The 144,179-nt window shown below is 45.2% G+C and overlaps 1 protein-coding gene across 1 annotated transcript; it reads right to left on the bottom strand.

Annotated features, from left to right (window-relative positions):
• Positions 1 to 48,728: 48,728 nt before the first annotated feature.
• Positions 48,729 to 125,874, bottom strand: LOC130130046 (transmembrane protein 26). The gene is made up of 7 exons (XM_056299781.1): positions 125,660 to 125,874; positions 119,468 to 119,603; positions 118,486 to 119,223; positions 53,706 to 53,811; positions 53,342 to 53,435; positions 52,967 to 53,054; positions 48,729 to 48,926 (listed from the first exon to the last, which is right to left on the bottom strand). The coding sequence occupies exons 1-7, from the start codon at positions 125,872 to 125,874 to the stop codon at positions 48,729 to 48,731; spliced, it is 1,575 nt and encodes a 524-aa protein (XP_056155756.1).
• Positions 125,875 to 144,179: the final 18,305 nt, after the last annotated feature.

Here is a 144,179-nt window from a genome sequence, read left to right as displayed (position 1 = left end):
GTTGGCGGAGTATGTTTTCATCCATCACGACGCGCACCGCGGTCCCCTGCAGCCACCCTACGACAGCCCATTTCGGGTACGGGACACTGGAGATAAACACTTTGTGGTCGAGGTTGGCAAGCAGGCTCGAGCGGGTTTCTGTGGACCGCCTCAAGCCTGCTCACCTGGACTTAGACCGCCCTGTTGGTCTGGCCCTGCCCCCCAGCGGGGGCGCCCCCGGCCCTGCCCCCCTCCCCCGGCGAGCCGCCCCCTGCTTCCCCAGCCCCTCCCTTTCCCCGGTCCAGCTGTGAGGACTCTGCTGCTTTGCCTGCGGTTAACCAGCCCCCTGCTCCTGGAGCCGTTGGGGCAGAGAGATCCGCCCCCCTCACCACACTGACTTTTCGTGTTAAGGCGAATTCTGGGGGGACGTGTGTAGTGGTTATAGGGATACATAATACCCCTTATTGAACTAGTAGGAACGTTGGTTTACAGCTGCTTTTTTCTTGGTTCGGGTTTACAGGGATACACTTCCGCTGCGCGGGTTTTTGTCGTTGTTGTTATGGTGAAGGAATAAATGGTGCACGTTGTGTAGCCGAAAGAGAAAGTTGTCACGACTCCTGCTTGAGCTCCTCTACAACAGACTGATTTCTATTTTAAGGCTAAATTCAGCCAAGTATACGGAGCAATGCACTTAAGAGGGTGGGAGTTGTATTTCATTTCAGAAGAACCTTGAGCGTGTCATAAAACCGATAAAGCATGAATGGCTGAGTGGGGAGCAGGACCACAACAAATGTGTCAGACTGACAGGTGAGAAGGAACATCTGTCACAGCGCTGAAGGGCCTCAGGTTATATTTATGCTACTCTGGATTCCCTTAAATGAACTCCATGCAATGTTTTGAGCTGAACAAGTCCTGGGAGCATACAAGGTAATGGAGCTGACCTGATCAAGTTCTCCTCATCCAAATACAGGTTGGATAAGGAGAACTTATGATTGCTAACAAATCTTTTTTTTCTTTCTTAATTTCTCCCCCCTTTTCCCCCCAATTGTATCTGGCCAATTACCCCACTCTTCCAAGCTGTCCCGGTTGCTCCTCCACCCCCTCTGCCGTTCCTGGGAGGGCTGCAGACTACCACATGTCTGCTCCAATACACGTGGCGTCGCCAGCCGCTTTTTTTCACCTGACAGTGAAGAGTTTCGCCAGGGGGGCATAGCGCGTGGGAGGATCACGCTATTCCCCCAGTTCCCCCTCCTCCCTGAACAGGCGCCCCGACCGACGAGAGGAGGCGCTACTGCAATGACCAGGGCACATACCTACATCCAGCTTCCCACCCTTAGATACCAATTGTGTCTAGGGACGCCCGACCAAGCCGGAGGTAACACGGGGATTTGAACCGGCCATGTTGGTAAGGCAACAGAATAGACCACCACACCACCTAGACGCCCTTAATTGCTAACAACTCTTAACAGTGGCGAGCACCATGTAATATGTAAGAATGTAAGCAGTATGTAAGAGTTAACATGTTGGTCCAGTCTAGACCAGCCTACCTAGAGCACAGTTTTGTTTTTTTTCCCCTGGTAGATGGAGCCAGTTTTATTAGATACGGCACATTCCAGCAATAGTGGGAAATAATTTAGCAAGGTCCAGCTCTCTGGTATCACCACTTTCATCCGCTCATAGAGTGTAGCTTGTGCAGATAAAAGAAGGGATGTACTGGTTGACAGAACAAATAAAAGAGCTCCTTCAGGCTAGGCATAGGAACAAACAGATATTTTGGGAGTGCATGCATCCTCTCTGGTTGCATACGTGTGGTAGCAGGCTGTAAACTACCCGTGTGATAAAAATCAGCCATTAGGTGGGCTTGGGGAGTAAAAGTAGTTTTTTTGGGGCACGCTTAGGAATATGAGAGCATGTGTTTCACGAAGATTGCTGCCAGACTGTGATTCAAGCCAGGCAGTGCCTGCAAGACGTATTATTATACGTGCTCTTTGATCAGGAAGCATTTTCATTGTTCGGTTTACAGCCTTGACAAGACAGACCCTATACTCCAGACGTCATTTCCCCACAATACGCAAGATCTTGCTGGGTTTTAATGCAATGAATATATAGGGCTTTCAGTCACAAATGCCAACAGCCGATACCACAGACGCTCCTTTTATGTCCCTCTCAAATGAGGAAAACTATTGAAATCCAAGTGCTTTGGTTGTGTACCAGCCTTCTCTAAAGAACTTTGTGAATGAAGAACGATGCACCATCCTTTTTCTTTCTTGGTTTCTCTTTTCTTCTGGATTTTTTTTTGTGCTGTTGTCAATAAATTCAGTGCATTGTGCTTTAAATGAGAGCAAGTCAAATGTGGGGGGGGCATTTACTTACACAGGGCTGAGGAGAGTGGGTGTATATGTCTGCATGTGTGTGTCTGAGAAGATGAAGATGAGCTTTGGTTAGGATGAGGGCCAATTGCTGGTGTGTGTGTGCGTGTGTGTTGTGTGTGTGTGCGTGCTGATGGACAGTATTGGGACGGGATGTGAGCCCAGGTCTGAGTAAGGGAGGGAGGGCAGGAGGTGGGGTTGGCCCTGTTTAGATAGATATGAACACAGAGCCTGGTAAAGGCCCCCACACACTATATTTGTGGCTGTCTTGCATATGTCACACTGTATGATGGGAAAACCATACAATCTTGATTTATCACCCTTGCTACACTGCCCAAGTTGATGTGAGACTACTGTCACATTGTCCAGACAGCACGGCTATAAGCCACATTGGCCGACAAACAGCAAGTCGACCGTACTGGCTCCAAACAGGCGATGCTTTCCCAGGGACATTTGAAACAGTCAAGTAAAAAAAACACATGCAGCTGCATTGGAGAAAAAAAATTGCCACGACAACATGGCTTGGCAATCCTGCAAAGCAAGCATGAAATACAGCCTCCAAACACTTTCCATACAATTGTCTGCGTGTATGTAGTGTAACGACCACAGATGACTAGACTCGCTAGCCCTTGGCTAACGGGTCGGACCCTTTAGTCGACTGGTTAACGTTGTCGCCTGTGGTGTGGGAGACCCGGGTTCACATCCCGGCTGTGGCGGTTCCCGGCTGCCCCCCAAATTTGCCACAGTATTTTAGACTAGCCATCTGCAACACACACACACACACACCCACACAAAGAAAGAGAGTGAAAGACAGGGAGTACTGAGCAGTGTGGTCCTTTTGTCAGAAACAATCCTAGGATATTCCATTTATCACAGTCGCGATGGATGTCGTCATTGTCTCCCATGCCCATCGGTCATGTACCAGGGTGGTGCTGCAGCCATAGGTTTCACTGCCGTTTCTGCTGCCTCACACACTGCATGACGGCTGAAATGCTCTGACGCTGCTAGAACTTGATTGGAGCACACAGTCGGCTGTCTTTAACCCTGCCACACTGGGGGGATCCGAGACCGCCGACCGCCGTTCATGACAAATGAACAATTTGCCCACGTCGGGGAAAGGTTGGTGAGAGACGGCCTCGAGATGGCCAGTATCACAAAGTGTGTGGGAAGCAAGTCTGGGAGTTTGTCTACAGGAACGAGTGTTGACGGGCGGTGCTGGGGTTTGTGCAGAGGGCCAGTTTGTGCGTCCAACAAACATAAAAACCATTAATCATACACAGAACTGAAATAAAAGAAATGCTTCTAAGTAAAATCAAGGATGAAAAGGTAAAGGGCAGACTCCAAAGGCTGGGCCCAAAGGAGCTGATGGCAGCCCCGCCGCAAGTCTGAGTCCTTGTACTTTGCTAACATCTCACTAAAGTATTTGAAAACAAGTCAACAAATGTATTTAAAAATCAGCAAAATAACCTTGGGGTCTGTTAAAACAACTGCTTGGGAGGTGGTGCGGGCTCTTGTTTTGGGGGCTGATGTGAAGTCTTGCAGCAGCGTTCAGTATGAGTGGTCGTTGCCCTTTCCCCATTTGGGAAAGCAGGAGAGGAATGCATTGTTGTGGTTCAGTAAACTTGTGATGAACGAAGAATGTCCAAACCAGTGTCAGCAAGGCCAAGCAACAATTTTACTTTTTTACAAGAATGCTGGGTCAAAAAACAAAACAAAAAAAAAGCTGCTTTGGGGCATCCGGGTGGCGTGACGGTCTGTTCCGTTGCCTACCAACACGAGGATCGCCGGTTCAAATCTGAATACAACTGGGGAGAAAAAGGAGGGAAGAAACAAATGCCCCTTCAATTACCCTCTTTCAATGTTGTATTGTGTAAACACAACTTCCATCGTCCATTTTGGGAGAGAGCTCCCTCCTCTGTTGCACTCCTTGAGGTGTCTCCCTATTTTTCTCTCCCCGTTAAAGGGTTTTTTTAGGGAGTTGTTCCTCATCCGATGTGAGGGTCTAAGGACCGAATGTTGTGTTGCTGTAAAGCTCCTTGAGGCAAATTTGTGATATTGGGCTATACGATTAAAATTGACTTGACATTCTGGATGTTTGGCTCAAAGTTTATACTACAGTCCTTTAACGTAACACCCAAAACTCTGGCCTGGGGCTGAACGTTTTGTAAAGATGCTGCTTTTGAAGTTGGCTTCTCTCTCTGCCCTGTTGCACCAATCACGTAGACCTCCATTTTGTCTTTGTTCAGATGAATGAACGTACAACCCGGCCTTACATTGACAGCTGAAATGCACTTAGTACAGGTGTCAATGGGACTCTGATCCCAGCGAGGAATTTGGTCAGAGGCAAGTCAGCAAAGCCTTTCTTTTGTGTCAGGTTTTTACATATTCAGCCTTAACATCACTGACTGACTCACCAGCTGATCTGAGTTGCCATAACGTCATGCAATATAGTACTGTGGGGTGGGTGGGGGGTATGATATAGATATAGACTGTGATGATACTGACATTAAGATCCCTGTAACGCTTGAATAAAATGCATCTGAGAGGAATGACCATGGGACCTGGTGTGGAGCTCCAGTGAGGAGGAGGAGGAGCAGCCTCCTAGTGGTGATCACATACAGCCTGCAGACCGATCCCCCCTTCCTGCTTACACTTAAGGTCTGCAAAACATTTAGTGTAAATTGCAGATAATCGCCACAAAGAGAACGCAGAGGACTGAATGTCTCCATGTGTCATCAGCCCGCTGGGAGAACCCCTAAACGGACACCATGCAAACATGTTCAGGCCACATCAGCTGAACCACAGAAGTCTTCAGTTCTTCTCATTATCAAAATGCCAGAAGAAAACAAAACCTGGATATTAGTTGCCTTTATCGTCCGAGCCTAGTCTCAATAGAAAAGACTGCCAATAGCTGATGGGAGTATAATTCAAAGTGATGGATGCCAAATTAAACAGGAGTTGAAAAAAAAAGTCACATGCAAAGACACAAAACACACATTTTCTTATGGAAAGGAGAAGGGGAACGCTTCTCTGGGTCAGAAAAAAAATCTTACAATACTTGCAAAAAAGTAGGGTGCTCATCAGATTGGGCCTGAATAAATAGAAAACCTTATGAAAAAGCTAATACTAACCTTATACTTACTGCGCGAGTACCCCAGTTTTTCTTTTTATTCAAGCACATTTACTTATATTGAAGTCGGGCCCACGTCTGTTGTTGTTCTGGTTGATGGATTAGATCGCACAGATTTCTTGTCACATGTCAGGACTCGGTGAGATGAACTCATATTAATCATATTTCCACCTGATAATAACATGTGATGGAGATATGGCATCTTTTAAAGTAAAGCATATATTCATGTAAGCTGTAAATGCACGCCTCAGGCATTATGACTGGAATGTGATGCAACGTGTACAGGGTGGTTCGGTGCTGAATCTGAAGGTTGCCATTTGGTGCATTTCTGTTCAATAAACTGGTTCATAGTCCATGATATAGGCAGGCAAACTGGTTTAGGGTAGAGAAACGGGCTGAACAAGAGTGGAACCAGCACCAATCTCCTCCCACAGCATTGACAATAGCATGGCAACCCAGTCAAACACCTTGCTGACAACAGCCCCTTTATTTCTCATGGTTATCCTGCAAGAAAGAAGTTGTGCTTGTTCAGCAACACTTTTAAACATTTTAATTTCTTTTCTTTTTTTACATCTTAAATTAAGCATTAAGCAAGTGAAGGAGTTCAAGTATCTCGGGGTCTTGTTCAAGAGTGAGGGTAGGATGGAGCAGGAGATTGATAGGCGGATGGGTGCAGCATCAGCAGTAATGCGGACGTTGTAGCGGACCGTTGTGGTGAAGAGGGAGCTGAGACAGAAGGCAAAGCTCTCAGTTTATCAGTCAGTCTTCATCCCAACCCTCACCAATGGTCATGAGCTTCGGGTGGTGACCGAAAGGGTCAGATTGCAGATACAGCGGCTGAAATGAGTTTCCTCCGTAGGGTGTCTGGGCTCAGCCTTAGAGATAGGGTGAGGAGCTCGGACATCCGGAGGGAGCTTGGAGTAAAGCCGCTGCTCCTTCGCTTCGAAAGGAGCCAGTTGAGGTGGTTCGAGCATCTGATTAGGATGCCTCCTGGGCACCTTCGTTTGGAAGTTTACTGGGTACGGCCAAATGGGAGGAGATCCCGGGGTAGACCCAGAACTCGCTGGAGGGACTACATGTCCAATCTGGCCTGGGAACGTCTTGGGATCCCCCAGGAGGAGCTGGAGGGCTTTGCTGGGGAGAGGGACATCTGGAGGGCCCTACTTAGCTTGCTGTCACCGCGACCCGACCCAGGAGAAGCTGCTGATTATGGGATGAGATGAGATGAAATTAAGCGTAACTGGCTAAGGATAATTAAGCAAAGATTGGAAAAGTACTAAATGGGGATCAAATGCTCTGAGAAAGTTACAGACTAGCATTACAATATATAATGGCGCAGTAATTGTAATTGTATTGTAGTTGTGACATGGTTGCAAGATTCCTGTTGTCATGCTTTCATTGCCTCTTGTGCCAACTTGTCAGACCAGGCCTTCTGGCTCCTGGCTTTATGAATTGAATGCAAATTAACCTGTCATAGGTGAGCAAGTATATCATGGTCAAAACTGGCAAAAGCCCACATTTGCTCAGACTCGCCCATCTACGGCACCGAACAAGTCGCGGTATTTACATTCAAAGCGGTTTCAAACACAATCGTGGTAGAAGAACCGAGAAGACCCCTTCAGTGACATTTTTTGATATTGTTTTGTTTGACTGTTGGTTGCAATGACAGTCGTCCGACCTGCCGCCTCCCCACCTACTTGTTTTCTTTGCATATGTGGGAGCGGAAAATGAGGTCCAGTCCGCCATGGGCACCATGCAGACGATGCGGCCCCGCATAGTAAATAACAGGTGCACTTACACCTGTTATTTACTATGCGAGAAAAAGATGCTCGGATTGCTCATTATCCAGATAACATATACAGACAGACCGCATAATGACACCAGCTATTATTTGCACCTTTGGAGACTTTCAAGTGTATGCCATGCATAAACAGCAAAACACATTTTCTTATGCTTTCATAATATAGCCTCCTAGCCCCGTGCACACAAACATACAGGGTTTCTTTTGCCTTCCACCTGTGTTACGTCTTATACACAGAGAATATGAACTATATATGTAAATAGCTCTTGCATTGCTGATTGTGCCAGTACACTGATCCACATTTCTGATGTAAAAAGAACACATTTCTATATGCGTTTATGGCATTTGTGTTGCTTTTTATGCTGTCTTAGTGTCAAAGTGAGCGACGCATCAGGTGAGATTCAGAAAAGGACTGACTTTATGGCTGAAAAGCCGAAGTCGATGAAACCTGTCATTATGCATTTGATCCAACTCATTTCCGAGATCTTGCGTGTCTTCCGGCGTCTTCTGCGTGTTTGCAGCCCCCACCAGGGTGCCACAGCAGTGCCCCGTGGCAAACTTGTCAAAGTCTGACAGTGCAAAGAGCGCCTAAAAGTGGGGAATAAAATAGCGACTTTCAGTCTTAAATACCGCCAACGTCTGTTATCCATGCATCTGCAGCACACTGTACATAGGCTCGGCATCACGAGTAACAGGTTAGTTTTTCTGTTTTCCATCTTCGGGGGAGTTGTTCGCATGTCGCGCTCATTAATATTTACTGGGCATTTAAAGAGCGTGAGAATAGCATATCTTATTATGCAATGTTGGTTTTGTGGCAACCCAGTTACAGGTTCTTGCAGCGCCTTGGCAGCTGTAATGACACGTTTCAAACACAAACAGGGGGAGAGTCTCCCCTGAAAGGCTGAGGCCAGAGCAACACATCAGGGACCTGAGAGCATGATGGGATTTATGAGAGAAGAATATCTGATCGTTAAGAAGGAGGCAGACACCACCAGTTGTTTAGAACTGAATTTAGCGTTATTATTTATTACTACTTTTATTGATCCCTGTGGGGCAATTCTTTTTCTGCATTTAACCCATCTAAGCTGTGTAGCTAGGAGCAGTGGGCAGCTGCTAGTGCAGCACCCGGGAACCAACTCCAGTTCTTCTTTCCATTGTCTTGCTCAGGGGCACAGACAGGAGTATTAACCCTAACATGCACGCCCCCCCCTTTTTTTCCGCCCCAGTTGTACCTGTCCAATTACCACACTCTTGTGAGCAGTCCCTGTCACTGCTCAGAAGATAAAAAGTGGGCGGCTGATGTGGGGAGGGCTGCAGACTACCACATGCCTCCTCCGATACATGTGGAGTTGCCAGCCATTTCTTTTCACCTGACAGTGAGGAGTTTCACCAGGGGGACATAGCTCGTGGAAGGATCACGCTATTCCCCCCAGTTTCCCCTCCACCAGGACACATACCCACATCCTTCCCACCTGCAGACATGGCCAGTTGTGTCTGGAGGGATGCCCGACCAAGCCGGAGGTAACACGGGGATTAATGTCTTTTTGATGGTGGGGGAAACCGGAGCACCCGGAGAAAACCCACCGCAGACACGGGGAGAACATGCAAACCCCACACAGAGGACAACCTGGGATGACCCCCAAGGTTGGACAACTCCGGGGTTCGAACCCAGGACCTTCTTGTGAGGTGACAGTGCTAACCACTGTGCCACTGTGCCAGTTATTAATACTTTGTTGAATGGTGCAAGATCAAACTTCATTTTATTTTATCCAAAGGAGTTGAATCAAGTGCAAATGGACTTGGTATATATCCGTGAAGACGTTTCACCCCTCATCCAAGAGGCTTCCTCAGTTCATGCCTTTCTGACTAGACCAAGCTAGTCTGACTGGCCGGTGATGAGACTCAGTATTTATCCTCTAGAAGTCGTTATTTTATTTTACTTTCTTTTCTTTTAAAGAGATGGTCATGCAGATAATTTTTATAATTTGCCTGGCTGACCAAAAATTATTTTTTTATTTTAAATTGACTTCTAAATAATGATTATTTCATGCAGGGATTAAATATTTTCCACTGCCTGCTTTATATCTTTACATTCTACTTGCTGCATGCTTCTTAGTGTTTGTGGTTGAAGGGTCTCCTGATATGTCCCTGTGCCGTGAGCTGAACAAGTAGGAGAAAGAGCAGAGCCAAAATCCAGTTTTCCCAGCTTCCATTGTGACATAAATAAAATCCACAGTTTTCCCAGCTTCCATTGTGACATAAATAAAATCCACAGTTTTTCCAGCTTCCATTGTGTCATAAATAAAGTCATGTCTGTTTTATCTTTAATTCACGTGCTATTGGGCTGACATATGAGTAACCTTGTGGTGCTGCAAATCAGTAGTGCGGAGGTTTACAGAGGTGATACCGGAACATTTCATCTTGAAACAGGTCATGAGATTTATTGTGTGCTGCACACATCCCACCCAGGCTGACAGGGAGAGAAACACGCTGCTATCACTTTCACTGTCGACACACCCTCCGATAATGTTCTCATTCATACACAATAATCATGCGCCTCGACACCCTGCGATCCTCCTCCTATTTAACCTTGCGCTCCTTTTCTACTTCCCCGCTGACACTGAGGTGAAAGTCATCAACGTGCTGTCGACTGCACCGCCAGATATGTGCGACAAGCTGGGCTCAATAATCAATCTTCTGCGTATCACTATGTATATATATATATATATATATATATATATATATATATATATATATATATATATATATATATATATATATATATATATATATATACACACACAGAGATGTCTCTGGGTTAGGTTATTTATAGGGACATCCTGACGGACGACCCAGGTAGATAGGTAGAGTATATGTCTCTGCTGGAATTAGCTGGCATGATGTCACTGGTGTTACACCAAAATCTGTTACCTTTCAGATTATGTGACCCTTCCACTAAAACAGTCCCTTTCAGCCAGGACCCAGCAGTTTAGATAAGGTTAAGTTTAGACATAAAGTTCCAGATGGTTAGGTTTAGGTATTGGGTTGGAGACAGCTGATATTAGATGTGGGTTTAGTGTGGTTAAGATTAGGGGTAGCATCGTGGGGGTGGTGGTGGGGGGATAGAGAGTTTTAAGGGGAGGGTCACATATTTTGGTGTAACACCTGTACGCTGCTGGACCAAAGCACTAAAGACTAGTCCGTTAACATGAACCACTGAGGGGTTCACCGAATCTCTGAAACTGCTCATTTGATCAATGACACTACATTTTTGAGGTTATAGTTCACATTAAAGAGTAAACAGGGATTAAACAAAAGACTGCCCAAAGAACAACTGAAGAGATCTTTAAATTCAGAGCTGCCTCATAGAGCTTTGTTGCACTCATAAATCAAACATCACACGCAGACGATAGAGAGCTGATACTATCAAACGTGTATGTATAAAGCATCGAGGGCTGGGACCCGCGCTCGTGAACGCCCCAAGCTGATGGATCCTTCTTTTCCAAGCTCACCATTGTCTTAGTGTCAGATGAGAGCGTGCATAACATAGTGCTGAAACCGTGGCGGTGTACGCTGTCAGCTGAAACCAAAGGAGAATCTCTCCCCTTGTTGAAGGAAGTGTAAGAGACACAAGCTTTGCTTGGGAGGATCTTGCAACTCCGAGACAGAGAAGTTTCATCTTAATAGGACCAAAGGGGCAACTGATGCTTGTTTTTTTCTCTATTTTTTGCTATACATGCAGCCAGAGCCAAAATTTAGGCTGCATAACAAAGATGGCCAGGCTTTTGCCTTTCATGCCTCTAGACAATGGGAGGCTTTGACTGAGCGGCAGAGGTTGGCAACATTGTAGCAAATGGATTTACTGTAATTTGCTTTGAAATATTTGTTGAGATTAATTATTAATTTTCAAATTATGTTTGAATAATTCATTCTATACTGTATTTTCCTATTTGTAGTCTATGTCTTTCATCTTATCATTTATCATATTGATTTTTTTGTTATTATTTTGTTTATAGTTACTTTGTTTATGAAGGCGACACATTAAGTTCATTAACAGTTTTTGACTACCACGCCGAGATGTTCATCTCTGATGAATAAAGGGAAATATCAAAAGAATTCAAATTCTTCTGATCTTTGTCATAAAATCTTAACTCTGCATTTCACCAACACCGAGGCTCTCTGAAGTGAGTCTTGCCCTGGTTTTTGTGACTCCACACAAAAAAGGCGCATAGCACTTAACAAGCTGAATAAAGGGAGCCAAGGTTGATAACCTCCTCCACAGACAGCACAATCTGTGATAACTTCATGTTTTATGTATAATGTTATATTTCTTCATTTCCTTTTCAATTTTTTTTCTTTTTTTTTAGGAGTCGGGTTGATATAGGCCATCCCATCCTGAGGAACAGGCACGTGGAATCACAGCATCACAGAAACCTCTACGTGAAACTGACAAACTAGCCGCACGTACAAATGGAGGTAGTTCTCTGTACAGAGCAAGCATGTAACGTCCCTTTAATGAGATCATACACTCATGATGAGGGCTGAACCAAAGCTCAAGAGTGATGCAAATGAGCATGGAGTACATTTACCATTACACAGGACGTGTTAGACCCTCTGCCATTATCACAGAGGCCCCATTCATATGGGTACCAGTCCATTTCCTGCCCCCACACACACATTGGAGCTAAAACAGTCATTTTAAAGCAGTACTTGTGCCTAAACCGATACCTTCTTCAAGTTAAAGAGCAAATAATGTTTTTTAATGCAAAGTTGCACAATATTAGCTTTTCTTAACTTTTGAAATTACGCTTAAATGAATACAAAACACTTGAATTTAAATGACTCTTTGCATATGTCATTGTTAGAGACTATTTGGATGAAATACAGCCACATTTGAGACCATTTTGCTTTAGGCATTTTGACTGAGTTTAAAGCTTTAGCTAGCTTAATGGCACCTGCTATCACTTACTGGTGACAGAGCGAGCGAACGTGAGGTGAAGGTGTGTGATGGCGAGACAGATGAGCGTTCGAAGCAATGCTTCTGTTGCCTGTCCTCTCTGTGTCAGAGCAGCGAATGACAGTGGAAAACTGAGTGGATATTTCAATTGGCAGCTGAGGCGTATTTTAACACTGTAATGAGGCACTGAAATCTGCATTGCGTTTTGGACCAGTAGGTATTGGTTGTACGGGAACTGGTCCCATAGTGGTACCGAGTTTCAGTACCCAACCCTAAGTGACACACTAAATCCTTGTATTGACATGTTAGTGGTTACTGTAGACAATTTCTACTAATCTGCTACTACTGTTTTCGGCTGGTCCCGTTAGGGGTCACCTCAGCGGATCATCCGTTTCCATCGCTTCCTCTGTCACACCAGCCACCTGCATGGCCTCCCTCACCACATCCATAAACCTCCTCTTTGGCCTTCCTCTTTTCCTCTTCCCTGGCAGCTCCATATTCAGCATCCTTCTCCCAATATACCCAGCATCTCTCCTCCACACATGTCCACACCATCTCAAGCTTGCCTCTCTTGCTTTGTCTCGAAATTGTCCAACCTGAGCTGTCCCTCTAATATACTCATTCCTAATCCTGTTCTTCTTCATCACTCCCAGTGAAAATCTTAGCATCTTCAACTCTGCCACCCACAATTTCTACGAATATGATCATGAAACTACTGGTTGTCTCACAGGCCCCTTCATGATGTTTCTTCCTATTTTTTCTCCCTGTTAAAGGGTTTTTTAGGGAGTTGTTCCTTATCAGATGTGAGGGTCTAAGGACAGGATATTGTGTTGCTGTAAAGCCCCTTGAGGCAAATTTGTAATTTGTGATATTGGGCTATATAAATGAAACTGACTTGACTTGATTTGACTTCATAATACCGCTTTTGGGAAGGTGTGTGTCAAAGCAGATATACCTTTGGCGTTATTAAGTGGGCAACTCCCTTCACCAGTGGTTTGCTGAGTTAGTTGAGCCACAAACACCGAAGAGGATCGGTACATTACAGCATCGTAATGCCACTTCCTAAATACACTCAGCCGACTCAAATAGCTGTGCCTCTTTATGTTAACTAACACCTGCATGAGATTACGCTGGAAGTGCACTTGTGCTTACAGCTCAGCTGGCACACAGTATTATAACCACTGATTCTTTGTCTAGCTACTGATCTCAATGGGAGCGTGTCTATCATCCCTCAACCCCTACGTATGTTACGTCACCCTAATCCTAACCCTAACCTCAGTTCATGAGGGAACATAGGGCTGACCCCAATCTCAACAACGAAACGCTAAAGGAGCAGCTCACTTTCCTAGCTTGAAGGCAGATGCTCAGCTGTGGAAAAAACAGATTTTTTTTCCACCTTCATTCTATCAGAAATCAACACTTTATAGTATGAATCTTGAATATTCATTGCTAAGAGTGACTCTTAAAGTAATAGTGGGTAAAATGAAGCGCAGATCCTTGTTTGAACAGATCATTTCAAGTTCAATACATTCCAAGTCTCAAATGGCATATACATACTGAATTTATTGACCAGTCTTGTCCATCTGGTGCATGACGGCACTACAAAGCTTTGAAAACTCAGCTGTATCAGACTGTACATACTGAAAGCTAACCACTGAGTATATTGACTAGCCTGATTCGCCTGCTGTATACGCTGAACTACAAAGCTCAGAAGCTTGAACATATCAAACATTAGTAAACTGGTCATGTCTGAATAGTTTATCAAAGTGTCAGTGTGCTGAATATCAGGATAACTTTTTAGCTTCATTCGAACAGACCTTGAAATTTTATCCACAAAAATATCTAAGTTATTCCATTTTCCAGTTGACTCAAAATGGAAAATATGTGAATATTGATTCAACAAAAATTAAAGGGCAAAATCCTTTTGAAAAATCTTTTGAACACAGGTTTTAGTGTCATCAGCATCTGAGCTTAATTCATTTACTCGTACCAATAATGTCACTTAACATCATGACCCTTAAGCTTACAATTTGTTTCTAATATGGCATATTTCAAAGCTTATTTAAAAGCATAAGTATTACTGCACGGTATCTAAAGCGGTACCAGGTAACTTTTTTGCTTAACATATTAAATTCATTTTGGTCACATAGTCTGATGGGGCAACAACAAAACTGTTGAGATCAGTTCCCTAGAAGTCTTGTTTTCACTATCTGCTACTGGGCACCAAACCTCCCAGGAAATACAGGGATTACTTAATGGCACACATATAAGTATATTGACTGTACTTTATCTCGTGTGTGAAGATAGCTCCTCTTCTGACCTGCTATGACTTTTACAAGATGCATGTAGGTTATTCCTACACTATGAGAGAGAGCGAGAGAGAAAACAAACAAAAAACCTCTTTTGTCTTTGCGACAGCTGACACAAAAGCTGCTGCTGAAATCCATAACGCTAGCTGGTGCCACTTTGAGTCCCCCCCCCCACCCCGGCCTATAAATTGCTATTAAAATGTGCATGATGATTTAAAAGTTGATCATACATAGTTCATTTTGCAGTGTTGAGATGCCCAGAAGTTGTTTTTAGTGTTTTTGTCATTTTACAAGCCTCTCTTTTCAATGAGTCCCCACGGCGTCAGGTGATTTGCAGTCAACCGAGCCAAGCTGTATGCGCCGAATGAGCAGCTCTCATTGGAATGAATGGGCCGCCTATCTCCGTCCGTCACCCAGTTTAACACATCCCCAGCGTGAACTGAACTGCCCTTCTGGGATAAATAAAGTTGTCTGAATCTGAATTTGAATCTGAATATAGGGACAGATGTTGATGCTGGATGCAATCGGCTTTTGTGTGTGGTTGTGGAGTTGGAAACGTAAAAAAAGTGACTTCTCAGCTGCAGACTGGCATGGGAAGGTCCTGTGCTTGTAACGCTGTTTAGAAAAGTCCTATATAAATCAAGTTTATTATTACTACTACTACTATTATTATTATCATTATATTATTAGTGTCCAACATACCTGATCCAGAATGTTTCTGCAGGTTCTAAAATATGACTTAAATTCTAAGGTTTGTATAATGAACACATTCAATATTTCTATATCTTTAATTGAATTGAAATCATTTTAATTAATTCTGCAGTCCATTTCCCAGGTATGAAGACAGACCGAGTCTGTTCCGTCATATACAATGCAACTTGATTGATTGATTAAGAATCAGTGATGACATCATAGGACCTACGGTTTATAACAGCGTGCAGTGGGGCCGCGGACAGTCATTTGATTGATTCACTATGGACAGAAGAGGTCAGACTCAGAGTCACAGAGAAGTGAGAAAGGAAAGATGACGCAGGATGATGTCGCCACCAGGGACATGACAACACAAGAGCTGGTTTGAACCAAGAGTCCTGTCAGCAGGAAGGCACCTGGCAGGTAGAAATAGGCCAAGCCAGACAGGTGAGAGACAAAGTGAGACAGTTCTTGTAGTGATACCGACAGACTTCATGTTTGCCACTGATGTGCTGAGCAGATCGAAACAGATTTAATCATAGGTGGCGCTATTAAGAGTCTAGGGGATGGTATTATCCCTTCAGCTGCCAGACTGTTAAATAAATTCCAAGAGAAATGAACATATCACTCCCATTCTTGCAATGCTTCACTGGCTACCTGTTAGGTGTAGGATTGATTATAAACTTCTACTAATTACTTTTAAAGCCCTACATGACCTCGCTCATATATCACTGATTTACTCACACCCCATGGGCCTGGTCGCTATCTGCGCTCCTCAGGCAGGTCCTTTTTAACTGTTCCCACAGCCAGCCTCATTACTAAAGGCAATCGGGCATTTTCTGTAAGAGCCCCACAGCTGTGGACCTCCCTACCTGAGGAAATTAGGCTAGCAAACTCATTGCCTTCTTTTAAATCACTTCTTAAAACTTACTATTACAGGAAGAGTTTTTTTTATAGTAAATCTGTTGTTGCCCAAATTTTATTAATTTTTTATACTGTTTGTATCTTATACTTTTATCATTTTATATTTTTATATTTTTCTTGGAAAGTGAGCGGATGCCTGAGGAGTGGAGAAGAAGCATACTGGTGTCGATTTTTAAGAACAAGGGGGATGTACAGAACTGTAGCAACTACAGAGGTATAAAGTTGATCAGCCACAGCATGAAGATTTGGGAAAGAGTAATAGAAGCTAGGTTAAGAGGAGAGGTGATGATTAGCGAGCAGCAGTATGGTTTCATGTCATGAAAGAGCACGACAGATGTGATGTTTACTTTGAGAATGTTGATTGAGAAGTATAGAGAAGGCCAGGAGGAGTTACACTGTGTCTTTGTAGATTTAGAGAAAGCATACGACAGGGTGCTGAGAGAGGAGGTGTGGTGTTGTATGAGGAAGTCGGGAGTTGAAGAGCAGTATGTAGGAGTGGTGCAGGATATGTATGAGGGAAGTGTGACAGTGGTGAGGTGTGTGGGTGGAATGACAGATGGGTTCAAGGTGGAGGTGGGATTACATCAAGGATCGGTGCTCAGCCCTTTCTTGTTTGCAATGGTGATGGACAAGTTGATGGACAAGATCAGGTAGGACTCTCCATAGACTATGATGTTTGCGGATGACAATGTGATCTGTAGCGAGAGTAGGGTGCAGATTGAGGAGAGCCTGGAGAGGTGGAGGTATGCACTGGATGAACGTCAGTAGGAGCAAGACGGAATACCTATGCATGAATGAGAGGGAGGACAGTGGAATGGTGAGGATGGAAGGAGTGGAGGTGACGAAGGCATATGAGTTTAAATACTTGGGGTCAACTGTCCAAAGTAACAGGGAGTGCAGAAGAGAGGTGAAGAAGAGAGTGCAGGCAGGGTGGAGTGGGTGGAGAAGGGTGTCAGGAGTGATTTGCGACAGAAGGGTACCAGCAAGAGTTAAAGGGAAGGTTTACAAGATGGTAGTGAGACCAGCTATGTTATATGGTTTGGAGACAGTGGCACTGACAAAAAGACAGGAGGTGGAGCTGGAGCTGGAAGTGGCAGAGTTAAAGATGCTAAGATTTTCACTGGGAGTGACGAAGAAGGACAGGATTAGGAATGATTATATTAGAGGGGCCACTCAGGTTGGAAGGTTTGGAGACAAAGCAAGAGAGGCAAGGTTGAGATGGCTTGGACATGTGTGGAGGAGAGATGCTGGGTATATTGGGAGAAGGATGCTGAATTTGGAGCTGCCAGGGAAGAGGAAAAGAGGAAGGCCAAAGAGGAGGTTTATGGATGTGGTGAGGGAGGACATGCAGGTGGCTGGTGTGACAGAGGAAGATGCAGAAGACAGGAAGAAATGTAAATGGATGATCCACTCTGGCGGCCCCTAACGGGAGCAGCCGAAAGTAGTAGCGGTAGTAGTAGTAGAAATTTTTATATTTTTCTTTCATCACCTTATTTGAATTGTATTTATCATAATCCTTGTTTTATCGGCTCTAATTCTCTTCATTTTTATTATGCTCGTGTGACTCAATCCTGACTGTGCCCTATGCAGATATTCATTGATATTTTCCATCTGTTGTATAGCAAACATAGCAAACATCACGGTCCTCATTATGTAACAAAAATAAAAGGAAATCAGTTTTGACAAAAGTTATAATTTAACTGATCCCCAACTGTAATGCAGGAAGTGAGGAGATAGTGAGCGCAGCAGACTCAAAGTAAGGAGATACCCCCACTGCATTGCAAGAGGAGAGGGGGAGGATGAGAAAGGTGGAAGATCTCTCGTGAGCATGCCTGGATAAGACTGTATACCTCCAAAGATGTCTCCAGGTGAGATCTTTTTGTGAAGAGGAACTCTTCTGTCAGAATAAGATCCTCAAGAGCAACTGTCTCCTGAAATCCAAAGAGGCAAAGGCCACTCTTTCTGCCAAGGAGGCCATGGAGCAAAAAAAGAAGTTAAATGTATTGCAAGAGCAGAGGAGCAGGATGACAGTGGTGGAAGATCTCTTGCATGTCATCCTGGACAGTACTGCACACCTCCAGAGATCTTTCCAGGGGAGATCTAGTTATCAAGAGGAAATACTCTGTCAGAATGAGACCCTCCAGACAGAGTGTCTCCTCAAATCCAAAGATGCACAGGCCAGTCGTTCTGCCAAGGAGGCTATGGAGCGAGAAAAGGAATCAATCTTCCTGGAAAAAGACATTCTCCTGTAGCAGGTGGAGGCCCTTGCAGGGAGACACTGTCCTGCAGAGAGCCACCGCCATGAAAGCAGAGGAATTACAAACTGCTGCCATGGAGAAAACAAAGGCTCTGGTGGAGCAGGTGGAACACCTTGCTGATGACGCCAAGCTTTGGGAGCAGAGCAAAGAAAAGACGGCTGCTGCCCTCCTCCAGGCAGAGGAGAAGTTAAATAGACACCTCCAGCAGAGGGAGGAAGAGAGGAAGTGTCTCCTTATTTATCAAGAGGAACTCCTCTGTCAAAAGGAGATCCCCCAGAGCGAGTATCTCCTCAAATCTGCAGAGGCACAGGCCACTCGTTCTGTAAAGGAGGCCATTCAGCGAAAAAAGGAGCCGATCCCCCTGGACAAAGACATGCTCCTGCAGCAGGTGGAGGCCCTGAAGAGAGATGCTGCCCTGCAGAGAGACGCCACCCTGAAGGGGGAAACATCCTCACCTGATGAAGAGGAAGAGGCCAGGGCATCAGCACCATCCCCTGTTAAGAATATTGTTTAAGAAGTATATGCCCTCTCGAAACATCCTTTCCTGATGAAGATGAGATGGATGTCAAGGGAGGACATAAGGTCAAGTCCAAGAAGGGCTGTCTCCAGCGCTGCTTTAGGAGGCTGTGGAGGATGAAGGGGAAAAACATCCTCACCTGATGAAAAGGAAAAGGCCAGGGCAGGAGCACCGTCCCCTGTTAAGAAGGAGGAGGAAATAATCTTTTAACAGTCCAGACCAAATGGAGGGACACTGTTTAAGAAGTTTATCCCCTATTGAAACATCCTCACCTGATGAAGAGGAGATGGAGGTCAAGGGAGGACATAAGGTCAAGCGCAAGAATGGCAGTCTCCGGCGCTCCATTAGCAGGCTGTGAAGGATGTTTTTGATTCTGTATTTCCCCTATTGACAAAGATCTGTTGGGAAAGAGCCCCCCTCTCTTCAACCCCGCTACCCAATGGCCAACAAAGACCTTAAAAAATAAAATGACCTGTGTCTGTCATTTTTTCGTTGTGTTATTGTTATCAGTCATTTATGATACTTAAAACTGAGGATAAACTGACATTACATGAGAGAAGCATATCAAGTGTGTCTTGAAAACAACCTGTATGAAGTCTGTGAGTACATTCATATACACTTTGATTAAATATTAAGTATACATTTAGAATGTTACCAGTGAAAATAATCAAGTCACAAATGTAGTCGATGTGAGTATCTTCAGGATCGTAGTTTCGATTTTATTTTTTGGTGTTAGTCAGCTATTAATACTACTAAATCACTTCCAGCGTATTTTAAAACATCGAAATCAAGTAAATGGTGAAATATTCTTGGCTTGGTTGTCCTGCATTACTAGGGATCCCCCCCCCTTTTCACCCCAATTGTATCCGGCCAATTACCCCACTCTTCCAAGTTGCCCCAATCTCTGCTCCACCCCCTCTGCCAATCCGGGGAGGGCTGCAGACTATCACATGCCTCCTCTGGTACATATGACGTTGCTGGCTACTTCTTATCACCTGACGGTGAGGACTTTCGCCAGGTGGATGTAGCATGTGGGAGGATCAGGCTATTCCCCCCAGTTCCCCTTCCCCACTGAACAGGCGCCCCGACCGACCAGAGGAGGTGCTAGCGCAGTGACCAGCACACATACCTACATCTGGCTTCCCACCCACAGACAAGGCTCCTGACATAGATGGCCTCTTTTGACTCCCCGTTCAAACCATCATTCCTCCCTATCAAGGATGTGCACATCGTCATCCTTGAAAGAGTGGCCACTGGTCTGTAGATGGTGTAGACTGTGGAGTCCTGGCCTGACGTGTTAGCTCTCCTGTGTTGTGCCATTCTTTTGGCCAGCGTCTCTTTAGTTTCCCCAGTGTACAAGTCACTCCAATCCTCCTGGCACTTAACAGCATACACTATATTGCTCCATTTGTGCCAGGGGTCTCGATCCTTGGGGTGAGCAACTTCTAACCCAAGGAACGATGGCTTGAACGGGGAGTCAAAGAGGCCATCTATGTTAAGAGGGAACGACCATCCCTGAACCAAGGGGGCGGGGGGTGCTAAGAGTACATCTGTCACCATCTTACAATGCTGTGATTGCAACTATTACCCAATCATCTGTGAATAGTACACATGGCCATCGAAACTCTAGTTAATTGGCACACCCATATTTGCACATGAAACTGGTCGTTGGTTTCGGTCGTTAGGCACTGTATTGTACTGTACTGTTTATAAAGGTGGGGATACCTGCAGTCAGTTTAGACCGAAGATGTCACTCAGCTGAGTGATGAAACGTATCTGTCAATAAACGTTGTATCCAGATGAACTGATTCAACCTTCTTCGATGTTCTTACCTGGATTACTGAGCATGCATCAAGACATTTATTAATATGTATTTCTAAAGCTATGTTGCACTTATCAACAAAAAGTGTGACTTCATCTGAAAGTTTCCTCAACAGATATCTGCATTTAAGAAAAAATTAATAATGTTTGAAGCTATCGCAACGACACTCCTTTATTTTCACTCTTTAGTTTTTGGCATGTACAACTGTCCTTGTAACTGGTAAATATAGACAAGGTCATTTATGACCCCTCCGATCTGATATTGTCCTCTTCAACCCCGTCGATCGCAACTTTCCTGCTGTGCGACAGTTTGGCAGAGGTGGATTTTCACAACATGAAGAGAGGCTCAAGGGTTCCCTGAAGGAGATGGGATGCGTCCTCTGTCCAGTAGGCAAATATCTGTCCATGCCTTTGAATAATACCATTGTATCATTTGGACAACAGTGACTTAATATAGCCAAGATACTGACATGTTTTCTGTAGTGTCAGTCACACCTTTCTGTGCAAAACCTCTCCATTAGCTGAATGCACCACCACCGGCGAATCAGTGGCATTTCCCACTAAAACACACACAGAAAAAAAATAAAATAAAATAAAAAAGTGACACATTTACCCGTAGTTTGATGGTATACTTACCAGAAAAAAACAGCTTACCTCTGTGAATGTTAATGGGGATGAGGTGCAGATGCAGAGGGCATACTGTGAAATACAAAGAAAGCTGTAACACACTGTGACATTTACATATAACAGCTTTGAGGATTTAAACATGCGTACCATTAGCATGAAGATGCTGCAGGAATTTCCCGTAGTCTGTTGAGGAAAATACTGGGGAGTAGGAAGTGCATCCTAAATTAAATAGCTTGTTTAAATATTTATACGTATTTACCTGTACAGCTTAACGCAATTCCATCATTTAAGACGTACTTCAAGGTCTCTTCCTGTTTTCTCAGTCCAGGATCCCGGGTCAATGAAGGCTGCAGTGTGTCTGGCAATCCAGAGAAAACACAATTATATGTGTAATTGAATGACCAGTTCTGTAGCCTGAGAACAAGGCTCCCTGTTGAACTTTTAGCCAGAGATCAAGGCTTCTTTTGGAACCCGTACCCAAAGCACAGGCTTGGCCATAGAACAAGGCCAGTAAATTACTTTAGTCAACTTGAATGTGGTTCTGTAGGCCTCATCCCCGAAACCATCAGGCCAAACAGAGTTGAGATAAAGTATCTGTCTCTCAGCTACCAAAATAGCCTGCAATTGATATTTTGTCAATATCTGTGGAAACAGAATACACTAACTCCTGTTGAATTGAAAAAATAAAAATCTACAAAGGCTATAAAACTCAATGCAGGGCAGATAGTGATCAGTTTCATCCTGCTGCCTGCTCCAAGCCAGTAACAGTATGGCATCGTTGGAGCTCAAGCTTTCCTAATAGTAATGGGACAAAATAATATACCTCGGCATACAGAAGTACTTATGTTTATTATATATATATATAATGGAGAGTGCAGGAGAGAGGTGAAGAAGAGGGTGCAGGCAGGGTGGAGTGTGTGGAGAAGGGTGTCAGGAGTGATTTGTGACAGAAGGGTACCAGCAAGAGTTAAAGGGAAGGTTTACAAGATGGTTGTGAGACCAGCTGTGTTATATGGTTTTGAGACGGTGGCACTGATGAAAAGACAGGAGGTGGAGCTGGAGGTGGCAGAGCTGAAGATGCTAAGATTTTCACTGGTAGTGACGAAGAAGGACAGGATTAGGAACGATCATATTAGAGGGACAGCTCAAGTTGGATAGTTTGGAGACAAAGCAAGAGAGGCAAGATTGTGATGGCTTGGACATGTGTGGAGGAGAGATGCTGGGTATACTGGGAGAAGGATGCTGAATATGGAGCTGCCAGGGAAGAGGAAAAGAGGAAGGCCAAAGAGGAGGTTTATGGATATGGTGAGGGAGGACATGCAGGTGGCTGGTGTGACAGAGGAAGATGCAAAAGACAGGAAGAAATGGAAACGGGTGATCCGCTGTGGCGACCCCTAACGGGAGCAGCCGAAAGTAGTAGTAGTAGATATATAATCTTAATAATCTTATATATATACTTGTCCAACACATACTTCAACTAAAAGTAAAGAACGTTTGACATGACAGGAAGTAGACGCACTTTCGCGCATGCGTTGAACAAATCGGGTTTCCGGTACGGAGATCTACTCATATATTTTCGGAATGTGTGTGTGTGTGTGTTAGTTAGTGTAGATAGCGGGACCGAAAACTAAAGCACTTATGATCCTAAGTCTTTTTGGAGGTGGTAGGTATTGTCCCAGAGAGTACGGGAGAAATCCCAGAAAATTAAAATTATGCATGATTATGCATAAATATGCATTTTTCTAAAAAAAAATTTCTCGGCATTTCAGATGATTCTGAGCATCTTTGATTTTTTTCACCTATATAAAAAAGAAATTCTGGGACTTAGAAATGTTTTGGCATTATGCAAAATAAATGCATTTTTGCAAAAATGCACTTATGATCCTAATTTTTTTGGAGGTGGTAGGTATTGTTCCAGAGAGGACCAGAAAAGTAGCAGAAAATTAAAATAATTATGCAAAATATGCATTTTCTAAAAATGGCTAAAAACCACCTTTCTCGGCATTTTCAGATGATTCTGAGCATTTGGGGGGAGGGGGTTGGAGTGGGGGGGGGGTTTAGGGGCAGGCGGTTAGCTGGCAGGATGAAGAGGAGGGACATTTAGACGGGTGGATAACCACACCGCTACATTGTAGCGAGGTTCTTCTAGTAGCTAAATGTTTCAGTGCGCATCGGTTGTTTCAAGTCAGTGCGCTTCGAGGTTCCGCACCGTCTATTGGCCGACGCAACAGCCGATCACGGCTACTTCCGTGCCTACACCCCGTTGGATCTAGCGTCAACCATCGTGCAATGACGTGTTGGACTACTGAATCAGACATATTGGCACGATCGAATGAGTCAGATATATTGAGACGCGTATTGTACCTGAAGGTCAAAAGCCGAACACCCCAAAAGCTCATAAAACTCAAAAAGGTGGGTGCGTTTGCGTCGTATCGTGTTGCCGACGAGAGTGTAGCTACATGAAACGCACGCCGCTGAAGTTGAGCTTTTTGAAGAGCTTCGAGCTCCCAACTCAAAATGGCGGCGATAACTACGTATGGAGATGGATGGTGTTCATGTCAAGTGATGTGAATGGAGTTTTACTGGGATAGAAGTGTAGCCGGTTATTTTTTTGCCCGGTGCGGGATTCGACACGAGGTGTACTGCACCACAAGGCGACATCACTAACCGCTCGGCTAGCTAGGGACTAACGTGTTTTATTAGTAGTTTACAGAAGATTAACTAATCCAGCGATTCAGACGCTTCACGAAAGAGATGTGGTTAGTTTCAGACTCCCAACACCTGCTGTGCTCTTCTAACCCACCCGCCAGGGGTGAAAGTCTGAATAGATCGGTTGCTCAATGGAGGCTGACGTCTCACAGAAGCACAGCACAGGAAGAGTGGTCGTCTGACAATTAGAGGTCAAGAGGAGGAGAGTCTCGGTCAGTCAAACAGTTACGAAGCACTGTGGATTCTAGGAAATATGGTGGGCTATGCTGTCTGACAGTGTTGCAGTTGTGAGACAGTCGAGCATACTGTAGCGTGCATGGATAAGTAGACACGTTGGTCCTTGACTAACGAGGCAGATCCTTTAGTCGACTGGCTAACGTTGTCGCTTGCGGATTGTGAAACACGTGTTCGCGTCCCGGCTGTGGCGACGGTTCCCAGACTGCCCCCCGAATTCGCTACAACACTGCTTCTGTAACCAGGTTAAAATTAATGTTGTTATTTTATTTTATTTGAGTATGAAATATCACATCCTGTCTGTGTGCTGTTATTTGTGTTTACTACATTTTATTTTATGTCATTATTTACTTTTATGTATGTTTTACAACGACCGTCATATACATGTACTGTCGCTTTAAGAGCGAGGTCTTGTGGGTACAGGGAAGAGGGAACGCGGGAGAGGCCATTTTTGTTTTGTGGAGGGAGTGTCAAGCAGCGACCAAGCCGAGCTACACGTGTTTCTTACAGTAGCACAGTTTTGCTGATTGAGGAGAACGTAACCTTGAGTATCCCTGTAAGAAGATACTGCAAGCTGTGGGATAAAATACTTGTTTATCCTTCCTTACATCGGAGTCCCATGGACGGTTTCTCCTTCTAACGCACACGAGTGAAGTACCCATATGTGCCGTTCTAGTCTAGACTGCTGAATAGGACAATACAAAGCTCAAATGACCGGCAGTGGAAACCAGTTATTTCGAAAATAAATGGCAAGGTGGGCCAAATAGAGTCCTGTGTGTCCCCCCTCCTTCCTTGATCATGATGATGATGATGAGAGACTGAGGCCCCCCCCCCCAACAACACCTGGGGCCCCACCCAACTAGAACACAATGCAGAGCTAACGATGAGAGTGACGGACGTGCAGCAGGCTGACCAGCACAGAACACCATAGGACTGCCCCCGTTACACTTCCAAGGAATTTTAAGTGTTAGCAAGAAAGGCGGGAAGAGCCTATATCCGATGCATTCATCGGGTACTCTGCACCGTGTCAGCAGTATGTTGTGGAAGATTCTGTTAAACTCGTGCTTTTTTTTGGCTGTGTAGAGAGTTAATTGGCCTCCTCCTTGGGTCATTTTTCTGGGGAGACACATTCTGATCCTTCATGGTTGAGAAAAGACTATATTTTTCTTTATCTGCAAATCTTACTTTATTCAGACACATAGGTAGGAAAAAGTACAACACTGAAATATAGCTAACAGCAGTTCACAAGTCCACTGTGATTAAAACCTATGCAGTTACAATGTTTCCAGAAACAAGAGTAGTACCTTGTGTCACCTATCCTTATCAATAGGTATCCTTTCTTTATCATGATACATTAACATGTTTATTTAATCTTCACTTTGACTTGCATGATTAATTTCATTACATTTACATTTCATTTTTTTAACTGAGTGTATGTCATTGGTAATTTTTACATTTTGTTTATTTTGGCATTTTTATGATAATTTTCACTTGACTAATAATTCTCTTATTGACAATTTGTACACGATGGAAATTTGTGACATTTGTTAAATTTCAACAGATTCCTCCCAGTTGGATGTTTGACTGGTTCATTCTCTCCCATCAGTTATCCAGGTTTGTTCACAGATGCTATGACGATCAAGTTGAACCCTATTCACCTTACAGGTAAATTACTGTAGCTTTTCTCACAATGTCCAGGCTAACGTAGATGCAAGCAAACACCCGTGTCCACTTTCACGGTATCATCCACGTCAGCCCTGTTTCTAACGTCATATACACCCCCCCCCCAATATTCACTTTATTGTTCCCTTAGCTAACTTTAAGTTCTCATCATCTTTGCATTATATTGTAAGCCAGCTGACTGGAAACATGTGTAACCGCAACCCACTCTGTCAGAAACACACAACCCCATCCTTAGTAGAATCTAATAACTTTTAAGTATGAGCATCATGTGGTTATATCTTTGTCAAAATTTACACTAAATTAATATGTATAGGTGGCATGGTGGTGCAGTGGTTAGTGCGGTCGCCTCCCAGCAAGAAGGTCTTGGGTTCAAACCCCAGGGTAGTCCAACCTTGGGGATCACCCCGGGGTCGTCCTCTGTGTGCAGTTTGCATGTTCTCCCCGTGTCTGCGTGGGTTTCCTCCGGGGGCTCTGGTTTCTTCCCACAGTCCAAAAACATGTAGGTCAGGTGAATCAGCCATACTAAATTTTCCCTAGGTATGAATGTGTGTGTGTGTGTGGGCCCTGTGTGATCACCTGGTGGCCTGTCCAGGGTGTCTCCTCGCCTGCCGCCCAATGACTGCTGGGATAGGCTCCCGCGACCCTGAGAGCAGGATAAGCGGTTCAGATACATGGCTGATGGATGAACATGTATATAAAATGAGTCAGTCTGCAGCATCCATGCTGCTGGTTCTCAAGTCCAAAAGCCCCTAAACGCACAGTACGATGTGCTTTGCACATCACAACTTGTAAATGGCAAAAATCGACAACGACTTGAACGCAACAATAGATTCATAATAGAAATCCTGACTTGGATCTACTAATTCAGCCAACAAGATTTGAACCAACCATAACTTCAGTATTTAGCAGTGAAGTTGCTTTGAAACATTCAAATACAGATAAAACGTCAGTGAAATGCTAATAAACTGCTGAATTTTGCAAACTGCTAGGAAATTAAAATTTTTCAGGTTTTACCTGAGAATAACTTGATACCATTCATACTGCTTCTGTGTCTTCATACCAGACTTATAAAATCATCTATATATTTTGCAGTCTTTAAGACTTTCCTCTCTCATTGACATCGTTGCATGGAAAAATTGTGATTTAACAACCAAATAACAGGAAAATTACCTGGGCTGTTTGTTAAGCTCAGCACGATTGTCACTCCTAACTTATTTTCTTCCAAAATTAATTCCAACATATTTTTTTAAACGAATTGTTCATAATAGAGCAGAAACAAGGAATAATTAAGTTTGGTTATGTACGTGAAGTGACACTTTTCTCAGTTATTTAGTTTTTCAATTACTTTCCATTTTAATGTGATGTTGCAAGATAAGAGAAAATGAAAACCGGCATGGAGTTGTCCCATGCCATGTAACACACGGAGGTTTATGAACCCTTCCAACCCTTCTGTGGCCGCTCCCTTTTTGTTTTGAATGTTTCATATCAACCTCGGGGCAAATGTAAAAATGCAAATCTTTCATCTTATGATATCATATCCAACCTAAGATAAAATAAGGTCACACGGTATTTCCTGCACATTGCTACTCCGTAATCTTCCCAGCTCATCGATGTTGGTTACCTTGTCCACATTGATTTTTTTCCCCCCTCTTCTCCCTCCAGAAGATAAATTATTCGATCCCCATCAACTATAGGACAAACAGAGCCGGGGTTATTATGTTAATGACTGCCGTCCTCAACCATAGAATTTTGTCAATAGCCCCTGCCAAGAGCCAGACAACAAAACTGTATGCTCACATTTCCCCCTCCCAGCTGAGCATTAAGGGAACCAGAAGGTCATGATAACACAACTTGGATCGCATTCCTCATCTCCCACTCCCTCAACTCTGTAGATGTTTGTGGGGCCTTTCCTCGTCAACAGCTCTTGGAATTGGTTTTGCTCAGTTTCGGCCAGCTTTTTTGAATGCATGGTTAACTTTTCCCTGTTATCTCAGAAACAGTCATTTCATTTGAGACAAATCTCAAATCATCCTCCGTAGGGTGTCTGGGCTCAGCCTTAGCAATAGGGTGAGGAGCTGGGACATCCAGAGGGAGCTTGGGGTAGAGCCGCTGCTCCTTCGCGTTGAAAGGAGCCAGTTGAGGTAGTTCAGGCATCTGATTAGGATGCCTCCTGGGCACCTTCCTTTGGAGGTTTTCCGGGCATGGCCAACTGGGAGGAGACCCTGGGGTAGACCCAGAACTCGCTGAAGGGACTACATGTCCAATCTGGCCTGAGAACGCCTTGGGATCCCCCAGGAGGAGCTGGAGGGTATTACTAGGGAGAGGGATGTCTAGATTGCCTTGCTTAGATTGCTGCCACCGCGACCCGACCCCGGAGAAGCAGCTGATGATGAATGAATGAATGAACAAATCTCAAAGCGACAGAGGATATCTTGTATTTTGTTGAACACCTGTATAAGCAAACAACCTCCACAAGTAGGTAATGCCTCATTCGTTGTTTTATTTTTTCCCTTAATACAAGTTAAGGGGGAAAAATACAGCTAATGAGGCATTACAAATGTACAGCAGTTGGCGTCCATGCTGTAGTTTTCTGATTCAGAATCATGTTTATTGGCCATGTAGGTCTGCAGATACATGGATCTCTCAGTGTACTTAACATAGAATAACAACACAACAATCTTCAGATAAATATAGACAAGGGTTGACTCTATAAAGGTAAAATAAGAGGTGTGAGAACGCGGGCAATCAACTGGAGACAACCAACATCCATGAGACCTACATCACTTGTCTTGTTGATGAGCGAAAGCATAACATAAAAAAAGCCAGCTAACAACATCAGTGGACACATAATAGAGTTGGCTCCAGATTAGGATTTATAACGTTACGCCATTAAAGCTGGGGTAGGCAGCTTTCTGGAAGAGGCAAAAAAAAGGGCCAGAATAATGCCAGAATTAAAAAATACAGCCCTTCTCCTGCAGCTCCCCCCTCCCCGTCCTAAGCCCCTCCCACCAGATGTGTACCGGCAATAATTCAAATGTGTCCAACCAGGAAATCTCTTAATTGCGCTGATATTGTTCATGTGAAGCAGCCATTTTTGAGTTGGCCTTGTTGATGTTTTTGAGAGCAAGAGTGAGAGTAAGAGTGTGGGAAGCTGGTACAGAAGGGTGAGCTAATCAACACAGCCACACGTGATCAGCGGGGCAGGGCGGACGCAAATTGATCACGTACACGCGCAGCTGCATTTGTAGAACAGCCAATAGGGACGCCCTCTCTGAAGACAAAGCAGTAAGGCAGTAAAATGATTGGACGGGTTTATTTACTATTACTTATCCATTTCCATCCATTAACCAAACCGCTTATCCTGCTTTGAGGGTCGCGGGATGCTGGAGCCTATCCCAGCAGTCATTGGGTGGCAGGCAGGAAGACACCCTGGACAGGCCATCACAGGGCCGACACACACACACATTCATACCTAGGGACAATTTAGTACGGCCAGTTCACCTGACCTACATGTCTTTGGACTGTGGGAGGAAACCAGATTTTATTATTATTTATTTTCTAATTTATTATTATTATCTATTATGTAAATCTATTGTAACCGGTTATTTTCTTGCCCGGTGCGGGATTCGATACGGGGTGTACTGCACCACAAGGCGACATCACTAACCGCTCGGCTAAAGGGTCAGACCCGTTAGCTAGGGGCTAACGTGTCTTATTGGTAGTTTACACTATTGTTTTTTTATTATTTAATTTATCTTTTCATTTTATTTTTTGTTTAATTTTTTAAATTATTATTATTGTTATTGTCAGGATTTCATTTATTGATTGCCGTTGGGATGCAAAGAAAATTTTAACAAACATAACACAAAATAAGCGTTTACAATGAATTGCCTACCCTAGCTTTAATTGGTGACTGTAAATTGCTTATTATCCGTGAAGCAACAGGATCACTTTGAAAAACCAAACATAAAAAAAGAATAAAATGATCCATAATGAAGTGCTCTTTACTTTGGGTGGGGGAACACAATAGAAGTTATACTCTTGCCACTGTTACTTTAATTGTATGCAATTAGTGTAGCCAGCAAAACAGGCGCTCTCGCATTTTCTCTTTTGCCCTTTGTGTTTTGCTTGTCCATTAAGTCTGTAGCGTCACGCATTTCGACTCCGTCATCCGCGCGCCGAGAGAGCGGAGGTGCCGCCTGTAAGGTGCCTGTAAGTTTGTTGATGGGGGGGGGGAACTGTTTTGAATCAAATCCTATTAAGCAGACGCTCAAGGTTGATACCGCTGTTAGCAGCATGTGTCACAAAACTGTGCATTTAATCATGAGAAAAGGGAAATCGTTGTCAGTGGGGAATACAAATCCCCTTATTAACTGAAGATTATCTTCAAGCGGGCACAATTCACGCGCGAGTTTCAGGGGCTGTGTTTCAAAGTAACGTGTCAACAACCACAGGCAAGCTATTAAAACGCTGATACACTACTTAGCCTTGTAAATGTTGGTTGGCTGAGACGCAGTGAATTCCTTTTTTTTCTCAAAAAGTCATTCATTTGCAAAATTATTCAAATGAGAATCAATAACAAGATCCCCACAAAGAAAATCCCCCAAACAGGTCCGCCGGGACAAGAGATGTGATAAGGGGCCTTGTTCCGCGAGCGTGGCTTTGGGAACTCCAAGGACACACAAGTCACTGATTCCGCAGTCCATGATAATTGCGGAGGATTTAGCCCTTCTTTTTATGTCTGTCCATTTATTTTTTTTATGACGGGGATTGACGATGACATTGCTCCAACAAGGTGATTCGCTCACCCGTGTTCATCCCCCCCCCCCCGTCGTTTTCGAGCCGCAGAGATAACCCGCTTTCTATGAGAGATATAATCTGGCAGTTTTAACATTGCCCCATAAAAAGCCACCGGGGGTAGAACCAGGTATTGTGCACGTTCTCAGTGGTCGGACTGGTTCAGCAGCTGCCGCGTGTTTATCTCTACCCTCCATTAGCGGCTCAGTTTTTCGAGTCTCGTTGTGTTTGAACCCCCCACCCACCTACCCCCCTCCAAAGTCTACGGGAGTTATTTCGAATATTCGTTTTCCCTCATCAGCAGGACCGTGTCTTATCCTGTTCTGAATGCACGCTTTACTGTACAGACTTGCTTAATTTTGTCCATTATCATTTCATTATTTAAGGTTGGAAAAATAGAAGTAGCCTATTTGTCGGTGCCCTCATTGTATCACTCTGTCAGAGCTGCAGCCGGGATTGAAGGCGTACGCGATACAGAACTGCAAATTCTGTTGTTGTAGCTTTTAATTGGTGTGAAATTACTTTTTTGGTGAAGGCATAAGCAGCTCACTCCGCTGGGCATAATTGAGTTCGATATGGTTGAGAGACATCCCGTGGAAAGTTGTGCACTGCTTGACACTGGCGTCACTTGTGTTTAAACAAAGAAATGTCAGTTGTTCTTAGCAACGGAGCATCCTCCGCATAGGACCTAGGCTTTCAACTGCACGCCCAGAAGGATAGACGCTGCCTATTAAAATACAATACGTGTGTATTTTCTAAGCCAGACCCGGACCCTTTGTGCTTGTAATTACATTATTACGTGTTAATGTTTCATTTGAAAATATTTTTCATCTGCTGTGTGAGAATAGGGACTAGGGATGAGACTAGAGGGGGGCTAGAGATGGTCTGGGCATGTGTGGAGGAGAGATGCTGGGTATATTGGGAGAAGGATGCTGAATATGGAGCTGCCAGGGAAGAGGAAAAGAGGAAGGCCAAAGAGGAGGTTTATGGATGTGGTGAGGGAGGACATGCAGGTGGCTGGTGTGACAGAGGAAGATGCAGAGGACAGGAAGAGAGGGAAATGGGTGATCCACTGTGGTGACCCCTAATGGGAGCAGCCGAATTAGTAGTAGTAGTAGTAGTAGTAGTAGTAGATGTGAGAATAGGGATTAGGTTCTATTCATCATTCATTCAAAATGGAAGAATCTATGGAGATGGTAGAAAGACTGTGCAAGAACAATTTAAGTCTTGTTGCTGTCGTGCATTCTCATCCAGAAGAATAACAAACCCACAAAATGAAGTTCTTCTTATTTATTCAAGCACGTGTAACAGCAAGTAGGGCATCGATGTACTTTGTTAACCGTGGCACAGCTTACCCTGACTGTCAGCCATTAACTGAGCAACAGGTTACATACATCCTTTGGTACTTATACCATCCATCCATCATCCAAACCGCTTATCCTGCTATCAGGGTCGCGGGGATGCTGGAGCCTATCCCAGCAGTTACTGGGTGGCAGGCGGGGAGACACCCTGGACAGGCTGCCAGGCCATCACAGGGCCCACACATACACACACATTCATACCTAAGGACAATTTAGTACGGCCGATTCACCTGACCTATATGTCTTTGGACTATGGGAGGAAACCAGAGCACCCAAAGGAGACCCATGCAGACACGGGGAGAAATGCACCTGGTAACTATTTTTCACCTTCCCCTACTCCGCCGTGGCTTTGAACCAGTACTTGCTGTTGAGGCTTGAAGTCTCACACCTGTGCCCGTCCAGCAGCTTGGTTGCATTGGGTGTCTTGTTCTCCTTGCATGGTCTCTGTAAAAGTAGGCTTAATCAGAGACAACTGTCTCCTCAGCTCTCGCCTTGAGAACAATTCAGCAGGGGTTTTACCCGTCATACTATGGGGAGCCGTCTGGTAACAACACAGAACATTCCGAATACAATGCTGAAGACTTATGTGCTGTCCTTTTCTTTTCTCAAGTGCCCTTTTTCGAGCTTGTAGCAAACGCCCTGCGGCTCCGTGTAAAGCTGGGTGGTGTGGGGCTGATCGGATGTGTTTTACCCCATTGTTTTTTAGAAAGCCTTGAAACATTTTCCACTGAAAAGGTGGACCATTGTCTGTTACAAGTTCCCGTGCAAGTCCATAAGAAGCCAAGAACCCCCTCAATGTATCTACAGCGTCTTCAGCAGTAGTGATTGTCATTAAAACCACTTCTGGCTGTTTGGAATAGCTGTCATTTAACACAAGAAATACATGTTTTCCTTTCTCTGCAAAATCCACATGACTTGGCTGCCACGGTCCCTCGGAGCAGTGGCCGGTTGGTTTCTGATCAACTGGCGTAACTGACACGTGCTCACAAGATTCTCAATGTTCTTATCAAGGTTAGGCCGCCAAAAATGGCGACGAGCAGTGGCTTTCATTTTTACCACATCTAGATGATGCTCATGCAGTTCTTTCAACATCTGAGGTCTAAACACAGCAGGTATAACCACTCTGAATCCCCCCATGACACGGTCACCTTAGCATTTCACACACAACCAGGTTTCAGCTAATTTTCAGGGACGTGTTCTGGCCATCCATGAAGAGTGTAGTGTTCTCTTCTGCTGAGATTTGAATCACATCTAGAAAAGACACCGAAATTTGCATTACACCCAGATGATGCTGTCTGAATAGGTAGTATAGACAAGTCGCCAGCATTTCAGTGCTGAAGAGAACCCTTATTCTTAGTTTCATATTGGTAGACCGCTGGAATAAGCGCCCATCTCTATAATCTAGCTGCAGCGATTGTAGGAATCCCTGTCTTTGGTCCTGGTCTCTTAACTAAAGGCTTATTATGATAAGTACCGAGTGTAAACTTGCGTCCATACAAGTAGTTATTGAATTTTGTCACACCGAAAATTATACTCGGTGCTTATTTTTCTATCTGCACATAACTGACTGTGCTCTTGGACCATGTGCGTTAGGCGTAAGCTATTGGCTTTTCACTGCCATCTGGTAACCGGTGTGTAATACTGCCCCTACTCCGTAAGGAGAAGCGTCAAACATTAAAATTACTGGCACATCATAATGTGCCAACACGGGCGCTGCACACAGCTGTACATTGGCATGCTCAAAAGCACTTTGGCATTCCCCCATCCAGACCCATTCCTTGTCTTTTTTGCAATAACTTCATCATTGGCTTGATTTCACTCGACAAGTTAGGTATAAATTTACTGTAATAATTTAGCAATGCTAAAGATGCCCTCAGCGCTGTTGTATTCTTCGGCGCTGGTGCCATTTCTATGGCTTCAGTTTTGAATCAATCATGTGACCCAGGTAACACTCTCCTTTCTGAAAGAATGCACAATTTTCTTTGTTTACCCTTACGCCATAGTCTTTCAACCTTTGAAGCACTTTTTCCAAATTTCACAAGTGCTCATTCGTGTCTGTTCCCGTTATCAGTATATCATCAAGGTAGCACACAACATCACTTTATATATATATATATATACACACACACATATATATATATATATATATATATATATATATATATATACACACACATATATATATACACACACATATATATATACACATATATATATATATATACATATATATATATACTGGCGGCCTGTACAGGGTGTCTCCCCACCTGCCACCCAGTGACTGCTGGGATAGGCTCCAGCATCCCCGACCCCTGTTGGGATAAGCGGCTTGGATAATGGATATATATATATATATATACACACACACATACATACACACATATATATAGTATATTATATATATATACATACAGTAAGTCTTCATGTAAATATTGCCCCTGATCAACTATACAAAGTACTCCAAATCTTTTTTTTCTTCTTTTTTTTTGCACACAACACTTGAAATCATGAGGCATTAACTATGCTTATTGAAGGTTTGCTGGCACATGCATTCAGCATTACCAACAAGTATCATTTAACATTCAATACACATGTTAGAGAACAAATTTAAGCAAGGGAGAATGCTTTGTGAATGCTGAATTCCTCTAAGCAGCTCTTGCAAGAGCCAGTGTAAGAGACATAACAACAAGTAAGAGAAACAAAAGAGAGGGTGTTGTTCCCAGCGGCTTCGTAGGAGAAACATATTGTCAGGCAAACTATCCCCATCCTGAAATTAACACACAGCTTCATTACCTAAACACCAAAACAGCCTGTTAATAGACTGAGATGGAGTGAGGCGCCCTGCGAGGGAGGACAGCTGGAGGTCTGCTGGGCTGTTGATAGAGATATGCACTGCTGTACACAGCCGGGATCGGACAACAGTGTGACATTGATGAAACACCCATTTCAGACGCGCAACTGTAGACTTGCATTATGTCTTCTGAAGCCTTTTATTAGTGCTGACTGTTGTGTGATAGAACGCCAGACGCCGTGTGTGTAGTATTCCCCAAAGGCAGACGATGTAAGATTTTCACCTTTTGCCACATTTCTCTCAGTAAGTCTACCCTACATTTCTCCCAGTAGGTGTAGAGATATATATTTGAGGGATGAACGTCTCGTCTTCCTAGTCGTGAGCCAGCTCCACGCTTATCGCAGCTTTGTGTCATCATTTAGGCTCAACCAAACAATCCCTCAGCTCGAATGTGTAGTGCAAAATCTATCTTAAGGAGTAGGGCACTCTCAGCACACACATACATACTGTGGATGGAGAGTAGCGCAGTTTACCTGGAGTGTGACGAAAGGCAGCCTGTTGCTTACAGTCCTTTGGTTCACAGCAAAGCACCTTTCACAAGCACAAGGCGCACGTCAGCTGTGCAGACATCAACAGGCCTTCGGGCTCCGTGTCATACTGACATTACACATGTACTCTCAGCTCTCTTTGTAGGCCGTTGACCTCGTCGAACAACATCAGAAGCATTACATTTTACAAAAGGAACATAACACCTCATATGCAAGGCTCAGCGTTTTCGGTTTTTACCAATTTTCACCGCAAAATACCTAGATTTTTTTTTGAAAGGAGCAGATCGGTTTAAACTGATTTTCACCCCGATTTTATGTTTCCACGGATCCAAAACTTGTTCCTGTTCGTGTGAGGTTATGTAACAGTGTCCTCTTGTGGCGAAATTCGGCATGCTGGATGGCTTCGAAAAATAAAAACCAAAAACGCTGAGCCTTGCTCATATGCCAAATTCATCATCGTCATCCAGGTAGCGTTGCGGTCTATTCCATTGCCTACCAACAAGAGGCTCGCCAGTTCGATTCCTCGTGTTACCTCCGGCTTGGTCGGGCATCCCTGCAGACACAATTGGCTGTGTCTGTGGTTGGGAAGCCGGATGTGGGTGTGTGTCCTGGTCGCTGCACTAGCGCCTCCTCTGGTCGGTTGGGGAACCTGTTCGGGGGAAGGGGGGAACTGGGGGGAATAGCGTGATCCTCCCACGCGCTGCGTCCCCCTGGCGAAACTCCTCACTGTCAGGTGAAAAGAAGCGGCTGGCGACTCCACATGGAGGAGGCATGTGGTAGTCTGCAGCCCTCCCCGGAACGGCAAAGGAGGTGGAGCAGTGACCGGGACGGCTCGGAAGAGTGAGGTAATTGGCCAGGTACAACTGGGGAGAAAAGGGGGAGCATCCCCCCCCTCCAAAAGAAAGACATGCTGTAATTTTAATCCACTGTTACCAGCGATGAGCTACCACGGACTGACCTGGCAGAGGGTCATTTAGTGACGGCTTCTAACTGTGTCCCATCAAATATAAGGAGCCATCCACTTATATAGAGTATACTGTAGAGTGGTACGCCACACTGGCAGTGGAACAAGGCACACGCAGTATCTGAAGTTGAACACATCTATTTTAAATAACTGCAAAGAATTAAACAAAAGGGGAAGGCCACCCCCTCACGCCCACTCGTGTGCTGGCAAGTGGCGTCTTTCACTCTCATAAACATCATCGGTCAATGTGTCGTCTTTTTATTGTTAGGTTTCCACAGCCCTGTCCTTGGAGCAGACCCAACCATTCACGCCTGCAGGAGGGAAAGTGATGCAAGCAAACAACGCACACATTAGCCGGCTGACCAAGAGCAGCCTCGGAAATGGGCCTAGGACAGACTGACCAAGGTCTGTCTCTTGCTGGTATTTGGCTGCATTTTCGATCTTAATGCATTCAACAGATGTTTGCCTGGGCCCCCAAGCTGTAGAGCAGCAGACTGTGGAGGGATTCGCCCTCTGTGCTGATGTGCCCTTGTTTCCGGCAGCTCTGCTGGTGATAGTCTCACCACTTGACATCGACTTGGTTTCACAGTTACATAATCCTTGTTCCACCGAGAGGCCGCCGTTTCCATCACCAGTCAATTTAGCACACATTAATTGAAGATCAAACGCCGGGCAGCTGGCGTTTTAGCCATAAACCCTGGTCTGGAGACTTTTTTCTAATTTTTTTTAAATGTGTGTCCTATTAGACCGCCATCGAGTCTCTATCAATTAGTCACACATACAGCTGTTTATTAGCTTTCTGAGATGTTATTTAAACTGTCTCGCCTCACTTCTGCACGCTAATTAATTCTTTATGAATGAACAACACACATTTTCATCAACGCCACAAGATACGTTAGACGGGGCCATGTACCAAAAAAAACAAAAAAAAGTTCAGATATCAACATGACTTGCTTCTTTCTGGGCTCTAATGCATATGGTAATGACAAGCAATTATATTTCCTCCTCTGCAGTCACTTGCTTTCATAATCTTTTGATTCCTTTGAAGTCCAATCGGTGGCGTCTCCTTTCATTCCTATAACGTTTTCTGGCAACCTTAAAAATGAATTTCCTGTTACATCAGCACATTCCTCAACCCCTTATCACGCTGCAATCCTCGGGCACGGCGGTTGCGGTTGCGTTCCCTTATAGTCGCTTCAAGGATATTAGCCCCTGTTAATGGTGAGCCCGTTTTAGCGAGGGTAGTCTCCGAGGGTCACTTTTAATGAATTGTCTTTAGGATACCCTGCACATATTGTCTGCTCTAAATGGAAATGCATGCAGGATTCTTCATCTATCATGAGCCTAGTGTACTCCCCCCACCCCCACCCCCCTGCCCTCATAAAGAATTGAGGGAATCATTTTATTCACTGTGGAGGGTTATGTTACCGGCTGCAGGAGTGGGCGGCAGTTTACCTGCATTATTTAAGACACAATTGAACAGTTAGATTGCACACAATGTGTTGTGCTGTTTCAGCATTAAAAGTGCCACTGTGGAGCTCCTTAAGGTGCTTTAGATTGTGCCCTCCGTGTCCACAGCTGAAAGAGAATGAGGGCAGGTCCAACCCACTATGTCCAGAAGTTTAAATAACAAGCAATCAGTATAATGCGAAATACTTCTGACTTACAAACTCAATCTGAGAAATGCCTAAATGGTATTTTCTTCTTTTTTGGGGGGGATTTTCCCCCCTTTTTCTCCCCCAATTGTACCTGTCCAAACCCCCTCTGCCGATCCGGGGAGGGCTGCAGACTACCACATGCCTCCTCTGCTTCTTTTCACCTGACAGTGAGGAGTTTCGCCAGGGGGAAGTAGCGCGTGGGAAGATCTCGCTATTCCCCCCCAGTTCCCCCTCCTCCCCAAACAGGCCGACCAGAGGAGGCACTAGTGCAGCAACCAGGACACATCCCCACATCCGGCTTCCCACCCGTAGACACGGCCAATTGTGTCTGTAGAGATGCCCGACCAAGCCGGAGGTAACATGGGGATTCGAACCGGGATCCCTGTGTTGGTAGGCAACGGAATAGACCGCTACGCTACGCTACCCCAACACCCCATGGTACTTTCATACTACAACTGGAATGTTCAGTAGAAATACAAAGAAAGTAGAAATATATATATATATATATAATTTTTTTTTGTATTTTTCCACTGTTTGTCAACGTTTTTTCTGCCCACTTTTGATGGTGTGCCTTAGAAAGAGTGGGAATTCTAATGAAATGAGCTCTTTGACCTCCAAAAGAGTCAAATGATTGCTGACCTCTTACATTTGTTGCAATCTCACAAAGTGGAAAGTAGAGGAGCATTTGCCAACAGATCACTTTATAGTAAACCACAGCTATACACTTGGTGTGGGTTACATTGAAATGAAGTTTTGTTCCTGGATTTACTGAACACAATACTTGTTAGAAGATTTGTAGCCATCCATTTCTCACTAAGACAGTTTTAGTACCCTGATATGACTCCAAAACACCTTCATTAGAATGAAGCTAGCACCAGGAGAGAGACAACCTACAGGCTGAAGGCTAATGGTTTCAACTCGTGAACAACTGAGGAGTTGTAACATTCATCTTCAGCCACTTCTCCGGGGTCGGGTCGCGGAGGCAGCAAGCTAAGTAGGGCACTCCAGATGTCCCTCTCCCCAGCAACGCCCTCCAGCTCCTCCCAGTTGGCCGTACCCGGTAAACCTCCAAAGGAAGGCACCCAGGAGGCATCCTAATCAGATGCCTGAACCTCCTCAACTGGCTCCTTTCGAAAGGAGTCCAAAGGAGTTGAAACAGCACAACTTATTTGCATGTTTGTTTACTACATTTATACTACATTTACATGTTGTTTTTATTTAGTACAGCACGGTAGCTTTAGTGGTTAGTCCTGTGTCCTCACAGCAGGAGGATCCTGGGTTTGATTTCAGTCTGATTCCAGTTTGCACTCTTTGTGTTTGCGTGGGTTTCCTCTGGGTACTCCAGTTTCTTCTCACAGTTTGAAGACATGCATGTTAGATGAATTGGGGTCTCTAAATGACCCATATGTGTGGGTCTTGTGATGGACTGATGGACCAGTCCAGGGGTCTTCCTGTCTTCCACCCAATGCATGCTGGGACAGGCTCCAGCCCCTTAGACTAAATGGTTATGGATGGATGTTTTTTATCATTCCGTTCCCTGACATATTTTTTTTATTGTTATTAATTGGCCAAATTTCTCCTTTGGACAAGAAATATCTGTGATAGGATGAAACATATGGATCTGTTAATAAGATGACGCTTCTCAGGCAATTTTGGGTGAGATGTCACACAATCTTGAAAGCCCATGCCACATTGTCTTATGCCAAGAACCAACTCCGTATCCATGGACTCCGTATGGAGCACATTATATTACCAGCTTGGCCTTGCTCATGACAGGTGTAGTTTGGGTAACAAAGTTTTTCAACACAATTGAATTTTTTGAGTGTCAGTGTTCCTTAAAACGTGTGCCTGAGTTCCGCCTGCAACGCTTTATGAAATCCTAATCTGTGCCCGGTGCCTTTACATAGGAAAAAAAAAAAGCTTTGACAAGCTCCAGTTCACCTGGCAAGTCACAAAGAAGAGGAAATTATTCTGGGTTTACATTAGAAAAAAAGTTGGTGTAGCAGCGGCTGTGTTGGTAATAAACCCACAAATCATTTAGAATTGGCTGAAGGTTGTTAATATATCCATTTTGGGCTCTGTGCACATGGGTCTTATCCCCCTTACAATGAGGGAGGGGCAGGTGAGAATTCAATGAGGGGAACAGATATCAGTGGCAGCAGATAACAGGAGAATTCTGTCTCTCTCGCTCCCTCCGACTAAAGCCCCAACAGAACGCAGGGAGCTCCTGAGCTACTCAGATGTGAAAGCCTCTCCACCAAGGTGCACTTGCTCTCCCTCAAGTGACAAGTGACGGATCATGCATTCACACGGGCTTTACATATTAATGAAGCCATTCAGGATGGGAACATGGTTTCTCCATCAACACACATGGCCTCATCACGAGTACTTCAGTACATCGAGTACTGAATTGAGTACTGAAGCTTTTTTTTTCTTGTTCAGAACAAAGATAGTTCCGCCCTAGCCATGGTTTGCATAATCTAGTGAGCAAACTTGAGAAACTCTGTTTGTCTTAATAGATATCTACTGCTGCAAAAAATGTAACAGCAATAAAACATGAGATACCCACCCCCAAGGGAAATCATGGAGCTTATCCTGTGATGTCAAAGATGTGTGCAACATAAGGCTTCACAGACAGCAACTAGAAGACTGACTCTGTTAACTCAGAACTTCTTGTTGTTTGCCAATCAATCTTCATGTTATAGAAATGATAACTTCTCAAATTCATTTTCATAAGAGCTATACTTTACAACCTCTTGGATTTTTCTGAAACAGCCACTTGTTTATAGACAGTGGGACTAAATCCTTAAAAGCGGCGGGGGGGGGGTCCTTTATAGAATCTCATTTTTGAAAAGGCTAACACTGATTTCAGCTTGGGTGGTTTAGGATTTCTTTGGGCTTGTTTAAAAGGTGTGAATAAAGTCACTGAGCGGGAACCTGAGTGTCTCTCCTATAGCCCTCCTTTTGTGAAATCTGAACTTTGTCACATTACTCTACTTTTGTGGTCTCCTGTTACCATTGAGGATAAGAACAACTTATCCCAGACCTCCTTAAAACTTTGCCGGGCACCATTTGGAGTGGTACAGACAAAAAAACTACACTGATCGCTGCAGTACTGAGAAAACGTATTGCTTTACATGACCTGACAAGCCTTACCATCAGCAATGACCTCCGGCGGTCCAAAATGAAGCTGTCAATTCAGGAGACAGTCACCGAGATCTCTCTCTCTTTCTTTTTTTTTTTTACCCGAGGGGTTTCATTTACTCCAGGGGTGATTGCCATTCTCCAGTAAACTACAAAACTAAACAAAATGGCCCAACATCATCAATCTTTGAGGCGTATTCACACCCTACTGTGGCACTTCAATGAACATGAAGGATGAGAAGCTCCTTCTTTCCTGCTCTTAAGAAACCACCCTGTGGGATCTGGAGAAGCCACACATAGGCTGCAACCATGAGCATCAGAACTCTGCAGCTAAGGAAAGCAAACTATGTAGAGTTTACCTCTTATTCCAGACCAAAATAGCTGATTGGGAATGGCAGGTAGGGAAAGGCAGCTTTTGAACATTTTTTTTTAATTTTGATATACTTTATTGATCCCCATGGGGAAATTATGCTCTGCATTTAACCCATCCTAGCTGTGTAGCTAGGAGCAGTGGGCAGCCGCCTTGCAGCGCCCAGGGACCAACTCCAGTTTGTCTTACCATGCCTCGGTCAAGGGCACAGATAGGAGTATTAACCCTAACATACATGTCGTCTTTTTGATGGTGGGGGAAACCGGAACACCCAGAGAAAACCTACACAGACACAGGGAGAACATGCAAACACCACTCAGAGGACGACCTGGGATGACCCCCAAAGTTAGACAACCCCGGGGTTCGAACCCAGGACCTTCTTGCTGTGAGGCTGCAGCGCTTACCACTGGGCCACCGTGCCACCCAAACATTATGGACAAAGAGACCCTCTCAATCAATATTTAGGCTCTTTGGCTTTTTCTAAACCAGGTCCCTTCCCTTTTAACACCAATTGCCTTGCAATCTGCCTCCAAGTACCCACTTCGGTGATTTCAATAAAATACAGTACTGTGTGGCATAAGGTTTCAAAGACTTTGAAGAGACTATTGGGATGCTCATGGTAAAATGCTGAGAAACTAGGATTGTATCTGTTGTGACGTTCACATTGTTGCTTAATCAGTGTCTCTCTACACAAACAATTCCTACACTCTCAGTTCTTAACAAATGAACTGGAGCGTCATCTCATCCATCCTTTCACTAAAACATTAACAGTAAACACAAATTACCATTTTGGAGTTGAGGACAAATGTATTGTAACAGGTCATCATGGTGAAAATGGAATGGTTATTAACCAGGTATACAATGCAGTATATCAATGCCACTCTAATGCAGCTGAACTAAATTAAAAACAATTTATTAAGCAATTTATTCTGACTTGAACATTTTTTTCCTCTATAATGTCTACTTTTCTATGCACATCCATTAATCAGTCTCATCCCATTAATCGGTCCCATTAATCAGCACAGTGGACCAGTGGTTAGCAGTGTTGCTTTGCAGCAAGAAGGTCCTGGGTTCGAACCCCAGGTCCTTTCTGTGTAGTTTGCATGTTCTCTCCATGTCTGCGTGGTTTTCCTCCGCAAGCATAGGTTAATGCTCTTGTCTGCGCCCCTGACCGAGGCATGGCAAGAAGATCCGGAGTTGGTCCCCGGGTGCTGCACAGTGGCTGCCCATTGCTACAGTGTGTGTTGGGATGGGTTAATTACGGAGGATGAATTTCCCCACAGGATCTGAAATCAGATTGGTTTTAGGATCTGAAATCAGATTGGTTTGGGGGTATGAATGTGCTGTAGAGTCCATTTCGGTGTAGTCTGTGCATGTCAAGGACTATTTGGGGGCCCTCATGAATAGTCTTTGGAAACAAAATGAGAAATGGTACACCCTAAGGCCTAGCAGTCTTTTGTGGACACAAACAACCAAAGGGCAGTTGACCACACGTGGGGACAGGGCCTTAGTCATGCCAAGTCAAGTGAATTTGTTTATAAGATGTGTTTAAAACAAACCAGTGCTAGCTACAGCGGTCAAGGGGACCCCCCAAACTTATTTTTTTTAATGATTCTGTGTGTGAGATTGAAACTCGACTGTGTCCGCCTGTTCAGATAAGTAATCTGATTTAATGTTTCAGCTCAATAGGGGAAAAGGCACTTAGTGCAAGAGAGAACCTACGGAGCCATATTAGGGACATGGTGAGAAAAAGTAGCTTTGCGTTCCCTCGTTTTAACGATTTACTGATTATCTAACTATTTGTGTGAAGTCGCTTTGGATAAAGGTGTATGCTAAATGTTAATGTAACTACAGTAAGTTTCGCAACACTGCTAATACCTTTTTCACCAGTGAAGAAGAAGAAGAAGAAGAAGCTAACTTCCGGCTGGTTTCTGCGTTCATCGGCGTCATCATCACCGGGTAATTCAGCGTTAGATGGGCGGTGTTCATTTTAACGATTTATTTATTATCTAACTAGTTGTGTGGCGTCGCTTTGGATACAAGTGTCTGCAGTTAATGTAACTGTACAGTAAGTTTTGCAACACTGCTAATACTTTTTTACGAATTATTTACGATTAACACCACCAGTGAAGAAGAGGAAGCTAACGTCCGGCTGGGTTCTGCGTTCATCATTATTCATCATTATTCATCATCATCATCATCAGCGTTGGGGAGGCGGTGTTCATTTTAAGATTTATTTATCTATCTAACTATGTAGATAGATGGTGTTGTATGAGGAAGTCGGGAGTTGCAGAGAAGTATGTAGGAGTGGTGCAGGATATGTATGAGGGCAGTGTGACAATAGTGTGGTGTGCGGTTGGAATGACAGATGGGTTCAAGGTGGAGGTGGGATTACATCAAGAATCGGCTGTGAGCCCTTTCTTGTTTGCAATGGTGATGGACAGGTTGACGGACGAGATCAGGCAGGAGTCTCCGTGGAAGATGATGTTTGCAGATGACATTGTGATCTGTAGCGAGAGTAGGGTGCAGGTTGAGGAGAGCCTGGAGAGGTGGAGGTATGCACTGGAAAGAAGAGGAATGAAAGTCAGTAGGAGCAAGACGGAATACCTATGCGTGAATGAGAGGGAGGACAGTGGAATGGTCAGGATGCAAGGAGTGGAGGTGACGAAGGCATATGAGTTTAAATACTTGGGGTTAACTGTCCAAAGTAACAGGGAGTGCAGGAGAGAGGTGAAGAAGAGAGTGCAGGCAGGGTGGAGTGGGCGGAGAAGCATGTCAGGAGTGATTTGCGACAGAAGGGTACCAACAAAGTTAAAGGGAAGGTTTACAAGATGGTTGTGAGTCCAGCTAGGTTATATGGTTTGGAGACAGTGGCACTGACGAAAAGACAGGAGGCGGAGCTGGACGTGGCAGAGTTGAAGATGCTAAGATTTTCACTGGGAGTGACGAAGAAGGACAGGATTAGGAACAATTATATTAAAGGGACAGCTCAAGTTGGACGGTTTGGAGACAAAGCAAGAGAGGCAAGATTGAGATGGTTTGGACATGTGTGGGGGAGAGATGCTGGGTATATTGGGAGAAGGATGCTGAATATGGAGCTGCCAGGGAAGAGGAAAAGAGGAAGGCCAAAGAGAAGGTTTATGGATGTGGTGAGGGAGGACATGCAGGTGGCTGGTGTGACAGAGGAAGACGCAGAAGATGGGAAGAAATGGAAACGGATGATCCGCTGTGGCGACCCCTAACGGGAGCAGCGGAAAGTTAGTAGTAGATTTATTTGTGTGATAAAAGTGTCTGCTAAATGTTAATGTAACTGTACAGTAAGTTTTGTAACACTGCCAATACCTTTTTCACCAGTGAAGAAGAAGAAGAAGAAGAAGAAGAAGAAGAAGAAGAAGAAGAAGAAGAAGCTAACTTCCGGCTGGTTTCTGTGTTCTCCATGATCATCAGATCATTCAGCGTTAGGTAGGCGGTGTTCATTTTAATTATTTATTTATCTATCTATTTGTGTGAAGTCGATTTGGATAAAAGTGTCTGCTAAATGTTGATGTAACTGTACAGTAATAGTTTTGCGAGGGAACGCAGTAGTTGAGGGAATGCAAAACTGCCCCCTAATTTTTTTTTGCACCATGTCACTAATACAGCTCCATAAGAACCTTCCTCATATCATATCGTTACTTATGTGCTGACTGTGGGAATCGATTGTGGTGTTTCAGCAGGTGGCCTACATTCATTACAGTTTTGAAAAGTCCCCCAAGTGTGCAGCATTCTCTTTCCATGTTTGTCTTCATGTACTATTTTTATTCTAAAATGATTTTTAGAACTGTAAAACCGTTGACAATAAATGAACTATACAGCAGCTCTGTGAAAGAGGCCAGCCCGGTGGGGCTTGGTGAAACGGGGCAGGTATGGCGCTGTGGTGTGTAGCTCCTATAGCCGACGAAAAGCACCGATAGAAATGCACTCCAGCAGAGGTAATTCCTCTGTTTTACAAGTGCAAGAGGGGCTAGGAAATCTCAGAAAGGAAATCTCGTGTGGTGGGAAGATGACATGAGGCTTACGTTCAATAAATTGTCCGGATTGTTCTCACATGCTCTCCACACCTTAATGAGATCCAATCTCGATGTGAGCCAGACCACATCAGCACGTGGTCTAGCTCAACAGATCAGAACGTCAGCTAGATCCGATCTTGGAGCAAGCAGATGTGACAGTTAAAGCATCCCGGCGTGATTGGATGACAGAAGTGGCATTGAAAAGTCAAGTGTTCAGAACCACCTACCAGGCCACCAGGGATTTTGCGCCCCTATAAAGAATATGACTGAGCGCCCTTTATTTATTTAATTAATCAAATAATTATTTTATTATTTTCCTGACTTCTCTAAACATTAAACCCCTTCCTCTACCTTCATCCCATGCTACCAGCTTGCCCAACAATCCCCTCATCAACAGCTTCTCCAATAAGGGACCCATCTTCTTAGTTTGACAAATGTACATATAAAATGCTCTTAACAAAAAGGAACGTGACACCACCATAGCCCAGATTGAACCTGTGGGCTCTCTCCTGTGGCTCTCTCCTTCCTGTGGATCGCGAATCAGAGAGGTCTTCGACAAGATCTGGCCTTATGCCATTGGGTAATCGGGTGGGATAAAGGGAAAAACTGGAAATAAATTTATTTAAAAAAATTTTGGACACCGTTGTGGCGCCCCCTTTAGTCTGGTGCCCTTAGAGTCTTCATAACATTATACCCACTTACGGCGCCACTGCCACCTACTAGTGTACTGCCTACTAACGTACTGCCTACTACTCACCCAAGTATGTACTGTATACGACCTAAATGAATGATTAGTATGCCATTCTGTTCACACTGAAGTATACAGCCACTGTCCCATAATGCATTTTGCAGGTTACTGGCAGCGACAGCGACGACTGACGGGAATTTAAAAGTAAGCTAAAAGCAGTTATTTTCACTAATAAGACTGTTGATATAGCACTTTATTAAGTTTTAATATTTTTTCAGGCGAGAATGTGACCATGCAGAGTTCCATTGTATGGCCAGTTATGTTAGTAACACTTATTTGTAACTCTGCTGCGACGTTTTCAGAGATTTAGGGGGAGCAGCTGGCCGTCCTGAACGTCCTGGGTCAAGAGCAGCGCTTCACAGTCACTCATGCCTCTTACCGGCTGTGTGTCAACCTCGGCGCGGAGACAACGGAGGAATTCAGCTCGTCTTCTACGGTACACGATTCAGATATACATTAATTTCAGATTCCCTCAGAAGTAAGTGTTAGCACATTATCTAGCTTCAGTCAGCTCACAAGCTCCCAGTGTATAAATGTGATGTGAACAGTTGTGGTGGGAGAAAGTGAGAAGTACTCCCTGAACTCTCTCTCCCTTAATCTCTCTCTCACTCTGTCTCTCTCTCTCACACACACACACATACACACATATATGTACATACATGTACGTATGTATGTGTATATATATATATATATATATATATATATATATATATATAGCTGTTTTTATATGTGTGTGTGTGTGTGTGTGTGTGTGTGTGTGTGTGTGTGTGTGTGTAGGGTTGGGCATCGTTTGGATTTTAACAATTCCGATTCCGATTCTGCTTGTTGATTCCAATTCTTGACAATTCTCGATTCCGGTTCTTGGGTCCACGGTGGTGTAGCGGTCTAAGCATCGGCTTTGTGTCGCAGGTTGCCCACTGGGGACTGGGGTTCGCGCCCCGGTCTTGTCAGATCTGACTATGGCTGGACTCAATGAAGCAGCAATAATTGGCAACGCTGTCTTCGGGAGGGGGGCGGAGTCGGCTTGTGTTCGTCACATGAATGCGTCTCTGCGTTTGTCGGAAAAAGCAGTGGTTCGGCCTGGATTCAACTTGTCACGAAAGTGGCGAGGCATCTCCTTCAAGACTGCCGGCTGGAAAGATGCAGTTGGCGAACGCATACAGTACGAGGGTGGGTGTTTGAATTAGAATAGGGATCGATTTGCCACTAAATTGGGAGAAAAAGGGAAAAATCAGAAATACATTTGGAAAAAGAAAAAAAAATATATATATATCGCTGTTGTTATATGTGTGTGTGGGGGGTTGGGCATCGTTTGGATTTTAACAATTCCGATTCCGATTCTTTGAGAGGCGGAGTCAAAACAGGTCACATGCTTCTTTCACAGAAGAAACATTTAAAAAAACTTTATACAAGCCATTCTGTTTTAAGAATGAATCATTCATGAGAATGTCTTATTCTTATAATTACATTTACAACAACTGTCTTCATACATGAAGATGAAGAAATAAAGACACAGTCACACCCTCGTCCAGACTACCGGGTATTAAAAACTTCTTAAATTAGAAACAGTTCTTGTTTAGAAAAATTTGCATATCTGCCTTCTCAGGCTGTATACGTGAGCGTTCAGCACAGAAAAAAAAAACACGTTTCAGTATTTGCATACAGTTTATAGCAATTCGCTCATGTATAAGTTATTTGCTGTCTCGCTGTTGCGAATAAGACAAACGTTATTAATTTTCACCTACCCAATTGCGACAAGGTGCTGCTTGCTGTTTGCTCGGGGTTGGCTTAAGAGGATGCCGAGGGAGGAGATGGAGACCGGCGCAACGTGTCAAACACGGTACACTGGTTAATTTGTACACCATGTAGGCGAAGGTGCTTGGCCATATTTGTTGTGCATCCTCCCTTGCACGAGATAATTTTGCCACAGGCGTTGACTGTGCCAACCATCCATTTTTCAAGGCAAAATGATGCCACGCTTTCGACCGCCGCTTGCTCTGGTCCATGATGGCACACATTTAACTTGTGGAGGTGGAAACTACGGAAGCTGCATGCCACCACCACAAACTGAAACTAACTTTAGCGGTGCCTCATAGGTGATCGAGGGTATCCCTATTAGGCTCAACCCATTTGCCTGATGACCCCATTATGTGAGCCTGTCCAGAATGCTGTTGAGGCCAGGTACAACACAAAGCTGTCCAGGTGTGTGGTGGAGAGGGCATTTGGGGTGCTGAAGACCAGGTGGCGCTCCATATTTTTGAAGGCGCTGGAGGTGAAGGTGGAGTTTGTGTCAGAGGTCATTATTGACTGCCTTTTTCTCCACAATGTCTGCATTGGGAATGGGGACATTTTGGAGTCTGATGAAGTTGGTGATGGTGATGATTGGGATGACTGCGATGAAGTCACCGAGCCACTCCAGCGGTCTGGGGACACCCTCAGAAACAGGCTCGCAGCCACAGTGTCTGTTCCAAATGACTGGATCTCTGTACTGCAGGAATGTAATTATTGTTAAGTTTTTAACCTTTACCCATGGAGCTGTCTTTTTTCCCTTGTTTCAATTTCAGTGTTATCCAACCCTGGTGAATACATGTACATAGTTGTTGTAAAGTTTGTTTACATTTTACATATTCCCTGTCAATATTTGTCACAAGGCTTGTACTTACAAACCCCAATTCCAATGAAGTTGGGACGTTGTGTAAAACGTGAATAAAAACAAAATACAGCCGCTCTGATGGCCGAGCGGAATAACCCACTGTTCTTGCAGTCCGCTCATCATGTGGCTGGGAGGTTTGTATCCCAGACTCGCCGTAACCGGTTACGGCCAGAGCATCCACGGGGTAAGGCATTCATAAGGCCACCCTTACCTGAGGGATAGTGGGTGTAGATCGGTGTAGTGTTCGGGGACTCGTCGTTCTCCAGCCACCCCTCTGGCCCATCCGGGCGTCTGCAGCCAAGCAACTGAAAGCATTCTCCCTACGTGTCTCCTTCGCGGCCTGAGGGTAATGCAATCCATGCGAGGCTTCAGCATGTAAAATGGTGAGAGCAGCCGACACGAGTTTGAAGGAAGCTGGTGTTACGACTATCTCCTTCCTGTGGAAATGTGAGCCAGGGGAGTTACTCGACAAGAGTTCCGGCCATATGCGATTGGGTTAATCGGGCGGGATAAGAGGAAAAACTGGAAATACATTTATTAAAGAAAAACCGAATACAATGATTTGCAAATCCTTTTCGACCTATATTCAATTGAATACACTACAAAGACAAGATATTTAATGTTCAAACTGATAAACTTTATTGTTTTTTGCAAATATTCACTCATTTTGAATTTGATGCCTGCAACACGTTCCAAAAAAGCTGGGACAAGGGCAACAGAAGACTGGGAAAGTTGAGGAATGCTCAAAAAACACCTGTTTGGAACATTCCACAGGTGAACAGGTTAATTGGAAACAGGTAAGTGTCATGATTGGGTATAAAAACGGCATCCCCGAAAGGCTCAGTCGTTCACAAGCAAGGATGGGGCGAGTTTCACCACTTTGTGAACAACTGCATGAGCAAATAGTCCAACAGTTTAAGAACAACGTTTCTCGAAGTACAATTTCAAGGAATTTAGGGATTTCATCATCTACAGTCCATAATATCATCAAAAGATTCAGAGAATCCGGAGAAATCTCTGCACGTAAGCGGCAAGGCCAAAAACCAACATTGAATGCCCGTGACCTTATATAGACAATAAACTGGACTGAGCTAAGAACGCTGATGCCCTCTACAAGAAGGGACAGAGCCGTCTCTACTTTTTGAGGAGGCTGAGGTCCTTCAACATCTGCCAGACAATGTTCAGAATGTGGTATGAGTCTGTGGTGGCCAGTGCTCTCCTGTTTGCTGTTGTGTGTTGGGGCAGCAGGTTGAGGGTAGCGGATGCAAACAGGCTCAATAAACTGATCCACAAGGCCGGTGACATTGTGGGGAATGGAACTGGATTCTCTGGCGGCAGTTTCTGAGAGGAGGACGCTGCTGAAATTACATGCCATCATGGACAATGTCCCCCACCCACTCCATGACATGCTGGTTGGGCACAGGAGTACTTTTAGTAATAGACTCATTCTGCCCAAAAGCACCGCAGAGCGCCACAGGAGGTCATTCCTGCCTGCGGCCATCAAACTTTACAACTCCTCCCTCAGACTCAGACTGTCAGACACTCTGAGTTAACGGTCATTGGACTGGCCCTGTCGGGTTTTGTTTGTGCTGCTTGTTGTGTGCTGCAATAGTGCAGTATAGATAGGCTGTGCACCATGCTTGTTGATATATTTTGTTCTTATTTCTATTTCTTATTTTATCTCTATTTCTATTCGTTTCTGTTTCTATTTTCTCTTCTTGTATCTTGTTAGTTTTTAGTTATTAGAGCTCAAGTGTCTGCAATAGAACCCAATTTCCCCTTGGGGATGAATAAAGTATTCTGATTCTGAATACTGCACAGCTATTTTATTAAAATAAATATTAAACTTATTCTTATAATGCTTTTTCATACCTTCTATTGTCAATTTGTCACTTATGTTACTTGTATCTTACAATACTTGCCTGTTTTTGTCCTTGTGCTATGTTAATTGTTATGCATCATCAGACCAAAACAAATTCTACCTACTTGTCAATAAACCTGTTTCTGATTCTGATTCCATTGGCCGTCTCCATTATTTTTATGAACCTTTTTAAATCAACAGTCCTGCCAAGATATGTTTTTTTTAGTAGCCATACTAACTCTTAACTCATATATTTACTACATGGTAGCCTAATTATAGTATAACTGGAAATTGTATTTATTTGATTAGAACAAAGGGGTCTATAGCATGGAGCCACCTTTAGATCACCCGTAGTGATTCAGGATGAGTATGGGGAGCAAAGTTTACTCAATGCATGTATCAGGACTACACTACTCTACCTGTTGGTATGATGTGTACATAGATAACTCCTTATTTTATTTCAAAATTGTGTCATTACTGTCTCTTTGTTCAAATCACACCCAACAGAAAATAATTCTATAAAATAATCTCAGAAGAAACACTGCAAATCTTTTTTCTTTTCTTTCTTTCTTTTTTTTTTTTGCAAAAACATTTCAATCATTGTCATGAGTCTTTCCTCCCTGGCTCGACTGTCTCCCTCTCCTCTTTCTTGCCATTCCTCCCTCACTCTGCTGTCCATCCACTCTCTCCACCCTCTGTCCCTCCTTTCGCTGTGCCTTCTCTCTTCTCTCCTTTCTCTCTCCCTCTTCTCTCTCTAGGGCCTCTCTCTCTCTCTCTCTCTCTCTCTCTCTCTCTCTCTCTCTCTCTCTCTCTCTCTCTCTCTCTCTCTCTCTCTCTCTCTCTCTCTCCCCTCCCTTTCTTCTGCTCTTTTCTCCCTCTCCTCCTCTCTCTCCTGGCATGCTCTGAGGAAGGTCAACCACTCCGACTCACGCTTCCTCTTTGCTGGAGTTGACTCCTTCCTCTGTAGGAGAGACCACTGCTGCAGGGGTTAATATCCTGGATGAGGTGATGAGGTTTGGTGGGGTTATGGATGGTCTCTGCCCCATCACCTCATCAAATGACACAAACCACTTCCAGTTTGCAACAGTGGCCTCTCCTCCCTCAGTGCTCACACCAGAGCGAGGTGCCTTGAGTTCCTATAAAACGTATACTACATCTGATAATCGGTGGCACGGTGGTGCAATGATTAGCACTGTCGCCTCACAGCAAGAAGGTCCTTGGTTCGAACTCCGGGGTTGTCCAACCTTGGGGGGGGGGGGGGTCATCCCAGGTCCTTTCTGTGTGGAGTTTGCACGTTCTCCCCATGTCTGTGTGGGTTTTCTCTGGGTCTGCGCCCCTGACTGAGGCATGGCAAGACGACTGGTGTTGGTCCCCGGGCGCTGCACGGCAGCTGCCCACTGCTCCTAGCTACACAGCTAGGATGGGTTAAATGCAGAGAAAGAACTTCCCCAGAGGGATCAATAAAGTAATAAAATAAAATAGAAATACATTTATCTAGCTACACTTTCCACCACTAGTCATATATATCCATATTTATTCATATTTATACTACTATATACTGGTTATATCTTCTTTAGTGTACTCATATTTATACTACTATCTATTTTTTATATCTGATCTATAGTACATTGTATTCATATCTTGCCTTTTATTTACTCTGCATTTCCTAGACACTATATCTTAGCATAGTCAAATCAATCTGTTCATACTGAATATATTTTAGCATAATCACTTTACTGCTTCTTTTGCACTTCTGGTTGGATGCTACACTGCATTTTGTTGTCTCACTACTTGTACTCTGTGCAATAATAATAAAGTGGAATCTAAACTGATCTAATCTAAAATGCATATACATATAAAAATGGACTGCACTGTTTTAACTAATTGTAGATATTACCCTGCCCTAACTTTGCCTAGTTATTTTGACGAAAGTAAACATCATCAAACATCATTATCATCAGCTTTCTTTTGTGCTAACCATCAAGACTGTAGTGCTTTTGCTACTTCAGCTCACCTTGTACTTTCGCTTAAGGTTCTGCCACTTCTTCTTTGCCCACCCAGCCTCCACCGTTCCCTGCAGCCCATGCTCCTTTATGAACATTCTATACAAGGATAACATTGGTCACATTGGTATTAACTTCTGACAAGGACTAAGCACTTATATAAAAATGTGAGTTACTCAAACGTTATGGTCATTACAATGATCCCTTAACAAATCTAACTGGTCACCAGCAATACATGTACAATTGTACATCTCAGGAGAGAACAGTAACTCCCCTAACTATAGCCTACACAGGTATTCTCCCTTGCGTCATTCAATTGCAAAATATAACAACAGAATGTCTAAGGTGCTATGAACATGACAACACTTAAAAATTAATTTTCTTACTCAGAGCCTTTCATTGTGGCATTTCTTTTGCCAGTGAACTGGTCTTCGTTCTTGGCCCTCCATTTTTTGCTGGCCTCAGTGTCTTCATCAGTCCCTTGAAAAAACGAACAATGGTGTATGGCATAATTAATCAGTTACTCATCACACATCCACATTTACAGCTTGTTTGTAACTATGGTATTATTAGCCAACTTGCTAACCTTTATGCTGAATTAGCATGTAGGCTACACGGCTAGCTGGGCAGTCGAGTTGTATATACAGTTCCAGCAACAATAAAGATATGATCATTATGAACACAAAAGTCATCCAAATATTATTTGACCCCATACAGGCCGAATTACAGTTTGGTTACTCACATTTCTACGTGCACTGTTGCTGGCTGGTGCCAGAACCATTAGCCGCCTCGTAGAATGGGTCTGATGGGGAGTGGCGTGTTGTTCCAGAATCACTCTGGAAACTTGTCCCAGATCCTATAGAAGGAGTATAGGGTTTGAGGAGACATAAAAAGTCACTAACAATGTCTGTGAATGTTCTCATTCATCCAGGTCATGGTTATCCAAAGGAACTGAATCAAGTGCAACTGGACTTGGTATATATCCGTGAAGACGTTTCGCCTCTCATCCAAGATGCTGCATCAGTTCGTGCCTTTCAGACTAGCTTGTCTAGTCGAGTTCGAAAGATTTCTCGTGTCTCATTAATTCCAGCTTCACAGCAGTGGAATAGTCCCACCCATGGCGCTGATTAGCTAATTGCCAACAGCTGCTGCAATGGACAGTGCAACATGTGCTGAACTTTAGGGCAAACCCAATACCTTTTGCCTGGTATCAGACAGAATTGTCTGGTTGTTACACTCCATTTCCATCTTCAGTCTGAGATTGCCTCCACTCCAATCGATTTCCGTGGGGGATGGGGAATCGATTTTCCTTAACCAATCACTAGAGACCAAGGTATCCACCTGAACCTAATGCCTTTTTAAGTTGACACTGATGTATAGCCATGCAAACATACTGGCTTTGCTGGAGGTTTAGGAGTGGAGTGAAGTAAAAACAAACTACGATGTCGGGCGATATTGAGAAGACATGTCGTCTAATGCTTGATAACAGCTTGCCAACAGTGTTAGTCCGGCCCATGGCACTGATTGGCTAATTGTTAGTCCCCCCCCCCATGGCACTCATTGGATAATTGCTTTTTCAACCGAGAAACTGCTGTTTCATGTCGTGAAGCCAGACCAGAAGAATCAGTCAATTCGGTGGAGTGGGGAGATTCAAAGGTCTGGACCTAGGAAATAATACCATGGCACTTTCTGTCTCATCTTGTAGAGTAGCATGTTTTAGTTCAATTAGGCGACACCACATTTGGATTACATCATCAAAGATGCCTTCTTTTTTGGCAACTCTACAAAATGACGGACCCGTAATGACAAGAAATCCAGTCAAGTTATTTTGGAACACAAATATACCAGTCACAAATGAGGATAGCCTAACTGTTAACTGAGACAGGAAGAAATACAAAAACTTTAGACCTGGAAAATGAGTTGTGTGAGGGCTTTGAAGGATCAACATTAGAGAGATGATATTACCATTCCAAAAATAATTTACTGTGCAACAGGCTTCCCGGTGTTCACACATTATGATTTGGCCTTTTATATCTATTTTGGATCAACTCTCCCTATATAAGCCAAGTGCAAAATTGGCACACTCTAAAATACAGACTGAATAATTTTAGTTTTACCAGAAATTGAGATTGCTTCAAAATGGGGAAACTTGCAATGGGGGCAGATAACCAAATGGTTTGGGAGACCAGCTGGTAAGTAGATGACAACAATGGGCATATCAATTACAGTTAAAGACTGTTTACTCTGATTTAAAACATAAAAGAACCTATCTGATCATCTAATGATTACACCCCAAAAGAGGTTATGTTATTGCCCTCATTTGTCTGTTTGACTGTCTCTTTCAACAAGGTATCTGAAAAACAGGTGGATTCTCATGGAATTTTGCAAGCACACAGGCCTTGGGGAGGGGAACAATTCATTTCATTCTGGCAGGGAAATTCTGTATTCTTTTTGAGACATTCAACTTATCTAAGAAAAAAATAAAATCCCCCAAAGAAATGAATAGCACAATATTTAGTATTTCCCACACCGTCAAGTCACAATTCAGTTCATAATACCACCTTAAACCACTGTCAAGGCCCAATTCAGTTCATGATACCACCTTAAACCACTGTCAAGGCACAATTCAATTCATAATACCACTTTAAACCACCATCAACCACCTTGCTAACACTTTGAGCTACATACACATTTCCCACAGGAAATTTACTTTATAGTTATTACCTCCTCCAGTGCAGAAGAATCAGCTAGAATGTATGAGTGAGGCATAGTATTGGAGGAAAGTGTTCAGTCTTGGCAGAGGTTGTTGCTAGTGGCTACTTGGGTTTTTTGAATGTTCCATACTTTGATTACCCATGTCATTCATCTCAGTACAGAAAGATATTTACATCCTATTCCAATTTGATCCAAGAGTATATAGTTTCAATGTACATACTATATGTAACTTTCTTGTCAGTTTTGGGTTTTACATTACAGCTTGATATAATCATCCATCCATCCATCCATTATCCAAACCACTTATCCTGCTCTCAGGGTCGAGGGGATGCTGTAGCTTATCCCCGCAGTCATAGGGTGGCAGGCAGGGAGACACCCTGGACAGGCTGCCAGGCCATCACAAGGCCCACACACACACACACAGGGACAATTTAGTACGGCCGAGTCACCTGACCTACATGTCTTTGGACTGTGGTGGGAGGAAACCGGAGCACCTGGAGGAAACCCAACATGCAAACTCCACACAGAGGACGATACATATATATCTTGAGCCCTGGGGTAGTCCAACCTTGGGGGTCATCCCTGGTCGTCCTCTGTGTGGAGTTTGCATGTTCTCTCCGTGTCTGCGTTTCCTCCCACAGCCCAAAGACATGTAGGTCAGGTGAATCGGCCATACTAAGTTGTCCCTGGGGTGTGTGTGTGTGTGTGTGTGTGTGCGTGCGTGCGTGCGTGCGTGCGTGCGTGCGTGCGTGCGTGCGTGCGTGCGTGCACATGCGTGCCCGCGCTCTGTGATGGCCTGGCGGCCTGTCCAGGGTGTCTCCCTGCCTGCCGCCCACTGACTGCTGGGATAGGCTCCAGCATCCCTGTGACCCTGAGAGCAGGATAAACAGTTTGGATAATGGATGGTCCCCCCTTTGAAGCTATAACAGCTTCCACTCTTCTGGTAAGGCTTTCCACAGGATTTTGGAGTGTGTCTGTGGGAATTTTTGCCCATTTATCCAGAAGAGCATTTGTGAGGTCAGGCACTGAAGTTGGATGAGAAGATCTGGCTCGCAGTGTCCGTTCTAGTTCATCCCAAGGTTGTTCGATGGGGTTGAGGTCAGGGCTCTGTGCAGGCCAGTCAAGTTCTTCCACACCAAACTCACTCAACCATGTCTTAATGGACCTTGCTTTGTGCACTGGGGCACAGTCATGCTGGAACAGAAAAGGGCCCTCCCCAAACTGTTCCCACAAAGTTGGAAACATAGAATTGTACAAAATGTCTTGGTATGCTGAAGCATTAAGATTTCCCTTCACAGGAACTAAGGGGCCTAGCCCAACCCCTGAAAAACAACCCCATACAACAACCCCAAACAACTCCATCCCTCCTCCGCCAAACTTTATAGTTGGCACAACGCAGTCATGCAGGTAACGTTCTCCTGGCATCCGCCAAACCAGAATCATCCACCAGACTGTCAGCCAGAGAAGCGTGATTCGTCACTCCACAGAACACGTTTCCACTGTTCCAGAGTCCAGTGGCAGCTTGCTTTACACCACTCCATCCGACGCTTGGTATTGTGCTTGGTGATGTAAGGCTTGCATGCAGCTGCTCGGCCATAGAAACCCATTCCATGAAGCTCCCGGCGCACAGTTTTTGTGCTGATGTTAATGCCAGAGGAAGTTTGGAACTCTGCAGTTATTGAGTCAACAGAGCGTTGGCGGCTTTTACGCACTATGCACCTTAGCACTCGTTGACCCCGCTGTGTGACTTTACGTGGTCTGCCACTTCATGGCTGAGTTGCTGTTGTTCCTAAACGCTTCCACTTTTCAATAATACCACTTACAGTTGACCGTGGAATATCTAGCAGGGAAGAACTTTCACGAACTGACTTATTGCAAAGGTGGCATCCTATGACAGTACCACGCTTGAATTCACTGAGCTCTTCAGAACCAGGGGCGTCAATTGGGTATGGCAAGGTATGACAGCTGCCATACCTTGGCTGCCTGGTCAATGTGAAATAATATATTTCAATTACACATTTCTCCGTGTTTTAAATGATCCTATTACTGTAGCAAAATCATTCATTGCACGAAGTAGAATAAAATCGAGTGAATCGGCACCTCACTCGGCTCAACTCCTGTGTTTCGGTCATCACTGACTCAATAGCGAGAGGAGCTGTCTCCCTCTCTCTCCGTCTCGCTCTCTGCACATGTGTCACGTGAGTTGCTAACTGACGCGGGCGCCAGAAACAGAGAGGGAGAAGATTATGTGTACTATGTAGCTAGCTAATAACTGTAGCATATGCAATGGATGACTTTGAAATTAAACGAAAACTCTCAAAGGGAGAGTTTTCGTTCATGTTTTCACTTTCACTCGTTTCATGTTTTCAAACAATAATACATACTTGCCATATTATGATCTGCAGGCGATGAGGAATGGCTAGGTGTACCAGTCAAAGCTCTGACTGTATTAGGGTGATGCGATTGTATAAATGAAATAAATGGTTGTAGCTAACTACCGGCACAGAGCCACATGGTTGAAATGGAACGAGAATTTGAGGGACTTGATTTGATGTCACGTGATGCCAGATGTGACGTCATCTGACTTTGCCATACCTTGGTTTCTGGTGAATTGACGCCCCTGTTCAGAACAACCCAGTCTTTCACAAATGTATGTAAATGCAGACTGCGTGGCTAGCTGCTGATTTATACACCTGTGGCAATGGGTCTGAATGAAACACATCAGTCATACTAAAATTACCCAGCAGCAAAATATATCATGGCCATATGTAGTAATTAGTTTTACCCTTTCTATTTAAGGAGCGCTCTCGCAAGATGCTGACTTCGATAACGTGCAGCAGTGCAGGCTTTAGCACAGATAACCCTCATAAGAAGAGTTTTAAAATAAAGCGTCTGAACATCGAGCTCCAGTACATGAGACCAAAACTGTGTTTCGAGGAGGAATGACACAACTTCAGGCCCACTGGGCTTCTACACGGGGAGTAACAGCACTCAAGCAAAAAGCCATTTATCTGTTCAACACGCCCTCTGGATTATTTATCGCCGTTGAACACGGAAGCCATCCGCTGGAGTGTCAATGGCCTCAATTCTGCTGCCGCTGCCCAGGTAAATCACCATGACTGTTGCGGAGAGAGCGGAGCGGTATGTAAAACCATTAGGGCAATTGCAGGAGCCGCTGGTTCAGGCTCTCGTCTCGCCCTCGTGGTGAGACAACCTTACACAGTAACGTCATGAATCCCGAGAGGCACGGGGCTGATATGAGAGGGGTTTCTGTACGTTAGAGGTCACTTGATAAAAGAGGCAGCGTTGTATTTGAAATCGTAAGATTTCTCAGGAGAAGCGCATCTTAATGGATCTTTATGAAATTACATGCGTATTCCCATCTCGTCCCTTTTTGACCTTTCGCCGTTAATATGACGTGGCACGGCGTTGAATCATGCACCTAGCTTGTTTCATCACTTACAAAAAAATGTTGGATATATGTGTTTTTGTAGTTTTCTAGTTTTTGTAGGTTGTTTTTTTTGTAGTTTGGATGTACTATGTGTTCTTGTAGGTTTTGGATATGCGTTTTTGTCTTTGTATTGCACTGCTGTGGGCTGGAGGAAACGATATTTTGTCCTGATAACAGATATTTAGAGATGTGCGAGAGGCTCTTCAGAGACAACAGGTGTACAAATGAATCCTGACAAGGCCGAACTTTTCTCTGACTGCTCTGTTCCTCTGCAGTCTATCCTGTGAAACTTTTGTCTGCGTATATAGTTTGACAGCCCATCGTGGTCGTCTGAAGATGTTATGGAGATTTATTGTGGGCCTCTAGCTGGCTGGGGATGTGGCTCTTCTTTTGTCTTTATTGTAAGATTTGTTTTAAGCAATGTAAACCCCTCTTTTTCTGTTTTTAAGCATCCCGTGATGCAACTTTTTATTATGAGCGTGTAGCGTCTATCAATGCGGTGTCATTCTCCCTTTCTCGCTGCCGCTCACAGCTAAACGGGACAAGAACTTGAATGTTTGAATCTCAACACGTACATCTGTATTTGAGTCGTCTCTTTAATTGCATGTCACCAATTCCTCATTCCATGCATTTCATTCGACGCTAGATTGCTTGAACAGAAGGAGCCAGATGACTAAAGAGTCAATAATTCATTATTCATTTCCATAATTCGGCATTTTTCAGTTTATACCGCACACATCTTTTAATACATGACACTTTTATGAGACGCTATAACCTGTTGCTCCTTCATCAGAGCTAAATGTCATTTATCACATCACCGTGTTCACTTTTTAACCTTGTTCTTTCACTGCTTTGCCTATCTCAGAATGTCCCGGGGTTTGATTTCAGAGTTTTATGAGTTTTATGTAAATATGAAAATGCCAAGTTCAATTGGTTTCTTTTCGCTGTCCTTTCTGGTTGATTGTGCTTCAAATCCAACGCCGTGCGTGGTCCGGCATAACCGACAGCCCGGGGCCAGAAAAGGTTTATACAGGGCAGCCGGAGTCATGGGTAGTTTCTTTTAAATCTTTCCCGCCCTAGCGGCACTTGTCCATCATACTCACATCATCATACTCGGAAAAAATGTCCGCGAAAGAAACTTTTGAGGCTACGAAAAGAAAGAGGGGCTCTCTACTTTTTTTGGGGGGGGATTCCCCCCCCTTTTTCTCCCCAATTGTACCCAGCCAATCACCCCACTCTTCTGAGCCATCCCGGTCGCTGCTCCACCACCTCTGCCGATCCGGGGAGGGCTGCGGACTACCACATGCCTCCTCCGATACATGTGGGGTCGCCAGCCGCTTCTTTTCACCGGACAGTGAGGAGTTTAACCAGGGGGATGTAGCACGTCGGAGGACCATACTATCCCCACCAGTCCCCCCCCCCCCCCGAACAGGCACCCCGACTGACCAGAGGAGGCGTTAGTGCAGTGACCAGGACCCAGGACACGTACCCACATCCAGCTTCCTACCCGCAGACACAGCCAATTGTTTTCTGTAGGGACGCCTGACCAAGCTGGAGGTAACATGGGGATTCAAACCGGCGATTCCCGTGTTGGTAGGCAATGGAATAGACTGCCGGACGCCCGGGCTTTCTACTTTTGTGGAAGCAACGATACTCCTGGCGACCGTGGTATGTTTTATACAGTCTGCCGGCGACTCCCAGCAAAAGCAAATCGAGGGGGTTCGTTTTTTAAAGGCACTGACAATTATCAAAAACGTTCTCTTGACACGCACAACAAAAGTAGAAACCACTTGCAGTGTATGCTAGCCAAGCGGATGGCAGATGACCCATCATCAGGTCCGCTGAACATCTGGGCAAGACGGGCGAATACTGAGAGTCACCAGAGGATGGAAAAGCTTATTAACACAGCCTGGCACACCATAAAGAGTGAGGAGCCCTTCACCGCTTATGGAAAGACGGTCACTCTTCTAGTAAAGAAGAACAGAGTGGACACGGATCCCAATGTATCACCGATGTGACATGTCGAAGGCCCACAAACCAAGGTTATAAAAATGTTAAAATTCTATAAAAATTAATCAGTAGTATATAAGAATCAGTTTCGTATTACTTGACACAGGTGTATAATATTTTGAATAAATCACCAAAATTATGGAAAAGGGAGTTATTTTCTTCTTTCTTGTCTTTTTTTTTTTTGCTGCCAGGTAAATGAAAATATACAAAGGGCCAGTAAAACTCGGATCTACTGGCATAGTGGGCCAGTGGGGAAAAATATTACGTTGGACACTGCCATGTTCAAGTGGAAAAACACTACAAGAGACAGAGGTTTTCATGTATGTAATTTCATTGTGTCCCTGTTGTTTAGGGTTTTTTTTTCCCCTCTATGGCTATCTGTCACATCCATTTAAAGTGAAGCAAGATGGGGCGCTTTCTGAACCAAAGTGCCCTTCAGTCTGCTCGGGCAAGGATACCCTGGGAATAGAGCCAAAACCACAGGCTTCCACTCCATAAAACAATTCGCTCAGCCACTCCTCGGAGATCTGCCTCAAGAACACATTGAATTTCAAAACAGACTGGCAGGGAGAGAAAAGCTCAAGCTCTGATGCGACGTGTTTATTCTAGGTAATGAAATCTAGATGGCCCTCAGATCTTCAATCTAATCAGCGTTCTGAGTGATTTTGAGGGCCACGCTGACAGTCAGTCTCGATCTTTAGGGGTTGACAGGTAACGACGACAAGAAAAGTCACCGGTTTGACCACTGGGATCTTTTAAGTCCGCTCAAAAACTGCCCTGGAAAACACCATGGACATTATTAACACACTCAAGATATACAGTTGCTCACAAAGTGGAACATGCATATCAGCCCTTAAGAAAACACTTTGCATTTAATTACAGTTGTGTCAGATGCATATAAACAACATACTTGACTGCAAAGTATCTAATTTGCTGAATCCGACTGTAGTGTTGCTATTTCCTTGCCATGACGGGCTGAATGAACCGAGCTGAATGAACAGAACACCTTCCGATCCTGAGGAAGAGCCGTTACCTCAGTAAACGTGTTGTAGTAAATTGAAAAGACAATCGCCAAATGACTTAGAAACAACATGTTAACTAACGCAAGGATGTTACTCCAGCAACTGTGCAGCTTATGCTCGGATGTCACGCACCTCAGCTCGGGCTGATGCGTGAGCACAGACGGGGGGGGGGGTGTACCGTTCTCATAAAAACCACAGCGTGCTGCCGGGGTGCGCGAGAGCCGAACCCAGTTGTACTGTACGAGCGGATGGGGGTAAATCCACACTGTGGTTCTCTCAGCACTGCAGTGTCTCTGACTGCCTAATGAGGCCTTATTAATTCAGATCAGGGTGAATGATTACCTCATCATTTCCATCCTCGAGAGAGAGCTCCCGCTCCCTCTGTACTCATTTACTGTGCCCGGTACATTTACAGCACGGGGATCCGGAGGGTATCTCACCGAGTGAGACCAGTACATAATATGGGTTGGAGTGATACTGACTGATATGACCTAGGAAGGAGTTTTGATATGGAGAGGGGAAAAAAAAGTCATGCATGTTTTTGTGCGATTCGGTGATTTCTTAAAAATGTTTTATGCCTGTGCAAATCTCTGGTAAATGTTTTATCTGTTCTCTTGTGGAGAAGCTGCACTCGTTCTTGCAGCAGATCCCTGACAGTAAACACAGAACATTCTCTTCCTTTCTGCCCGTTTCCCCACCCCACCCCGTCTCTGTTCAGAGTCTAGTTGCCTAGCAATGAAGTCTCTGATTTTATGGTCTGTGAGGCTTTCACATACACAAGAAAAGGAAAAATCCATCAGGATTAGATTCAGACTACTGTAACACCCAGGCACTCTCTCTTCTTTCATGTTTATGTGAATTATATAGGGCCATTGGTCTTCAGATTTGACAAACAAAAAAGAGAAATGCAAACAATGCCCTCATCATGAAACAACAACTGCTAATTGATCCTACTGTGTGATCACCGTCACCATTCTAACCAGTAATGACACATCAAACACCACTAATCTCCAAAAAAACAACCCCACCTAGTTCATTTGTTCAGTTGCATATTATGTGAGAGTTGAATTCGAGGCTGCTGTTCAAGGATGCTGTCGCTTTGTGTACTCTTTTACATTTTTTGCCAAAAGGACTTCATTCCACATTTTGTTACTGATAGGTAACTGCCAGCCGCCCACGCTGGTGTATGAGCTGAGCTTTTCATGCTTCGGCTTCACTTGTGCTTATTAATAACATATTCACTTACATTTTGCCACTGATGTTAGCAGAACTGTCTTTCCTGTCGCAGCTTTAGTTTGCGGATAGAGTCCCATTTCAGACACTGTGCTGCATAAAAGCCCTGCCGTATATGAAAACCTCACCGGCGCTGAGGGAAGAAGTATGGTCATTTACACCTGATGACACACATAGTGCCAATGCCCTAAACTGGCATTGTGTTGATTGAAGAGAAAGTAGGTTAGTGATAGTGGTAACTTTTCCTATCCCATCAGGAGGAAGTCCTCCAGGATATGGACCAGCATGTCTCTACTCCCTCAAAACATCAGAAACATGGGCGTCCGGGTGGCGTAGCAGTCTATTCCGTTGCCTACCAACATGGGGCTCACCGGTTCGAATCCCCGTGTTACCTTCGGCTTAGTCGGGCGTCCCTACAGACACAATTGGCCGTGTCTGCGGGTGGGAAGCTGGATGTGGGTATGTGTCCTGGTCACTCCACTAGCGCCTCCTCTGGTCGGTCGGAGCGCCTGTTCAGGGGGAGAGGGGGAACTGGGGGGAATAGCATGATCCTCCCACACGCTATGTCCCCCTGGCGAAACTCCTCACTGTCAGGTGAAAAGAATCGGCTAGTGACTCCACATTTTATCGAAGGGGGCATGTGGTAGTCTGCAGCCCTCCCTGGATCGGCAGAGGGGGTGGAGCAGCAATTGGGGAGAAAAAGAGGGAGGAAAAGCCAAAAAAAAAGGAAAGAACCAGGAACGTAGACTAGCCTCGTTCTCTTTGAATTAAAAGGTCAACTGCAAACTCTTCAGCTAGAGTCGACAACTAACATATCCTATAAGTGTAAAATTAATTTGTTTAATTTGTTAAAATTAATGTTGTTTGCCTACTTACCACCCATTACCACCCATTTTGTGCCGTTGCTTCCCTACAGGAGTTATCTGGCAGATAGTTAAGACTATCTATAGCTATAGGAGTCTGGCTATAACTAAGATTGATTGCTCATCCGCCATCTATTAAAATACACACCCGTCCTTGGGGGAGGTATTTGAGCATAAATGTCTACAGATACAATACACGATAAATTTGACCAAGAGGGTAGGAGCTATTTGTGACCCATAAAAAAAAATTACTCTGAACTGAATACAAGGAATATCAAACCGAAAGGGAGATGAGTAGGACAGAGGTTCATTCTTCCCTGGTGCAGTTTATGTAAATATATATATGAGCTTGTTCGTGAATTGTGTGGTAGTCCACGCTGGTAAATGGGTAATTGCTTTCACGTTGAGATTTTAATCTATGGTATGCCAAGCATCTCGGGACATTTTTGTAGTGTGGTTATAATATATTGAGTAAATTGGAAGGCTTTCAGTATCGGTTTGTAGTACCCAACAGGTTTTTGGCCAGAAGGTGCTTTGCTTTAACAGTGCTATAATTTCAATCATCCTGTAGTGTAACACAGTCAATAAATGATGTCAAAGATTGGTTTATATCATGTCACTTCTAGGCCCAGTGATGGCCTGGGGGCCTGGTCAGGGTGTCTCCCCGCCTGCCGCCCTATGACTGCTGGGATAGGCTTCAGCATCCCCGCAACCCTGAGAGCAGGATATATATATATATATATATATATACACTTTTTTTTCCCGAAACCGTCAATGGTGTTATAAGTGCTCAACTAATGAGGAGCGGAATATCAATGCGGAATATGATAAGTGCATGGCGCACGAAACGCCTGTACTGCAATGTATTAAAACTTTTTTCCTATATCTGTGTGTGTGTGTGTATATATATATATATATATATATATATATATATATATATATATATATATATATATATATATATATATATATACACGCCTTCACCCGAAACAAGTAAAACACAAGTTAATACAAAGATAGTATATACACAAGATAGCTATGATTCACTATCTCCATATTCAAATGTGAGGCTGCACCCTAGATGACGACACTATTTGGTGCTCTATAGTGCCCCTTGGCAAGATTTCCTGTTAGGTGGCACAGCGTAGCTGAGACGGCCGCAGAAGAATCCTGTTGCTTTTTGCCAGAACTGCTGCCGAGTTGACTGAACGGAGCCGCCATGGTTTACCCTTTCCAGGTACTGACAGCTGGGTAGACCGTGCCCAGGGATTTGAATTCAGAGTTACCTTCTCCTAGCCTTTGCCTGAAGAGGCATCAACCCACAAGACAGCAGGTGGTTTTGAAATCAGAGTTCCCTTCTCTTATCCCAATGTGTTGGCTGGACTGGGCACCATGGGAAGTACCATACAGGCATGCAGGAGGATGAGATCTATCAGTAGGGATGTTGCCCTTAGCCAAAGGGCCCTTGCTTAGGTAAGGTGCTACCCCTCTACAGCCTGCAGTTGCAGTTTAGCGTCTTACCCAGGACAGAGCAGGATAAGCAGTTTGGATAATGGATGGATGGATGTCACTTCTATGCACCCTATGCATTGCCTTTGTGCACTGCCTGTTGACACCTGTGTCCTATCGGACTTGAACCTGGTTTTTTGGCACTTACTTGCGTTGTTGCTACCTGACCAGATCCTTGCTTGAGTTGTATTAACTCTCAGATGTACGTCGCTTTGGATAAAAGTATCTGCTAAATGAAATGTGAATTGTAATATTGTAATGTCAATATGACACATCACACGCCACAGTGCTGTCTTTGGTATTTGCAGCACTCGTGCAGTGATATGTTCCCTCCCATCCTGTCTCTTTCCTGTCAGCCTGCCAGATCGCCACCCCCTCGCCGTTCCAGGACTTCATCATTTACAAATTTAGCACTGATTGTGGGCTCATTAAGGTGGAACTCTTGCTGCACTGCACATAGGTTATCCTTAAACAACTCACAGGCATGGATCCAGGCTCCATCAATTAATCATGGGATCACTGTAAAGTGACTTCACTGTCCTACAAAATGAACACTGCTCAAGCCTTGGAGATGTGCTGACACTCCAGCTCCTGGTTTGGTCGAGGGGAGGAATGGGTGGCATTTTATGTGGCCGACTTGGAAGAGCAAAGAGCTACAGCAGGGGAAATTTGGGGAATGTTCTTAATTTGACACATACCAGAAAAAAGCGTGAGCATGCTTTGAGAGGAGAGTATGTTGATGTTCTTTGGCATTTTTAATTAATTTTATCCTCACACTTCTCCCCCATCCCCCAGCTGCCAAAGCTCTTTAGCAAGAGAAATCCTGGGAGAGTTACTAAAGGGCTCTGCATCACATAGTTCCTTAAAAAGCTTCAAGATGACACAGCCCGTTTCAACAGAAACTCTATATGCTAAGCCGTGTGTGTGTGTGTGTGTGTGTGTGTGTGTGTGTGTGTGTGTGTGTGTGTGTGTGTGTGTGTGTGTGTGTGTGAGAGAGAGAGAAGGAACATTTTGGACAGGGAAATTTAAGGTTATGGTCAGGGTTGGACATTAGGTTGATTTTATTGGTAGGGTTTAGGAAAGGGGAGAACTACAAATCACATGGAGGTTCATACAAATACAGTATTACAAGTGTGTGTGTGTGTGTGTGTGTGTGTGTGTGTGTGCGCGCGCACACATAGGTTCTTCAAAGGCACATATATGAGAAAGTGTGGGAGATGGAGAGAAATAGACAGAGGAGTTATCTGGCCTCCAAGCCACTTCCTGAGGTGAAGAAGGCATCTTAATTTCCTTTTGGCCAAAAAGGCTTGGGGTGAATTAACGCATCGAGCAAGCAACCGTGCAGAATTGACCATGAAAGTTGCTCAGTTCAGATCAAAGTCAATACAGCCTTTTCTAGCCTGTTCAATAGCTTCAGTTCATTAGGTGTTGCATGAGGGCTTAAAGAGCTTTCTCTTCACTCCTTGTTGTACTCATGGCATTGATTCCGCATCATGACCACTGGACTCTCATTTCTTGTGTGTGTTCATTACATGGGAAGAGGGATGCATGGATGGATTCGTGGCTAGATGACTGGATAGGTCACATGTAACTGATTTTGAGTTGTAAGTCATTTGTTGTCTATGGTGCTATTTCAGCTTGCTTTACACACCACTGTAAGGGGTCAGGCTGGTCAAGAAAGTGAGCTGTCGAGGAGACTAAAGCAAATTAACCATCAATACCAGCAGACACGACATCACCTCTAAATATGGGTCAATGTGAGTTCTTTCCTTTTTGCCTCCAGGGGATTAGATGAGAATTAGTATGTCTGATAAATTTGTTAATCTACTATGAACCAAGAGACACAAGTCTGTGACCATTTCAAAAATGCCAGTGAAAATAATGTTTTCGTTTTCAACCAGAAAGGCTTCATACAACTTTGCAGTACAAGCAAAAATTAGGACATCATGAGTCCCTTTTTTTCAAAGTGCAGAAAAGTTTTAGCAAACGAGGCGCAATCCTGATTGTTTTGGTCAAGGTAATGTGCGGTGTATCCACTTGCATAAAGAGTTTCATTTGAAGAAGAAAGTACGCTTTTGGACATTTCTGAACACGGTATAAAACAGAATATAGGCTAGATTTGATTCACTCCTGTGTTTACAAAAATGAATTAGCAGCTTAAACAAACTTTTCTCATGCACAAATGCAGCAAGCATAATTAAAAATTAATTTATCTGCTGTCTTACATTGGTCCTTGTATCAAGAGCTCAATCGACTTGATTTTCATTTCCTTATTTTATTTTGATTATGGCCGAATTAACAGCATAAACTAATGTAGCCTAGGCAGGATGCTCGCCACGAGGAAAAGTGAAAGCACATAAAAATATATATGATATTGGGAATGCCTTCTTTTCCATCTTGATAAAGTATGAATGGGACCCTTATCACGCAGACAATTTTGTAAACTCGTCCTCTCACTGAATTTTCTTTTCAGGACGGCTGTATCGTTTGTTACACACTGCAGCTGAATGGTAGATGGGTGCATGCAATGTGAAGGAGTAAGTTTATAAAAAAATTATTTGTTAGCAGATTGTTAACAGAGCAGAAATTTCCAGAACAGCCCCTCTAAGTTCCCGTTAGGTCATAAATAATTTGTCAAATTCCACATAAACTAAGACCAACAGTTCTATTAATATTTAAAGTTTGAGCTCAACACATAGAAGAGTGTGAGCTCATTCTAACAGGATATCGTTTAAATTGTTTATAATTTTCTGGTTTAATTGACAATAACCACTGACAAAAACCTTTCTTGGTTAAGTTCTGGCAAAATGGTAATGTTAGCAGGTGTGAGGTATGTGAAAATATTAGCTATTCAATAGCTTTAGCTTGCTAACTGCATCAAACTGTATTTAGGTAGTGTAGATTAGCAGATAATAAACTATGGTTAATTAGGTGAACCGAGCACAGCATGTTTATGAATAATATAAATGATATGCTTACAATTAACACTGGTTATCTATTGTACATTTTAATGGATTTCTCCATTCATATCCATGACTCACAAAGCATTGATTACTTTTAATAACCTTAACTTCCAGACCTTTTTCACTGAAACCCTTTTATGTTAGAAAGCGATTGTTTCACCATAGAACCCTGTTGGACCTTTGAGTGCAATGACACAAGGAGCAATTCAGCTATATGTTAAGTAGGATTAGTTGAGTCACTTGTTCACAGCATGCCACTTTACAATAAGATTACCCTTATAAAGGATTTATAAATGGTTCATAATTAGGTTATTACCTGGGTTGTAAACACTCAATAAATCATTGATAAACAATTATAAACAAGTTATAAAACAGCTCTCATACATCAATGCGGGGTCACTTTTTAGCAAGATCAAGTTACTGCTACATTTTTTATCTGTTGATTCTGTTAAATCTCAGATCTTGCAAATTGCTAGCTAAGTAACCAATGATTTAAAGCAGTAACTGCTTAAAGTACAGATAAACAGTACAGATAAATGTGGGCTTACTATTTGACAAGCAATCAAGAATTAGGAACACTTTATTTGTCATTTCATTTCATGCACTTGTGCACATGAAATGAAACGACATTTTTTTTCCCCACAGCAGCACAACGCAAAGACAAAAACACGTATCCAAAAGCTACAAGAACAGATATCCAAACTAACACATATAGTATATCCAACTGGCATATATATCCAAACTAAACAAAAAAAATCACTGTCCAGGAGAACGAACACCAGCCAGGAAGACTGTCTGAACTGCCGGTCTGCATGGGCTAGCAGTTAGCTTAACCCGCCCCGCTTCCTCGTCCTGTCAGACCGCCCCCGGTGTTTCCTCTTCAGGTGGAGCTCTGGGCAGGGCCATGGTCCTTGGGCCCACCAGACGCAGCAGGCCAGGTTCCCTCAGTCAATCCAACACTAGCTCTCCCAGCCAGACACCTTCGACACACCTCCCCGCTCTCCACATTAAGGCAGCTCATCGCTAAGCGAGGCCACCACCAGACCACCCTCTGTGTTATCAGAACTGCTGGTCTGCATAGGCTAGCAGTTAGCTTAGCCTGCCCCACTTCCGTGTCCTGTCAGACCACCCTTGGTGTTTCCGCTCTTGGTGCAGCTCCAGGCAGGGCAATGGTCCTTGGGCCCACTGGGCACAGCAGACCAGGCTCCCTCAGCCAATCCAATGCTATCTCTCCCAGCCAGCGGCCTTCAACATGCCTCCCCGCACTCAACACAACGACACTAAAAACACAGTCAATGCCAGGCAAGGCTGCCGCCAGACTGCCCTCGGTGTTATCAGAACTGCTGGTCTGCATGGGCTAACAGTTAGCTTAGCCTGTCCCACTTCCGTGTCCTGTCAGACCACCCTTGGTGTTACCTCCTCTGGCACAGCTCCAGGCAGGGCCGTGGTCCCTGGGCCCACAGGATGCAGCAGACCAAGCTCTCTCAGCCGATTCAGCACCAGTTCTCCCAGCCATCAAACAAAGACAAACTTAGGCACAGACGTGAACAAAGACACTGCATGGAGGGTACTGGGTGTGTCAGTAGTAGGTGTTGTTTATTTGTTATTTTTATCTGGATTATGACGTGTTCTTATTGAATAGGTCTCAGTCTCAAGCAGTTGTAGCTAAGAAAAGGAGGAATAAGTTGTGCACTGTTGTGCCATCTTCGCCTTTCAAAGTGATAAAGGTGGTGATTTGCATTTATTCATTTAGACGACACTTCAAAGCAACTTAACTGGAGTTAGCAATTAGCAGGTAAATTCAAATGTTACCAGCTGACATCATAGAGCGCTACACAATAATTATATCATAGCCATGAGTGCATGTCATGTCAAGTGCATTTAGCGTAGGTGTGCCTTGGAGCATCCAGAGGCGGGAAAGTAGATTTACATTTCCACAAATCAGAAAACATCCAAATTAAGCTGTCACACGCAAGTAGATAGAGGGCTCGAGAGTAATGATGTTAAACAAGCACAGGCGCAATGATGAGGAAGAGAATGATGAAGAGCTAGCAATCCCAGGGCTGTGCTCATCCAATTCAGTTCTGTGCCAAGACTTAACAGAGGCATCTCCTCTGGGCTGGCCAAGGCTTTCAAAAGTGGAGCAGGGAATAGGAGGAGAAGAGGGGAGGGGGATTCCTGTCTTAGACCCAGCAAAAGGCCAACTAGGGTCTCCCTTAAGTGGGGATATGAGGGATGGACAGTCAGAGGATTGTTGCTTCAGAAGACGTCACCAAACCATTGACAGCAGCTCTGACTAAACATTCCTAAATGTTTCTGTTTTTCTTTGCTGAGGAATTCATTAAATAATGCAGGAGTAAAACAAATCTGAATGTATAATGAGTACTGTTTGTTGGATTTTTTTTCTCAACTAGAAAGTAGAGGTAAGTGTATACTGATCATCTATGCATTGTTGGAGGAGTACACTTTTAATGATCCAATAACTACACTGTACTGTGTCTTGGAGTGCAGGGCTTACAACACTAAAACACATATGGGTATTGATACTCTTGCCATTTCACTCTTTGGACTTTGCTATGTTGCTGCCCAGGTAACTGCACATGTGATAATGGCCTTACCGCTCATCCTATGCTCTATTCAATGTGTACAGCATAGTAGGACCTGCTGGCATATCTGCAGTAGAGATGGGTCAGACTCAGAATAATTAATTAGTTCACATTTCATTCATCACCCCGTGGACCCACCACCTGTGGGGATGAACATTGGAGTAGGGTGTAATGCAGGCCGGGCAGCAGGCAAAGGCGGGGACTGGAGCGTGCCAACTTCCGGCATCTCAGACTGGTCCAGGAAGACCAACTGGGAGGAGACCCCGAGATAGACCCAGAACTCGCTGGAGGGACTTCATGTCCATTCTGGCCTCAGAATACCTTGGGATCCCCCATGAGGAGCTGGAGCACGTTGCTGGGGAGAGGATTCTCTGGAGTGTCCTACTTAGCTTGCTGCCCCTGCGACCTGACCCCGGAGAAGCAGGTGATGATGAGAGAGAGACAGATATTTTGTTCATGACAGTCATGCTTGATTTTGTTTGTCATTCTAGTCATTGACATTTTTGCATTCAAGCAAATGCATGTTGAAATTAGTTTAGATCGGGTGAAACTAATGTGGGTCAACCTTTATGCAGAGCAGATGTCACTTTGTAAAACAGCAACGCCCTCTGGAGCCCCCGTGTTCAACTCTGTTCTCTTGCTAACTGCTGCAGACAATGTCAAAGCCATGCAACAGCTCAGCCTGGGTTAACTTTAAAACACTAAGTGATCGTTGTCACACGTATCTCGCCCTGGACGAGACTGATGGAAAGACAACCAACATTGATACGCAGAGCTTTCATAAGTCACCAAGGCCTACCTCTCCATCCCTGTTACTGCTGTCCCTACAGCGTTTTTTTCTGCAGCATGCATTTCAGAAAGTCATGGCTCGTCCAAGAACATGTTGACATGTTGTTGTTCTTCAATAAAAAACATTCTTCTTCTTCTTTTGGCTTATTCCCTGTTTCTCAGGAGTCACCACAGCGGATTTTACAGTTTCCTTCGGTACCCTGTGAGGGCACAGCACCAATGGCGGCCATGACCAATCTGGTATGGTCTTGTCAATCCACGTATTGATTTGGCAAAATTTTACATCGGATGCCCTTCCTGACACAACCACTACCCCTATGGACGGGGGCACAGGTAAAGCGCTGGATGCCATCCCAGTATTCATGGACTTGCGCCCATGCCTGTCACCACTCTTCAGTAAAAGCCAGTGAGGAGTTAAATTCCATTGTTTATTTTTGTTGCCTATTTTATTTGTTTGAGGTCTATCCCGTTTGTTTATAGTGCTATCCTCTTTTTTAGCTATTAATTTATCTATTGGACGGCACGGTGGCGCAGTGGTTAGCACTGTTGCCTCACAGCAAGAAGGTCCTGGGTTCGAACCCAGAGCCATCCCAGGTCCTTTCTGTGTGTTCTTTGCATGTTCTCCCTGTGTCTGCGTGGGTTTCCTCTGGGTGCTCCAATTTCCCCACCCCCAAAAAGACATGCACGTTGGGGTTAAACTAGAATGACCAAGAGTGTCATTATGACAGTTTTGGATTTTCAGAGTTTAATAACTTTGTGGGGAAAAAAAGACACAGACCTGCCGCTCCCTTAATTCTCCTCAAACGGCATATATTTGCATTAAAACGAGTGTTAGACCACTAGTTATGATAAGATCTACCTAAAACGACCATGAGCGGCGTGTGATCATGCGCGTCATGTCACTATTTATGACGTGTGCTGGTCGCATAATTTCCTTTGCAAAGTTCATTGCTCTGTCCTAGAAACACACTAGCATTCTCCAGTGCAGGGTAATGGTCTAAACTTGATTTTTGATTATTGCCAACATGTCTGGTTACAGACGCCGTTACAGACGCACCATGACTACCGCCGAGGCATTGCAGTATTTACAGGTGTTGGACAGCGGCCATTTGAAATTGTTTGAAAAATTGTATTAAAGTTGTTAATGTTAATTTTTGGTGTCGGTTAGTTTCTTAACAGACATACTAACACACAGTAAAAAGCTAAGTAAAATCCTGAGTGTTAATTTATTTTACTGTGCATATGCAATGCATTAATATCTCAGCTGGGTATTTATCTTGACAGACGAGTTTAAAAACCACGGCGGTCAAAATGACCATCCACGGTCATTCTAGTAGTTTTTAAGTTCCAGTCTTTTGGGACTGTTTCAATATTTATTTTCGGTTCTTTTTTTTTTACATTTCACATTTTATAGGCATTGTTATGTTTGTTAGATTAGCAGTATGTGTTTTCCGTTTAGTTTTTCAGGTGATATTTTCACTTTTTCAATTTTGCTTTTCAACTTCGACCATGTCTCTGAAGTTTAAATTGTTTAAAAATAGTATTACAGTTGTTAAAATATTAATTTTGGTGTCAGTTGTTTCCTAACAGACATACTAACATATGCAATGCATTAATATCTCAGTTGGGTATTTATCTTGACAGAATATAGAGTTTAAAAACCGGCGATCAGCTTGACCGCCCATGGACATTTTAGGTAGGATTAATCCCAGTCGTCCGGTCGTACTCCTGTCTGTGCCCCTGAGCAAGGCAATGGAAAGAAGAACTGGAGTTGGTCCCCGGGTGCTGCAGCTGCCCACTGCTCCTATACAATAGGATGAGTTAAATGCAGAGAATAAAGTCATTGTAAGAATACAATGTCAAATAAAGTGGCTTTCATTTTCATTTTGGTCTACAGTGGCCCAACAGTTAAAGTAAGACATCGGTAAATGAATAATCCTTCAGTTAATAGTACAATTTTTTCCATTATTCTTATTATTATCAGCACTTCTTTTTTTTTGGGAGGGGGGGGTTCTATTATGTCACATGATGCACTGTTAATTTTGTTTCCTGTCTCCTCTCCATAGGATTGATTGTTGTGTTAATTGTAGATTATCAACAATGAAAATTCATTCAGATTAATTCTTGAATAATCTTTTGTTGGGTGGTTGTTCTTTCAATGTACATAGCCTAGACCAAGTATTAATAATATATTAATGATTAATGAGGACTGATACTTAAATGAGTGGGGGGGTTTGTCATTATGCTTATTTTTTGCATTCAAGACAGCATGTGATGTTTTGCCTACAATCAGTTCCAACCTTTGGGAATGTCAGCACAAGCTGAATCATCGATTATTCTTTCATACCACCCACTGATCATTGGACCATGAAGAATGGAAGCTTTGCACATCCCTACCCTAAGCACTGTTGGATAAACAGATGAAGGAAAAAAAATACACCCACAACTGCAAACACAAGTTTGATTGGTTTGTCAAATTGTCAGTGCAAAATTATGCTCTCATTCATTCGGTGGAATGGGGAGGATATTTCACTGGAATACAAAAGAGGGAAATATCCAGATTGGTTGAATTTTTCCCTTTGCCACACTTAACCACTAAGAAGCAAAATGCCCACGCAGCATACCATAGATAAAACAAGATGATCTAACACCTATTAGCAGTACTTGGGCAAAGACATTTATTGAATATGACTTCTTTTTTTTTCATTTGAGAATTCACAGAGCCCCCTGTGAAGGTCATTTCATTTCATGCACTTGCGCACATGAAATGAAACAACATATCGTTTCCCCCAGCCCACAGCAGCGCAACACAAAGACAAAAACACAAGTCCAAGAACTACAAGAACACATGTATCTAAACTAAAAAAAATAAAATATATCACTGTCCAGGAGAGCGAACGCCAGCCAGGATGACTGCCAGTCTGCATGGGCTAGCAGTTAGCTTAGCCTGTCCCGCTTCTGTGTCCTGTCAGACCGCGCTCAGTGTTTCCTCTTTGGGCACAGCTCCGGTCAGGGTCGTGGTCCTTGAGCCCACAGGACGCAGCAGGCCAAGCTCCCTCAGCCAAGCAACAGTAGCTCTCCCAGCCAGACACCTCTGACACACCTCCTCACACTCCACACCATGACACTAAAAACACAGTAAAGGCTAGGCAAGGCCACCGCCAGACCACCCTCGGTGTAATCGGAACTGCTGGTCTGCATGAGCTAGCAGTTAGCTTAGCCTGCCCCGCTTCCTCGTCCTGTCAGACCACCCTTAGTGTTACCTCTTTGGGTAGAGCTCCAGGCAGGGCCGTGGTCCCTGGGCCCACAGGACACAACAGACCAAGCTCTCCCAGCCATCAAACGATGACACAAACTTAGACGTGGACAAACACTGCATGGACAGTACTGGGTGAGGACACCACAAACGGGAATTTGCACCGCCGTCTTCCCACACCAGAAGCGTAGCTTATTTAATGCTTAGAGTAAACTGCCGGGGCCTCATACGGGCTCGGACTGACAAGCTTGCAATCCTGGCCAAACGCCAGAGGTGTCGGTTGTGTCAGTGCGTAAAGGTGTGTCAGCCAATAATGTGTCATGTTGTGATTCCATGCAGTTGTTGGCCACTGAGCCATATATTTGCATGTGGCACTATGTGTGTGTTTGTGGCTGTGTCCTCTGCTTTGTGTGGAGTTGATTTGATAGGTAAGCTGTGATAACTTGGACTAAGGCTGTGAGGCTCTGTTAACCAGGGTCACCATATAAAGCCTAAGGCTGGAGCTACCTTAAGTTGTCGTCAACATGTCACCAGTAATGCCTCAGTAGCATGATACTTTCCAGTGCTTGTGAGGTAAACACAACGTGAACAGTGGTTCAGTAATAATTACCATCCAGCATATAAATGTAAAATGTCTTGGAGGACAGCACGCCCAAAAAGAAAGCAGTACTCATGAAACTTTCTCTCCGTGGTGTAAAACATTTACCTTTTGAACGTCAAGTAAAGTTCACAAACGTCACACATGAGATATGTAGGGCATACCCCCCCCCCCCCCACTGTGTGTGTGTGTTGTGGCATTTAAAATGCAGTTTATGCATTTGGGTCAAGCCCCGTTTGTTAAATGCACAGTAATAAAATGTAATATAATTCTGTTATCAGAATGAAAATAGGTTGGCAAAAAGTGATTTATTAAAGTGATACTTCGTCCAAAATTATCCTATTATTTCATATTCAAGGACTAACCCCCTTTAGGCTGGAAAGGTGGATGATGAAAGTTGGTACTGGCATCCTTCACAGAGAACAGGACCCTCTGGTTAGCTGAGTCCATGTCGAGTTCATTGGAGACCGTTTTTCACGGCAGAAAAAAAGCATCAAAACGTCCATAAACACTTGTCATCCTACTCCTGGAGGAGGATCCAACCTCCTTGTGTCTGTTGGTACGTGTACGCTCAGTGCGTTCAAAACAAACGTAATTTCACCTACCGCTTAATCAACCATTTCCTTTTGAACCCTCGTGCACATAGGTGTCACGCTCCTGGGGATGCGCGTGCGTTGGTTGGAGCAAGTTCGATTGCAGTGGGTCAGTACGGTTAGGTGCAAATTCAATACACAAACTAACCCAGCTTAGATAGACTGCGGTCCCATCTGAGAATTAAAAGGCCCAGAATATGGGGGAAATGTTGGGATGGGCTACAGGTGTCACACCACAGCCCTGGGTTTTGTTTTACCTTTGGGATAATCAAATTAGAACTACTGGGAAATGCAAAATATGTAAATGTAATCTCTCTTGATAACTGTATCCAAGTTAACTGTGTCCAAGTACATCAGTCTTCAGTGAAAATGTGTTGTTTTCGTGTTGTGTAGACCTTTAAGCGTTCCACAGAGACAGTTGGTAAAATTGCATCAGTGAATTTGTTTCACTTTGCACAAACACAAGTCATACTCTCTACATGACACAAGTTTTGTTCACTTCTCTTCATATTCGATTCCCAGAGCTGGATGCTAAACTTGTTTCAAACCTCTACTTATCTGCTTTGCTTATAGGAAGTGTAGCTTCACGTGAGCCAATTGGTAAGCCTGACAGGCCTCCTGACCAATGGAAGAGCAGGAGGCGGGCCCTCGAACCTGTTCCAGCCAATGCACACGTATGCCCAAATGAAGTGGTTTATGTAATTATGGTAAAACGGAGCAGCCAAAAGTAGTAGTAGTATTTGTATTTGTAGTTGTAGTAGTAGTAGTAGTAGTAGATTCTGGTAAAATGTATTGAGCACACAAATGGACACTGGAGAAATGGAGTCGTTGGAGAAGTTTTTATGGCTGTTTATGATATTTTATTCTGTTGTGAAACCCTGTTTTATGGCTGAACTCCATTTATCCGACATGGGTTCAGCTAACCAGAGGGTCCTGATCTCTGAAGGATGCCAATACAAACTTTTATATCCACTGATCATCATAGGATCATCCATTGATACCAAAGTCATTTTGTGTGAAGTATCACTATAAAGGTACAATATGTAAGTTTATTTACTTAACCAATTAAATAAAAATAACATATCGCCAGGAATTGTAGAAATATGCTAATAAAAGTATTGTTTTTCTCTAAAAAAAAATTCTATTACCCATTTATTTTTGTTATAAAAAAAAACTTGTATATTGTAGTATGAATTCACACATAGCATCCCCTGTGGGAATGAACGCCTTTAGCAGCCAGTTAATTTTGGGTCCATCCCAACTAAGGAATTAAATCGGCTGCTAAAGAGTACATTCTTACCCGCTGTTGTGTTTGAACCGACGTGATGTCAGAACAGTTATGCAAGTTGTCTGGGGGATTTCTCTGAATGGTTAGAAAAGTTACAATGGCAGTATTCCTGAAATCAGCAAAATGTGACTTTCAGACGAGGATGGCCACTTTATTTCCAGTCATTTGAATGAATCACTACTTCATATTTAACTGAGCAGCATCTGACTGCTTGCTCCGGCTTACAGCAGTACAGACGTGGTCCCTCCGACAGGTGTGGTTGCCTGCTCAACTTGGGTGTGGCTGCCTAATGGCCTTTGTTCACTTCTGACCTTTGCCAGGTTTTTAGGTTACATGTAGCATCGTCTTCAGTGTTTCTCCTCAGGCCAGCAGAGCACCTCTGATGCCCTAGAAAAGTTTTGAGTGTGGTTTTTCACTTTGTGTGTCACCTGATGGTTTCGTTCTCCATCTCATCGCGTGGAGCTACAATGGATATGAAAAGTCTGCACACCCCTGTTGATAGGTAATCTGGTTTTGTGATTTAAAAAAATGAAACCAAGATAACGTGTCAGAACTTTTTTCACCTTTAATGTGAAATTGCAACCCAAAAAATTCATATAAAAACAAATAAACCTTGTCAGGAAAAAACAAAACAAAAACAAACTGGTGGCATACGTGTGCATACCCTTAAACTAATATTTTGTTGAAGCAACTTTTGATTTTATTACAGCACTCGGGTCTTTTTGGATAAGAGTCTTATCAGCTTGGCACATTTTGACTTTGCAATATTTTCCCACTCTTTCTTGCAAAAGCCTTCTAGATCTGTCAGGTTGCGAGGGCATCTCCTGTGCACAGCCCTCTTCAGGTCACCCCACAGATTTTCAATTGGATTCAGGTCTGGGCCCTGGCTGGGTCTTTCTAAAAGGCCAATCTTTTGTGTTCCTTTGTTGATTTGGATGTATGGTTTGGGTTGTTATTGTGCTGAAAGGTGAAATTCCTCTTCATCTTCAGCTTTCTAGAATAGGCCTAGGGGTTTTACGCCAAAATTGTCTGGTATTTGGAGCTATTTATGAATCCCTCCACCTTGACTAAAGCCCCAGATCTGACTGAAGAAAAGCAGCCCAAAACAGGATGCTGCCACCACCATGCTTCACTCTGGGTATGCTGTCATTTTGGTGGTGTCGTGTGCTCTTTTTGTGCCAAACAAACCTTTTGGAATTATGGCCAAAAAGTTCACCTTGGTCTCATCAGACCATAACATATTTTTCCGCATCGTTTTAGGAGACTGGGTGTGTCTTTTTGCAAAATTTAGCTGGGCTTGATTGTTTTTTTGGTTTTTTTTTTTCCCTACGAGAAAAGACTTCTGTTTTGCCACCCTACCCCATAGCCCAGACCAGGGGTGAGCAATCTTATCCAGAAAGGGCCATTGTCAGTGAAAGTTTTTGTTCCAACCAAGCAGTTACACACCTGTGTCTCCTAATCAAGTTCCTCAGCTAAGACTCTACTGGTTGGTTAGTGGGATCAGGTGTGTAACTGCTTGGTTGGAACAAAAACCTTCACCCACACTGGTCCTTTCTGGATAAGATTGCCCACCCCTGGCCCAGACATATGAAGAATAGGGGAGATTTGTGTCATATCAACCAGTACATGTCAGAAATTCCTGCAGCTCCTTTAATGTTGCTGAAGGTATCTTGGCAGCCTAACTGATCAATTTTCTCCTTGTCTTCTCATCCATTTTGAAGGGATGCCCTGTTCTTGGTAATGTCACTGTTGTGCCATATTTTCTCCACTTGTTGATGATTGTCTTCAAACCCAGCCACTGAGGATGCACAAGCCCCAGCGCATTCTTAGTGCCGGTCCCAAGCCCAGATAAATGGGGAAGGCTGAGTCAGGGAAACCTTTGCCAAATCAGATATGTGGATCATAAATCAGATTTCCATACCAGATCGGTCGAGGCCCGGGTTACCAACAACCACCACCAGTACTGTTGGCCAGCAGAGTGCTGGTACAAACTAGGCTACTGTTGGGCAAAGGAGAGGGGGAAGGCATGTCCAGAGGCAGCTGGAGAAGAGGAATGGTAGGTGACAGTTAGAATTTTGAATGTCAGTACTATGACTGGTAAAGGGAGAGAGCTAGCTGATATGATGGAGAGAAGGAAGGTAGCTATACTGTGTGTACAAGAGACCAGGTGGAAGAGGAGTAAGGCCAGGAGCATCGTAGGAGGGTTCAAACTCTTCTACCATGGTGTGGATGTGAGGAGAAATGGAATAAGGGTAATTCTGAAGAAAGAGTATGTCAAGAGTGTGTTGGAGGCAAAGAGAGTGTCAGACAAAGTGATGAGTATGAAGCTGGAAATCCAAGGTGTGATGATGATTATTAGTGCATTTCCCATGCAAGTTGTGTGTGAGATGGAGGATAAAGCAGAATTCTGGAGTGAGTTGGATGAAGTGGTGGAGAGGATACCCAAGGAGGAGAGAGTGGTTATTGGAGCGGAATTCAATGGGCATGTTGGTGAAGGAACCAGAGGTGATGAGGAGGTGATGGGAGGGTATGGTGCCAAGGAAAAGAATGTGGAAGGACAGATGGTGATGAATTTTGCGAAAAGCATGGAAATGGCTGTGGTGAATACATATTTCAAGAAGAGGGGGGAACACAGGGTGACGTATAAGAATGGATGAAGGTGCACAGAGGTGGACTATATCTTATGCAGGAGGCGTGATCTGAAAGGGATTGGAGACTGCAAGGTGGTGACAGGAGAACGTAGCTAGGCAGCATCAGATGGTGGTCTGTAGGATGGCTTTGGAGATCAAGAAGAGGATCAAATGGTGGGAGTTGGAGAAGGAAGACTGTTGCGTGGAGTTCAGGGAGGAGTTAAGACAGGCACTGGGTGGTAGAGAAGAGTACCGGATGACTGGGCAACCACTGCAGAAATAGTGAGGGAGACAGCTAGGAAGGTACTTGGTGTGTCATTTGGAAAGAGGAAGAAAGACAAGGAGACTTGGTGGTGGAATGAGGGAGTACGGGAATGTATACAGAGGATAAGGTTGGCAAAGAGCAAGTGGGATAGTCAAGAGAGATGAAGAAAGTAGACAAGAGTACAAGGAGATGCAGCGTGAAGCGAAGAGAGAGGTGGCAAAGGCAAAGGGAAAGGCATTTGGCAAATTGTATGAGAGGTTTGACACTAAGGAAGGAGAAAAGGACTTGTACCGATTGGCTAGACAGAGGGACAAAGCTGGGAAGGATGTGCAGCAGGTTAGGGCGATGAAGGATAGAAATGGAAATGTGTTGACAAGCGAGGAGAGTGTGTTGAGAAGGTGAAAGGAGTACTTTGAAGAACTGATGAATGAAAAAAGTGAGAGAGAGAGAGAGAAGGTTGGATGATGTGGCGATAGTGAATCATGAAGTGTGGTGGATTAGCAAGGAGGACGTGAGAGCAGCTATGAAAAGGATGAAGAATAAAAGGCGGTTGGTCCAGATGACATACAGGCATGGAGATGTTTTGGAGAGATGGCAGTGGAGTTTTTAACTTGTTTGTTTAACGTAGTCTTGGAAAGTGAGAGGATGCAACTACAGAGGTATAAAGTTGATCAGCCACAGTGTGAAGATATGGGAAAGAGTAGCAGAAGGTAGGTTAAGAGGAGAGGTGATGATTAGCGAGCAGCAGTATGGTTTCATGGCACGAAAGTAGGAAGTATAGAGAAGGTCAGAAGGATTTACATTGTTTCTTTGTGGATTTAGAGAAAGCATATGGCAGGTTCCCGATAGAAGAGGTGTGGTATTGTATGAGGAAGTTGGGAATAGCAGAGAAGTGCAGGATATGTATGTACGAGGGCAGTGTGACAGTGGTGACGTGTGTGGTAGGAATGATGGATGGTTAAAGGTGGAGGTGGGATTACATCAAGGATCAGCTCTGAGCCCCTTCTTGTTGGCAATATTGATAGGATAAGACAAGTTGATGGACGAGATTAGGCAGGAGTTTCTGTGGACTATGATGTTCACGCATGACATTGTGATCTATAGTAAGAGTAGAGAGTGGGTTGAGGAGATTCTGGAGGTGGAGGTATGCACAGGAGAGAATAGGGATGAAATTCAGTAGGAGCCAGAGGGAATACATATGCCTGAGTGAGAGGGAGGGCAGCAGAATGGTGAGGATGCAAGGAGTAGAGGTGACGGAGGTGGATGAGTTTAAATACTTGGGGTCAACTGTCCAAAGTAACGGGGAGTGCAGAAGAGAGTGCAGGCAGGGTGGAGTGGGTGGAGAAGAGTGTCAGGAGTGATTTGCGACAGAAGGGTAAAAGCAACAGTTACAGGGAAGGTTTACAAGATGGTAGTGAGACCAGCTATGTTATATGGTTTGGAGATGGTGACATTGATGAAAAGACAGGAGGTGGAGCTGGAGATGATAGAGTTGAAGATGCTAAGGTTTTCATTGGGAGTGACGCAGAAGGACAGGATTAGGAACAGCTCAGGTTGGACGGTTTGGAGACAAAGCAAGAGAGGCAAGATTGAGATGGTGTGGACATGTGTGGAGGAGAGATGCTGGGTCTACTGGGAGAAGGATGCTGAAGATGGAGCTGCCAGGCAAGAGGAAATTAGGAAGACCAAAGAGGAGGTTTATGGATGTGGTGAGGGAGGACATGCAGGTGGCTGGCTTGACAGAGGAAGATGCAGAGAACAGGAAGGGATGGAAATGGATGACCTACTGTGGCGACCCCTAACGGGAGCAGCCAAAAGTAATGGTAGTAGTAGTAGTAGTAGTTGATGACTGTCATCACTGTGATCCACAGTATATCTAATGCCTTGCAAATTATTTTGTACCCCTCTCCTGATCAATACAACAGTGACACCCCGTTCATGCTTTGTAAGCTCTTTGTGGACCATAACTTTTGCAGTTGGATGCCACCAAGAAGATGTCAGGAAAATCCTGCAGAAACAGCTGAACATTATTTGGGGTTAATCACAGTAACGTTAATTGGTGGCAGGTGTGTACTAACTACTGTTTAACATGAGTTTCAATGTGATTGGTTAATTCTGAACACAGCCACATCCCCAATTATATAGGGGTGTGGCCACTGGTACAACCAGGTTATTGTAAGGTTTGTATCTTCTTCTTTTTTTTCCTCTGAAATATTTGGCTGTTTTTCACTTTATTTTTGTATGTTATAGCTTCACATTAAGGGTGGGAAAAGTTCTGACCTTGTTTACCTTGGTTTGATTTATTTATAGCACAGAATCCTGCCATTTTAACAGGGGTGTGTGGACTTTTTCCTTAAGTATTGTTGGTGAATTATGATTTTATAGGAGCTTGTTTACCCTGCTACAATCCCCTTCTCACTTGTTTGCTGTACTGAGCCGGAGAGATGTGTTGCGTGAGATGAAATGGAATGTGGTTTTTTCATAGATGACGTTGAGTCAGCATGTCATTGGTCATGGTCATTTGGGGAAATTCTGTGGCCTTCAAGATGCCAAAAGAGAGAGCGTGGATATGTTAACCTATATTAATAGATTGTGACGCTGTGTTCACTGGTGGTTAATTTAAAGAGGTGAGCTGACTTGTTTTTCATCATCTAAATAATTTATCAGCAAGCAGCTTATCATCCTGTTTTTGTTTTGGATAGGTTACAGGTGCCATCAGTAAAATTTTGACTCTATCATAGCAGGAAATGACCGTCATGCATCGGGGGGGATTGGGTAGAGTTTTCAATCTATACCAGCTGAAAAACAATCGCTTTGCCAGGCGCTAAGATTTCTGGCTTTCAGAACCTGCGTTCCGGCTCAAAAGCTTTATTTTGGTAAATAAACCAGTACTGGGCAACCTGCCCTTTACACAGGCCGTGTCCTCCCATAAAACCACAGCACCCCACACATTCATCTTGCTGCACATTTCAACTTTCCAGTAAAGAGCCAGCTATGCAACACAACTCTGAAGAATCCCAGAAGCCTTTTCAGTCAGCAAAATTTACATGATCAATGCAGCTCCAAAAGTACAGTCAATATATTTATCACTTTTTAGAAGTGGGGAAGCTCTGCGACTGTAAACCCATAAAAACCAATGCTGAGCTGGCCAGGCTACTGTTACACAAGCAAGCGTCGTTGTCATTAAACATATAACTCCATGCGAAACCTCATCATATGGAACAGTGTTATTTAACATGATTAGCTGTAAAACGCTGTTACAGTATTTGTAACACAATTATGTCTTTACTTGAAATTTCTGCAGGAAATCCTGCAAAATTGCTAGCTCTTATTAGCGCCAGTCATGTCACTTTTGGGCCACCGTTGCTGAAGCAGAAGGTTGCTGATGTTGTTGTAATTCCTTCTGGCCTCTGATGGCGGTCACTTGGGAAACATTTTACTGATTGCATCTTTAAATTAAACTAACTGTGCATTACATTTATGTATTTATCAGGATATACTTTATATATACTCCCTGGAAAAAAAATTAATTGCATTTTTGTTGTGTTTTTATTTCATTCTCATTTTATTATCGTCGTTGTTCATTTCTCTTGTTGCACAGTTTCGGGATTGCCAAAAAATAACTGCACTGCTTACTTTACTTGTGTGTGACAGATAAAACTGAATGTTAAGACATTAAAAAGGTTAAGATGGAACAACATAAAACAGATGTGTCGTAAATAAAGTATAGAGGAATACGGAAAAGCAAGGAAAATGGAGTGCAGAAAAACTGTTAAAATACAAATACTTTACGAGGGCAATTGCATGAAGAAGCAGGAAAAAGAAAAACGTGTAAGTGGGGAAAAAGGTGTGAAATTGCTATCTACTGCACTTCTGTTAATATTGCAAATGTGTTGGGAAATGTTCAGTTCTATAATCGTGTTATGTAACAGACTCGGGTGCTGTGGTCTTTGCAAACGGGTTTGTTGTGAAGCGTGTTGGCTGAGGGAACAAAAGGCTTCTCAGCCTTATTCAGTGTGTTGCTAAGGGAGCGCTGCTTCACCGCTGGGGTCGTGGGGAAGGTGGGAGAGGCATCATCTTCTTCATGTCCAATACATGGGCTATCATCTTCACCACTGTCTCCAGCATGTCAAGAACAAATCCCGTGACTAAGCAGGTCACGCTGATTATCTTGTCCAGTCACCCTGGGCATCACCGCAGTGTCAACACAGGTATGAGACCTGAGCCTCACGTGATTATATAAGCTTAGAATGCACTGGAGAACACTAAATAAAAAATTAAATGCATCCTGGTAGTCATTTTTACATTGTAGATGGTAATGTCTACCTCTTCTGTCAATTGTTTTCAAACTCGCAGTATGTCAACCCAGAACCCAGACATATTCTGAAGATGAAACACAACAAATATTATAAATTGTCATATACTGCGTAAATGCATAATCCTGTATCCTGCGGGCCCGGGGACCACGGCCCTGCCTGGAGCTGTGCCCGAAGAGGTAACACGGAGGGCGGTCTGACAGGATGCAGCAGTGGGGCAAGCTAAGCTAACTGCTAGCCCATGCAGACCGGCAGTTCCGATAACACCGAGGGTGGTCTGGCGGCGGCCTCGCATGGCCTTGACTGTGTTTTTAGTGTCATGGTGTGGAGTGCGGGGAGGTGTGTCGGAGGTGTCTGGCTGGGAGAGCTAGCATTGGATCGGCTGAGGGAGCTTGGTCTGCTGTGTCCTGTGAGGCCAAGGCCGACGGCCCTGTCCGGAGCTCCGCCCGAAGAGGAAACACCGAGGGCGGTCTGACAGGATGCAGAAGCGGGGCAGGCTAAGCTAACTGCTAGCCCATGCAGACTGACAGTTCTGAAAGTCATGCTGGCTGGCGTTCGTTCTCCTGGACAGCGATTTTTTTTTTTTTTTGGTTTAGATGTATGCGTTAGTTTGTATGTGTTCTGGTAGTTTTTGGATATGTTTTTTTGTCTTTGTGTTGCGCTGCTGTGGGCTGGGGGAAACGATGTTTCGTTTCATTTCATGCACTTGTGCACATGAAATGAAACGACAAAGTGATTCTAATTCTGATAAAGAGACATTTGAACTTCCTCGTTTGTAAAACTTCCTTTAAATTCCTATTAAATGCAACAAAAGCTGGAAGAAGCGCGACAACTGGCGTATTAACTCCCTCTTGTAAAACACAGTGAAATCTAGATGGGGAAGGGGGATTTGTGGAATATTTCAAACAATCCAAACAGCAGTTGCAGTTTTGACAGAAATATATATGAGGGGTTGTTAAGTCTTTTCAGCAGAGCAGCCTATGAATGTTTCATTGGCATGGACTTAAACATCACAAACGATTCCTATGGGTAATGTAATCACTATAGAAAATGACATATATGTGCTTAAAATTTATGGCTCCTTCAAAAGCTGGGCAAAAACTAAAGAGTTGTCTCAATCAAATGTTTTCTGGAGAAGCAGAATTGGCATGTTCAACTGACTACACTGCGCTAAATGTGCTTTATGTAAATGAGTCATAAAAAATTTACAGCGTACAATGATTTTCTCAGAATGCAAGGCTTTCAGGTCTGCATCATGGTTGGACTGGGATCCTTCTGTTCTCTTGAATGTTGCGGCTTACTGTATTTTGATATACTGTAGGATGAGCTGAACCTCCTTCAGAAGATGAAAAGGCAGCAAATGAAAGAGTAGAGAGCACTCTGTACTTCTCGTAATTGCCTGGAACGTTTTGTTTGAGGGCAATGTTTGAAACACCAGAGAATGTTTAAAGTGCACATATTTGACTAATTAGGTACAAAAGGAAAGAAGAAAAAAAACCTCAATTATATTAGTGTTGACCCAACAGGCTAAATATTTCTGACGACAGTTAACCTTACGGGATATTTTCTCAAAAGTGTTTATTAAAATGCCTCAGTAGTTTTGATATTGCAGTGTGCTAAGCGAACTCCATTTGTGCATAACCAACAAAACAAAATTGCCCTAAAGCCTTTTGTTTGTTGCTGTTATTTTGTTACCGCTGTCCACAACGTTAAACCGGGAGATCGAGAAAGTCTCTGTGCGATAGAATTTTCCGACTCCCCCACAGAATCTAACTCCCCTTGGCGTAACCGGGTTACAGTTAGGGTTTGGGGGGGGGTGTTTAGCCTAACCTAATTTACCCTCATACCAAGGGGATTCTGCTGGGGGGAGTCGGAAAATTCTATAACGCCGGCTGTAGCCTGGAAAATGAGGCAGGGCTATACCTATGAGGTGGAGCTACACCTACACTAACCCACCCTAGCGCCTAACCCTAACCTGGACGGGGCTACACTAACACTCTAACCCACCTTAACCCTTAACACTAACCTGGGCAGGGCTACATCTACACCCTAACCCTGAACGCTATCCTAGGCAGGGCTACACTTACACCCTAACCTGGGCAGGGCTACATCTACACCCTAACCACCCTAACCTGGGCAGGGCTACACCTACACCCTAAACCACCCTAACCCTTAATGCTAACCTGGGTACACCTACACTCTAACCTGGCCAGGGGGACACCTACACCCTCACCCCAAACGCTAGCCTCGTGTAGCCTCGCCCCATCTTCCGTGTTGCAGCTGGGTGTACTTTTGGAGACCACATTGATTAACAGTATTTCATTTTTCCCAACATGCAGTGTGAGAAACCCTTGAGTCTTCTGATATATGTCCTCTAATTAGCGCAAGACATCTAATGAGCCTCGTTTGAGCTCGGGAAGCTAATAAAGAGACCCTGCCGCAGAGGTGAGGCCATGTGGCAATAAGATAAGTTACCAGACAAGCAGTATTTTCTGTGTGCTTCTGGTGGCACTTCAACACCAGAAAACCCAAATTAAGTGTCTTTATTATCTGAGGTAAATTTGTCAGCTCCAGCCTTGCAGTTGACCAAGATTGATTCATGAAATCCGGTGGGTCTGCACCATAATGGACGGCATTCAACTGTATGCTTTACTTACACTTTCACTCTGGGGAAGCGCGTGAGTAGTTTACAGAAAAGAAGTATGGGCATCCCCAAGAAATACACTGATTGCGGAGGGCACAATTGACTTACTGATGTAATAGGCAGCAATATGCTATAAGCTCGCCATGTGAGCCAGACTACTCCTGAGGCCATAACACTGATCTTCCTATGACACTGGCTCTAGACTTGTACTTACCGAGACATTTTCAGATAGCTGAAACATCACAGTACTACACCATCTTTTCATCCACATGTACGTCATGTAATTTTATTTTAAAAGTGCAGGAAGGAGGTCTTATTAAAAAACTTAATTTATTACTTATCTATCACAGAGTGATGGATATTATAGTTAAAGCCAGATAAGTATTTCTTTTTTTTATCAAGTCTTATCAAGTCCTTATTGAGGCATTGATATCCACTACCACAGAGGAGTGTAATTCTGCAAGTAAAGGCAAAAATTACACCACTTTAAGCACATTACTCCTTCAGGGGCAGGGTGGGAATGGCAGCCATCTGGGGAGTGAATATTGACTGAGATTTAGGTTTGCATTTCATCTATGTTGAAGCTTGGCGTTCCAGCTGGGGCCTTGTCGATTACAAAGCCTTACATAAAGATGAACTCAGAGCAAGTTTGGAAAAGACCAGTATGTTCTTTAGGTGTCCCCTGACATTGTTCTTTACACGCATCCCACTCTCCTGTATTAAGTCCTTCTCTAGTCAATTTATTCAGAATGAGAGAGGGAGAACGTGTTAGCACTTTTAAGCAGAGCATTTTGAACGTTTCTCCAACATGGCCGGTCTGGATATAACCGGCACAGCAGATAGCAGTTTAGTCAGTCAACCTCTGGGTACAGTGGGTTTATTGTCACAGTTTTAATAGAGCACTTCCTCTGCCATCCACCAGTTCCTGAGAACTGGGACAATTGCCACTGCCATTTTCTGATTTTACTTCGGGTCAGAAAGGCTAAGGCCACGTCTGGATAACAGTTCTACTGTATAGATACACCGACCATTCTTAATAGGCAACATATTGGGGGCAGTCTGGTGTACTTATTAAATGAATGGTAAAATGAAAGACTCACACTACAAAGCATCCAGCAAAGACCAGCAAGCATGATGTCTTACTGTAATCTCATACTTTTACTCGCTGACATACTTACTCAAACACAGTAGTGTGATAGGGGACCGAGAAGTTCTCTTGTTGGTTTACTAATAACTCAGTGGTAAATGAATTAAAGCAGTGTGTGTGTGAGTATGAGTGTTTGTAAGGAACTTGGGGCCAGGTCTGTATGTATGTATATATATATATATATATATATGTGTGTGTGTGTGTGTGTGTGTGTGTGTATGTATATATACATATATATATATATATATGTATATACACTACCGTTCAAAAGTTTGGGATCACCCAAACAATTTTGTGTTTTCCATGAAAAGTCACACTTATTCACCACCATATGTTGTGAAATGAATAGAAAATAGAGTCAAGACATTGACAAGGTTAGAAATAATGATTTGTATTTGAAATAAGATTTTTTTTACATCAAACTTTGCTTTCGTCAAAGAATCCTCCATTTGCAGCAATTACAGCATTGCAGACCTTTGGCATTCTAGCTGTTAATTTGTTGAGGTAATCTGGAGAAATTGCACCCCACGCTTCCAGAAGCAGCTCCCACAAGTTGGATTGGTTGGATGGGCACTTCTTGCGTACCATACGGTCAAGCTGCTCCCACAACAGCTCAATGGGGTTCAGATCTGGTGACTGCGCTGGCCACTCCATTACTGATAGAATACCAGCTGCCTGCTTCTGCTCTAAATAGTTCTTGCACAATTTGGAGGTGTGTTTAGGGTCATTGTCCTGTTGTAGGATGAAATTGGCTCCAATCAAGCGCTGTCCACTGGGTATGGCATGGCGTTGCAAAATGGAGTGATAGCCTTCCTTATTCAGAATCCCTTTTACCCTGTACAAATCTCCCACCTTACCAGCACCAAAGCAACCCCAGACCATCACATTACCTCCACCATGCTTAACAGATGGCGTCAGGCATTCTTCCAGCATCTTTTCATTTGTTCTGCGTCTCACAAACGTTCTTCTTTGTGATCCAAACACCTCAAACTTGGATTCATCCGTCCACAACACTTTTTTCCAGTCTTCCTCTGTCCAATGTCTGTGTTCTTTTGCCCATCTTAATCTTTTTCTTTTATTGGTCAGTCTCAGATATGGCTTTTTCTTTGCCACTCTGCCCTGAAGCCCAGAATCCCGCAGCCGCCTCTTCACTGTAGATGTTGACACTGGTGTTTTGCGGGTACTATTTAATGAAGATGCCAGTTGGGGACCTGTGAGGCGTCTGTTTCTCAAACTAGAGACTCTAATGTACTTATCTTCTTGCTCAGTTGTGCAACGCGGCCTCCCACTTCTTTTTCTACTCTGGTTAGAGCCTGTTTGTGCTGTCCTCTGAAGGGAGTAGTACACACCGGTGTAGGAAATCTTCAATTTCTTAGCAATTTCTCGCATGGAATAGCCTTCATTTCTAAGAACAAGAATAGACTGTCGAGTTTCAGATGAAAGTTCTCTTTTTCTGGCCATTTTGAGCGTTTAATTGACCCCACAAATGTGATGCTCCAGAAACTCAATCTGCTCAAAGGAAGGTCAGTTTTGTAGCTTCTGTAACGAGCTAAACTGTTTTCAGATGTGTGAACATGATTGCACAAGGGTTTTCTAATCATCAATTAGCCTTCTGAGCCAATGAGCAAACACATTGTACCATTAGAACACTGGAGTGATAGTTGCTTGAAATGGGCCTCTATACACCTATGTAGATATTGCACCAAAAACCAGACATTTGCAGCTAGAATAGTCATTTACCACATTAGCAATGTATAGAGTGTATTTCTTTAAAGTTAAGACTAGTTTAAAGTTATCTTCATTGAAAAGTACAGTGCTTTTCCTTCAAAAATATGGACATTTCAATGTGATCCCAAACTTTTGAACGGTAGTGTATATACACACACATACATACACACATACATACATGCATACATACATACATACATACACACACACACACACACACACACACATATATATATATATCCTACATTATATCATACACTCACCGGCCACTTTATTAGGCACACCTGTCCAACTGCTCGTTAACGCAAATTTCTAATCAGCCAATCACATGGCAGCAACTCAATGCATTTAGGCATGTAGACATGGTCAAGACAATCTGCTGCAGTTCAAACCGAGCATCAGAATGGGGAAGAAAGGTGATTTAAGTGACTTTGAACGTGGCACGGTTGTTGGTGCCAGACGGGCTGGTCTGAGTATTTCAGAAACTGCTGATCTACTGGGATTTTCACGCACAACCATCTCTAGGGTTTACAGAGAATGGTCCGAAAAAGAGAAAATATCCAGTGAGCGGCAGTTCTGTGGGCGAAAATGCCTTGTTGATGCCAGAGGTCAGAGGAGAATGGCCAGACTGGTTCGAGCTGACAGAAAGGCAACAGTAACTCAAATAACCACTCATTACAACCGAGGTATGCAGAAGAGCATCTCTGAACGCACAACACGTCGAACCTTGAGGCAGATGGGCTACAGCAGCAGAAGACCACACCGGGTGCCACTCCTGTCAGCTAAGAACAGGAAACTGAGGCTACATTTTGCACAGGCTCACCAAAATTGGACAATAGAAGATTGGAAAAACGTTGCCTGGTCTGATGAGTCTCGATTTCTGCTGCGACATTCGGATGGTAGGGTCAGAATTTGGCGTCAACAACATGAAAGCATGGATCCATCCTGCCTTGTATCAACGGTTCAGGCTGGTGGTGGTGGTGTAATGGTGTGGGGGATATTTTCTTGGCACACTTTGGGCCCCTTAGTACCAATTGAGCATCGTGTCAACGCCATAGCCTACCTGAGTATTGTTGCTGACCATGTCCATCCCTTTATGACCACAGTGTTCCCATCTTCTGATTGCTACTTCCAGCAGGATAATGCACCATGTCATAAAGCTCGAATCATCTCAGACTGGTTTCTTGAACATGACAATGAGTTCACTGTACTCAAATGGCCTCCACAGTCACCAGATCTCAATCCAATAGAGCACCTTTGGGATGTGGTGGACCGGGAGATTCGCATCATGGATGTGCAGCCAACAAATCTGCAGCAACTGCGTGATGCTATCATGTCAATATGGACCAAACTCTCTGAGGAATGTTTCCAGTACCTTGTTGAATCTATGCCACGAAGGATTAAGGCAGTTCTGAAGGCAAAAGGGGGTCCAACCCGGTACTAGCAAGGTGTACCTAATAAAGTGGCCAGTGAGTGTATATATACATATATATATATATATATATATATATATATATATATATATATATATATATATATATATATATACACATATATATATCCTATAGTATATCATATATATATATATATATATATATATACATACATATATATATATATATATATATATATATATATATATATATATATATATATATTGCTCCTTATTTGTTGAGCACTTTCCCTACTGTTGAGAGTTTCTTTTATCAACGTTATATATATATCTTATCCAAACCATTTATCCTGCTCGGGGTTGCAGGGCGCAGGGATGCTGGAGCCTGTCTCAGCAGTCATTGGACAGCAGGCGGGGACACACCCTGGACAGGCCACCAGGCTGTCACAGGGCTCTCACACACACACACACACACACACACACACACACACACACACACACACACACACACCTAGGGACAATTTAATACGGCCGATTCACCTGACCTACATGTCGTTGGACTGTGGGAGGAAACCAGATCACCCGGAGGAAACCCACGCAGACACGGGGAGAACATGCAAACTCCACACAGAGGACGACCAGGGATGACCTCCAAGATTGGACTTACCCGAGGTTCAAACCCAGGACCTTCTTGCTGTGAGACAACCATGCTAACCACTGCACCATCATGCTGCCCTATATATATATGTATAGGGAATAAGTATGTTGTGTAGAGTGTAGAGGAAGGTGATGATGTGGGCAATGTAGGGACCAAGAGTGGTATGATGATGAATGACACCAGTCTGGCTAATGGTTGCACGCATGGCGATGTTGCCACCATGCTGCCCAGGGACATTGACGATAGCGCGGTGTCCTATGATGTTCCTTCCCCTGCTCCTTGTTTTGGCAAGTTTAAAGCCAGCTTCATCAATGTAAAGGAACTAGTGGTCCACTGCAGCATCATCTAGCTCCATCACTCTCTGAAACAGGCGAGACAACACATTATTGTATGACAATATGAATAGACATAAAGTAGTCAATATTGTGTGACCAAGTGTGTATGCTCCTGAAGATGTGTCTTCAGTCCCCATACTTCACATACAGGGGGCAGTACTATAGGCAGAAACATGGTGTGCTATGGGTTCCCCAGTTTCACCTGTAATGTACTTTTATATGGAGGAAATAGAAAAGAGGGCTCTGATGTCCTATCCAGGGACACCACCTAGCCATTGGTTCAGATTTGTGGACGACACTTGGGTTAAAATTAAATCTCAGGATGTACCACATTTCACCAACCACATTAACTGTGGACAACCACATCAAGTTCACCAGGGAGGAAGTGAAAAATGACAGGTTAGCCTTCTTACACTGTGAAGTTGCAGTTGGTGATGGGGGACATTTGATTGTTGATGTTTGCCGGAAACCAACACATACTGATCAGTACTTAAGGTTTGACAAGAGAGGAGAACACCAGCTGCCTAAGTGTAAACCAGTGGTGATTCTGTATGTGGCAGCAGTGTTGGAAAAGCTGAGATGCTTATTTTCCCAAACATCGCGTCTCAGTTGCTTTCAAACCCCAAAACATGCTGCGCCAGGAGTTGGTCCACCCCAGAGGATCGGTTCCCCCCCAGCACAAACAGAGCAATATAATATATGCTGTTAAGTGCCAGGAGGATTGCCGTGACTTGTACATCAGGGAAACTAAACAGACTCTGGCTAAGAGGACGGCACAACACAGGAGAGCCAACACGTCAGGCCAGGACTCCACAGTCTATACCATCTACAGGCCAGTGGCCACTCTTTTAAGGATGTGGATGTGCACATCCTTGATAGGGAGGAACACTGGTTAGAATGGGGAGTCAAAGAGGCCATCTATGTTAAGAGGGAACGACCATCGCTGAACCGAGGGGGGCCTAAGAGTACATCTGTTGCCGTCTTACAATGCTGTGATTGCAACCATTCCTAAATCCTCTGTGAATAGTACACATGGCCATTGTGACTCTAGTTAATGCCCACACCCATATGTGCATATGAAACTGATCGTTGCTTTCGGTCGTTATGCCACTGTATTGTTTATAAGGGTGGCGGTACCTGCAGTCAGTTGAGACTGAGGAGGTCACTTAGATGAGCGATGAAACATGTCCGTCAATAAACGTTGCATCCAGATGAACTGATTTAACTTTGTGTTGCACAGTACATTGGTATGCAGTACCAATGAGAGCATAGCATAGCTTACTTGCACATATTGATAGCACAGTTGTTTCCCTCTGACTGTCAGAGTTGCACTCAGATGGCACCCTGTATAGCTGCTTCATGCATGCGTGATGCCTTTTCAGGAGACAGCCCGGTGCAGATAAGCTCACTGAATGGCTGTTGCTGAACATTATGTTGTCAGTAATAATGATGTGCTGTTGCAGTTGTCATAGAAGTATGCTATTGTCTGCTCTGACCATGTTTACGATGTGCGCTCCCTGCTCTGAGAGGGTGAACAGCCGTCTTCTTCCTCCAGCGAGGGTTTGTCTAGTCATTCTTTAACAACATGATGCGAATAGGTTTTCAGTATGAAATTAAATGTTACTGCGAGTTACTGTAACTACTGATACAATGCGATTAGAAAAGAGAAAGAATGAAAGCCACTTTATTTCATCCTTTATTCTTACAACAAATCTGTTCTCCGCATTTAACCCATCCAACTCCAGTTCTTCTTCCCATTGCCTTGCTCAGGGACACAGGCAGGAGTATTAACGCTAACATGCACGTCTTTTTGATGGTGGGAGGAAACCGGAGCACCCGGAGGAAACCCACACCGACATGGAGAGAACATGCAAACTCCACACAGGAAGGACCTGGGATAGCCTGGGGTTCAAACCCAGGACCTTCTTGCTGTGAGGCAACAGTGCTAACCACTGACCACTGTGCCACTACTACAGTAGTACAGTAGCATACACAGTACAGTTCTGTGAGTTCAGTAGCATGGTATGGAGGACAGGTCTACTTACCTACTCTCATTTCAAAATGCCTGGATGATACTTGCTACAGTTAGCGTGGTTGCCTCACAGTAAGAAGGTCCTGGGTTTGAGCGCTGGAGTAGTCCAACCTTGGGGGTCGTCCTGTGTGGAGTTTGCGTGTTCTCCCCGTGTCTGCGTGGGTTTCCTCCAGGGGCTCCTGTTTCCTCCTAGAGTCCAAAGACATGTAAGTCTGGTGAATCAGCCATACTAAATTGTCCCTAGGTATGAATATGGGTGGGTGTGTGTGTGTCGGCCCTGTGTGATGGCCTGGCGGCCTGTCCAGGGTGTCTCCCCACCTGCTGCCCAATGACTGCTGGGATAGGCTCCAGCATCCCCGCGACCCTGAGAGCGGTATAAGCAGTTCAGAAAATGGATGATACTTGCTACAGTGCAAAGGCATGGATTGGGCTGAACCCTTTGCCCAGCCTCCCTAAACACAACCCATGGTTGACCACATGGTCAACCAAAATGGCTCGGATCTCATCTGTGATGTTTCCTCTTACTTGTCCTTGTCCTCTTCCTCCTCTTCCTCTACTTCTTCATCTTCCTCTCCCTCCAATATTGGCCTCCATTGTTGTCCAAACCAAGATATCTACCCTGTGGCCTATTTTTAGTGGTCAAGCTCTGATTTCCAAGTGAACAAATTAGCCTTGAGTGCTTTCACTCGTGAGGACGGGGTTTGGGTAATTGGTAAATGGATGTGGCATTTGAATGCCAGTGTATTCCAGAAGAAACACAGGGATTTTAGTTTTGAATGTGTCTAATGTAGAGAACTGTGCTTGGTGTTTTGCAAAAAGTGTGTTTTAGAATTGCAAAATGAGTGTAAAGCAGAGAACGTGCTTATGGTTTAGCGTACCAGGTCAATAGACAGTCAACGTGAGTTACTGATTTCAATAATTATGTCACAAGTACCCGTTTTTGTGTCTTAGCCACTGCAACAAAACTGTAAAACCCCTGACAGGTGAAGTGAATAACATTGATTATCTCGTTGCAACCCACGGAGGAGCTACTGGAGCTCAAACTGCTGAGAAAGTGAATGCTGGCTAGTGCATCACAGCTTCCTGCATATGGGGCTGCGTAGCTGCAGACTGGTCAGAGTGCTCATGATGACCCCTGTCCACCATCGAAAGTGCCTACAATGGGGACATGAGCATCAGAACTGGACCATGGAGCAATGGAAGAAGGTGGCCTGGTCTGATGGATCATGTTTTCTTTTACATCACGTGGACGGGCCGGGTGTGTGTGTCGTTTACCTGGGGAAGAGACGGCACCAGAATGCACTATGGGAAGAAGGCAAGCCAAAGGAGGCAGTTTGATGGCCTGGGCAATGTTCTGCTGGGAAACCTTGGGTCCTGGCATTCATGTGTATGCTACTTTGAGACATGGCACCAACCTAAACATCATTGCAGACCAGGTACACCCCTTCATGGCAACAGTATTCCCTGATGGCAGTGGCCTCTTTCAGCAGGATAAGGCACCCTGCCACACTGCACACATTGTTTGTGAATGGTTTGAGGAACATGACAAAGAGTTCAAGGTGTTGCCTTGGCCTTCAAATTCCCCAGATCTCAATCTGATCGAGCATCTGCGGGATGTACTGGAAAAACAAGTCCGATCCACGGAGGCCCCACCTCGTGACTCAAAGGATCTACAGCTAACGTCTTGGTGCCAGATGCCAGAGGACACCTTCGGAGGTCTTGTGGAGTCCGTGCCTCAACAGGTCAGAGCTGTTTTGGCCACACAAGGGGGGCCTACACAATATTAGGCTGGTGGTTTTAATGTTGTGGCTGATCGATGTATATGATTTGTCAATAGAGGGGTCAGTGGTGAGAAACTGCCTTCACCTTTTCCGTGTGCATCTTCATTGACCTGACATGATTAGCTGAGCAAATCACTCATGGCTTCATTGGCACCTACTAATATTGGGGTTGGAAGTGTGTGTGTGTGTGTGTGTGTGTGTGTGTGTGTGTGTGTGTGTGTGTGTGTGTGTGTGTGTGTGTGTGTGTGTGTGTGTGTGTGTGTGTGTGTGTGTGTGTGTTGCCTGCAGTGTTGGGTGAGTGTTGTGTTCACTTGCAGATGAAACCACCCGTTAATGGCACAAGTGGTCCCTAAGAGGCTGTCGGTCTAATCAATGTGCTTGTTGCAGATGTGGGGAATAAATGAGGCCTTTCCTTATAATGGTTATAGACTGAAGAGCTGTGTTACAGACATCTAAGACATCCAGCACTCCTGACCAGTTTTCTCTCTTTTATTCTCCTCATTTCCCTTTTCTCTTCTCAGTGCCTCTCTGCTATGCTACTTTCCTCTGTTATGCCATGCTACTCACTTTTCCAATTAGACGGCTTGTATATAAAACATAGAGAAAAAATCATATCTTGCAGCACAAATATAATAAATTATCTATGTTTAAAATCATGGCTGTCAATGTGACAGTGAGAAGGGGTAAAATACTATTGTGTGTGTGTGTGTGTGTGTGTGTGTGTGTGTGTGTTTGTTGGCTTGTTATTTTATGGATGAGTACAAAATGGCCCTTACTGCAATCATACGCAAAATAGAAAGCAGTGAAGTTTGTTAAGGAAATTGCAATTTCTGACAATGAGTGTGACGGTACATATTGGATTTTTGTTCTTTTCTTTGGCTCCCTCCCTCTTTTTCACCCTGATTGTACTTTTGTACTTGGCCAATTACCCTACTCCTCCGAGCCGTCCCGTCCCGTCTCCACCTCCACCCCCTCTGCCAATCCAGGGAGGGCTGCAGACTACCACATGCCTCCTCCGATACATGTGGAGTCGCCAGCCGCTTCTTTTCATCTGACAGTGAGGAGTTTCGCCAGGGGGGGACGTAGCACGATCAGGTGCCCCGACTGACCAGAGGAGGCGCTAGTGCAGCGACCAGGACACATACCCACATCCGGCTTCCCACCCACAAACACGGCCAATTGTGTCTGTGGGGGCGCCCAACCAAGCCAGAGGTAATACAGGGATTCGAACTGCCGAGCTCCGTGTTGGCAGGCAGCGGAATAGACCGCCGCGCTACCGGGACGCCCCGCATATTTGTTTCTTGACTGGAAAGAAAACGTACTTTAATGTTTTGCAAACGATCCTCTATAGACGAAGCTAGAGAAACGGTAGACATGATGACCCGGGGACCTTTCAGCGAGTCTCAGTGAGTCTTCCCTGTAGTCGTCACTTTCTCAGCTTTTTATCCCCCGAGCGTTGTATCAACTCGTTTCCAGGTTTTTAAAACACTCCCGCCAACTCGTGTAATATCGCACGTGTCCTCTTGACCAGAGAGGTGTCAACACAATGGAGTCTTTGCACATTCTCGGCGTGCCTCCACCAGGCCTGTGTGCATTTATATCACTCTCAGTCATTATCTGCCATCGATTGTGGTTGAGATTGTGAGTCGTGGGGGGTTTTTTTTTCCCTCTCAGTTTGGTTTACATAATTGCATTATGTAGGACATGGGCAGCCAGAAGCGCTTTTTCTCTTTGGAACACTTCAGAGAGTGAATGGAGCAGATCTATTTAAGGAAGTGGGTTAGTGGTGAAGGGAAAATGCTTGATTCAGAGAATAAACACATATTCAACATATTAGGATATTTGTTATTTTGCCATGCAGCCCCCGGAGAACCCGCGCTTGTGGATTGTTTGAGATCCCACAATCGGCAGGCATCGATAGAGATGCGCACATCGCAGCTCGCGTTAGCGAGTATTGCCTCGGCTGCGATGTGCGCTATATTTTGTACCGTATCGGTAACATGTGTGCACGCGCGCAGCTTTAGGTGAGGAATATTCGGGCCGACGTGTCATGTCACCTCTTAAAAGCACGGAAGGACCGGCTTCGTGTCCTGCTCTGCTCGTGCACAGTGCATAGAACTGCAAATAAAAAGATATTTTCCATTTGCAGATTTTGACACGGTCATCGTTGCTACAAACAATCCATTGCAGATTCCCATTAGAAAAAGAAAAATACAGATAATGAGTTTTTAAATTCAAGATGTTTGGCGTGGTTTAATAAAGCTCGTAACCATCAAAGTGAAAAGGAACGGCCCTTCTAGGCCACATTATTTTACGCTTCGCGTCTCAAACCAAAATAATCATGGCCGCATTAATTCAATCACAGTAATTGATGTGCCCCTCAAGTATTATTGGACTTGTCCTTGAAACCCACTTACTCTGGATTTATAAAGCCGGTTCTTTTTCTGCCCCTCTCTCCTGTGCGGCTGTACTGTATGTTAAGTCCTGATTTCCATTTCCGCCGTTTAAGCCTCACCTCACACTTGCCAAGTGACAGCTACAAAAGCAAATCAAAGACGGCGGGGAAACTATACGGCGAGGCGGGCTAATGCTCTTGGTGTGGATTTCTTTGGCGTGCGTAACATCAAACAAGCGGTTGTACACAAATCTGTTGTTAACCGTTTGAGGGTGGTGTAATGCTGCACACTGGTTAAACCACATTAGAATCTGTTTCTCAAACGATAGATGAGGAATTCACTTTGAAGCGCTGTGGTGGAGGTATGTGCTGGGGTGGAGGTATGCGCTGGGGTGGAGGTATGCGCTGGTAGGAAGAAGAAAAAAAAACCTTTTGAAGACGGGTTCTCAGACGTTCCCCTAGTGAGCCCAGCGGAGGCAGCTGAGAAATAAAAGAACAAAGTGAGCAGGTAGAGAGTAGTGGTGGTAAGGTGGTTCACCCCCCCCCCCAGCTCTCCTCCGGCTCCGGCCCTGCATATCAACAGTCAGGCCTCATCTGTCACTGTCACAGCTGGCCCACAGGAATCCAATACGGGCATCAACGAGAGATCTTGTTTAAACGTATTACCTGGCGCTGGATAACAAGCGGAGTGGGACTGCATACCGATGTTGCTCCACAGGGTCCGTCTCGTGGCTCCGCTGTATCATAAGCTGCAGTGGACGGAGCGAGGTGAGGTCTTACGGTATCCAGTCTACATATTCTTTCCATACAGGATGTGGTTTACCCCAGAGCGTAACTAAAGAGACCACTAATCCAATATAAAATCAATTTTCGCTGATCCTTTGTTTGGAGGGACTAAGTGCGTTCGCCTACCGAAGGCCCGAGGGAGGGAATGAGGAAATTAGGATGTAGAGGGGCGGAACGGCATCGATGCCATTGCACTACAAATGGAAAAAGCAAAACTATCAGCATTGTTAGTTTGGTCCCAGTGGAGTGTTTGACCAATACCTGTTACCGAACAAGGAGGGGAGACAAATTAACCGGGGCGATCGGTTGCATTTCAGTTTAATTGAACTTAAGCGTCGATTTTAAAAACCGACCATGTGAAAACACACCTGTGATACGATGAATGTGTCTTCTTCGTCGTATTAGAGGTTTTCGTCGATGCCACCAGCATCGCCGGTCGTAATGCTGGTGTTGTACCTGTAAAGTGGGCCATACTGAGAGCCCGCCTGTGCAACTGGATTCATTACCACTGCTCACTGTATGTACTTTGGTCTTTTATCACATTCATGTTGTCCATCTATCCATGAGCCAAGCCGCTTATCCTGCTCCGCAGGTCGCCGGGTTGCTGGAGCCTATCCCAGCAGTCATTGGGCAGCAGGCGGGGAGACACCCAGGACAGGCCAGCAGTCCATCACAGGGCCCACACACACACGTTCACACCTAAAGACAATTTTAGCACGGCTGAGTCACCTGACCTACAGGTCTTTGGACTGTGGGAGGAAACCGGAGCCCCCGGAGGAAACCCACGCAGACACGGGGAGAACATGCAAACTCCACACAGAGGACGACCCGGGATGACCCACCAAGGTTGGACTACCCCAGGGCTCGAACCCAGGACCTTCTTACTGTGAGGCGACCACGCTAACCACTGCGCCACCATGCCGCCCGCCCACGTTCATGTTATGTCACTTTGAATATAAAGTCTTTCAAGGTGTAGTCACCCTGGGTACCCATGTTGCCCCGGTGTCAAAAGTGTCTACAGATATATTGATGTGTCTGGTGCCATGATGCTGTGGCTCAATGAGCCCTGTCAAATGATCGGTAAATATGACCTGAGAAATACAACACTTCAGAGGCGCTGAGGGTTCTTCAGCCCGGGGTCAGAAAGTACAAGATATATTTCATTCGCGGGGCTACATCACAGTTCGAGAGGCGATTTGTTTCAACGTATTTTTCACATCACCTAGTTTCTCAGCGTTTTCACTGTGCCTGGCAGAGCTCCCCTGGTAGATGATCCAGTGTAACACTTAGAAGTCGAGCGACTGGTTTTATAACCACATTAATCACTGTCCCACTCGCACGGTTGCATGTACCCGTGGCCACACGAAGAAAGGAAGCGCGAGGGCTCGTATGAATGAACACCAACCAGGCCAGCCTACATTTCAACTGTCAGTGCTACTCTGCTTCAGCCACCTTGCGTTGTTGGAATATGTATATGAAATGCATGAATGTATGTACCAGAGAGAGAGAGAGACTACAGAGCGAGATCAGAGAGAGATGCACGCCTCCTCGGGGAGATGTAATGAGATGAGGAAGCTCAAGAGAGACTTCTGCGTCTCTACGCAGACAGACAGCAGAGGAGAGAGGAGGGCAGTCAAGAGTTTCAGTGTCTGGATTTCTGACTGCCACAGAATGAATAGGGCCGGTGACACACTTTCAGAACTCACACACACACACACACACACACACACACACACACACACACATACACACACCTGCTGTTCTGTACCATTGTGCTTTTCCACATTCCTCCTTTATGTTGTCCAGCTGATCTTCCACACTTCTTTCTCTGCCCAATTTTCTTTTTTTTCCCCCTCACTCTTTTTTCCTTTTTCTTGTGATCTCTTGCCCTTTCCTCTCCTCTCTCCTCCCCCTCGGTGGCTGGCACAACTCGAACTCAAAAACATAACAATGGTGGCCCAGTGGTTAGCGCTGTCGCCTCGCAGCAAGAAGGTCCTGGGTTCGAACCCCGGGATTGTCCAACCTTGGGGGGTTCATCCCAGGTCGTCCTCTGTGTGGAGTTTGCATGTTCTCCCCATGTCTGCAGTGGGTTTTCTCTGGGTGAGTTTGCATGTTCTCCTCGTCTCTAGTGGGTTTTCTCCAGGTGCTCTGGTTTCCCCCACCATCAAAAAGACGTGCATGTCAGGGTTAATACTCCTGTCTGTGCCCCTGATTGAGGCAGGGCAAGACGAACTGGAGCCATCGTAGCTGCACAGCTACGATGGGTTAAATGCAGAGAAGAATTTCCCCACGGGGATCAATGTAGCATATCAAATCAAAAATACCAAATCTCTAGCTGAGACAATCAAGAGTGCCTCTGTTGTTGCTCCCACAATGCAAGTGTGAGGTGACTCCTCCCGTCCGCCTCCAACAAGACTCAAACATAACCAGATAGCAGATGGAGGTGCTTGTGCATTGTGACGAGTCAACCCCTCTATTGTCTGAGTGGCACCTCATTTATTCTGCCTAATGGAAGAAAGTGGACCCTTGGGGATACAAGACAGAACAGATACAGGCTCCAGATGACATGGCCCCATTGTTAAAACACTCCTCTGGCCTTATCTTTGTTGTACAACTTCGTCAAATGAGGAGGAATTAAGAAGTAATCGGAAGTCACAGCTTTTTGGATGAACTGAGAGGCTTTGCAGGAGGTCTCGCGTCGAGTTAAGCTCTTCAAAACTGTGTCGACGAGTACAACAACCAAAGCAAACCTAAAGGGCGTTTTTAAAGGAAAGTGTGAAAGGGATTATGTGGTCTAAATTCACACCAGAAGAGCCTGAAATTCCAACCTGTAAAGCTGGAAGCACACAATGTGTGACAAATACATTTATCAATAAATACAGCCGGGGTTCGTGAGTAGGGAAGTGTGGATGGAGCAAAATCAATCAAGAAAATCAACCACGACTGTCACTTACCGGGTACAAATGGACAGTGGGAGCCACGTGTAGTTAGCAACGCAGCTTTATATCGCCTCATGCCATGGCTTTGGAAGAAATGCGTCATTAACTTGGACATGTTTCCATCTGAATAAGGCCAAGACTATCTGAATCAGGTGTATTTCTAATGGCTGGTTTTAAGTCCAAAAAAAAACAACTAAAAAACAAGAGAGAGACAGTGCAGCATAATTACTTAGCACAGAAAGTTGAGTCAGTTTATCTGGACACGTTTATTGAGGGAGAAACGTTTCATCGCTCATCTAAGTGGCCTCCTCAGTCCCAGCTGACTGCAGGTGTCCCCACCCTTATAAACAACACAGTGGCATAACGACCCAAACCATCGACCGGTTTCATATGCAAATTGCCTTGGCTATTAACTAGAGTTTCGATGGCCATGTGTACTGTTCACACAGGACTGGGGAATAGCGGCAATCACAGCATTCTATGATGGCGACAGATGTACTTTTAGCCCCCCCCCCCCCGGTTCAGGGGCGGTCGTTCCCTCTCCACATAGACGGCCTCTTTGGCTCCCTGATCAAGCCAGCGTTCCTCCCTATCAAGGATGTACACGTCCTCTTGTGATTGCGCACAGACTGATTGACAGGAAGCAGGGACCAATGGAGACGCCGGCTCGCAAAGAACTCTCCTGATTGGCTGATAAGGTGCAGTTAGAGGGAAAACGATCTGTCTCCATTTACAGCCTCTTGTGCGGCCACAAAGACCAGATTTATTCCTCCGAGCGTCTACCTACCCGACAGCTGTCGGGATGTAGAAAGAGTTGGACTGAATATTGTAAAAATATTCTAAATTAAAATCGCTGCTAGCCACTGTAATGGGTTTTGAAGATGGATATATGTGCTTTTAAAGATACTGACTCGAGACGTCTAGCACTGTTTCACCTACAAGTATTGTACCATGTCCGTCTTGGGAGAGAGATCCCTCCTGAGGTTTCTTCTGTTATTTTTTTCTCCCCGTTAAATGATTTTTTTTATGAAGTTGTTCCCTATCCGATGTGAGGGTCAGGACAACATGTTGAATTGCTGTAAATAAAATTGACTTGACTTACCATGGCAACTTGCTACTGTAAAATGATGGCAGGAAATGCCAATGCCAAAATTCTTTGTGTGTGTGTGTGTGTGTGTGTGTGTGTGTGTGTGCCTCAGAAGGCCTCTCTAAGCTGCGCTGTGAGGCAGACTGCATAGTAAACAATGCAGCGTGCCATGTTGGAACCTTTTCACCGCAGGAACCGGCGCCTCGGTCAACCTGCCAGGTTTTGCCGCGTGAGAGGTCTGAGAGTTAAGCCCATTATCCTGCACATTTACATGCAGAAAGAAATGCCCCTTTTGATACCTTCTAGCTGGCGTATTTGAGTCAATAGGTAAGTTCACCAATATCCAAATCATGACAACCTTTTTAACTGCTCGTTTTAGTGGTAACTACTGGTAGGATGCTTTGCATAGTGTTTTCCTCACCATCTTCACCACAGTAGCCCGCATGTGAAGGAATAATGCAGGTAGCAGAGAAGAAGAAGAAGAAGAAGAAGAAGAAGAAGAAGAAGAAGTAGCCAAGTTGTTGGAGACCTTTGTCAGCAGATGCTACAGCATCAAATACTTAAATCCAGCTTAAACAATGCTGTTGTTTTTCTTTGTGTTAGCTGGTGGTGGAGAAGGTGCTGACGCAACCCCACCGGTGACTCTGTCTCATTTGAAATGGACCTGCAGGAGTCATCTAGGCCCGTAGATGCCATTAAGCTGGACAAAAAAGACTTGTCTTCAGAGTTGTGGGCTTTGAAGTGATTTAGTGTTAAGTTTAGATGGGTAACATTATGGTCGATTGTCTCCTTTGGTGCCTTTCCATGCCTCTTCATCATGTGCACTTGCTCGATTTTCATTTGATAACAACGAAGTCGACCTAAAAACACGTGTTCGAGTCATATTACATGGTTGTTTCTGACGCGATCAGATTGGCTTTGATGTGAAATCTCCTTTTTGTAAATCCCATAAGAATGAATTGGTCAACAGTTCTTTAGATAGCAATTTTATACCATACAACATAAACTAAACTGTACACTAAATGTATAAACTAATATTAACCATAATAATTATATAATATCCATCCATCCATCCATTATCCAAGCCGCTTATCCTGCTCTCAGGGTTGCGGGGATGCTGGAGCCTATCCCAGCAGTAATTGGGCGGCAGGCAGAGAGACACCCTGGACAGGCCGCCAGACCATCACACAGGGCCCACACACATTCACACCTAGGGGCAATTTAGTATGGCTGATTCACCTGACCTACGTGTCTTTGGACTGTGGGAGGAAACCAGAGCCCCCGGAGGAAACCCACGCAGACACGGGGAGAACATGCAAACTCCACACAGAGGACAGCCCGGGACGACCCCCAAGGTTGGACTACCCCAGGGCTGGAACCCAGGACCTTCTTGCTGTGAGGCGACCGCGCTAACCACGGCACCACCGTGCCGCCCCAGACACACCTAATTGCATATAAATATGACAATTAACTGGATATACAATGGGGTAGGACTACCCGTTGTGTTTGATCTTCAGTTGCAGATCAAAAGCAAGCTAATTATATAATACATGATAATTAATCATATATAATGTATATATTATATAATAGTATTAAAGTATATACTATAGTAAATATAAAGTAAGTATATGTTACGTTTGCATGGGAGAAGCCTCCAGGCCCCATCACATGGCACAACTCGTATCCCAGCAGGCAGAGAGAAACAAATGAAGAGGGCGCTTCGGTGTCTGCATCCTCTTCTGGAAGTGGATCCGCTCATGGGTCGCCGTGAAGTGGCCGTGTCTTAATTTGAAGCGGTCAGAAGGAAACGCACAACTCTCTGTGTCCATGCGGTGATTGCGGAAGTGTGTGCTGGTTAGACGTGTTGAAACAACTTGAGAGAAAAGCTCTCTCGCCCTCATCCACTCTGATTTCACTTCAGTGCTTGTGTGTTGCACAAACACACGCGCACACACACAATTTTTTTTATTTATTCATTTCCTCCACAACTTTTTCAAAGCTACGGATGCGTCACCCTCTCCAACATGCTACGCTTAGTTTTTCAATTATTCATTTACGATATATCAAAAGGAAATATATATTTTACCCACTTTTATGTTGCCGACCTGCGCTCATCACATGTCAGTTTACAAAGCTCTGTTTTGTTTTGTTTTGTTTTTTGCGACTGAATAAATCCTGTAAGGGAATAACATTATTGGGGCGGACTGGTCATTGAGCCATCATCATGGAGACCTTGTAGGAATTTGGGAAACTCACTTTGACATGTTGGGGGGGGGGGGGGCAGTCTTGCCAGCAGATGAAACTTTGACTGAATTTTCCAAATGCACCGATTACGCTGTGTGTGTGTCTGTGTGTGTGTGTTTACAAGACATGGCAAGTAGGCTCTCGCAGAGCCTTTATAATTTGATAAGCGTTTTCATTTGTGAATGTGAAAAACAGATGGCATATTCCAGGATAACCCAGAGTTCAGTGCAGTTTGTCTCGGGGCTGAGATGCAGATAATGTGCAGTGACATTTGTATTGGGCTGGCCATGATATTGGAGCCTTTTCATTCATAACCATTACTTGACAGTTGCTTTGAGTTTGTTTTTTTCCCAGCAGGTTGACCAAGTAGCCTGCGCAGGATTATCGGTGGCCTCTTCATGAGTTATAGCTGTGACGGCGGTCGTATAGCTTGAATAATTAATTGACAATGTTGATTAGCTGACCAGGTATGGTTTACTTTAATGGTAATGATGTTTAATCACTGTATTACCGTTTTCATTCAATTCTGAATCAATTTTCCACGAGTCAGACACGGATACATTAGATGTCCCGTCGTCATCACACCGGCCGTAGCCTGTTTGTATTAAGTAATAATGTTTTCTTAAGCCGGCTTAGAGCCACAACCGCTGTGCCATAACGCCTTCAATGGCTGTTTCATGGAGATGTCTCACTTTACATTAAGCTATTGGTAAAGACTGCGGACAAAGTCTTAGTCTATAAAGTGTTAGGGCTGCCTTGTCCTTCCTTAAACCAGACTGACCAGGTGACTCCAGGTCAGCTATGACGTCTGTCTTCTTTCACTGCTTAACGTCACTCCAGTCTATGTAGAGGAGGGGAGGGGTGCGGGTTAAAGGGTGACTTTTTAGGCGTAAGACGTGGGACGGAGACTCATTTAAGAGTCGAGTGTATTTTGAACTGGGACTGACTAGCTGGCAGATGTGCTGATTTTGACGTGTAAAGGACTACAAGCTCAGTTTGTGTGTACCTGGAACGGTCTACCACCCAGAGGGATGCCGGACAACAGCAAGCCAGTGGTTAACAACGGCTCATTAATGAAAGAGGTAAAGGCACATGTTGAAAATGAAACAAGGGCTGCGGCTTCGCCAAACAGTGCAAGACAGACAGACAAACACAGTATAAGATACAGACAGATGAAGACCAAAAGCTAAAAATAAATTAAATTAAAAAAAGAGCACGGGTACAAAATATTTAAAAATGTCCACAGACATTCAGTGGGTAGCCAGGTTCATTCAGGTCGGCAACAGTTTGGAGAAAGAAGCTGTTTTTGAGCCTGGTAGTGTGGGCTCTGAGGCTCCTGTGGCGCCTCCCAGAGCACAGGGAGGGGGAGAATAGTCCATGGTTGGGTTGGGTGGGATCTCTGCTGATGCTGAGGCCCCTTTGAAGGCAGCGTTTGTGATAAATGTCTTTCATGGCTGGGAGCTGGGTACCGGTGATATGCTGGGCCGCCTTGACGACCCGCTGCAGAGAGGAATGACATGAATATTGCAGAGCAACAGACAGTCCTGTCCAACAGACCGATTTTGCGTCTGGTACAGTGCTAGTTCTATGACACCCATAAAAGAATGAAGAGCTCGTCCCGTCTTGACATAAATAGGGTATTGCCTCTGATGACCCAACAGAGATCCACTTCTTTCAGAAGAAACAAATTAGCTGTTGTTGCCCTGGGCTAAGGAATGAAAACGTTAGATGCCAGAGGATTGTCGATATATCACTTGGTCGGATGAACCCCAGTTCCTGCTGTTTTACACTAATGAGAGGACAACAGTATGGAGGCAACCAGAAGGTCACGCATCTATCACACCACATGTAAACATTGAGGGTGGCATGAAGGTGTGGTATCTGTCTTCGTGACACACGTTTGGCCCCACAATAACTGTGGATCAACTTGAGAATGCTGCAGCAATAGCTAATTGAGTGCATCCCTTCACGGCAGCAGTGTACTCATCCATGAATGGATTTTTTTAAGCTGTTTAATGCCAAGCGCCAGATGACTAACAGCTGTTTCGCAGCGGTCCCACAAACATGACAATAAATTCATCATGATGCAGTTGCCTGACCTGTCACCGGATCTGGGGATGAGACGCTAAAAGCTATTCAGTGCAGGGAGCCATTACTAGCCAAGTGAGTGTAACTGGGGGAAGCATTGCAGTCATCGTGGCCCAGCATCCCCGCGGTACACTTTCTAGAGCATATGATTAAATCCATCCCCTAAAGCAGAGGTCTTCAACGTTTTTCAGGCCAAGGACCCCTTGGCTGATAGAGACACGGCGGTGGGACCTCCTATTGTATAAAATTGTGTTGCTTATTAAACCGTGCCAACAATAATGTGTAGGGCGGCCTATAGTGCCATGTATAAAAGTACTTTGTAATGGTTTACACAATGCTAAGCCATTAAAATAATAATTATTGATAGATTCATATATTTATAGAGCATGTTTTTTGCAATTATTTTTGACATGCCTGTGTATTCATCCATTTGTAACGCAAAAGCCTCTGCCAACCTCAGTTTCTCAACTAGTTGCACCCTCACATCAGATGCCATGTCATCAATACGGCGGGCAATGGTTGTGTCTGACAACGGAATGATTTTCAGTTTATTAACGTACTCATCATTCCCAAACATTGTTGTGCACATATCACTGGCTGCAGGCAATATTAAATCCTCTGCAGTTGTGTATGGCTTTTTGTTCTGAGCGATCCAAAGAGCAACTTGATAAGAGGCTTTCAAAGCTAGCTCACCAACTTTAGCTGATTGTCTCATCAAAGTCTCTTGGCCTTTGAGAGATTTGAGACGGGCCTGAAAGTATTCCACTGGTTTTTCTTTCAAGTGAGTATGGGTTGTCTCCAAGTGGCGCTGCAGCTTTGACGGCTTCATACTTTCATTGATTCAATGCCCTCAGTCTCTTTAAAGGTAAATCCAAATTTGAGAAAATTCTCTGAATATTTTTGGGTCCTCTCTCGTTTGCGCTTAGCAGCAGTTGTAGCATGGCTGTTAGCAGGTGCATTAGCCTCATCCTCTGAACTTTTGCCAGTGGTTCGTGATGAAGTGCAGGGTCTGTCAGAGTTTCTTGGTCGAGAAGTTACAAAGCGACCCATTGTAGATCACATTAATGTAAGACTGGCCGTATACTTGGGCTAATAATATGTACCTATTTGGCTAATACGGCATGCAATTATTTTCAGTGTTTTATTGGCGCCACACATAGAGTGGTTTAGCATAGGGATAGCTAGCTGGTGCTCAGCTTTCAGGGTGATCACATTATTGCACGAGGATTCATGGGTATCTTCAATGTTGTAATTTTTTTAACGAATAGGAAATGTTATCTTTGCTTACTATAGGTTGTATTTATGTTAATGTGTATTTTCGGACATATTTTTGGAAGGAAAAAAAGTTTGGGATCAAATAATTTGGCGGCCCCCCTGCAATAACTCTGATGACACCCTAAGGGTCACGGACCGCCTGTTGAAGATCTCTGCCCTAATGGACTTGTCATGAGGCATCCCATGAGACAGGTGGCAGCAGAGTAGAATTCATCCTAGGGAGTGCACAGTGAAGATGCCTGTATCACTACTGTGCCTCGTTACCCTCATTAGTTGGGGTATATATACCCTGCCTTTTATGTGTTTCTTTGCTTGATATTGACATTCTATGGATGCTCTATACGACACAGTTTCTTGAGCGGTCTGTTTTCGGTATTTGCAATTCTCAGTCCATAAGAGCATTGCTTCTGTTTTCTTTGTGCCTTTGGAGTGTGTTTTCATTTTCAAACGACCAAGGCCGTCATTTTGACGGTTTTGGATTTTCAAAGTTTAATAACTTTGTGGGGGAAAAATATACAGACCTGCCGCTCCCTGAATGCTCCTAAAATTGCACATATTTGCATTAAAATTAGTTCTAGATCAATTGCACACAAAAAGCCTCCCAAAACGACCACGGGCAGTCAAAATAACCGCCGGTTTTTAAACTCTATATTCTGTCAAGATAAATACCCAGTTGAGATATCAATGCATTGCATATGTTAGTATGTCTGTTAGGAAACGACTGACACCAAAATTAACATTTTAACTATAATACTGTTTTTAAACTATTTAAACTTCAGAGAGACATGGTCGAACTTGAATAGCAAAAATAAAAAGTGAAAATATTACCTGAAAAACAAAATGGAAAGCACATATTGCTAACCTAACAAGCGTAACAAGGCCTATAAAATGTGAAATGTAAAAAAAAGGAACTGAAAATAACCATTGAAACAGTCCCAAACAACGACTGGAACTTTAAAAACTACTTAAACGACCGAGGTGGTCATTTTGAACGTTTTGGCTTTTTAAAGTTTAATAACTTTGTTAAAAAGAATTTTAAAAAAAGATGCAGACCTGCCGCTCTGTTAGAATATTGGCTAGGCAAGATTGTCTGTGAATGTTCTCATTCAACCAGGTCATGGTTATCCAAAGGAGTTGAATCAAGTGCAACTGGACTTGGTATATATCTGTGAAGACGTTTCGCCTCTCATCCAAGAGGCTTCCTCAGTTCGTGCCCTAGTTAGTTAGTAATCTAGTCAGAAAGGCACGAACTGAGGAAGCTTCTTGGATGAGAGGCGAAACGTCTTCACTGATATATACCAAGTACCAAGTCCAGTTGCACTTGATTCAACTCCTTTGCTAGGCCAGATTATGTATATGTGCGCTTATATTGATGTCACCACTAAAAGGCACTGTCGTGTTGACCTGTGGTCTATTAGAGTGCACCGCAAACTAAAGAAACCATTCCAGTTACAGCAACACCGATGAAGTGCAGCGTGATTTTTCTCCGTGAATGAGTCCAGTTGAGATGACAACGTCAACAGGTTATGGGCCCAGAAGGGAAGGTGGAAGCCGATGGTCCAAACTATGCTTTGACGGAGATGAGAAAAATTATGGGAAACCAAGTTTTTAGGCCATCTGCATTTGCTCGGTCTTAAAGAGACCATATTACAAGAGCCAGATGACGACGAAAATGAGGACGTGGTCGCCGAAGATGCAAAGAAAAATGATGCATATGCTAAATTGATGCAATTTTTGGATGCTAGCGTGAATACAGTGTTCAATGCAATACCTGATTAGTTACAACTTACATTTTATTACTACAAAGAAAATGTTAGTTTTATACTTACCTTTGTTTCCTGAAAAATAGAGGATTAGTTATCCTAACTGTAACTCTAGATTGAGTAAGCTATTTTGTATTTTATACTGATGTAGGCTTATTTTCAGTTTCACACTTCCTTGTTAGTAAACCCCGTCCATATACAACACTGGTCTGTTCCTTGGAGGATATGATGCAAGGGAGAGTTTATCTGGCTGTAAAAACCTAATATAGGACTAGAGTCACATTGGGTGTAGCAGTACAAGGACACTCAGACAGAACAGAGAGGAGAGCGTCATGAGGCACATTACCCCAAGAGAGATAGGAAAACTCCTAAGTACTTGGGAAGACTATGAATGTGAAGTTGAGTGTAATGACCAGATATTAACCAATATTGACTACTGCTACAGGGTGGCCTGTAATGTACCACAAACCTTCAAAGAAGCCATGAGCTCAACAAAGTCAGAAATGTGGGCTAGTGCTATGAAGGAGGAAATGGGTTCTCTTATGGAAAATGGTACTTTCACACTGACCACACTGCCAGAAGGTAAAAAAGCAGTGGGGGGTTGTTGGGTTTGTGCAATGCAGACAGCTCTGAGACGTACAAGGCCAGATATGTTGCAAAAGGTTATAGTCAACTAGCTGGGATAGAGTATAAGGAGACTTTCTTGATGCAAATGGCTGTTCAGGATAACTTAGTCCTCCACCAAATGGATGTTAAAACAGCTTACCTCCATGCTCCAATTGATTGTGAGGTGTACATGGAGCAGCCCGAAGAATTTGAGGTTAAGTCAGACACAGACAAACAGTTAGTCTGTAAATTAAACAAGTCACTGTATGGTCTGAAACAATCCGGACCCCAAACTGGAATAGAGTGTTACATGATCGCCTCAGTAAAAATGGTTTTGTACAGAATCCAGCAGACCATTGTGTCTATAACAAACAAACTGAAAATGAAAGGATAATTCTGAATTTGGGTGGATGACCTAATTATTGCTGCAAGTGACAATGACTCACTCAGTGGTGTGAAGGAAATGTTGAGGGCAAAGTTTAAGATGAAAGATCTGGGGGAACTTAAGCATTTCCTAGGGACTGATTTTGCACAAAGTAAAGGAGAAATAAGGATGAGCCAAAAGCGGTACATAACAAAGATATTTGAGAGGTTTGGTCTGTCTGATTGCAAGATAAGGCCAACCCCATGTGAGCAGAAGCTAAATTTTGATAATGAAGGTGAACTTGTAGATCCAACAGGATATCATGAAATAGTAGGCAGTTTAATATATGTAATGACATGTACAAGACCTGATCTAAGTTGGGTTATAAGCAAGCTGTCACAATACCTATCAGAGCCAAAAGAACAACATAAGATACTTGAAGGGCACAATTAACCAGGTGTTACAAGAAAAGTGATGAAAAACTCAAACTTCAGGGATATAGTGATGCTGATTGTCCAACAGCAGATATGGTTGCATATGTCATGACCGAGCCTGTAACGAAGTTCAAAATTGAAAACTTTGTAAGATATATGTTTGGGATGAAAATGTTTTGTGACTGATGTGTACAGTATAGAGCAAGTGGGGGTGTTAGAATATTGGCTAGGCCAAGATTATGTGTATGTGCTCTTATAATGATGTCACCACTAGAGGGCGCTGTCGTGTTGACCTATGGTCTATTAGAGTGCGCCGCAAAATAAAGAAACCATTCCGGTTACAGCAACACCGAGGAAGTGCATGCGTGATTTTTCTCCGTGAAATGAGTCTAGTTGAGCCGGTATTCCTGCCCTCAGAGATAACAACGTCAGCACGCTCCCTGAATGCTCCTAAAATTGCATGTTGTCGCGAATTCGGGGGGCAACCACAGCAACTGTCGCAGCCGGGACGCGAACCCGTATCTCTCGCACGGCAGGAGACAGTGCTAACCGCTCGACTAAAGAGTCCGACCCGTTGGCCTATGGCCCAACGTGTCTACTTATCCATGCACGTTACAATATATTTGCCTTAAAATTAGTTTTAGGTCAATTGCTAAAAAAAAAAATTATGATAAGATCTACCTAAAACGACCTAGACCGAGTAGGATTTGTCGGTTGCGGTTTGTAAACACAACACTCAAAACTGGCCCCGCAGTTGCCAGAACACATCCCACCAGTGTACAGGCCAACTCCGCGTCACTCCTCATCCCCATCCTCTCCTTCAGTGTTCGCCAGCGGGTGAAAGCCAACCCCAGTTTCACTCTCGTTTTGGAACGAGCGGTGTCCGCATGGCCTTTTCGCCTCGCTATATTTGCGTCTTTTTCGCGAGGTGTCCGCCATTGTCGTAGCTTCCTCTTATGCCGGGATCAGACTACACGATTTCAGCCCGATTGTGATGTCGCCGACACATTTCCAGCGTCGGGCCCGATTATGAACGTCGAGACCGACGAATCGGCATACGATTTTTTTGTCTTTCACGAGGCCACCATGTCAGACTACTGCTATAAATTCGAGTCCCGTCTTAGCCGCCAGACTGGCCACACTACAGTGTACTGCCAATACATAAGGAATGGGGGGAAGGGATTAGCATGTGACCCGGATGTATGTGAAGGCAGGAGTGCTGCCAAGACTTTGCAAGAAAGATAAAATTCCTTCAGGGCAACAGTCATCTTTTCCTTCTAATGTTGAATTTCTGTATCACCTTAATTTGTTATAAGCTTTATAGTTACATGTTCCAGTGACCAATCAGTGAACTTTCTATTGCCCCACCACCACCACAGCTCACAGGCGCTTGCTAGAGAATAACTGAAATTTCTCCTTCGTTTGGCATTCCTGCTTTGAGAAATCAAGATGTCTTTTAAATGAGTTTGCATTTTCTCAGGGTTTTTGGGGCCCAGAGGAAAGTTGTTTATCTCTACTGACGATTGCTCACTGTATCCGTTCTTTTTCATGACCCAAACGTGTTTAAAGGTCTGTGGTGAGTGAGTCATTCAACACCCAAAAGGTTATAGAGTCCCTCACTGTCATGGGTTGTGTAATATCATTGAACCCAACGGCTACTATGATTGTTGTGGAAGGATTAAAACCAGTCTTCCCATCGACTCAGCTTTGTGTGAAGCCCATGGGAAAGTAACTTCATGATTGCTTTTATTAATATGTACACTGATTTGTGGTCTTATTTGCATATTAAAGTGACACGATCACTGGCCAGAGGATCGGCAGCCAACGGGTGACCTTTCCCTATCGGCCTGCAATCACCTGGTATGAGTGGCACCTGCGTACTGGTTGGCCTGTTATTAGGTGCACCTGTGCTAGGGACTATTGGGGGGGGGGACGAGGAAAAGGGATGCTGTAGTAGGGGTAGATCATTTCATCAATGTGCACTAGAACCGCAGCTCGCTCTCTCTCTCCTCATCTATGTAGGGCAGCCCGTGATGTAGCGAGGCACCATCAGCGGACATTCCCAACCTCCCACGTGCCCACACAATCTCGTTAAAGCGTGCGGCTAATCGGAAGAGGAGTGGGGCTTGGACCCTGACAGGAATAAGTGTGCAAGATTAGCATCATTTAGCACTAGTAGTCTAGAGAGAGTGTTACTCTGCTTGAAGAGTTAAGATCTCAATGGATGGTTTTCCACACCTTTAGAATGGGACGGAGAGGCTGGTGCTGCTCTCCTCCCGGAATCCTGCACAGAACGGCTGGGGCTGCAGCGTCTCACTGCTCTCCCGCTCGTTGTCAGACGGGCTGTAGGTGGAGGCATGCGGGCACAGTGCCATACGCAACATACACGCATGCACACGGGCGCTTGTCCCCGAAACAGTGAACCTAATCCTTCTTTCATTCTGTGACATTAAATACTTTCTTGTCCATCTTGCTCCCCTCACGTCTCTCTCTCTCTCTCTCTCTCTCTCTCTCTCTCTCTCTCTCTCTCTCTCTCTCTCTCTCTCTCTCTCTCTCTCTCTCTCTCAGAGACAGGGTTTATTGAAAACAAAAGCGAGCCCCCCTATTTCAGGTTGAAGCCTGGGACCATATCATCCTCTGATAGGCTCGGTGACATGTGGCAATTTAATAGCCACAGATGCAGGTCTTATTTGGTGTCAAATCCCACATGTAGCGCTATCTATCCCTTTTAACTGTCAAGGACAACGCTCCTGAGTTCTCTATACAACTCGGTATCCAATAAACTATTGAAGTATGTTAACTTCGCTTCTTATGTGTTTAAAGTATGTTCTAAAGGCTCTAAATGTCTTACAGTGTCATCTGGTAACTCCAACTAAAAAAGTTGACTACCCCTTTAAGGCGCTCAAATATTGTATATGACCCCTTTAAGGCAATCTAACATGGTCTAGACACCTCAATGTGTCACCAAGTAACTTATATTAAAATGGTGGACTAGCCCTTTAAGGTTGTCTCAACATGTCACTTACCATAGCCTAGACACCACAGGAATAAACACACATGAATAATCCACACTCACACAGGTACATAGAATTATATATACAAATGTATTATGAGTAATAATTATTAGAATGAATGAAAGTGATAAGCCTCAATGGCTAACAAGCATCTGCATTCAGATATACACAAATTAATCAGACTAACACATTAGCATACAGCTCAATAACCCTATAACTAAGCCAGCAATAAAATAAAAGAAAGTCAACCCCCAGTTGCAGGCCTGTTTCTTTATCGGGTACGTTGGGACCCTAAACAGCCCTCTTTGCTCCCCTTGGAAGCCCGCACATCCGGCTTGTACTCACAATGAATGCTCCTCTTCGTCTCAGTGCAGCAGCGAACGTCAGGCCAGCAGCCATCCTAGCTAACTGGCTAGTTAGCCGTTAGCACCATCTCACGGTCGAACCGTGCGCTCGCCTCGGCAGCACAACACGGCAACAGACGACTCCTTCTGCGTTCCTCGATGGTCGTATGAACCCACCACTACACTGTAACTGATAACGTTACTTCGCTAAACTAGAAGACGGCCCGACTCACTGTGGGGCAAGCCCCTCACCGCATCCAGTCCATTCGCCCGTCTTGCTGTGCTAACAGCGAACACCGACTGGCTAGCTCGCTCCGTAACGTCGCTGGGTCCACATATGGGACTGACGAGTAGTCAGTTTGTCTCCCAAATCCACACAAACAGTTCCCGGGATGGGTCTCGGTCAGACACCCGCACACATCACTGTTCACTAAAATTCAATTACATTTCTCTCACCGCAAAATAGCATATAACAACTCGACATCAAACTGCTCCGTTGCTCACACAAGGGACGAGAGACCTCTTTCTCCCAGTCCAGTCTGCTCGTGCTGACGTTTTCCGCTGCCCTCTCAACCAATCACATTCAAGGTAAGGTATTCTCTCCACAGCCAACCAATCACAACAATGGTAAGTTTCAACACTAAAGTAAATGCATTTCACATTGGTAAACAACTGTTTTGCAGAACAATATCAACAATATAATATATTCATATTCAAAAGGTATACAAAATAACAAACATAGGCCAAACTCTTATCTAATAGTGCAATATAATATATCTAAGGCCTATAATTTAACCACAGGGTTACACACACAAGACACTTGATGCTGCTCATCCCCAGACGTTGCGGGGCATAATGAGAGAGCGAGAGAGAGAGAGAGTCAGTCCGGTAGGAGGGTTATTTCTGCTGCTGTTTCAGCCTTGGCACCGTTTGACAGGAGAGGTGCTGTTTGGAGGGGGCTTTATCGGTGAATATGGCCATTTCCCCACCGACAGGAGGGTTGATGTTTTGGGGTCCCAGGTGTAATCTTAAACAGGTTTATGTCCGCCTATAATGGGTTCTTGGGGGGGGCGGGGGGAGCCTTCGTTTTATGGTCTGCGGAGGAACGTCTCACAGGTGCATTTAGTCTCTCTAAAAAAAAAAAGAAAGTCAGAGCAAATCACTCCAAACCCTCTAACGAGAGAAACTCCCACATAATCACAAGCGTGCTTTGTCAGGCATAATAACGCAGCTCGGAGCTCCCAGACGCGCTGCAGAGGAGAGTGGTCCTGAACTCACTGAAAGCAGACCTCCTCGACACCAGCCAGCGCATGACCGCGCGCGTTGTCCCCGGCTTGACCCCTGGCTGTTCACCTCGACCTCTTAATTGTGTAACACGTGCGTAAAGGCTGTGTGAGCTCACTAACGCCCAACTTTTCCTTTCTTTCTTTCGACCCCACCGCAGATGAGCGGAGGGTTCTGGGGGAGGGGGAGGGGGGGTTTGGTCGAGCCTGCGTGTGGACTGGAGGATGCTGCACGGTGTCGCCGCTGAAGTGGTGTTTGTATATAACTGGCATGTACGTATGCGTTAGTATGGCAGTAATACGTCTGGTGTGGTGGTCTGGTTGACTTGGCAACACTGCCATCTCATGGCCTTTAGAAAAACAACCCGGCGCCCGTTGTTTTCCCAAATGCATCCATTCTCAGGCTTGAAAAAATAAAATAAAATAAAAACTTTAAAGAAACCCGTGGTGTAGTTCTATAGTGTTGCGCTGCTTGTACAAATACAGGTAGGGTGATTTTCAGCTGATTCGGGATTATCTCCTATCAATTCACGCCGTCTTCGTGGTAAACAACACGATGAAAAGCAAACCAGGAGGGCTGGGATACCTGTACCGAGAAACTCCTGAGCAGTCTTTAATCTGATGCGAGTGGATTCCACCAAGGCCGAAGCAGATATATCGACTTATATCCAAAGCACGCAACAAAAACATTCATAAAACAAATATTTACTCTCTGTATGACTCGGTTTATTGGATTCTGCGCCATGAATTAACCATCCTTGAAAGCATGTCATTTTTTATTGATTTCATTTCATTCAGGCTGAATACATTTACCTATAATCTTTTCATCGGGGCAGGGGGGGGCTACTTTTCTTCTTCTGTGGTCTATTTCTGGCGTGCAACCTCCGGGGATCCGAGACTTCCTCTGGTGTGCCGCTGAACTGGGCTGGAGTTAGAGTTGGCATATGTGTTCAATTTTATTCTTGGTGTATGAAAGCCACCCCCCCCCCCCGAAGGGCGAAAGTCATGCCCTAAAGCATTTGAACTCTCTCTCTTCTATACCTGGAAACATGTCTCTCTCTCGCTTCTCTCCCCTTCCCCCACTCGCTCATTTATTTTCTCTATATCTGTATGACAGCCCAGCTCTCCGTACTCCCCTCCACTTTCTCCATCTTCATCCCTGTCCTCCTCCTTCATACCTCTCGCCTGCTCAATTCCATAACAGCGAGCTGCAGACACGCGTTCCTTTGGCACTGATTCCCTCGCCTGGTCACACAGCACCACAAAGATCCTGTACAGCTCCAAGAGCACCATGACAATGTTCTTGCAGGTGAAGAAGATCATCATATGGTTGAGCATCTCCTCCTGGATTATGAGGTAGAGCCGGTAAAGGAGGAACGGGCCGTCCTGGAGGCACACTGTCAGCAGCAAGCTCCACACCTCACTGGAGGAGCAGCACGTGGACGGGGTCGGAGCGTCAGAGCTGAGGGCCGCGCCGCCTTTGCTTCTCAGAGGAGACTGCTGGCCGGACGAGGAGTGGCCCTTGGTGGCGCTTGAATTGGTGAGCACCAGGGGAAACTGCATCAGCGCCCAGGAGAAGAGAACCAAGCCGATGATGATAACTGTTGTGTTGGTTTTGACCTTGGGGTCTTTGAACGAGTCAAATATCTCCAGGATGTCCAGGATGTCAGCGCCCAGCCCCATGTAGACCATGAGGAGCTGGGAGAGCTGGTCACGGGACATCTCTCCCTTTGGCATGAGCCAGCGACCCAGGACCAAGACGATAAACATGGTCTGCTCCAGACATGCCGTCCAGTTCTCTGGGCCCACTTTCTTGATGACCTGGAGGTGGGATTGAACACAAGCACAAACTGAGTCTATCAAAGACGTTCAGATTCCTGTTAATCATAAACTTTTTAAGTGCACTTACACCCCGACTACTCATTTTTGTCACGTATGTTTGTTGTATAACATGCTTATACAGAGATGTGGCAAGCTATACAAACTGTACTGCTACAAAGACAGTGTCACTGTAATTCCTGAACTGGTAAAACCAGGTAGCCTCTCAGCTTCATTCTGAATATACCCCATGTAAGTTGAGCTCTGTGGCTGGAGCAGCATCCGGCTTGGGCTCCGAGTGCATGATGTGGAGCACGTTCAGTTCCAGGCACCAAATGGAGGGGATGACAGTACTGAGATAGAGGAAAACCATGGGGGAGAACCTAAAAGATGAACAGCAAAAAAGGGTGGTGGGGTAGAGAAGAAAAAGGCGGGGGGTAGGGTTATTTTTAGTGAAACTTGGTTCTTTTTCTTTTTTCCTCAATAAAGAAGAAAGAGGCCCCCCTTTTTTCTAAAAGAAGCATCCTATTTCAAACTGGAAATTATTCTCATCATATATGCAAATCCCACTTGACGGTGAAAAGCCTCCTCCATGAGCAGAGAACTTCAAAGTGAGACTCGGAGAGAGGGGCCTGAAGAAATCTTGCGTCTCTGGATGCTTGCTGCGAGAGAGAGAGAGAGAGAGAGAGAGAGAGAGAGAGAGAGAGAGAGAGAGAGAGAGAGAGAGAGAGAGAGAGAGAGAGAGAGAGAGAGAGAGAGAGAGAGACAGACAGACAGACAGACAGACAGACAGACAGACTATATGGCACAGCTTCTGAACATGAGCACGCTGAGGTGGACCAATAACGTTTCAGAGGAACAGATTTGGACCGTAACAGCGGGGCCAGCCCTGCAGATGCGGTCGTCCGTGACTGAGTGACTGGGCGAGTGATGGAGTGATGGAGTTTCACCATTGGTCGGATGGCCGCCGTTGGCGTTTTCCCATTGGCTGTTGCTCTTTCAAAATAAATCGGCGCGAACATTTCCCTATTACGTCCTCAGCTGTTCACAAAACAGCCGCTTTTAATACGTAGTTGTGCAAAAACAGCCATTTAATAAATGCAGTCGCGATCCAGCCATCTACTAGGTTTTAACCTAGTCTTCTTTTTTCCCCCCCAGACAGTTGAAGAAGGAAAGAGCTGGGGCACCATGCATCAATCATTACTATGGGCAAATTTGTTCTTACACACCCATGGGATTTTTTTAGCCCTGAAGTTTGTCTCAGAGGTCGGTGTAAAACCTGGGTGACCCCTGAATTTAGAAACCGATTGGCTAACACTGATTTCTTAGCAGGCCCGGGCGATTGCTCGTTGCAAGAGGTACACAATAGATGTTACTGTAAACTACTAATAAGACACGTTAGCCCCCAGCTAACGGGTCTGACCCTTCAGCCGAGCGGTTAGTGATGTCGCCTTGTGGTGCAGTACACCGTATCGAATCTCGCACCGGGCAAGAAAATAACCGGTTACATTGGTGGCAGCGGTGGGATCCGGAAGCGTGCAGATCCTCAGAAGTCTCTTCGGAGCGCGGGAATAACAAAGCGCGAGGGCGCGCTTCCGGGAGAGGGTGACGACTGTAAACTACTAATAAGACGACCCTTTAGCCGAGCGGTTAGTGATGTCGCCTTGTGGTGCAGTACACGCCGTATCGAATCCCGCGCCGGGCAAGAAAATAACCGGTTACATTAGGAAGAAGGAACCACAAATAACGCCATGATTTTGCCGTTGGCTGTCAGACAATCTTCAGGGCTAAAAAAAAAAAATCCCATGGGTGTGTAAGAACAAACGTGCCCACAGTAACGATGGATACATGAGGCCCGAAATGGAGAATTTCTGGCCCTGAAAGTGAGGAACCGCGGAGACATTGCTCGACACCTTTGAGCAGCCAGGCGGCTGTAACGTGCTCCAGCCAGAGACGTCTTTATCCCACCCATTCAAATAGTGGCAGACACGGGACCGGTAAGGGGACTTGCTGCTTCTAATTCAGCGCGGCGAACAATTTTTATTATTATTATTATTATTTATTGCAAGCTGTACAGGAGAAGGAACCATTTTACAACAGTTTGAATTAATGGACTAATTTGTGTTGCTTAATCATTAGCCCCGTAACTCCATAACCCTGCCCGTGTCGCCGCACTTTTTTATTAGCTTAGAGCGGGGACGCGTGCCAGGAACTCCCGTCTTTCATAATGATGTGTTACGCGCTGATATTAAAGGTGTATTTCACCGAAAACACGGCCAAGCTCGTCATTAAGGCTGTGGATCGCTTTGGCCGAGGCGTTCCCCGGGGGAAAGTCTGCAGCTATGGGCCATACCGTGTGGTGCACGCCTGCATCCCGAGTGTGCCTGCGCCTGGCGGACAGCAGCGCAGCTGGTGAATTACCCTTAACACGCTGTTGTGGTGACCCACATCTATATAACTAGAGACATTCACCTAAGAGAGAATGCACTTCCGCTTCCGGTCCAGAGAGTTCAGTGTCGTTGTCGAATATATGACATGTAAAGTTGGAGCTAGTAAACTACCTGGACTACGTCTACTCTCACGTCTCCTGTCTCGTTGTTTTCTAACTCCACATTGGTGACCTCGACGTGATCGAACAACTAATACGAGTATGTTTGACAACGACGACGCCGGTGCTAACAACATGGCTATTGCTAACGCTAGCATTTACACCGCTACTGTGAAGCTACCCGACTTTTGGCAGCATAATCCACGGCCGTGGTTTCAACATGTGGAAGCCCAGTTCCAGCTGAGAGGGATAACGCAGGATGCAACGCAGTACTTCTACGTAGTGGCGGCGTTAGACGCATCGACAACGGCGCGAGCAATGACACTGTTGGAAGCTCCGCCAGCTGCTGGCAAGTACGATGCTATAAAGCTATTCCAAAATCGACTTAGTGCGGGGGTATCACCAAGTGCCGGTCCACCCACTGGATGTCCCAAAAACGGCTGTCATCACACCCTTTGGGCTCTTTGAGTTTTTACGTATGCCTTTCGGCCTTAAAGGGGCGGCGCAGACGTTTCAGCGCCTTATGGATTCTGTGCTCCGTGACATGCCATTTTTGTTTGTGTACTTAGACGACATCCTCGTGGCCAGCGCGTCGGCGGAGGAACACATGACGCACCTCAGACAGCTGTTTGACAGGCTCAGCGAACACGGCCTCATCATCAACCCAGCTAAGTGTCAGTTCGGGGAGTCGTCCATCACCTTCCTCGGGCACCACATCACTCCACAGGGGGCCGTTCCCCTCCCTGCCAGGGTTGAGGCTGTCACCATGTTCCCCCGCCCCCGCACTGTACAGTCGCTGCAGGAATTCCTGGGCATGGTGAACTTTTATAACCGTTTCCTGCCCCGTGCCGCCCACATCATGCGTCCCCTGTATGAGGCCCTGCGGGGTAAGAAGTCTAAGGACGAGCTGGACTGGTCTTCGGGGATGGACGAGGCTTTTGTGGCCGCCAAGACCGCGCTGGCCAACGCTGCGCTGCTAGCTCACCCGTCGCCTGCCGCCCCCATAGCCCTTACAACGGATGCCTCCGACTACGCCGTGGGGGCCGTGTGTGAGCAGTGGGTGGGGGGGGGGCTGGCAGCCGTTGGCGTTCTTCCGTAAACAACTCCGTGAGAGCGAGCGCAAATACAGCACCTTTGATAGGGAACTACTGGGTCTCTTCCTCGCAACCAGACACTTTAGGTTCCTATTGGAGGGCCGACAGTTCACCGCTTTCGTGGACCACAAACCGCTGACGTTCTGTATGGCCAAAACCTCAGAACCGTGGTCTGGGCGTCAGCAGCGTCATCTCGCGGCGGTTTCCGAGTTTACCACGGACATACAACACGTGTCGGGCAAGGATAACTCCGTCGCCGACTGCCTTTCACGGGCGGTTGTTAACGCCGTTCACTTGGGACTCGACTACGCCGCTATGGCAGCGGACCAAGCCAAGGACGCGACCGTTCAAGACTACCGGTCGACCCCTACGGCGCTACGGCTGGAGGACGTGACGTTCGACGCGGCCAACACCACCCTCCTCTGTGACATCTCCACCGGTCAACCGCGCCCCCTGGTGCCTACTTCCTGGCGGCGCCGAGTTTTCGACACCGTCCACGGCCTTTCCCACCCGGGAGTGAAGGCCTCGACCAAATTGGTGAGCGTCAAGTTTGTTTGGCCTGGGCTCCGTAAGGATGTTAGAGCCTGGGCCGGCTCTTGTGTGGCGTGCCAACGCGCCAAGGTGCACCGCCATACCAAGGCCCCTTTGGCGCCGTTTGTGGTTCCAGAGAGGCGGTTTGACCACGTCAATGTTGACCTGGTGGGTCCCCTGCCCCCCTCCCGTGGTTATACGTTCCTCCTCACTATTGTGGACAGGGTCACCAGGTGGCCAGAGGCTATTCCCTTGTCCTCCACGATGGCAGCAGAGGTAGCACGGGCGTTCATCGGCTGCTGGGTGGCCCGTTTCGGCACACCGGGTGACATCACGAGCGACCGGGGCTCCCAGTTTACCTCGGAGCTCTGGACGGCGGTCGCTAAGCACCTGGGGATGAAGATCCACCGCACTACGGCGTACAACCCGCAGAGCAACGGACTTTGTGAGCGGTTCCATCGGGACATGAAAGCCGCTCTGCGGGCAAGCCTCACTGGCTGCGACTGGATGGACCGGCTCCCATGGGTCATGCTCGGCCTGCGTTCGGCCCCGAAGGAAGACCTCCAGACCTCCTCCGCTGAGCTGGTGTATGGCCAGCCCCTGCGAGTTCCGGGGGAGTTTCTTCCGGATGCTACGACTCCCTGGTCGGCCGCCTCTCACCTCAGTGCGTCCCGGAGCGCTGCCGGTGCCTTCGCGCCCGTTCCGATGTCTCAACACTGCCTCCCCCGGTCCTACGTCCCCAAGGATCTGCCATCGGCGAGGTACGTCTTCATTAGGCACGACAGCCATCGGTCCCCGCTGCAGCCCCCATACGACGGGCCCTTCCGCGTCCTGGAGGCGGGGGATAAGAACTTTGTGGTGGACATGGGGGGCAGGCCGGAGCGGGTCGCTATAGACCGTCTCAAGCCTGCTCACTTGGACATTGGGGAGCCAATGCAATTGGCCCTACCCCCGCGGCGGGGACGCCCTCCTAGGTCGGCCCCGGCACCTGCCTCTGTTCCTGCTTCGGCCCCGCCTATGGCCCGGGTTTCGGCCCCATCTGTTTCCCCTCCTGTGAAGCGCAGCCGTTATGGCCGCAGGGTCCGCCCTCCGACTCGTCACCTGTTTTCCCCGTGACTTTGCACTATGTCATTGACTGTTCTGTTGTAGAGTCTATTTTTATGTTCATGAGTTGCGCTTTTGCATTGTTTTGTGTAGGTGAATTCTGGGGGGGCCTGTGTGGTGACCCACATCTATATAACTAGAGACATTCACCTAAGAGAGAATGCACTTCCGCTTCCGGTCCAGAGAGTTCAGTGTCGTTGTCGAATATATGACATGTAAAGTTGGAGCTAGTAAACTACCTGGACTACGTCTACTCTCACGTCTCCTGTCTCGTTGTTTTCTAACTCCACACTGTATTGTTTCCAGTAGAGAAGACCAGGGTGTGTGTGTGTGTGTGTGTGTGTGTGTGTGTGTTATTGTATTTTTAAATCACTTCAGGACACAGCGCTGTCGCTCGACACAACCTCTCCGTGGCATTCTTTATTTAGACTGACACAGCATCAAAGGCAGACCCGATCAAACAACCCAGAGCCCGCAGGCATCACCAATCGATCCCAGCACAATCGAACAGCACCAAATCAAATGCAGCACTGTCGATGTGTGCAGACATAACATTTCCCCCCCCCCCCCCCCGGCAGGATTTCAAACATGAAAGGTTGACACAAAGTCCTCTAGGTGGCCAGGGCGTAAACGTGTGCGAACAGGTCGCGGGGCGGCCTGAGGCTGGGCAGGCCGAGGTGGGGAGGGAGATGGCAGGGGAAGCTGAGGCCCAGGAATGTCTGCGGCCCGTGTAGGAGCTGCATGAAGCCCCGGGGCGTCTCGCCATGCTGAGGGAATGGCTATGGTTGTGTCACCAGCTGTGTGTGGCGGAGCTGACACCTTCCGTAGACGACTGGAGTGCCACCGAGTGCCATCGCTGAGGAGGTAAGTGGCTGGGCCCAGCTGACGGGTGACTTGGAGAGGAGAGGACCAGTATGAAGCCATTTTATTGTCCCTGTGGGGCCTGCGGACCCTGACCCAGTCTGACACATTGATGTCTGGCACCCTGGTTCGTTTTGACTGGTCAAACCGTTGCTTCATCCGCGTCTGCTGACAAGTGACTGAGGCTCTGACCCTGTGTGCAGACATAACATGTGTGTGTGTGTGTGTGTGTGTGTGTGTGTGTGTGTGTGTGTGTGTGTGTGTGTGTGTGTGTGTGTGTGTGTGTGAAATATCCGGTTACCATTTCCACTCCGCGTTGCGGGTGTGCCTGAGAGTGACGGTCATCTCCAAGCCCAGCAGACAGACGCCGCTGAGCAGCAGCCAGTACAGGGGTTGGTTCATCTCGACCACCACGCGCCAAACCATCACCACGCCGTGGACGGCGAACAGCACGCGGCTGAGCAGAGCCAGCAGGACGTTCCGGAATCTGTCAATCAGAGAAGCTGCACAACACATACTGTTCAGGCCAATACGTCTTCACGTGTATTTGTCAATATATATCTTTCACAAGGTTATTACCGTCAGTATAATGACTACCAATTGGCATTGCTGTGCCATGTTTAGTTTGATAGATGATTTGACAACAGATGCATGCAGTCCATCTGTAGTCGAGGGGTTGGATGGATGGATGGAGGGAGGGAGGGAGGGAGGGATTGCATTTATTTCGCGCCCCCCCCTTTTTTTTCTTCTCCCAATTGTACTTGGCCAATTACCCCACTTTTCCCAGCCGTCCCGGTCTCTGCTCCACCCCCTCTGCCGATCCGGGGAGGGCTGCAGACGACGAGTCGCCAGCCGCTTCTTTTCACCTGACAGTTTCGCCAGGGCAACGTAGCACGTGGGAGGATCACGCTATTCTCCCCCGCCCCCCCCCCCCCGAACAGGCACCCCGACCGACCAGAGGAGGCGCTAGTGCAGCGACCGGGGCACATACCCACATCCGGCTTCCCACCCGCAGACCCAAGCAGTTGTGTAGTTGTGTCTGTAGGGGCGCCCGACCAAGCCGGAGGTAAACACGGGGATTCAAACCGCCGATCCCCGTGTTGGTTGGTAGGCAACGGATTAGGCCCGTCACGCCACCCGCGTGCCCCAATCTAGCGCTTTCCTAGCAGCCAGCTTTTTGGGGCCAGGGACCCCGTACAGAGGAGAACATTCTCCACGACCTCCTCATAATCGTAACGCTGATTAAGCATATGCTCACTACCGTTTGTTCTCTTAAATGCCATTGGAACTATTTGTTTTCTAAAACGTTTCAACCGAAATACCTCAGACCTGTTTCATAGTAATAAACATGTCAACACTGTAATGATCTGTGCCCTCTGGCTATGTTGACTTGTAACATTAATAAAGCAAGGACGACTTCTCTCGTGCTGGGTGTTTATTCACCGACCGGATTCCGACTGACGTTGTTACGTACATCACGTGACTTTGTTGTGGCGCTACGGAAAGCCGTAAGGGACATTAGCAAATCAAATATTACTAGCAAATATTACATCTCCCTTTTTCTGAAAAGTGCTGCTTTCTCTGCAGAGATACAGACCACGTTGAGCACGTTTATAAACGAATACAATCTTAATAAGAAAGAATATGAAAATGGAACTCTTATATAACTGGACTGCAACAAAGTAGTGTAAAACATTTCCTTCCCTGTCTAAATGTGACACCGTAATAACATTTCATCTTTTTTTTTTTTTTTTTTTTTTACATTCATAAGTCAAGGATTTGTCTTGGTTTGACCGTGCGACCTGACCTCGTGGTGTAACCAGGCTGTGTGTCTGGTTGTCGCTGATTGTTCGTGTCTGGAGGTTCAGCATGCTCTTGCTGATGGGCTTGTGTGTTGTTGTTAGCGCTGGTAACAGTCTGCTGTGAAGTGTGTGTGTGCGTAGTGTGAGTGTTCACTCTGCTTTGTCGCAGGTGTTGACGGTTGCGTTGGTAGATCTGACCTTCTTTGGTTTGGATGTGGTAGCTCCTGTCTGTGTTCGCTGGTCTTTCCACAGTTGCAGGTCTCCAGGATCCATCCTCCTGCCGGAAGCGGATTGGTGTGCCTGCGGGCAGGTGGGGCAGAGGTTTGGCTGTTCGGTTGTAGTATGCCTGCTGGCGCTGTTGACATATCTCTCTCCTTTTGTGAACATCCTCCTGACTGGCGATCTGTGGCTGCAGGTGTTTTGCTGTTGATGGGAGAATGGACCGCAGCCTCCGACTCATCAGTAGCTGTGCCGGTGATTTCAGGTTGTCCACCGGTGTGTTGCGATACTCCAGCAAGCTCATGTAGGGGTCTTTGTTCTCAGCTTTGGCTTTGTCCAGGATGCGTTTGGCCGTCTGGACAGTCTTCTCGGAGAGGCCGTTGCTCTGTGGGTAGTGGGGGCTTGTGGTGGTGTGTGAGAAACCCCATGTCTGTGAGAAGTTGCGGAACTCACCAGAGCTGTAGCACGGACCGTTGTCGCTGATGATAGTCTCGGGGATTCCGTGTCGAGCCATTGCTGCTTTCAGCTTCATGATGACGGCAGATGAGGTGCAGCTGTAGAGTCTCTCTAGCTCGAAGAATCTGGAGTAGTAGTCCACAGTGACTATGAAGTCCTGTGAGTTCCATGTGAATAGGTCTGTGCCTATCACTTGCCACGGCCGCTCGGGTATGGCGTGTGACATCATTGGTTCCTTTGCATTTGCGCTGCGCCGTTCTTGGCATATGCTGCAGTCTGCTACCGCATCCTCGATCTGTTTCCCCATGCCAGGCCAGAACAGTAAGTCTCTTGCTCGGCATTTGCTTTTTTCCACGCCAAGGTGGCTGGCATGGATGCGCTGTATCATGTCCTTGCGAAGCTTTTGGGGGACAATGATTCTCTCACCTTTGAACAGGATACCGTCCATTTCTGAGATTTCTGCTCTGTGGTTCCAGTATTCCTGGATGCTGGGCGGGCACTTTTTCTTTGTGTCTGGCCAGCCAGTGAGTGTGGCTCGTCTGAGTGCGGTGAGCTGTGGATCTTGCGCTGTTTCCTGCTTGATTTCTGTGAGAGGTGTGGAGCAAATCTGGCGAGGTAGTTGATCATGCCGAGGACTGTCTCCAGCTCTGCTTTGTTCTGTGGGGGTTGCATGTCCTTGACCGCCTTCACCTTGTGTGGGTCTGGTTTGATGCCTTCGTGTGAGAGCGTGTGGCCAAAGTAGCTTACCTCGGACACGCATATGTGACACTTGTCGGGGTTGAGCCGCACCCCTCGCTCCCTTGTGCGCTTCAGCATCGCTCTGAGACGCTGGTCATGTTCCTCTTTAGTCTTGCCGAACACTAGTATATCGTCCACTATGGCCGTCACACCGTCCAATCCTTCATATGTTTCATCCACGCGTCTCTGGAACTCGTCTTGAGCGGACACGATTCCGAATGGCAGTCTGAGGAAACGATACCTGCCAAACACTGTGTTAAATGTCGTCAACATTGAGGATTCAGTGCTCAGTTTGATGGCCCAATAGCCTGACCGCGCGTCTAACACGCTAAAGTACTCAGCTCCAGCAAGCTTTGTGGTGGCGTCCTCCAGCGTGGGGAGGGGGTAGTGAGGTCGTTGTATCACTTTGTTAAGAGCTCTGGGGTCTAAACACACTCTAAGTTTGCCTGTCTTTGGCTTCTCAACAATGACGAGTGCGTTCACCCATTCTGTGGGTTCTGTTACCTTACAGATTATGCCGCCTTTCTCCATGCTGTCAAGCTCGTCCCTCAGTTTGCTGCGTAGGGCGATGGGGATTCTGCGTGGCGGGCAGACGACCGGCGTTGCATCTGGTGTGACGCGGAAGGTGCACTCGCCTGGGAACTCTCCTATTCCTTGGAAAACATCTGCATACTCATCCATTATGCTCTGTGATGTGACATTGTTTTCCTCGCTCACAGCCATCACTATTTTTACCAAGTTTAGGTCACGGCATGTTTTCATTGCCATGACTGGTGGGGCGTTTGTGTCAATGACGTAAAAGTCCAGCATAATTGCATTGTCTCTGTACTTACATTTGAGTTTGCATGTGCCTTTCACGCTCAGCGCGCCTCCTCCATATTCAGTGAGTCTGTGTATTGCTGGTTTCAGTGTCACATTTTTGAACAGCGCCTGGAACAGGTTGGTGGGAATAGTATTGGCCTGTGCCCCAGTGTCTAGTTTAAACTTTACCTTCTGTGGAGGTGTGCCAATTCCAACCTCTACGTAAGCCTGCTCGTTGCTTTTTCCGTTGTTCTCTATTGAGATGCAGTCTATGTACAGCTCTGTCTGTTCTCCCACAGCGGTGCTCTCCACTGTAATGTTGTCGAAGTACAGTTCTTCCTGCTCTCTGTCAGTGGTGCACTCTTCTGGGTTCTCTCCGACGGCATGTACTGTGCCGCGGTAGTACTTTGTCTGTCCCTGGGAGCTAGACTTGCATACTTTAGCAAAATGATTGAGCTTCTTGCATTTAATGCATTGTTTACCCTTAGCTGGGCAAGTGGCTTTAGCGCCGTGTAGCCCTCCACAATAGCTACACGCCCTAGCGGCGGTGCTAACGTTACCCTCCCTTTGTCTGAAGTTAGCGTTAGCTGCTTTGGGTGCGTTCGGTTTGTAAGTCTTTCTGCCTATTGCGTGCACCGTTTCATGTGTGCTGTCCTGGCCCATAAACGTTAGCTGTTGCTTTGCTAGCTCGTGTGAGCGGGCTACATCTATGGCTTTTTCTAGCGTTAGCTCAGCTCCCTGGCTAAGTAGCTTTTCTCTCACTCTGGGTGAGTTGGTGGCAAACACGATGCGGTCCCTGACCATCTCGTCGGCATTTGGGTAGCCACAGTCTTTGACTAGGAGCTTTAGCTCAGTTACAAATCGTTCGAAGGATTCACTCTCTCCCTGCATCTTTTCATGAAATTTATATCTGGCATAAATCGGGTTTGCTTTGGGGGTGATGTACTCAGTGTACTTATCGTAGTACGTTTCTAGCTTCTTGGCTTGTTCTCCGCTGAGTGTCCAAGTGTTGTGCACATCGCGCCCTTTTTCCCCTATCCAGAGCAGGAGGTAGCTGCATTTCTCCTCTTCGTTCTTCCCGCGCAGGGGGCCCTTGAACATTAGCTCCGTTGTTTGCCGAAATCGTCTCCATGCTTCAGGTAAGTTCGCCGATTCCCAGTCCATCCGTGGAGCTGGAACGCCGTACGAATCCATATTGGGTATTTAAACTCCGCTACTCTGACACCATGTAATGATCTGTGCCCTCTGGCTATGTTGACTTGTAACATTAATAAAGCAAGGACGACTTCTCTCGTGCTGGGTGTTTATTCACCGACCGGATTCCGACTGACGTTGTTACGTACATCACGTGACTTTGTTGTGGCGCTACGGAAAGCCGTAAGGGACATTAGCAAATCAAATATTACTAGCAAATATTACAAACACCACTTATATACTTTTAAGCAGAGGGTCATTTTATTCAAACTGCATTTGAACTCAACTTGACAGTATTTACACTTTTCAAGTAATTGAGCTTAAAAGCTTTCAGAAAATGAACAGCAGCAAGTCTGGCATAGCCCTGATAAACCCACTGTGTCTGTCATGTGTCACAACCATATCAGAGTTTCTGTTGGCCCAAAGCTAATGTGGGTGGCTATAATGGACACAATATGCTTGTTTTGTTGTTGCAAATGGTCCCCATCTGTAGATATGCACGATTTCATGACACAGCACAATTTTATAATTTCTTTTTAACTATCCAAACCGCTTATCCTGCTGTCAGGCAGGGCTGTGGTCCCTGGGCCCACCGGACGCGGCAGACTAGGCCCAGTCAGTCCAATGCCAGCTCTCCCAGCCAGACACATGCACTCTGTAATATTTGCTAGTAATATTTGATTTGCTAATGTCCCTTACGGCTTTCCGTAGCGCCACAACAAAGTCACGTGATGTACGTAACAACGTCAGTGGGAATCCGGTCGGTGAATAAACACCCAGCACGAGAGAAGTCGTCCTTGCTTTATTAGTGTTATAAGTTAACATAGCCAGAGGGCACAGATCATTACATGGTGTCAGAGTAGCGGAGTTTAAATACCCAATATGGATTCGTACGGCGTTCCAGCTCCACGGATGGACTGGGAATCGGCGAACTTACCTGAAGCATGGAGACGATTTCGACAAACAACGGAGCTAATGTTCAAGGGCCCCCTGCGCGGGAAGAACGAAGAGGAGAAATGCAGCTACCTCCTGCTCTGGATAGGGGAAAAAGGGCGCGATGTGCACAACACTTGGACACTCAGCGGAGAACAAGCCAAGAAGCTAGAAACGTACTACGATAAGTACACTGAGTACATCACCCCCAAAGCAAACCCGATTTATGCCAGATATAAATTTCATGAAAAGATGCAGGGAGAGAGTGAATCCTTCGAACGATTTGTAACTGAGCTAAAGCTCCTAGTCAAAGACTGTGGCTACCCAAATGCCGACGAGATGGTCAGGGACCGCATCGTGTTTGCCACTAACTCACCCAGAGTGAGAGAAAAGCTACTTAGCCAGGGAGCTGAGCTAACGCTAGAGAAAGCCATAGATGTAGCCCGCTCACACGAGCTAGCAAAGCAACAGCTAAAGTTTATGGGCCAGGGCAGCACACATGAAACGGTGCACGCAATAGGCAGAAAAACTTACAAACCGAACGCACCCAAAGCAGCTAACGCTAACTTCAGACAAAGGGAGGGTAACGTTAGCACCGCCGCCAGGGCGTGTAGCTATTGTGGAGGGCTACACGGCGCTAAAGCCACTTGCCCAGCTAAGGGTAAACAATGCATTAAATGCAAGAAGCTCAATCATTTTGCTAAAGTATGCAAGTCTAGCTCCCAGGGACAGACAAAGTACTACCACGGCACAGTACATGCCGTCGGAGAGAACCCAGAAGAGTACACCACTGACAGAGAGCAGGAAGAACTGTACTTCGACAACATTACAGTGGAGAGCACCGCTGTGGGAGAACAGACAGAGCTGTACATAGACTGCATCTCAATAGAGAACAACGGAAAAAGCAACGAGCAGGCTTACGTAGAGGTTGGAATTGGCACACCTCCACAGAAGGTAAAGTTTAAACTAGACACTGGGGCACAGGCCAATACTATTCCCACCAACCTGTTCCAGGCGCTGTTCAAAAATGTGACACTGAAACCAGCAATACACAGACTCACTGAATATGGAGGAGGCGCGCTGAGCGTGAAAGGCACATGCAAACTCAAATGTAAGTACAGAGACAATGCAATGATGCTGGACTTTTACGTCATTGACAAAAACGCCCCACCTGTCATGGCAATGAAAACATGCCGTGACCTAAACTTGGTAAAAATAGTGATGGCTGTGAGCGAGGAAAACAATGTCACATCACAGAGCATAATGGATGAGTATGCAGATGTTTTCCAGGGAATAGGAGAGTTCCCAGGCGAGTGCACCTTCCGCGTCACACCAGATGCAACGCCGGTCATCTGCCTGCCACGCAGAATCCCCATCGCCCTACGCAGCAAACTGAGGGACGAGCTTGACAGCATGGAGAAAGGCGGCATAATCTGTAAGGTAACAGAACCCACAGAATGGGTGAACACACTCGTCATTGTTGAGAAGCCAAAGACAGGCAAACTTAGAGTGTGTTTAGACCCCAGAGCTCTTAACAAAGTGATACAACGACCTCACTACCCCCTCCCCACGCTGGAGGACGCCACCACAAAGCTTGCTGGAGCTGAGTACTTTAGCGTGTTAGACGCGCAGTCAGGCTATTGGGCCATCAAACTGAGCACTGAATCCTCAATGTTGACGACATTTAACACAGTGTTTGGCAGGTATCGTTTCCTCAGACTGCCATTCGGAATCGTGTCCGCTCAAGACGAGTTCCAGAGACGCGTGGATGAAACATGAAGGATTGGACGGTGTGACGGCCATAGTGGACGACATACTAGTGTTCGGCAAGACTAAAGAGGAACATGACCAGCGTCTCAGAGCGATGCTGAAGCGCACAAGGGAGCGAGGGGTGAGGCTCAACCCCGACAAGTGTCACATATGCGTGTCCGAGGTACGCTACTTTGGCCACACGCTCTCACACGAAGGCATCAAACCAGACCCACACAAGGTGAAGGCGGTCAAGGACATGCAACCCCCACAGAACAAAGCAGAGCTGGAGACAGTCCTCGGCATGATCAACTACCTCGCCAGATTCGCTCCACACCTCTCACAGATAAACTCACCCCTCAGACAGCTTCTGAAACAGGACAGTGAGTTTGTGTGGGATGCAGTCCATGACAAGGCGTTCCAAGAGATGAAGAATCTCATTACACAGCACCCAGGTCCAGTACTCTCATATTTCGACCCGCAGAAAGAGCTGCGACTCCAAGTGGATGCATCCAAAAGTGGCCTTGGGGCTGTCATGCTCCAAGATGGCAAACCAATTGCCTATGCGTCCAAGTCACTCAACAGCACTGAAGAAAACTACGCACAGATAGAGAAGGAGCTCTACGCTGTGGTCTTCGGCTGCAAGAGGTTCCACGAGTACATGTACGGACGAAAAGTGATTGTGGAGTCAGACCACAAGCCTCTGGAGGCAATACTAAAAAAGCCACTGGCAGCAGCACCACCCCGGCTGCAACGGATGATCCTGGCGCTCCAAAAATACGACATCCAAATCATCCACCGCCCCGGTAAGGACATACCGGTGGCCGACACACTGTCACGCAAGTCAATAGAACACCACGACAGTGACCTACAGGAAGGGATGGAGGCCCAAGTGCACACAGTCCTCAGCAACATCCCTGTGAGCGACACAAGACTCACAGAAATCAAGCAGGAAACAGCGCAAGATCCACAGCTCACCACACTCAGATGAGCCACACTCACTGGCTGGCCAGACACAAAGAAAAAGTGCCCGCCCAGCATCCAGGAATACTGGAACCACAGAGCAGAAATCTCAGAAATGGACGGTATCCTGTTCAAAGGTGAGAGAATCATTGTCCCCCAAAAGCTTCGCAAGGACATGATACAGCGCATCCATGCCAGCCACCTTGGCGTGGAAAAAAGCAAATGCCGAGCAAGAGACTTACTGTTCTGGCCTGGCATGGGGAAACAGATCGAGGATGCGGTAGCAGACTGCAGCATATGCCAAGAACGGCGCAGCGCAAATGCAAAGGAACCAATGATGTCACACGCCATCCCGAGCCGCCGTGGCAAGTGGTAGGCACAGACCTATTCACATGGAACTCACAGGACTTCATAGTCACTGTGGACTACTACTCCAGATTCTTTGAGCTAGAGAGACTTTACAGCTGCACCTCATCTGCCGTCATCATGAAGCTGAAAGCAGCAATGGCTCGACACGGAATCCCCGAGACTATCATCAGCGACAACGGTCCGTGCTACAGCTCTGGTGAGTTCCGCAACTTCTCACAGACATGGGGTTTCTCACACACCACCACAAGCCCCCACTACCCACAGAGCAACGGCCTCTCCGAGAAGACTGTCCAGACGGCCAAACGCATCCTGGACAAAGCCAAAGCTGAGAACAAAGGCCCCTACATGAGCTTACTGGAGTATCGCAACACACCGGTGGACAACCTGAAATCACCGGCACAGCTACTGATGAGTCGGAGGCTGCGGTCCATTCTCCCATCAACAGCAAAACACCTGCAGCCACAGATCGCCAGTCAGGAGGATGTTCACAAAAGGAGAGAGGTATGTCAACAGCGCCAGCAGGCATACTACAACCGAACAGCCAAACCTCTGCCCCACCTGCCCGCAGGCACACCAATCCGCTTCCGGCAGGAGGATGGATCCTGGAGACCTGCAACTGTGGAAAGACCAGCGAACACAGACAGGAGCTACCACATCCAAACCAAAGAAGGTCAGATCTACCAACGCAACCGTCAACACCTGCGACAAAGCAGAGTGAACACTCACACTACACACACACACACACTTCACAGCAGACTGTTACCAGCGCTAACAACAACACACAAGCCCATCAGCAAGAGCATGCTGAACCTCCAGACACGAACAATCAGCGACAACCAGACACACAGCCTGGTTACACCACGAGGTCAGGTCGCACGATCAAACCAAGACAAATCCTTGACTTATGAATGTTAAAAAAAGAGAGAATTTTACACCAACCTGTACTATACCTGCTATGTTTTGAAAAGAAATATTTACAGCGTTCACTTACCTTGTGTACCTACCTGCTGTTTGCAGTTACCAGTAATGAAATGGAAAAAAAAGATGAAATGTTATTACGGTGTCACATTTAGACAGTGAAGGAAATGTTTTACACTACTTTGTTGCAGTCCAGTTATATAAGAGTTCCACTTTCATATTCTTTCTTATTAAGATTGTATTCGCTTATAAACATGCTCAACGTGGTCTGTATCTCTGCAGAGAAAGCAGCACTTTTAGGAAAAGGGAGATGTAATATTTGCTAGTAATATTTGATTTGCTAATGTCCCTTACGGCTTTCCGTAGCGCCACAACAAAGTCACGTGATGTACGTAACAACGTCAGTGGGAATCCGGTCGGTGAATAAACACCCAGCACGAGAGAAGTCGTCCTTGCTTTATTAATGTTATAAGTTAACATAGCCAGAGGGCACAGATCATTACACACTCCACACGATGACACCAAAAACACAGTCACAGGCCACTGCGAGACCGCCCTCGGTGTTATCATAAATGCTGGTTTGTTTGAGCTAGCAGTTAGCTTAGCTTGCCCCACTGCCACGTCCCGTCAGACCGCTCTTGATGTTTCTCCTTCGGGCACAGCTCCGGCAGGGCCGTGGTCCTCGGGCCCACAGGATGCATCAGACGAAGCTCCCCCAGCCGATCCAGTGCCAGCTGTCCCAGCCATCAGACGAAGACACAAACCCAGATGTAGATGTGGATAAAGCCACTGCATGGACGGCACTGGGTGAGGCCGATGCAAATGTAAGTTCACGCTGCCATCTTCCCGCACCGGTACTGGGTTAGGCCACTGCAAACGTGAGTTTCTGCCGCTATCTTCCCACACCGGAAAGACCCACAGTTTGCAGACAACACAACCATCATTGGCCTTATCAGGTATGGTGATGAGTCTGCATATAAACAGGAGGTTGATCAGCTGGCCCTCTGGTGTGGCCATAACAACCTGGAGCTGACCACGCTCAAAACAGTGGAGATGACAGTAGACTTAAGGAGGAGCCCCCCCAACACTGCCCCCTCTCAACATACTCAACAGTACGGTGTCTATAGTGAAAACCTACAGATTACTGGGTTCCACAATCTCCCAGGACCTAAGATGGCCATTCAACATAGACACAATCATCAAAAAGGACCAGCAGAGGATGTACTTTTGCAGCCAGCTCAAGAAATTCAACCCGCCTCAGGAACTGCTGATTCAGTTCTACAATGCAATAATCCAGTCTGTCCTCTGCACATCCATCGCTGTCTGGTTTGGTTCGGCCACCAAACAGGACAGGGACAGACTGCATCGGACAGTTGGGTCTGCAGAGAAAATCATTGGTGTCAACCTGCCCTCCATTCAGGACATACACACCTCCAGACTCAGGGAACGGGCAAGCAACATCACCGCAAACCCATCACACCCTGGTCACAACCTGTTCCAACTCCTCCCCTCTGGTAGGCGCTACAGAGCACTGTACCCCAAAACAACCACATATCAAAACAAGTTTTTTTTCCACAGGCTGTTGTTCAAATGAATGCTTAACACTGTCAACAAATATGACCATTTTGTATATACTGTACTGTACATTGTATGTATACTGGTACGTTCTGTCAGAAAATCAGAAAAAAAATCAGAAACACTTTATTTGGCATTTCACTTCATTCACTTGCGTATTTCCCCCAATCGACAGCAGTACAATGCAAAGACAAAAACACAAACAAAAGCCGCAAGAACACACTTATCCAAACCAACACATATATCCAACTAAACAAAAGCCACTGTCCAAGGGAACGAACGCCAGCCAGGATGACTACCAGAGCCGCCGGTCTGCTTGGGTTAGCAGTTAGCTTAGCCCCCCCCCCGCTTCAGCATCCTGTCAAACCGCCCGCGGCGTTTCCTCCTCGGGCGGAGCTCCAGGCGGGGGCCGTGGTCCCCAGGCCCACAAGACGAAGCAGACCAAGCTCTCCCAGCCGATCCAGCGCCAGCTCTCCCAGCCAGACTCCCTTGACACACCTCCCCGCACTCCTCACGACGACATCAAAAACACCACAGTCCACGCCAGCTGAGGCCACCACCAGACCACCCTCGGTGCTGTCGGAACTGCCGGTCTGCATGGCCTAGCAGTTAGCTTAGCCTTCGCCGCTCTCCCAGCTGATTCAGTGCCAGCTCTCCCAGCCATCAAACGAAGACACTACTTAGATACAGACGTGGACAAAGACACTGCATGGATGGTACCGGATGAGGCCGCCGCAAATGTGAATTCGTACCGCCATCTTCCGACACCGGAAGTGACATACAATGTCCATCTATCTCAGGCATGTATGTAAGTAAGCTGCTAACATCTATTTCAGCATCTTTTGTCAGCATCTCATCAATTTTATAATCTATGGCAAATTATATCATGGACCCCCTGGATATGGGTCACGGACCCCCAGGGGTCCGCAGACCCCACTTTGAGAACCACTGGTCTAACAGACGGACTGCATCTAACACACGCCCCGATAAGCTAAATGACCCCACAACTGTCACGCAACCGAACTAACCTCAACATAGTTGCCTTTTTATGCTTTTGGTTCCCTTAGCTGTAAATGCAAGATGCAATGTTGAGTACAAAATGACAATGTTTGTGTGTACCGTGACTTGGTTAACATGGGGAACAACGCATTGGTGGGGTGTTTTGGTGTGACAGTGTTAGCCCTTCATGCTACAGGTGTAGGGGAACCCCATGCAAATACCAAAGCCCAGTCAATGTCATTGAACATGAACAGTGCTAGACACCAGAGAACAAAGACTTAAAGCTGTGATGATATTCAGGTGAAGAATTTGGGAATATAAGAAAATAGAATTTGAGGACGACACTTAGATGGACAGTGGGAGATGCGTACTGTCTGGTGGTAAAACTAAACCTGCATGAAAAATGGCTAAAGAGCTAAAAAATGTCCACAAATATTGGTCGTACTCTTCTAAACCAGAGACATGACAGATAAAATAAAAAACTAAGTGAAATTTGCCCTCATATTATGTGCCATAACCTTTGAGGGCCCAATGTGAGCTGATGAACGTTGTTCCATAGACTTTATCGTCTTGTAAAGTGGACCACAGGCACAGCATTGCCCCTTGGTTCAAGACGTCCTGTACGAGTAAAAGAATACATCTTGACTTTACACTTTAGACATGAAAGTTAAACTAAACTGAAAATCTCATGTTTGCTTCTGTGTATGTTACAAAAATGTAACAGAAAAAGAATCAGTTTTACTTTCAGACCTGGATTTAGATGGAGGTGGGGTGCCAGGCCTTTCTTCCTGCGCATCACTATATAGGTTTATTTTCAAACAGGAATTCAACTCGTATACAGCGCCGTCCCATTACTTAACCACGGCATGCAGAGAATATCTGCAGCCGAACTGATATTCAGAGTGAGTGCAAAGCGAAAAAACTGATTTGTGGCCTAATTGCTGCAAGAGTCCCAATGCAATCCCTGTGTAGCTATCAAATAGCATGTATTGTCAGACTTCAAATAGCCCCTGTAGCGTTTCATTCAAACCAGCCACCATTAGTCAGCGGGACAAAAAGATGTGCTGCGTTCCATAAAGTCAACCTCAAACGACTTCACAGGCTTATTAAACGCAATAGCACCATTTCTGTGCACAAGTGATCCAATTTAATACACGTCACCGAATGAAAACGTATCCTTTACCCGACGAGACACGTCGAATTTATTCAACCCCATATTATATTTAATAACTTATCCTCCCCTGCGGAATGAATCCTGGCATCCAGCTGGAAAATGTACCGGCGAATCCCTGTGTATTTCTGTCCTTCAATCTAGCTGAATCCGATTATCCCAAAATAACTTTGTATATTAAAAATTTATATAGAAATTTTGTTTTTATTTAATTAAATTTAAATTTAATTAATTTATTATATTACTTTTATTTATGTTTTTTTTTATTACATATACATACATGTACATATATTGAGGGCATACACACACACACACACACACACACACACACACACACACACACACACACACACACACACACACAATTTAGTACGGCCGATTCACCTGACCTACATGTCTTTGGACTGTGGGAGGAAACCGAAGCACCCGGAGGAAACCCACACAGACACGGGGAGAATATGCAAACTCCACACAGAGGACAGCCCGGGACGACCCTCAAGGTTGGACTACCCCGGGACCCGAACCCAGGACCTTCTTGCTGTGAGGGGACCGCGCCACCATGCCACCTAATGATTATTATATATTCTCTATAATTATATATATATTATTATGATTATTATATTATTCTAAAATAAAATTAATTATATTTATTAAATTTAATTAAGGGGACTTCTGGTGGCGCGCTACGCAGCATGACAGCTTAGTGTACAGAGCTCCGGTATCAGCCGAAATTTCCCCCTAATTCAAGAACCTTTATTCATTTAAACTGATATACGGCGACGTAATAATGAGTGGGGATAAAAATAAGAAAGGAAGACAGGGGCAACGACACCCTATGAGACGAGAAAATGGCAAAGAAACTGTGGCAGTGGCGGCTGCTGCCCAAAATTTTTGGTGAAGCAACCACCCAACCAACCCCCCCTATTATATTTTCAAAGCATCCCTCACTGTATGTGTAAAAACAGCAAATCATTAAGCAGATAAATGCCAGCATATTATGTCAATGACCTTTTATTCAAAAGACATGACTGACACAACAATCTGTGTCCTCTGATGTAGGCATTTCCATTTGATGCAATAATTTAAAAACAACCAATCAAACAAACATTTCGGGTTGGGAGCTACTTGGACAGTAGTGGATTATCTGACGGAGGAGGGCACAAGGAAGGGTCTTCTGGTCTTATGGTGCTTCTGTGCTGCAAATACAGACATAAAACATATAGATTAGTTCAAGTGAACAAATATCCAAGTTTGCATATTTGAAACATAATAAAATGAATTTGAAACAATAATGCTTACCAATGGACTTGCTTTCCTGGACTTGAGAGAGCTGGACATGACAGAGGATTGACATAACGGACAATTATGGACAACTGGGCTTTGCATGATATATCGGTCGTCTCGTCTATCTGAACAGTAGCAGCAATGGCTTCAGTCAGATCATTTTGTGTGATCTTAGACATCCCAGAAAACACAGTGGACGATTTCAAATGAGCAGCCAGAACATCATTATAGCGGGAAAACACTTCGATACGGCACAGACTTGATGTGTTGTGTTCTCTTCCATGAATGTCTTGGACTCTTCAGACACTAGTTGTGGGCCGTGATCACTAACAAGTTGCTGTGGTAAACCAAAGCGGCTGAAGATGGACCTTAGCTCTTCAGTGGTGCTCTCTGAGAAGATGTTCTTCATGACGGCAACTTCAGGTCATTTGCTATGAGCGTCGACCACCACTAAAAACACGTAGTTCTCCAGCGGTCCAGCAAAGTCTATATGGACCCTTTGCCATGGTTCTTCAGGCCAGTCCCATGGGTGTAATGGAGCCAGCTGCGGGAGGTTTCTCAGTTTCTGGCAGGCAGAACATGACTTTGCTTTCTCCTCTATAGCTGCGTCCTGGCCCGGCCACCAGAAATAGCTGTTGGAACCCCGGAATCCACATAACCATAACACACAAGGCACACAAGGGAAGCATGACGGTATCTCAGAAGGGACAAACCTAGATGGCCAATCCATAACACCCCATCCCACCCATTATCCAAACCGCTTATCCTGCTCTCAGGGTCGCGGGGACGATGGAGCCTATCCCAGCTGGGAGGCAGGCGGGGAGGCACCCTGGATAGGCCACCCAGCCATCACAGGACACACACACACACACATTCACACCTAGCGACAATTTAGTATGGCTGATTCGCCTGACCTACATGTCTTTGGACGGTGGGAGGAAACTGGAGCACCCAGGGGAAACCCACACAGACATGGGGAGAACATGCAAACTCCACACAGACGAACCCCAGGACCTTCTTGCTGTGAGGCCACCGTGCTAACCACTGCGCCACTGTACCACCCGCAATTACTACTTAATAGCTCAGCTGGGACCCCTTGTATACATACTGGTGTAACCCATCTTATGTGGCCAAATGGAAGACCATGGAGTTGTCCTCAACTGATGCACCAATACAGTCATTGCTTGGCTGTGTTGGCAAAGAGAAAGAAATATTACAGACAGTGAGTCAATGGGTGATTTTTTTCCCATTGAAAATATGGCGGGAAGTGGTCAATGGTAGATGGTAGATATAAACAATGGGTCTATTTTGGTATCATTTTCATATGCAAGATTGTTAAAAACTGGGAACTTGACAGTTTCGATCTATGTCAGACATATCGGTTGGGGGGGGGCAGGACTTTTATAGGTATTTACAGCTCCGTGATTGCTTTTCTAAAAAGATAAAAGGATCTAATCCAGGAGAGATTCCAGCTGGTATTCATTGATGCATATAACTCAGAAAGCAACAAACATCTTATAAGCAAGATATACTATGGCATCACATCACTGAATAAGGACTCAACAGACCATGTGAAACAATGATGGGAAAAAGAGCTAGACACTGAAATAACCGAGGACATGTGGTTGGATGCCTGGGAAATGCAATCATCCTCCACCAACTCCCGGACCTGGAGAGACTTCTGCTGGAAAAACCTGATTCGTTTTTTTATCACTCCTCCGCAGAAGTCCAAACAAACCAGTTCTCAGCTGAGCTGTTGTGCCTTGGACATATCCCTGACAGGCTAAGTAAAACTGATGTCTATCTTTTGAAGATCTTGCTGGCGGCAAGTAAAGAAAAGGCCATTACAAAACACTGGCTTCAGAAAAATAGTCCTACCGTCAGACTCTTCATGAATATTGTCATACAATTACATCTTTCAAAAGAGATGACTTACTCTACTGGGCTCCAAAAAGAACTGGGAGAACAACGGTGGGGGGGGGGTGTATTTATTTGGCCGATGAGAAGGACAGCTCATAGTTATGGTAGGTATTCTGTATGTGAGACATTCTACTTTAGCAGTTTCTTGATCATCCCATGACCTCACGTTTTTTCTGTTATTTTTTTTCTGTTATTTTTTTATTTTTTCTGTTTTTTGTCTTTTTGTTTTTTTTTCTTCTTGTTCCTGTAATGAAGAAAATACTCAGAAATAAAACGTTTTTAAAAAAATTTAATTAAAACGGTATATTCAAAATGAATGATAATGATCATCTGAAATGGATATAGTGCCAGTATTTCAAATGCAATGCTTCTTGTTAGCAGAGCGTTGCCTTGCAGTATTTGCATGTATTGGGTTGCACTTACGTGGAGATGAAGGAGTCCTTGATGACATTTCGCTTAATATCCCTTTTAAAGTTCCCCGATGGGTTTGCAGAAAGACACGGTCGCGCACAGGCTTTGTATGATCTGCCCCAGTATATCTGGGTTTGCCTGTTAAATGACCCCACTTTAGGTACCTCCTCCCCCCCCCTCCCCCAGAGGCCCTTGCAGCCCAGGTTCCTCATACTGGTGCCTGGTGTTAGTCACTCTGGACGGGTCACCACAGCAGTTTGGCTCTGTGCACGTGCTCCTGTGTCACCGTGATCGCTGGGGGGAAGGAACTGTGTTTCAGTTTGATAGAGTTGTATATCCGTCAATTAAAAACGTGTTCTGCGTTTTTGCCCAAATCCTTTTTTTTTTTCAAGCATTTAGATTCTGTTTTCCTCCCCTTTAATTGAGTTTTGGATTTTCAAAGTTTAATAACTCTGTGAAAGAAAGAAAGAAGATACAGACCTGTCGCTCCCTGAATTCTCCTAAAATTGCATAAATATACATTTAAAATGCGTTTTAGAGCGGCTTTAGATAAATCTGGCCGGAATCTGGACACAGATTAAGATGCATTTCAGGATTGGTTCACTCTCTTTCCTGCTCCCTGTAGCTGGGAATCCCTCCATTCCCACCGTTCCAGCTGGATAAGGGATTCTTACAGTGGAGACACTTTGGTATTCACACAGTTGGCAACTTTCACTTTAGCAGTACATCCGCCTCGTTTGCTCAACTGCAAGGAATTTATGGAGCTTGCTGCCTGGCTTGCTCTAGCATGTCCAGGCACTGACTCATTCAGCTTACGGTTATCCACAAACTCCACTATTGAAAGTCAAAGCTCCGCAAGATGTTCCCAGACATCTCCTCACAGTGTGATAAATGCAGTATAGCAAAGGACAAATCCGCTCCATATATTCACACTCTGTCCCAGGGTGGACATATTGGAAAAACAGTTTCACAACATTCTCTGATATTTTTAACATCCACATTGAACCTGATCCTGTCTTAATTGTCCTGGGAACTTCAGATTCCACGTCTGTATTAGAAAGAGCACAGCAGCTATAGCCCAATGAGTTGACTGATAACCTTCACCTTGAAAAAACAAGGTTCTCCCTGAAGAATAGAGTCGCAATTCAATAAGATCTGGCTGGTCCTAAGAAATAACCCATGGTGGACTCTCCTTCTGTAGTCGACTGTCCATTATTACTTTTTACCTTTTGTTTTTATTATTTTCCATTGCAACCTTTTTTGTCTTGATGCCTGCTCAATAATGCTGGTTAAAAAAAACAACCAAAGAAGGTTGAATC

Source organism: Lampris incognitus, chromosome 2 (genome assembly GCF_029633865.1).
Source record: "Lampris incognitus isolate fLamInc1 chromosome 2, fLamInc1.hap2, whole genome shotgun sequence".
Lineage (NCBI taxonomy): Eukaryota > Metazoa > Chordata > Actinopteri > Lampriformes > Lampridae > Lampris > Lampris incognitus.
The sequence above is the reverse complement of the archived record's forward strand: the minus strand, read 5'-3'. Positions and strand labels throughout refer to the sequence as shown.

Bases quoted from the DNA above. Each gene is read 5' to 3' on its own strand.
- LOC130130046 (XM_056299781.1), bottom strand. From the start codon at position 125,874: ATGTGTTGTGCAGCTTCTCTGATTGACAGATTCCGGAACGTCCTGCTG. The intron at 119,604-125,659 runs GTAACCGGATAT...TTCATCTTTTAG, and splicing joins CGCAACGCGGAGTGGAAATG to GTTCTCCCCCATGGTTTTCC. The intron at 48,927-52,966 runs GTGAGCTGAAGT...ACATTCCTGCAG, and splicing joins ACCTTAAGCGAAAGTACAAG to TACAGAGATCCAGTCATTTG.